Source organism: Eleutherodactylus coqui, chromosome 9 (genome assembly GCF_035609145.1).
Source record: "Eleutherodactylus coqui strain aEleCoq1 chromosome 9, aEleCoq1.hap1, whole genome shotgun sequence".
NCBI lineage: Eukaryota > Metazoa > Chordata > Amphibia > Anura > Eleutherodactylidae > Eleutherodactylus > Eleutherodactylus coqui.
In genome coordinates, this window is record NC_089845.1 from 13,303,268 (window position 1) to 13,445,469 (window position 142,202).

Consider the following 142,202-nt stretch of genomic DNA (forward strand, 5'->3'; position numbering starts at 1 on the left):
CGTCCTGACTGTACTGCGTCTTTGCTGGGGGTAGTTGTCCTAATACATACGCAGCCAGCTAAGTGTTACAGCAGGCTTGCGCAAAATTCTTTCCTGGCTCTGCGTTACCTCTTACATCACCGCTGTCATCCTGTCCAGAGTGAAACAGTCTGCAATATTTTTACATAGTCCAGGGCCAGTAGTGGTGGTGAGGCAGGAACAGTGAAAGACATATCCAGTCTATATAGGCAGTGGGCTTTTCCAAAAAAATTTGGGAAAAAAAATCTATTTGGGCTGCCTGTGACCGTCCTGACTGTACTGCGTCTCTGCTGGGGGTAGTTGTCCTAATTCATACGCAGCCAGCTAAGTGTTACAGCAGGCTTGCGCAAAATTTTTTCCTAGCTCTGCGTTGCCTCTTACATCACCGCTGTCATCCTGTCCAGAGTGAAACAGTCTGCAGTGATTTTACATAGTCCAGGGCCCGTAGTGGTGGTGAGGCAGGGACAGTGAAAGACATATCCAGTCTATATAGGCAGTGGGCTTTTCCAAAAAAAATTGGGAAAAAAAATCTATTTGGGCTGCCTGTGACCATCCTGACTGTACTGCATCTCTGCTGGGGGTAGTTGTCCTAATTCATACGCAGCCAGCTAAGTGTTACAGCAGGCTTGCGCAAAATTCTTTCCTGGCTCTATGTTGCCTCTTACATCAGCGCTGTCATCCTGTCCAGAGTGAAACAGTCTGCAATATTTTTACATAGTCCAGGGCCAGTAGTGGTGGTGAGGCAGGGACAGTGAAAGACATATCCAGTCTATATAGGCAGTGGGCTTTTCCAAAAAAATTTGGGAAAAAAAATCTATTTGGGCTGCCTGTGACCGTCCTGACTGTACTGCGTCTCTGCTGGGGGTAGTTGTCCTAATTCATACGCAGCCAGCTAAGTGTTACAGCAGGCTTGCGCAAAATTCTTTCCTGGCTCTGCGTTACCTCTTACATCACCGCTGTCATCCTGTCCAGAGTGAAACAGTCTGCTGTAACAGTCTGCAGTTAATTTACATAGTCCAGGGCCAGCAGTGGTGGTGAGGCAGGGACAGTGAAAGACATATCCAGTCTATATAGGAAGCGGGCTTTTCCAAAAAAATTTGGGAAAAAACACTATTTGGGCTGCCTGTGACCGTCCTGACTGTACTGCGTCTCTGCTGGGGGTAGTTGTCCTAATTCATACGCAGCCAGCTAAGTGTTACAGCAGGCTTGCGCAAAATTCTTTCCTGGCTCTGCGTTGCCTCTTACATCACCGCTGTCATCCTGTCCAGAGCGAAACAGTCTGCAGTAATTTTACATAGTCCAGGGCCAGTAGTGGTGGTGAGGCAGGGACAGTGAAAGACCTATCCAGTCTATATAGGAAGCGGGCTTTTCCAAAAAAATTTAGGAAAAAAAATCTATTTGGGCTGCCTGTGACCGTCCTGACTGTACTGCGTCTTTGCTGGGGCTAGTTGTCCTAATTCATACGCAGCCAGCTAAGTGTTACAGCAGGCTTGCGCAAAATTCTTTCCTGGCTCTGCGTTGCCTCTTACATCACCGCTGTCATCCTGTCCAGAGTGAAACAGTCTGCAGTAATTTTACATAGTCCAGGGCCAGTAGTGGTGGTGAGGCAGGAACAGTGAAAGACATATCCAGTCTATATAGGCAGTGGGCTTTTCCCCAAAAATTTGGGGAAAAAAATCTATTTGGGCTGCCTGTGACCATCCTGACTGTACTCCGTCTCTGCTGGGGGTAGTTGTCCTAATTCATACACAGCCAGCTAAGTGTTACAGCAGGCTTGCGCAAAATTCTTTCCTGGCTCTGCGTTGCCTCTTACATCACCGCTGTCATCCTGTCCAGAGTGAAACAGTCTGCAGTTAATTTACATAGTCCAGGGCCAGCAGTGGTGGTGAGGCAGGGACAGTGAAAGACATATCCAGTCTATATAGGCAGTGGGCTTTTCCCAAAAAATTTGGGGAAAAAAATCTATTTGGGCTGCCTGTGACCGTCCTGACTGTACTGCGTCTCTGCTGGGGGTAGTTGTCCTAATTCATACGCAGCCAGCTAAGTGTTACAGCAGGCTTGCGCAAAATTCTTTCCTGGCTCTATGTTGCCTCTTACTTCAGCGCTGTCATCCTGTCCAGAGTGAAACAGTCTGCAATATTTTTACATAGTCCAGGGCCAGTAGTGGTGGTGAGGCAGGGACAGTGAAAGACATATCCAGTCTATATAGGCAGTGGGCTTTTCCCAAAAAATTTGGGGGAAAAAATCTATTTGGGCTGCCTGTGACCGTCCTGACTGTACTGCGTCTCTGCTGGGGGTAGTTGTCCTAATTCATACACAGCCAGCTAAGTGTTACAGCAGGCTTGCGCAAAATTCTTTCCTGGCTCTGCGTTGCCTCTTACATCACCGCTGTCATCCTGTCCAGAGTGAAACAGTCTGCAATATTTTTACATAGTCCAGGGCCAGTAGTGTTGGTGAGGCAGGGACAGTGAAAGACATATCCAGTCTATATAGGCAGTGGGCTTTTCCCAAAAAATTTGAGAAAAAAATCTATTTGGGCTGCCTGTGACCGTCCTGACTGTACTGCGTCTCTGCTGGGGGTAGTTGTCCTAATTCATACGCAGCCAGCTAAGTGTTACAGCAGGCTTGCGCAGAATTCTTTCCTGGCTCTGCGTTGCCTCTTACATCACCGCTGTCATCCTGTCCAGAGTGAAACAGTCTGCAGTAATTTTACATAGTCCAGGGCCAGTAGTGGTGGTGAGGCAGGGACAGTGAAAGACCTATCCAGTCTATATAGGAAGCGGGCTTTTCCAAAAAAATTTAGGAAAAAAAATCTATTTGGGCTGCCTGTGACCGTCCTGACTGTACTGCGTCTTTGCTGGGGGTAGTTGTCCTAATTCATACGCAGCCAGCTAAGTGTTACAGCAGGCTTGCGCAAAATTCTTTCCTGGCTCTGCGTTGCCTCTTACATCACCGCTGTCATCCTGTCCAGAGTGAAACAGTCTGCAGTAATTTTACATAGTCCAGGGCCAGTAGTGGTGGTGAGGCAGGAACAGTGAAAGACATATCCAGTCTATATAGGCAGTGGGCTTTTCCCCAAAAATTTTGGGAAAAAAATCTATTTGGGCTGCCTGTGACCGTCCTGACTGTACTCCGTCTCTGCTGGGGGTAGTTGTCCTAATTCATACGCAGCCAGCTAAGTGTTACAGCAGGCTTGCGCAAAATTCTTTCCTGGCTCTGCGTTGCCTCTTACATCACCGCTGTCATCCTGTCCAGAGTGAAACAGTCTGCAGTAATTTTACATAGTCCAGGGCCAGTAGTGGTGGTGAGGCAGGGACAGTGAAAGACATATCCAGTCTATATAGGCAGTGGGCTTTTCCCCAAAAAATTTGGGAAAAAAAATCTATTTGGGCTGCCTGTGACCGTCCTGACTGTACTGCGTCTCTGCTGGGGGTAGTTGTCCTAATTCATACGCAGCCAGCTAAGTGTTACAGCAGGCTTGCGCAAAATTCTTTCCTGGCTCTGCGTTGCCTCTTACATCACCGCTGTCATCCTGTCCAGAGTGAAACAGTCTGCAGTTAATTTACATAGTCCAGGGCCAGCAGTGGTGGTGAGGCAGGGACAGTGAAAGACACATCCAGTCTATATAGGCAGTGGGCTTTTCCAAAAAAATTTGGGAAAAAAAATCTATTTGGGCTGCCTGTGAGCGTCCTGACTGTAATACGTCTCTGCTGGGGGTAGTTGTCCTAATTCATATGCAGCCAGCTAAGTGTTACAGCAGGCTTGCGCAAAATTCTTTCCTGGCTCTGCGTTGCCTCTTACATCAGCGCTGTCATCCTGTCCAGAGTGAAACAGTCTGCAGTAATTTTACATAGTCCAGGGCCAGTAGTGGTGGTGAGGCAGGGACAGTGAAAGACATATCCAGTCTATATAGGCAGTGGGCTTTTCCAAAAATATTTGGGAAAAAAATCTATTTGGGCTGCCTGTGACCGTCCTGACTGTACTGCGTCTCTGCTGGGGGTAGTTGTCCTAATTCATACGCAGCCAGCTAAGTGTTACAGCAGGCTTGCGCAAAATTCTTTCCTGGCTCTGCGTTGCCTCATACATCACCGCTGTCATCCCGTCCAGAGTGAAACAGTCTGCAATATTTTTACATAGTCCAGGGCCAGTAGTGGTGGTGAGGCAGGGACAGTGAAAGACATATCCAGTCTATATAGGCAGTGGGCTTTTCTCAAAAAATTTGGGGAAAAAAATCTATTTGGGCTGCCTGTGACCGTCCTGACTGTACTGCGTCTTTGCTGGGGGTAGTTGTCCTAATACATACGCAGCCAGCTAAGTGTTACAGCAGGCTTGCGCAAAATTCTTTCCTGGCTCTGCGTTACCTCTTACATCACCGCTGTCATCCTGTCCAGAGTGAAACAGTCTGCAATATTTTTACATAGTCCAGGGCCAGTAGTGGTGGTGAGGCAGGAACAGTGAAAGACATATCCAGTCTATATAGGCAGTGGGCTTTTCCAAAAAAATTTGGGAAAAAAAATCTATTTGGGCTGCCTGTGACTGTCCTGACTGTACTGCGTCTCTGCTGGGGGTAGTTGTCCTAATTCATACGCAGCCAGCTAAGTGTTACAGCAGGCTTGCGCAAAATTTTTTCCTAGCTCTGCGTTGCCTCTTACATCACCGCTGTCATCCTGTCCAGAGTGAAACAGTCTGCAGTGATTTTACATAGTCCAGGGCCCGTAGTGGTGGTGAGGCAGGGACAGTGAAAGACATATCCAGTCTATATAGGCAGTGGGCTTTTCCAAAAAAAATTGGGAAAAAAAATCTATTTGGGCTGCCTGTGACCATCCTGACTGTACTGCATCTCTGCTGGGGGTAGTTGTCCTAATTCATACGCAGCCAGCTAAGTGTTACAGCAGGCTTGCGCAAAATTCTTTCCTGGCTCTATGTTGCCTCTTACATCAGCGCTGTCATCCTGTCCAGAGTGAAACAGTCTGCAATATTTTTACATAGTCCAGGGCCAGTAGTGGTGGTGAGGCAGGGACAGTGAAAGACATATCCAGTCTATCTAGGCAGTGGGCTTTTCCAAAAAAATTTGGGAAAAAAAATCTATTTGGGCTGCCTGTGACCGTCCTGACTGTACTGCGTCTCTGCTGGGGGTAGTTGTCCTAATTCATACGCAGCCAGCTAAGTGTTACAGCAGGCTTGCGCAAAATTCTTTCCTGGCTCTGCGTTACCTCTTACATCACCGCTGTCATCCTGTCCAGAGTGAAACAGTCTGCTGTAACAGTCTGCAGTTAATTTACATAGTCCAGGGCCAGCAGTGGTGGTGAGGCAGGGACAGTGAAAGACATATCCAGTCTATATAGGAAGCGGGCTTTTCCAAAAAAATTTGGGAAAAAACACTATTTGGGCTGCCTGTGACCGTCCTGACTGTACTGCGTCTCTGCTGGGGGTAGTTGTCCTAATTCATACGCAGCCAGCTAAGTGTTACAGCAGGCTTGCGCAAAATTCTTTCCTGGCTCTGCGTTGCCTCTTACATCACCGCTGTCATCCTGTCCAGAGTGAAACAGTCTGCAGTAATTTTACATAGTCCAGGGCCAGTAGTGGTGGTGAGGCAGGGACAGTGAAAGACCTATCCAGTCTATATAGGAAGCGGGCTTTTCCAAAAAAATTTAGGAAAAAAAATCTATTTGGGCTGCCTGTGACCGTCCTGACTGTACTGCGTCTTTGCTGGGGCTAGTTGTCCTAATTCATACGCAGCCAGCTAAGTGTTACAGCAGGCTTGCGCAAAATTCTTTCCTGGCTCTGCGTTGCCTCTTACATCACCGCTGTCATCCTGTCCAGAGTGAAACAGTCTGCAGTAATTTTACATAGTCCAGGGCCAGTAGTAGTGGTGAGGCAGGAACAGTGAAAGACATATCCAGTCTATATAGGCAGTGGGCTTTTCCCCAAAAATTTGGGGAAAAAAATCTATTTGGGCTGCCTGTGACCGTCCTGACTGTACTCCGTCTCTGCTGGGGGTAGTTGTCCTAATTCATACACAGCCAGCTAAGTGTTACAGCAGGCTTGCGCAAAATTCTTTCCTGGCTCTGCGTTGCCTCTTACATCACCGCTGTCATCCTGTCCAGAGTGAAACAGTCTGCAGTTAATTTACATAGTCCAGGGCCAGCAGTGGTGGTGAGGCAGGGACAGTGAAAGACATATCCAGTCTATATAGGCAGTGGGCTTTTCCCAAAAAATTTGGGGAAAAAAATCTATTTGGGCTGCCTGTGACCGTCCTGACTGTACTGCGTCTCTGCTGGGGGTAGTTGTCCTAATTCATACGCAGCCAGCTAAGTGTTACAGCAGGCTTGCGCAAAATTCTTTCCTGGCTCTGCGTTGCCTCTTACATCACCGCTGTCATCCTGTCCAGAGTGAAACAGTCTGCAGTAATTTTACATAGTCCAGGGCCAGTAGTGGTGGTGAGGCAGGAACAGTGAAAGACATATCCAGTCTATATAGGCAGTGGGCTTTTCCCCAAAAATTTGGGGGAAAAAAAATCTATTTGGGCTGCCTGTGACCGTCCTGACTGTACTCCGTCTCTGCTGGGGGTAGTTGTCCTAATTCATACACAGACAGCTAAGTGTTACAGCAGGCTTGCGCAAAATTCTTTCCTGGCTCTGCGTTGCCTCTTACATCACCGCTGTCATCCTGTCCAGAGTGAAACAGTCTGCAGTTAATTTACATAGTCCAGGGCCAGCAGTGGTGGTGAGGCAGGGACAGTGAAAGACATATCCAGTCTATATAGGCAGTGGGCTTTTCCAAAAAAATTTGGGAAAGAAAATCTATTTGGGCTGCCTGTGACCGTCCTGACTGTACTGCGTCTCTGCTGGGGGTAGTTGTCCTAATTCATACGCAGCCAGCTAAGTGTTACAGCAGGCTTGCGCAAAATTCTTTCCTGGCTCTATGTTGCCTCTTACTTCAGCGCTGTCATCCTGTCCAGAGTGAAACAGTCTGCAATATTTTTACATAGTCCAGGGCCAGTAGTGGTGGTGAGGCAGGGACAGTGAAAGACATATCCAGTCTATATAGGCAGTGCGCTTTTCCAAAAAAATTTGGGAAAAAACTCTATTTGGGCTGCCTGTGACCGTCCTGACTGTACTGCGTCTCTGCTGGGGGTAGTTGTCCTAATTCATACGCAGCCAGCTAAGTGTTACAGCAGGGTTGCGCAAAATTCTTTCCTGGCTCTGCGTTGCCTCTTACATCACCGCTGTCATCCTGTCCAGAGTGAAACAGTCTGCAGTAATTTTACATAGTCCAGGGCCAGTAGTGGTGGTGAGGCAGGGACAGTGAAAGACATATCCAGTCTATATAGGCAGTGGGCTTTTCCAAAAAAATTTGGGAAAAAAAAATCTATTTGGACTGCCTGTGACCGTCCTGCTTGTACTGTGTCACTGCTGGGGGTAGTTGTCCTAATTCATATGCAGCCAGCTAAGTGTTACAGCAGGCTTGCGCAAAATTCTTTCCTGGCTCTGCGTTGCCTCTTACATCAGCGCTGTCATCCTGTCCAGAGTGAAACAGTCTGCAGTAATTTTACATAGTCCAGGGCCAGCAGTGGTGGTGAGGCAGGGACAGTGAAAGACATATCCAGTCTATATAGGCAGTGGGCTTTTCCAAAAATATTTGGGAAAAAAAATCTATTTGGGCTGCCTGTGACCGTCCTGACTGTACTGCGTCTCTGCTGGGGGTAGTTGTCCTAATTCATACGCAGCCAGCTAAGTGTTACAGCAGGCTTGCGCAAAATTCTTTCCTGGCTCTGCGTTGCATCTTACATCACCGCTGTCATCCTGTCCAGAGTGAAACAGTCTGCAGTTAATTTACATAGTCCAGGGCCAGCAGTGGTGGTGAGGCAGGGACAGTGAAAGACATATCCAGTCTATATAGGCAGTGGGCTTTTCCAAAAAAATTTGGGAAAAAACTCTATTTGGGCTGCCTGTGACCGTCCTGACTGTACTGCGTCTCTGCTGGGGGTAGTTGTCCTAATTCATACGCAGCCAGCTAAGTGTTACAGCAGGCTTGCGCAAAATTCTTTCCTGGCTCTGCGTTGCCTCTTACATCACCGCTGTCATCCTGTCCAGAGTGAAACAGTCTGCAGTAATTTTACATAGTCCAGGGCCAGTAGTGGTGGTGAGGCAGGGACAGTGAAAGACATATCCAGTCTATATAGGCAGTGGGCTTTTCCAAAAAAAATTTGGGAAAAAAAAATCTATTTGGGCTGCCTGTGACCGTCCTGACTGTAATACATCTCTGCTGGGGGTAGTTGTCCTAATTCATATGCAGCCAGCTAAGTGTTACAGCAGGCTTGCGCAAAATTCTTTCCTGGCTCTATGTTGCCTCTTACTTCAGCGCTGTCATCCTGTCCAGAGTGAAACAGTCTGCAATATTTTTACATAGTCCAGGGCCAGTAGTGGTAGTGAGGCAGGGACAGTGAAAGACATATCCAGTCTATATAGGCAGTGCGCTTTTCCAAAAAAATTTGGGAAAAAACTCTATTTGGGCTGCCTGTGACCGTCCTGACTGTACTGCGTCTCTGCTGGGGGTAGTTGTCCTAATTCATACGCAGCCAGCTAAGTGTTACAGCAGGCTTGCGCAAAATTCTTTCCTGGCTCTGCGTTGCATCTTACATCACCGCTGTCATCCTGTCCAGAGTGAAACAGTCTGCAGTTAATTTACATAGTCCAGGGCCAGCAGTGGTGGTGAGGCAGGGACAGTGAAAGACATATCCAGTCTATATAGGCAGTGGGCTTTTCCAAAAAAATTTGGGAAAAAACTCTATTTGGGCTGCCTGTGACCGTCCTGACTGTACTGCGTCTCTGCTGGGGGTAGTTGTCCTAATTCATACGCAGCCAGCTAAGTGTTACAGCAGGCTTGCGCAAAATTCTTTCCTGGCTCTGCGTTGCCTCTTACATCACCGCTGTCATCCTGTCCAGAGTGAAACAGTCTGCAGTAATTTTACATAGTCCAGGGCCAGTAGTGGTGGTGAGGCAGGGACAGTGAAAGACATATCCAGTCTATATAGGCAGTGGGCTTTTCCCAAAAAAATTTGGGAAAAAAAATCTATTTGGGCTGCCTGTGACCGTCCTGACTGTACTGCGTCTCTGCTGGGGGTAGTTGTCCTAATTCATACGCAGCCAGCTAAGTGTTACAGCAGGCTTGCGCAAAATTCTTTCCTGGCTCTGCGTTGCCTCTTACATCACCGCTGTCATCCTGTCCAGAGTGAAACAGTCTGCAGTTAATTTACATAGTCCAGGGCCAGCAGTGGTGGTGAGGCAGGGACAGTGAAAGACACATCCAGTCTATATAGGCAGTGGGCTTTTCCAAAAAAATTTGGGAAAAAAAATCTATTTGGGCTGCCTGTGAGCGTCCTGACTGTAATACGTCTCTGCTGGGGGTAGTTGTCCTAATTCATATGCAGCCAGCTAAGTGTTACAGCAGGCTTGCGCAAAATTCTTTCCTGGCTCTGCGTTGCCTCTTACATCAGCGCTGTCATCCTGTCCAGAGTGAAACAGTCTGCAGTAATTTTACATAGTCCAGGGCCAGTAGTGGTGGTGAGGCAGGGACAGTGAAAGACATATCCAGTCTATATAGGCAGTGGGCTTTTCCAAAAATATTTGGGAAAAAAAATCTATTTGGGCTGCCTGTGACCGTCCTGACTGTACTGCGTCTCTGCTGGGGGTAGTTGTCCTAATTCATACGCAGCCAGCTAAGTGTTACAGCAGGCTTGCGCAAAATTCTTTCCTGGCTCTGCGTTGCCTCATACATCACCGCTGTCATCCCGTCCAGAGTGAAACAGTCTGCAATATTTTTACATAGTCCAGGGCCAGTAGTGGTGGTGAGGCAGGGACAGTGAAAGACATATCCAGTCTATATAGGCAGTGGGCTTTTCTCAAAAAATTTGGGGAAAAAAATCTATTTGGGCTGCCTGTGACCGTCCTGACTGTACTGCGTCTTTGCTGGGGGTAGTTGTCCTAATACATACGCAGCCAGCTAAGTGTTACAGCAGGCTTGCGCAAAATTCTTTCCTGGCTCTATGTTGCCTCTTACATCAGCGCTGTCATCCTGTCCAGAGTGAAACAGTCTGCAATATTTTTACATAGTCCAGGGCCAGTAGTGGTGGTGAGGCAGGGACAGTGAAAGACATATCCAGTCTATATAGGCAGTGGGCTTTTCCAAAAAAATTTGGGAAAAAAAATCTATTTGGGCTGCCTGTGACCGTCCTGACTGTACTGCGTCTCTGCTGGGGGTAGTTGTCCTAATTCATACGCAGCCAGCTAAGTGTTACAGCAGGCTTGCGCAAAATTCTTTCCTGGCTCTGCGTTACCTCTTACATCACCGCTGTCATCCTGTCCAGAGTGAAACAGTCTGCTGTAACAGTCTGCAGTTAATTTACATAGTCCAGGGCCAGCAGTGGTGGTGAGGCAGGGACAGTGAAAGACATATCCAGTCTATATAGGAAGCGGGCTTTTCCAAAAAAATTTGGGAAAAAACTCTATTTGGGCTGCCTGTGACCGTCCTGACTGTACTGCGTCTCTGCTGGGGGTAGTTGTCCTAATTCATACGCAGCCAGCTAAGTGTTACAGCAGGCTTGCGCAAAATTCTTTCCTGGCTCTGCGTTGCCTCTTACATCACCGCTGTCATCCTGTCCAGAGTGAAACAGTCTGCAGTAATTTTACATAGTCCAGGGCCAGTAGTGGTGGTGAGGCAGGAACAGTGAAAGACATATCCAGTCTATATAGGCAGTGGGCTTTTCCCAAAAAATTTGGGGAAAAAAATCTATTTGGGCTGCCTGTGACCGTCCTGACTGTACTGCGTCTCTGCTGGGGGTAGTTGTCCTAATTCATACGCAGCCAGCTAAGTGTTACAGCAGGCTTGCGCAAAATTTTTTCCTAGCTCTGCGTTGCCTCTTACATCACCGCTGTCATCCTGTCCAGAGTGAAACAGTCTGCAGTGATTTTACATAGTCCAGGGCCCGTAGTGGTGGTGAGGCAGGGACAGTGAAAGACATATCCAGTCTATATAGGCAGTGGGCTTTTCCAAAAAAATTTGGGAAAAAAAATCTATTTGGGCTGCCTGTGACCGTCCTGACTGTATTGCGTCTCTGCTGGGGGTAGTTGTCCTAATTCATACGCAGCCAGCTAAGTGTTACAGCAGGCTTGCGCAAAATTCTTTCCTGGCTCTATGTTGCCTCTTACTTCAGCGCTGTCATCCTGTCCAGAGTGAAACAGTCTGCAATATTTTTACATAGTCCAGGGCCAGTAGTGGTGGTGAGGCAGGGACAGTGAAAGACATATCCAGTCTATATAGGCAGTGGGCTTTTCCCAAAAAATTTGGGGGAAAAAATCTATTTGGGCTGCCTGTGACCGTCCTGACTGTACTGCGTCTCTGCTGGGGGTAGTTGTCCTAATTCATACACAGCCAGCTAAGTGTTACAGCAGGCTTGCGCAAAATTCTTTCCTGGCTCTGCGTTGCCTCTTACATCACCGCTGTCATCCTGTCCAGAGTGAAACAGTCTGCAATATTTTTACATAGTCCAGGGCCAGTAGTGGTGGTGAGGCAGGGACAGTGAAAGACATATCCAGTCTATATAGGCAGTGGGCTTTTCCCAAAAAATTTGAGAAAAAAATCTATTTGGGCTGCCTGTGACCGTCCTGACTGTACTGCGTCTCTGCTGGGGGTAGTTGTCCTAATTCATACGCAGCCAGCTAAGTGTTACAGCAGGCTTGCGCAAAATTCTTTCCTGGCTCTGCGTTGCCTCTTACATCACCGCTGTCATCCTGTCCAGAGTGAAACAGTCTGCAGTAATTTTACATAGTCCAGGGCCAGTAGTGGTGGTGAGGCAGGGACAGTGAAAGACATATCCAGTCTATATAGGCAGTGGGCTTTTCCCAAAAAATTTGGGAAAAAAAAATCTATTTGGGCTGCCTGTGACCGTCCTGCTTGTACTGTGTCTCTGCTGGGGGTAGTTGTCCTAATTCATATGCAGCCAGCTAAGTGTTACAGCAGGCTTGCGCAAAATTCTTTCCTGGCTCTGCGTTGCCTCTTACATCAGCGCTGTCATCCTGTCCAGAGTGAAACAGTCTGCAGTAATTTTACATAGTCCAGGGCCAGTAGTGGTGGTGAGGCAGGGACAGTGAAAGACATATCCAGTCTATATAGGCAGTGGGCTTTTCCAAAAATATTTGGGAAAAAAAATCTATTTGGGCTGCCTGTGACCGTCCTGACTGTACTGCGTCTCTGCTGGGGGTAGTTGTCCTAATTCATACGCAGCCAGCTAAGTGTTACAGCAGGCTTGCGCAAAATTCTTTCCTGGCTCTGCGTTGCCTCTTACATCACCGCTGTCATCCCGTCCAGAGTGAAACAGTCTGCAATATTTTTACATAGTCCAGGGCCAGTAGTGGTGGTGAGGCAAGGACAGTGAAAGACATATCCAGTCTATATAGGCAGTGGGCTTTTCCCAAAAAATTTGGGGAAAAAAATCTATTTGGGCTGCCTGTGACCGTCCTGACTGTACTGCGTCTTTGCTGGGGGTAGTTGTCCTAATACATACGCAGCCAGCTAAGTGTTACAGCAGGCTTGCGCAAAATTCTTTCCTGGCTCTGCGTTACCTCTTACATCACCGCTGTCATCCTGTCCAGAGTGAAACAGTCTGCAATATTTTTACATAGTCCAGGGCCAGTAGTGGTGGTGAGGCAGGAACAGTGAAAGACATATCCAGTCTATATAGGCAGTGGGCTTTTCCAAAAAAATTTGGGAAAAAAAATCTATTTGGGCTGCCTGTGACCGTCCTGACTGTACTGCGTCTCTGCTGGGGGTAGTTGTCCTAATTCATACGCAGCCAGCTAAGTGTTACAGCAGGCTTGCGCAAAATTTTTTCCTAGCTCTGCGTTGCCTCTTACATCACCGCTGTCATCCTGTCCAGAGTGAAACAGTCTGCAGTGATTTTACATAGTCCAGGGCCCGTAGTGGTGGTGAGGCAGGGACAGTGAAAGACATATCCAGTCTATATAGGCAGTGGGCTTTTCCAAAAAAATTTGGGAAAAAAAATCTATTTGGGCTGCCTGTGACCATCCTGACTGTACTGCATCTCTGCTGGGGGTAGTTGTCCTAATTCATACGCAGCCAGCTAAGTGTTACAGCAGGCTTGCGCAAAATTCTTTCCTGGCTCTATGTTGCCTCTTACATCAGCGCTGTCATCCTGTCCAGAGTGAAACAGTCTGCAATATTTTTACATAGTCCAGGGCCAGTAGTGGTGGTGAGGCAGGGACAGTGAAAGACATATCCAGTCTATATAGGCAGTGGGCTTTTCCAAAAAAATTTGGGAAAAAAAATCTATTTCGGCTGCCTGTGACCGTCCTGACTGTACTGCGTCTCTGCTGGGGGTAGTTGTCCTAATTCATACGCAGCCAGCTAAGTGTTACAGCAGGCTTGCGCAAAATTCTTTCCTGGCTCTGCGTTGCCTCTTACATCACCGCTGTCATCCTGTCCAGAGTGAAACAGGCTGCAGTTAATTTACATAGTCCAGGGCCAGTAGTGGTGGTGAGGCAGGGACAGTGAAAGACATATCCAGTCTATATAGGCAGTGGGCTTTTCCCAAAAAAATTTGGGAAAAAAAAATCTATTTGGGCTGCCTGTGACTGTCCTGACTGTACTGCGTCTCTGCTGGGGGTAGTTGTCCTAATTCATACGCAGCCAGCTAAGTGTTACAGCAGGCTTGCGCAAAATTCTTTCCTGGCTCTGCGTTGCCTCTTACATCACCGCTGTCATCCTGTCCAGAGTGAAACAGTCTGCAGTTAATTTACATAGTCCAGGACCAGCAGTGGTGGTGAGGCAGGGACAGTGAAAGACACATCCAGTCTATAAAGGCAGTGGGCTTTTCCAAAAAAATTTGGGAAAAAAAATCTATTTGGGCTGCCTGTGACCGTCCTGACTGTAATACATCTCTGCTGGGGGTAGTTGTCCTAATTCATATGCAGCCAGCTAAGTGTTACAGCAGGCTTGCGCAAAATTCTTTCCTGGCTCTATGTTGCCTCTTACATCAGCGCTGTCATCCTGTCCAGAGTGAAACAGTCTGCAATATTTTTACATAGTCCAGGGCCAGTAGTGGTGGTGAGGCAGGGACAGTGAAAGACATATCCAGTCTATATAGGCAGTGGGCTTTTCCAAAAATATTTGGGAAAAATACACTATTTGGGCTGCCTGTGACCGTCCTGACTGTACTGCGTCTCTGCTTGGGGTAGTTGTCCTAATTCATATGCAGCCAGCTAACTGTTACAGCAGGCTTGCGCAAAATTCTTTCCTGGCTCTGCGATGCCTCTTACATCACCGCTGTCTTCCTGTCCAGAGTGAAACAGTCTGCAGTAATTTTACATAGTCCAGGGCCAGTAGTGGTGGTGAGGCAGGGACAGTGAAAGACATATCCAGTCTATATAGGCAGTGGGCTTTTCCAAAAAAATTTGGGAAAAAACTCTATTTGGGCTGCCTGTGACTGTCCTGACTGTACTGCGTCTCTGCTGGGGGTAGTTGTCCTAATTCATACGCAGCCAGCTAAGTGTTAAAGCAGGCTGGCGCAAAATTCTTTCCTGACTCTGCGTTGCCTCTTACATCACCGCCGGTATCCTGTCCAGAGTGAAACAGTCTGCAGTAATTTTACATAGTCCAGGGCCAGTAGTGGTGGTGAGGCAGGGACAGTGAAAGACATATCCAGTCTATATAGGCAGTGGGCTTTTCCAAAAAAATGTTGGGAAAAAAATCTATTTGGGCTGCCTGTGACCGTCCTAACTGTACTGCGTCTCTGCTGGGGGTAGTTGTCCTAATTCACACGCAGCCAGCTAAGTGTTACAGCAGGCTTGCACAAAATTTTTTCCTAGCTCTGCGTTGCCTCTTACATCACCGCTGTCATCCTGTCCAGAGTGAAACAGTCTGCAGTGATTTTACATAGTCCAGGGCCCGTAGTGGTGGTGAGGCAGGGACAGTGAAAGACATATCCAGTCTATATAGGCAGTGGGCTTTTCCAAAAAAATTTGGGAAAAAACTCTATTTGGGCTGCCTGTGACCGTCCTGACTGTACTGCGTCTCTGCTGGGGGTAGTTGTCCTAATTCATACGCAGCCAGCTAAGTGTTACAGCAGGCTTGCGCAAAATTCTTTCCTGGCTCTGCGTTGCCTCTTACATCACCGCTGTCATCCTGTCCAGAGTGAAACAGTCTGCAGTAATTTTACATAGTCCAGGGCCAGTAGTGGTGGTGAGGCAGGGACAGTGAAAGACATATCCAGTCTATATAGGCAGTGGGCTTTTCCAAAAAAATTTGGGAAAAAAAATCTATTTCGGCTGCCTGTGACCGTCCTGACTGTACTGCGTCTCTGCTTAGGGTAGTTGTCCTAATTCATACCCAGCCAGCTAAGTGTTACAGCAGGCTTGCGCAAAATTCTTTCCTGGCTCTGCGTTGCCTCTTACATCAGCGCTGTCATCCTGTCCAGAGTGAAACAGTCTGCAATATTTTAAATAGTCCAGGGCCAGTAGTGGTGGTGAGGCAGGGACAGTGAAAGACATCCAGTCTATATAGGCAGTGGGCTTTTCCAAAAAAATGTAGGAAAAAAAATCTATTTGCGCTGCCTGTGACCGTCCTGACTGTACTGCGTATCTGCTGGGGGTAGTTGTCCTAATTCATACACAGCCAGCTAAGTGTTACAGCAGGCTGGCGCAAAATTCTTTCCTGACTCTGCGTTGCCTCTTACATCACCGCTGGTATCCTGTCCAGAGTGAAACAGTCTGCAGTAATTTTATATAGTCCAGGGCCAGTAGTGGTGGTGAGGCAGGGACAGTGAAAGACATATCCAGTCTATATAGGCAGTGGGCTTTTCCAAAAAAATTTTGGGAAAAAAATCTATTTGGGCTGCCTGTGACCGTCCTGACTGTACTGCGTCTTTGCTGGGGGTAATTGTCATAATTCATACGCAGCCAGCTAAGTGTTACAGCCGGCTTGCGAAAATTCTTTCCTGGCTCTGCGCTGCCTCTTACTTCACCGCTGTCATCCTGTCCAGAGTGAAACAGTCTGCCGTAATTTTACATAGTCCAGGGCCAGTAGTGGTGGTGAGGCAGGGACAGTGAAAGACATATCCAGTCTATATAGGCAGTGGGCTTTTCCAAAAAAAAATTGGGAAAAACTTTATTTGGGCTGCCTGTGACCATCCTGACTGTACTGCGTCTCTTCTGGGGGTAGTTGTCCTAATTCATACGCAGCCAGCTAAGTGTTACAGCAGGCTTGCGCAAAATTCTTTCCTGGCTCTGCGTTGCCTCTTACATCACCGCTGTCATCCTGTCCAGAGTGAAACAGTCTGCAGTAATTTTACATAGTCCAGGGCCAGTAGTGGTGGTGAGGCAGGGACAGTGAAAGACATATCCAGTCTATATAGGCAGTGGGCTTTTCCAAAAAAATTTTGGGAAAAAAATCTATTTGGGCTGCCTGTGACCGTCCTAACTGTACTGCGTCTCTGCTGGGGGTAGTTGTCCTAATTCACACGCAGCCAGCTAAGTGTTACAGCAGGCTTGCGCAAATTTTTTTCCTAGCTCTGCGTTGCCTCTTACATCACCGCTGTCATCCTGTCCAGAGTGAAACAGTCTGCAGTGATTTTACATAGTCCAGGGCCAGTAGTGGTGGTGAGGCAGGGACAGTGAAAGACATATCCAGTCTATATAGGCAGTGGGCTTTTCCAAAAAAATTTGGGGAAAAAAATCTATTTGGGCTGCCTGTGACCGTCCTGCTTGTACTGTGTCTCTGCTGGGGGTAGTTGTCCTAATTCATATGCAGCCAGCTAAGTGTTACAGCAGGCTTGCGCAAAATTCTTTCCTGGCTCTGCGTTGCCTCTTACATCAGCGCTGTCATCCTGTCCAGAGTGAAACAGTCTGCAGTAATTTTACATAGTCCAGGGCCAGTAGTGGTGGTGAGGCAAGGACAGTGAAAGACATATCCAGTCTATATAGGCAGTGGGCTTTTCCCAAAAAATTTGGGAAAAAAAATCTATTTGGGCTGCCTGTGACCGTCCTGACTGTACTGCGTCTTTGCTGGGGGTAGTTGTCCTAATACATACGCAGCCAGCTAAGTGTTACAGCAGGCTTGCGCAAAATTCTTTCCTGGCTCTGCGTTACCTCTTACATCACCGCTGTCATCCTGTCCAGAGTGAAACAGTCTGCAATATTTTTACATAGTCCAGGGCCAGTAGTGGTGGTGAGGCAGGAACAGTGAAAGACATATCCAGTCTATATAGGCAGTTGGCTTTTCCAAAAAAATTTGGGAAAAAAAATCTATTTGGGCTGCCTGTGACCGTCCTGACTGTACTGCGTCTCTGCTGGGGGTAGTTGTCCTAATTCATACGCAGCCAGCTAAGTGTTACAGCAGGCTTGCGCAAAATTTTTTCCTAGCTCTGCGTTGCCTCTTACATCACCGCTGTCATCCTGTCCAGAGTGAAACAGTCTGCAGTGATTTTACATAGTCCAGGGCCCGTAGTGGTGGTGAGGCAGGGACAGTGAAAGACATATCCAGTCTATATAGGCAGTGGGCTTTTCCAAAAAAATTTGGGAAAGAAAATCTATTTGGGCTGCCTGTGACCGTCCTGACTGTATTGCGTCTCTGCTGGGGGTAGTTGTCCTAATTCATACGCAGCCAGCTAAGTGTTACAGCAGGCTTGCGCAAAATTCTTTCCTGGCTCTATGTTGCCTCTTACTTCAGCGCTGTCATCCTGTCCAGAGTGAAACAGTCTGCAATATTTTTACATAGTCCAGGGCCAGTAGTGGTGGTGAGGCAGGGACAGTGAAAGACATATCCAGTCTATATAGGCAGTGGGCTTTTCCCAAAAAATTTGGGGGAAAAAATCTATTTGGGCTGCCTGTGACCGTCCTGACTGTACTGCGTCTCTGCTGGGGGTAGTTGTCCTAATTCATACACAGCCAGCTAAGTGTTACAGCAGGCTTGCGCAAAATTCTTTCCTGGCTCTGCGTTGCCTCTTACATCACCGCTGTCATCCTGTCCAGAGTGAAACAGTCTGCAATATTTTTACATAGTCCAGGGCCAGTAGTGGTGGTGAGGCAGGGACAGTGAAAGACATATCCAGTCTATATAGGCAGTGGGCTTTTCCCAAAAAATTTGAGAAAAAAATCTATTTGGGCTGCCTGTGACCGTCCTGACTGTACTGCGTCTCTGCTGGGGGTAGTTGTCCTAATTCATACGCAGCCAGCTAAGTGTTACAGCAGGCTTGCGCAAAATTCTTTCCTGGCTCTGCGTTGCCTCTTACATCACCGCTGTCATCCTGTCCAGAGTGAAACAGTCTGCAGTAATTTTACATAGTCCAGGGCCAGTAGTGGTGGTGAGGCAGGGACAGTGAAAGACATATCCAGTCTATATAGGCAGTGGGCTTTTCCCAAAAAGTTTGGGAAAAAAAAATCTATTTGGGCTGCCTGTGACCGTCCTGCTTGTACTGTGTCTCTGCTGGGGGTAGTTGTCCTAATTCATATGCAGCCAGCTAAGTGTTACAGCAGGCTTGCGCAAAATTCTTTCCTGGCTCTGCGTTGCCTCTTACATCAGCGCTGTCATCCTGTCCAGAGTGAAACAGTCTGCAGTAATTTTACATAGTCCAGGGCCAGTAGTGGTGGTGAGGCAGGGACAGTGAAAGACATATCCAGTCTATATAGGCAGTGGGCTTTTCCAAAAATATTTGGGAAAAAAAATCTATTTGGGCTGCCTGTGACCGTCCTGACTGTACTGCGTCTCTGCTGGGGGTAGTTGTCCTAATTCATACGCAGCCAGCTAAGTGTTACAGCAGGCTTGCGCAAAATTCTTTCCTGGCTCTGCGTTGCCTCTTACATCACCGCTGTCATCCCGTCCAGAGTGAAACAGTCTGCAATATTTTTACATAGTCCAGGGCCAGTAGTGGTGGTGAGGCAAGGACAGTGAAAGACATATCCAGTCTATATAGGCAGTGGGCTTTTCCCAAAAAATTTGGGGAAAAAAATCTATTTGGGCTGCCTGTGACCGTCCTGACTGTACTGCGTCTTTGCTGGGGGTAGTTGTCCTAATACATACGCAGCCAGCTAAGTGTTACAGCAGGCTTGCGCAAAATTCTTTCCTGGCTCTGCGTTACCTCTTACATCACCGCTGTCATCCTGTCCAGAGTGAAACAGTCTGCAATATTTTTACATAGTCCAGGGCCAGTAGTGGTGGTGAGGCAGGAACAGTGAAAGACATATCCAGTCTATATAGGCAGTGGGCTTTTCCAAAAAAATTTGGGAAAAAAAATCTATTTGGGCTGCCTGTGACCGTCCTGACTGTACTGCGTCTCTGCTGGGGGTAGTTGTCCTAATTCATACGCAGCCAGCTAAGTGTTACAGCAGGCTTGCGCAAAATTTTTTCCTAGCTCTGCGTTGCCTCTTACATCACCGCTGTCATCCTGTCCAGAGTGAAACAGTCTGCAGTGATTTTACATAGTCCAGGGCCCGTAGTGGTGGTGAGGCAGGGACAGTGAAAGACATATCCAGTCTATATAGGCAGTGGGCTTTTCCAAAAAAATTTGGGAAAAAAAATCTATTTGGGCTGCCTGTGACCATCCTGACTGTACTACATCTCTGCTGGGGGTAGTTGTCCTAATTCATACGCAGCCAGCTAAGTGTTACAGCAGGCTTGCGCAAAATTCTTTCCTGGCTCTATGTTGCCTCTTACATCAGCGCTGTCATCCTGTCCAGAGTGAAACAGTCTGCAATATTTTTACATAGTCCAGGGCCAGTAGTGGTGGTGAGGCAGGGACAGTGAAAGACATATCCAGTCTATATAGGCAGTGGGCTTTTCCAAAAAAATTTGGGAAAAAAAATCTATTTCGGCTGCCTGTGACCGTCCTGACTGTACTGCGTCTCTGCTGGGGGTAGTTGTCCTAATTCATACGCAGCCAGCTAAGTGTTACAGCAGGCTTGCGCAAAATTCTTTCCTGGCTCTGCGTTGCCTCTTACATCACCGCTGTCATCCTGTCCAGAGTGAAACAGGCTGCAGTTAATTTACATAGTCCAGGGCCAGTAGTGGTGGTGAGGCAGGGACAGTGAAAGACATATCCAGTCTATATAGGCAGTGGGCTTTTCCCAAAAAAATTTGGGAAAAAAAAATCTATTTGGGCTGCCTGTGACTGTCCTGACTGTACTGCGTCTCTGCTGGGGGTAGTTGTCCTAATTCATACGCAGCCAGCTAAGTGTTACAGCAGGCTTGCGCAAAATTCTTTCCTGGCTCTGCGTTGCCTCTTACATCACCGCTGTCATCCTGTCCAGAGTGAAACAGTCTGCAGTTAATTTACATAGTCCAGGACCAGCAGTGGTGGTGAGGCAGGGACAGTGAAAGACACATCCAGTCTATAAAGGCAGTGGGCTTTTCCAAAAAAATTTGGGAAAAAAAATCTATTTGGGCTGCCTGTGACCGTCCTGACTGTAATACATCTCTGCTGGGGGTAGTTGTCCTAATTCATATGCAGCCAGCTAAGTGTTACAGCAGGCTTGCGCAAAATTCTTTCCTGGCTCTATGTTGCCTCTTACATCAGCGCTGTCATCGTGTCCAGAGTGAAACAGTCTGCAATATTTTTACATAGTCCAGGGCCAGTAGTGGTGGTGAGGCAGGGACAGTGAAAGACATATCCAGTCTATATAGGCAGTGGGCTTTTCCAAAAATATTTGGGAAAAATACACTATTTGGGCTGCCTGTGACCGTCCTGACTGTACTGCGTCTCTGCTTGGGGTAGTTGTCCTAATTCATATGCAGCCAGCTAACTGTTACAGCAGGCTTGCGCAAAATTCTTTCCTAGCTCTGCGATGCCTCTTACATCACCGCTGTCTTCCTGTCCAGAGTGAAACAGTCTGCAGTAATTTTACATAGTCCAGGGCCAGTAGTGGTGGTGAGGCAGGGACAGTGAAAGACATATCCAGTCTATATAGGCAGTGGGCTTTTCCAAAAAAAATTGGGAAAAAACTCTATTTGGGCTGCCTGTGACTGTCCTGACTGTACTGCGTCTCTGCTGGGGGTAGTTGTCCTAATTCATACGCAGCCAGCTAAGTGTTAAAGCAGGCTGGCGCAAAATTCTTTCCTGACTCTGCGTTGCCTCTTACATCACCGCCGGTATCCTGTCCAGAGTGAAACAGTCTGCAGTAATTTTACATAGTCCAGGGCCAGTAGTGGTGGTGAGGCAGGGACAGTGAAAGACATATCCAGTCTATATAGGCAGTGGGCTTTTCCAAAAAAATGTTGGGAAAAAAATCTATTTGGGCTGCCTGTGACCGTCCTAACTGTACTGCGTCTCTGCTGGGGGTAGTTGTCCTAATTCACACGCAGCCAGCTAAGTGTTACAGCAGGCTTGCACAAAAATTTTTCCTAGCTCTGCGTTGCCTCTTACATCACCGCTGTCATCCTGTCCAGAGTGAAACAGTCTGCAGTGATTTTACATAGTCCAGGGCCCGTAGTGGTGGTGAGGCAGGGACAGTGAAAGACATATCCAGTCTATATAGGCAGTGGGCTTTTCCAAAAAAATTTGGGAAAAAACTCTATTTGGGCTGCCTGTGACCGTCCTGACTGTACTGCGTCTCTGCTGGGGGTAGTTGTCCTAATTCATACGCAGCCAGCTAAGTGTTACAGCAGGCTTGCGCAAAATTCTTTCCTGGCTCTGCGTTGCCTCTTACATCACCGCTGTCATCCTGTCCAGAGTGAAACAGTCTGCAGTAATTTTACATAGTCCAGGGCCAGTAGTGGTGGTGAGGCAGGGACAGTGAAAGACATATCCAGTCTATATAGGCAGTGGGCTTTTCCAAAAAAATTTGGGAAAAAAAATCTATTTCGGCTGCCTGTGACCGTCCTGACTGTACTGCGTCTCTGCTTAGGGTAGTTGTCCTAATTCATACCCAGCCAGCTAAGTGTTACAGCAGGCTTGCGCAAAATTATTTCCTGGCTCTGCGTTGCCTCTTACATCAGCGCTGTCATCCTGTCCAGAGTGAAACAGTCTGCAATATTTTAAATAGTCCAGGGCCAGTAGTGGTGGTGAGGCAGGGACAGTGAAAGACATCCAGTCTATATAGGCAGTGGGCTTTTCCAAAAAAATGTAGGAAAAAAAATCTATTTGCGCTGCCTGTGACCGTCCTGACTGTACTGCGTATCTGCTGGGGGTAGTTGTCCTAATTCATACACAGCCAGCTAAGTGTTACAGCAGGCTTGCGCAAAATTCTTTCCTGACTCTGCGTTGCCTCTTACATCACCGCTGGTATCCTGTCCAGAGTGAAACAGTCTGCAGTAATTTTATATAGTCCAGGGCCAGTAGTGGTGGTGAGGCAGGGACAGTGAAAGACATATCCAGTCTATATAGGCAGTGGGCTTTTCCAAAAAAATTTTGGGAAAAAAATCTATTTGGGCTGCCTGTGACCGTCCTGACTGTACTGCGTCTTTGCTGGGGGTAATTGTCATAATTCATACGCAGCCAGCTAAGTGTTACAGCCGGCTTGCGAAAATTCTTTCCTGGCTCTGCGCTGCCTCTTACTTCACCGCTGTCATCCTGTCCAGAGTGAAACAGTCTGCCGTAATTTTACATAGTCCAGGGCCAGTAGTGGTGGTGAGGCAGGGACAGTGAAAGACATATCCAGTCTATATAGGCAGTGGGCTTTTCCAAAAAAATTTGGGGAAAAAAATCTATTTGGGCTGCCTGTGACCGTCCTAACTGTACTGCGTCTCTGCTGGGGGTAGTTGTCCTAATTCACACGCAGCCAGCTAAGTGTTACAGCAGGCTTGCGCAAAATTCTTTCCTGTCTCTGCGTTGCCTCTTACATCACCGCTGTCATCCTGTCCAGAGTGAAACAGTCTGCAATATTTTTACATAGTCCAGGGCCAGTAGTGGTGGTGAGGCAGGGACAGTGAAAGACATATCCAGTCTATATAGGCAGTGGGCTTTTCCAAAAATATTTGGGAAAAATACACTATTTGGGCTGCCTGTGACCGTCCTGACTGTACTGCGTCTCTGCTTGGGGTAGTTGTCCTAATTCATATGCAGCCAGCTAACTGTTACAGCAGGCTTGCGCAAAATTCTTTCCTAGCTCTGCGATGCCTCTTACATCACCGCTGTCTTCCTGTCCAGAGTGAAACAGTCTGCAGTAATTTTACATAGTCCAGGGCCAGTAGTGGTGGTGAGGCAGGGACAGTGAAAGACATATCCAGTCTATATAGGCAGTGGGCTTTTCCAAAAAAATTTGGGAAAAAACTCTATTTGGGCTGCCTGTGACTGTCCTGACTGTACTGCGTCTCTGCTGGGGGTAGTTGTCCTAATTCATACGCAGCCAGCTAAGTGTTAAAGCAGGCTGGCGCAAAATTCTTTCCTGACTCTGCGTTGCCTCTTACATCACCGCCGGTATCCTGTCCAGAGTGAAACAGTCTGCAGTAATTTTACATAGTCCAGGGCCAGTAGTGGTGGTGAGGCAGGGACAGTGAAAGACATATCCAGTCTATATAGGCAGTGGGCTTTTCCAAAAAAATGTTGGGAAAAAAATCTATTTGGGCTGCCTGTGACCGTCCTAACTGTACTGCGTCTCTGCTGGGGGTAGTTGTCCTAATTCACACGCAGCCAGCTAAGTGTTACAGCAGGCTTGCACAAAAATTTTTCCTAGCTCTGCGTTGCCTCTTACATCACCGCTGTCATCCTGTCCAGAGTGAAACAGTCTGCAGTGATTTTACATAGTCCAGGGCCCGTAGTGGTGGTGAGGCAGGGACAGTGAAAGACATATCCAGTCTATATAGGCAGTGGGCTTTTCCAAAAAAATTTGGGAAAAAACTCTATTTGGGCTGCCTGTGACCGTCCTGACTGTACTGCGTCTCTGCTGGGGGTAGTTGTCCTAATTCATACGCAGCCAGCTAAGTGTTACAGCAGGCTTACGCAAAATTCTTTCCTGGCTCTGCGTTGCCTCTTACATCACCGCTGTCATCCTGTCCAGAGTGAAACAGTCTGCAGTAATTTTACATAGTCCAGGGCCAGTAGTGGTGGTGAGGCAGGGACAGTGAAAGACATATCCAGTCTATATAGGCAGTGGGCTTTTCCAAAAAAATTTGGGAAAAAAAATCTATTTCGGCTGCCTGTGACCGTCCTGACTGTACTGCGTCTCTGCTTAGGGTAGTTGTCCTAATTCATACCCAGCCAGCTAAGTGTTACAGCAGGCTTGCGCAAAATTCTTTCCTGGCTCTGCGTTGCCTCTTACATCAGCGCTGTCATCCTGTCCAGAGTGAAACAGTCTGCAATATTTTAAATAGTCCAGGGCCAGTAGTGGTGGTGAGGCAGGGACAGTGAAAGACATCCAGTCTATATAGGCAGTGGGCTTTTCCAAAAAAATGTAGGAAAAAAAATCTATTTGCGCTGCCTGTGACCGTCCTGACTGTACTGCGTATCTGCTGGGGGTAGTTGTCCTAATTCATACGCAGCCAGCTAAGTGTTACAGCAGGCTGGCGCAAAATTCTTTCCTGACTCTGCGTTGCCTCTTACATCACCGCCGGTATCCTGTCCAGAGTGAAACAGTCTGCAGTAATTTTACATAGTCCAGGGCCAGTAGTGGTGGTGAGGCAGGGACAGTGAAAGATATATCCAGTCTATAGAGGCAGTGGGCTTTTCCAAAAAAAATTGGGAAAAAACTCTATTTGGGCTGCCTGTGACCATCCTGACTGTACTGCGTCTCTTCTGGGGGTAGTTGTCCTAATTCATACGCAGCCAGCTAAGTGTTAGAGCAGGCTGGCGCAAAATTCTTTCCTGGCTCTGCGTTGCCTCTTACATCACCGCTGTCATCCTGTCCAGAGTGAAACAGTCTGCAGTAATTTTACATAGTCCAGGGCCAGTAGTGGTGGTGAGGCAGGGACAGTGAAAGACATATCCAGTCTATATAGGCAGTGGGCTTTTCCAAAAAAATTTTGGGAAAAAAATCTATTTGGGCTGCCTGTGACCGTCCTAACTGTACTGCGTCTCTGCTGGGGGTAGTTGTCCTAATTCACACGCAGCCAGCTAAGTGTTACAGCAGGCTTGCGCAAATTTTTTTCCTAGCTCTGCGTTGCCTCTTACATCACCGCTGTCATCCTGTCCAGAGTGAAACAGTCTGCAGTGATTTTACATAGTCCAGGGCCCGTAGTGGTGGTGAGGCAGGGATAGTGAAAGACATATCCAGTCTATATAGGCAGTGGGCTTTTCCAAAAAAATTTGGGGAAAAAAATCTATTTGGCCTGCCTGTGACCGTCCTAACTGTACTGCGTCTCTGCTGGGGGTAGTTGTCCTAATTCACACGCAGCCAGCTAAGTGTTACAGCAGGCTGGCGCAAAATTCTTTCCTGGCTCTGCGTTGCCTCTTACATCATCGCTGTCATCCTGTCCAGAGTGAAACAGTCTGCAGTAATTTTACATAGTCCAGGGCCAGTAGTGGTAGTGAGGCAGGGACAGTGAAAGACATATCCAGTCTATATAGGCAGTGGGCTTTTCCAAAACCATTTGGGAAAAAATATCTATTTGGGCTGCCTGTGACCGTCCTGACTGTACTGCGTCTTTGCTGGGGGTAGTTGTCCTAATTCATACGCAGCCAGCTAAGTGTTACAGCAGGCTTGCGCAAAATTCTTTCCTGTCTCTGCGTTGCCTCTTACATCACCGCTGTCATCCTGTCCAGAGTGAAACAGTCTGCAGTAATTTTACATAGTCCAGGGCCAGAAGTGGTGGTGAGGCAGGGACAGTGAAAGACATATCCAGTCTATATAGGCAGTGGGCTTTTCCAAAAAAATTTGGGAAAAAAAATCTATTTGGGCTGCCTGTGACCGTCCTGACTGTACTGCGTCTCTGCTTAGGGTAGTTGTCCTAATTCATACCCAGCCAGCTAAGTGTTACAGCAGGCTTGCGCAAAATTCTTTCCTGGTTCTGCGTTGCCTCTTTCACTCTGGACAGGATGACAGCGCTGATGTAACAGTCTGCTATATTTTTACATAGTCCAGGGCCAGTAGTGGTGGTGAGGCAGGGACAGTGAAAGACATATCCAGTCTATATAGGAAGCGGGCTTTTCCAAAAAAATTTAGGAAAAAAAATCTATTTGGGCTGCCTGTGACCGTCCTGACTGTACTGCGTCTTTGCTGGGGGTAATTGTCATAATTCATACGCAGCCAGCTAAGTGTTACAGCCGGCTTGCGAAAATTCTTTCCTGGCTCTGCGCTGCCTCTTACTTCACCGCTGTCATCCTGTCCAGAGTGAAACAGTCTGCCGTAATTTTACATAGTCCAGGGCCAGTAGTGGTGGTGAGGCAGGGACAGTGAAAGACATATCCAGTCTATATAGGCAGTGGGCTTTTCCAAAAAAAAATTGGGAAAAACTTGATTTGGGCTGCCTGTGACCATCCTGACTGTACTGCGTCTCTTCTGGGGGTAGTTGTCCTAATTCATACGCAGCCAGCTAAGTGTTACAGCAGGCTTGCGCAAAATTCTTTCCTGGCTCTGCGTTGCCTCTTCCATCACCGCTGTCATCCTGTCCAGAGTGAAACAGTCTGCAGTAATTTTACATAGTCCAGGGCCAGTAGTGGTGGTGAGGCAGGGACAGTGAAAGACATATCCAGTCTATATAGGCAGTGGGCTTTTGCAAAAAAATTTGGGAAAAAAAATCTATTTGGGCTGCCTGTGACCGTCCTAACTGTACTGCGTCTCTGCTGGGGGTAGTTGTCCTAATTCACACGTAGCCAGCTAAGTGTTACAGCAGGCTTGCGCAAAATTCTTTCCTGGCTCTGCGTTGCCTCTTACATCATCGCTGTCATCCTGTCCAGAGTGAAACAGTCTGCAGTAATTTTACATAGTCCAGGGCCAGTAGTGGTGGTGAGGCAGGGACAGTGAAAGACATATCCAGTCTATATAGGCAGTGGGCTTTTCCAAAACCATGTGGGAAAAAATATCTATTTGGGCTGCCTGTGACCGTCCTGACTGTACTGCGTCTCTGCTGGGGGTAGTTGTCCTAATTCATACGCAGCCAGCTAAGTGTTACAGCAGGCTTGCGCAAAATTCTTTCCTGGCTCTGCGTTGCCTCTTACATCACCGCTGTCATCCTGTCCAGAGTGAAACAGTCTGCAGTTAATTTACATAGTCCAGGGCCAGCAGTGGTGGTGAGGCAGGGACAGTGAAAGACATATCCAGTCTATATAGGCAGTGGGCTTTTCCAAAAAAAATTGGGAAAGAAAATCTATTTGGGCTGCCTGTGACCATCCTGACTGTACTGCGTCTCTGCTTGGGGTAGTTGTCCTAATTCATACGCAGCCAGCTAAGTGTTACAGCAGGCTTGCGCAAAATTCTTTCCTGGCTCTGCGTTGCCTCTTACATCAGCGCTGTCATCCTGTCCAGAGTGAAACAGTCTGCAGTAATTTTACATAGTCCAGGGCCAGTAGTGGTGGTGAGGCAGGGACAGTGAAAGACATATCCAGTCTATATAGGCAGTGGGCTTTTCCAAAAATATTTGGGAAAAAAAATCTATTTGGGCTGCCTGTGACCGTCCTGACTGTACTACATCTCTGCTGGGGGTAGTTGTCCTAATTCATATGCAGCCAGCTAAGTGTTACAGCAGGCTTGTGCAAAATTCTTTCCTGGCTCTGCGATGCCTCTTACATCACTGCTGTCATCCTGTCCAGAGTGAAACAGTCTGCAGTAATTTTACATAGTCCAGGGCCAGTAGTGGTGGTGAGGCAGGGACAGTGAAAGACATATCCAGTCTATATAGGCAGTGGGCTTTTCCAAAAAAATTTGGGAAAAAACTCTATGTGGGCTGCCTGTGACCATCCTGACTGTACTGCGTCTCTGCTGGGGGTAGTTGTCCTAATTCATACGCAGCCAGCTAAGTGTTACAGCAGGCTGGCGCAAAATTTTTTTCTGACTCTGCGTTGCCTCTTACATCACCGCTGGTATCCTGTCCAGAGTGAAACAGTCTGCAGTAATTTTATATAGTCCAGGGCCAGTAGTGGTGGTGAGGCAGGGACAGTGAAAGACATATCCAGTCTATATAGGCAGTGAGCTTTTCCAAAAAAATTTGGGGGAAAAACTCTATTTGGGCTGCCTGTGACCATCCTGACTGTACTGCGTCTCTTCTGGGGGTAGTTGTCCTAATTCATACGCAGCCAGCTAAGTGTTAGAGCAGGCTGGCGCAAAATTCTTTCCTGGCTCTGCGTTGCCTCTTACATCACCGCTGTCATCCTGTCCAGAGTGTAACAGTCTGCAGTAATTTTACATAGTCCAGGGCCAGTAGTGGTGGTGAGGCAGGGACAGTGAAAGACATATCCAGTCTATGTAGGCAGTGGGCTTTTCCAAAAAAATTTGGGAAAAAAAATCTATTTCGGCTGCCTGTGACCGTCCTGACTGTACTGCGTCTCTGCTTAGGGTAGTTGTCCTAATTCATACCCAGCCAGCTAAGTGTTACAGCAGGCTTGCGCAAAATTCTTTCCTGGCTCTGCGTTGCCTCTTACATCAGCGCTGTCATCCTGTCCAGAGTGAAACAGTCTGCAATATTTTAAATAGTCCAGGGCCAGTAGTGGTGGTGAGGCAGGGACAGTGAAAGACATCCAGTCTATATAGGCAGTGGGCTTTTCCAAAAAAATGTAGGAAAAAAAATCTATTTGCGCTGCCTGTGACCGTCCTGACTGTACTGCGTATCTGCTGGGGGTAGTTGTCCTAATTCATACGCAGCCAGCTAAGTGTTAGAGCAGGCTGGCGCAAAATTCTTTCCTGGCTCTGCGTTGCCTCTTACATCACCGCTGTCATCCTGTCCAGAGTGAAACAGTCTGCAGTAATTTTACATAGTCCAGGGCCAGTAGTGGTGGTGAGGCAGGGACAGTGAAAGACATATCCAGTCTATATAGGCAGTGGGCTTTTCCAAAAAAATTTTGGGAAAAAAATCTATTTGGGCTGCCTGTGACCGTCCTAACTGTACTGCGTCTCTGCTGGGGGTAGTTGTCCTAATTCACACGCAGCCAGCTAAGTGTTACAGCAGGCTTGCGCAAATTTTTTTCCTAGCTCTGCGTTGCCTCTTACATCACCGCTGTCATCCTGTCCAGAGTGAAACAGTCTGCAGTGATTTTACATAGTCCAGGGCCCGTAGTGGTGGTGAGGCAGGGACAGTGAAAGACATATCCAGTCTATATAGGCAGTGGGCTTTTCCAAAAAAATTTGGGAAAAAACTCTATTTGGGCTGCCTGTGACCATCCTGACTGTACTGCGTCTCTGCTGGGGGTAGTTGTCCTAATTCATACGCAGCCAGCTAAGTGTTACAGCAGGCTGGCGCAAAATTCTTTCCTGACTCTGCGTTGCCTCTTACATCACCGCTGGTATCCTGTCCAGAGTGAAACAGTCTGCAGTAATTTTATATAGTCCAGGGCCAGTAGTGGTGGTGAGGCAGGGACAGTGAAAGACATATCCAGTCTATATAGGCAGTGAGCTTTTCCAAAAAAATTTGGGGGAAAAAATCTATTTGGGCTGCCTGTGACCATCCTGACTGTACTGCGTCTCTTCTGGGGGTAGTTGTCCTAATTCATACGCAGCCAGCTAAGTGTTAGAGCAGGCTGGCGCAAAATTCTTTCCTGGCTCTGCGTTGCCTCTTACATCACCGCTGTCATCCTGTCCAGAGTGAAACAGTCTGCAGTAATTTTACATAGTCCAGGGCCAGTAGTGGTGGTGAGGCAGGGACAGTGAAAGACATATCCAGTCTATATAGGCAGTGGGCTTTTCCAAAAAAATTTGGGAAAAAAAATCTATTTCGGCTGCCTGTGACCGTCCTGACTGTACTGCGTCTCTGCTTAGGGTAGTTGTCCTAATTCATACCCAGCCAGCTAAGTGTTACAGCAGGCTTGCGCAAAATTCTTTCCTGGCTCTGCGTTGCCTCTTACATCAGCGCTGTCATCCTGTCCAGAGTGAAACAGTCTGCAATATTTTAAATAGTCCAGGGCCAGTAGTGGTGGTGAGGCAGGGACAGTGAAAGACATCCAGTCTATATAGGCAGTGGGCTTTTCCAAAAAAATGTAGGAAAAAAAATCTATTTGCGCTGCCTGTGACCGTCCTGACTGTACTGCGTATCTGCTGGGGGTAGTTGTCCTAATTCATACGCAGCCAGCTAAGTGTTAAAGCAGGCTGGCGCAAAATTCTTTCCTGGCTCTATGTTGCCTCTTAGATCAGCGCTGTAATCCTGTCCAGAGTGAAACAGTCTGCAATATTTTTACATAGTCCAGGGCCAGTAGTGGAGGTGAGGCAGGGACAGTGAAAGACATATCCAGTCTATATAGGCAGTGGGCTTTTCCAAAAAAATTTGGGAAAAAACTCTATTTGGGCTGCCTGTGACCGTCCTGACTGTACTGCGTCTCTGCTGGGGGTAGTTGTCCTAATTCATACGCAGCCAGCTAAGTGTTACAGCAGGCTTGCGCAAAATTCTTTCCTGGCTCTGCGATGCCTCTTACATCACTGCTGTCATCCTGTCCAGAGTGAAACAGTCTGCAGTAATTTTACATAGTCCAGGGCCAGTAGTGGTGGTGAGGCAGGGACAGTGAAAGACATATCCAGTCTATATAGGCAGTGGGCTTTTCCAAAAAAAAATTGGGAAAAACTTTATTTGGGCTGCCTGTGACCATCCTGACTGTACTGCGTCTCTTCTGGGGGTAGTTGTCCTAATTCATACGCAGCCAGCTAAGTGTTACAGCAGGCTTGCGCAAAATTCTTTCCTGGCTCTGCGTTGCCTCTTACATCACCGCTGTCATCCTGTCCAGAGTGAAACAGTCTGCAGTAATTTTACATAGTCCAGGGCCAGTAGTGGTGGTGAGGCAGGGACAGTGAAAGACATATCCAGTCTATATAGGCAGTGGGCTTTTCCAAAAAAATTTTGGGAAAAAAATCTATTTGGGCTGCCTGTGACCGTCCTAACTGTACTGCGTCTCTGCTGGGGGTAGTTGTCCTAATTCACACGCAGCCAGCTAAGTGTTACAGCAGGCTTGCACAAAATTTTTTCCTAGCTCTGCGTTGCCTCTTACATCACCGCTGTCATCCTGTCCAGAGTGAAACAGTCTGCAGTGATTTTACATAGTCCAGGGCCCGTAGTGGTGGTGAGGCAGGGACAGTGAAAGACATATCCAGTCTATATAGGCAGTGGGCTTTTCCAAAAAAATTTGGGAAAAAACTCTATTTGGGCTGCCTGTGACCGTCCTGACTGTACTGCGTCTCTGCTGGGGGTAGTTGTCCTAATTCATACGCAGCCAGCTAAGTGTTACAGCAGGCTTGCGCAAAATTCTTTCCTGGCTCTGCGTTGCCTCTTACATCACCGCTGTCATCCTGTCCAGAGTGAAACAGTCTGCAGTAATTTTACATAGTCCAGGGCCAGTAGTGGTGGTGAGGCAGGGACAGTGAAAGACATATCCAGTCTATATAGGCAGTGGGCTTTTCCAAAAAAATTTGGGAAAAAAAATCTATTTCGGCTGCCTGTGACCGTCCTGACTGTACTGCGTCTCTGCTTAGGGTAGTTGTCCTAATTCATACCCAGCCAGCTAAGTGTTACAGCAGGCTTGCGCAAAATTCTTTCCTGGCTCTGCGTTGCCTCTTACATCAGCGCTGTCATCCTGTCCAGAGTGAAACAGTCTGCAATATTTTAAATAGTCCAGGGCCAGTAGTGGTGGTGAGGCAGGGACAGTGAAAGACATCCAGTCTATATAGGCAGTGGGCTTTTCCAAAAAAATGTAGGAAAAAAAATCTATTTGCGCTGCCTGTGACCGTCCTGACTGTACTGCGTATCTGCTGGGGGTAGTTGTCCTAATTCATACGCAGCCAGCTAAGTGTTAAAGCAGGCTGGCGCAAAATTCTTTCCTGACTCTGCGTTGCCTCTTACATCACCGCCGGTATCCTGTCCAGAGTGAAACAGTCTGCAGTAATTTTACATAGTCCAGGGCCAGTAGTGGTGGTGAGGCAGGGACAGTGAAAGATATATCCAGTCTATAGAGGCAGTGGGCTTTTCCAAAAAAAATTTGGAAAAAACTCTATTTGGGCTGCCTGTGACCATCCTGACTGTACTGCGCCTCTTCTGGGGGTAGTTGTCCTAATTCATACGCAGCCAGCTAAGTGTTAGAGCAGGCTGGCGCAAAATTCTTTCCTGGCTCTGCGTTGCCTCTTACATCACCGCTGTCATCCTGTCCAGAGTGAAACAGTCTGCAGTAATTTTACATAGTCCAGGGCCAGTAGTGGTGGTGAGGCAGGGACAGTGAAAGACATATCCAGTCTATATAGGCAGTGGGCTTTTGCAAAAAAATTTGGGAAAAAAAATCTATTTGGGCTGCCTGTGACCGTCCTAACTGTACTGCGTCTCTGCTGGGGGTAGTTGTCCTAATTCACACGTAGCCAGCTAAGTGTTACAGCAGGCTTGCGCAAAATTCTTTCCTGGCTCTGCGTTGCCTCTTACATCATCGCTGTCATCCTGTCCAGAGTGAAACAGTCTGCAGTAATTTTACATAGTCCAGGGCCAGTAGTGGTGGTGAGGCAGGGACAGTGAAAGACATATCCAGTCTATATAGGCAGTGGGCTTTTCCAAAACCATGTGGGAAAAAATATCTATTTGGGCTGCCTGTGACCGTCCTGACTGTACTGCGTCTCTGCTGGGGGTAGTTGTCCTAATTCATACGCAGCCAGCTAAGTGTTACAGCAGGCTTGCGCAAAATTCTTTCCTGGCTCTGCGTTGCCTCTTACATCACCGCTGTCATCCTGTCCAGAGTGAAACAGTCTGCAGTTAATTTACATAGTCCAGGGCCAGCAGTGGTGGTGAGGCAGGGACAGTGAAAGACATATCCAGTCTATATAGGCAGTGGGCTTTTCCAAAAAAAATTGGGAAAGAAAATCTATTTGGGCTGCCTGTGACCATCCTGACTGTACTGCGTCTCTGCTTGGGGTAGTTGTCCTAATTCATACGCAGCCAGCTAAGTGTTACAGCAGGCTTGCGCAAAATTCTTTCCTGGCTCTGCGTTGCCTCTTACATCAGCGCTGTCATCCTGTCCAGAGTGAAACAGTCTGCAGTAATTTTACATAGTCCAGGGCCAGTAGTGGTGGTGAGGCAGGGACAGTGAAAGACATATCCAGTCTATATAGGCAGTGGGCTTTTCCAAAAATATTTGGGAAAAAAAATCTATTTGGGCTGCCTGTGACCGTCCTGACTGTACTACATCTCTGCTGGGGGTAGTTGTCCTAATTCATATGCAGCCAGCTAAGTGTTACAGCAGGCTTGTGCAAAATTCTTTCCTGGCTCTGCGATGCCTCTTACATCACTGCTGTCATCCTGTCCAGAGTGAAACAGTCTGCAGTAATTTTACATAGTCCAGGGCCAGTAGTGGTGGTGAGGCAGGGACAGTGAAAGACATATCCAGTCTATATAGGCAGTGGGCTTTTCCAAAAAAATTTGGGAAAAAACTCTATGTGGGCTGCCTGTGACCATCCTGACTGTACTGCGTCTCTGCTGGGGGTAGTTGTCCTAATTCATACGCAGCCAGCTAAGTGTTACAGCAGGCTGGCGCAAAATTCTTTCCTGACTCTGCGTTGCCTCTTACATCACCGCTGGTATCCTGTCCAGAGTGAAACAGTCTGCAGTAATTTTATATAGTCCAGGGCCAGTAGTGGTGGTGAGGCAGGGACAGTGAAAGACATATCCAGTCTATATAGGCAGTGAGCTTTTCCAAAAAAATTTTGGGGAAAAACTCTATTTGGGCTGCCTGTGACCATCCTGACTGTACTGCGTCTCTTCTGGGGGTAGTTGTCCTAATTCATACGCAGCCAGCTAAGTGTTAGAGCAGGCTGGCGCAAAATTCTTTCCTGGCTCTGCGTTGCCTCTTACATCACCGCTGTCATCCTGTCCAGAGTGAAACAGTCTGCAGTAATTTTACATAGTCCAGGGCCAGTAGTGGTGGTGAGGCAGGGACAGTGAAAGACATATCCAGTCTATGTAGGCAGTGGGCTTTTCCAAAAAAATTTGGGAAAAAAAATCTATTTCGGCTGCCTGTGACCGTCCTGACTGTACTGCGTCTCTGCTTAGGGTAGTTGTCCTAATTCATACCCAGCCAGCTAAGTGTTACAGCAGGCTTGCGCAAAATTCTTTCCTGGCTCTGCGTTGCCTCTTACATCAGCGCTGTCATCCTGTCCAGAGTGAAACAGTCTGCAATATTTTAAATAGTCCAGGGCCAGTAGTGGTGGTGAGGCAGGGACAGTGAAAGACATCCAGTCTATATAGGCAGTGGGCTTTTCCAAAAAAATGTAGGAAAAAAAATCTATTTGCGCTGCCTGTGACTGTCCTGACTGTACTGCGTATCTGCTGGGGGTAGTTGTCCTAATTCATACGCAGCCAGCTAAGTGTTAGAGCAGGCTGGCGCAAAATTCTTTCCTGGCTCTGCGTTGCCTCTTACATCACCGCTGTCATCCTGTCCAGAGTGAAACAGTCTGCAGTAATTTTACATAGTCCAGGGCCAGTAGTGGTGGTGAGGCAGGGACAGTGAAAGACATATCCAGTCTATATAGGCAGTGGGCTTTTCCAAAAAAATTTTGGGAAAAAAATCTATTTGGGCTGCCTGTGACCGTCCTAACTGTACTGCGTCTCTGCTGGGGGTAGTTGTCCTAATTCACACGCAGCCAGCTAAGTGTTACAGCAGGCTTGCGCAAATTTTTTTCCTAGCTCTGCGTTGCCTCTTACATCACCGCTGTCATCCTGTCCAGAGTGAAACAGTCTGCAGTGATTTTACATAGTCCAGGGCCCGTAGTGGTGGTGAGGCAGGGACAGTGAAAGACATATCCAGTCTATATAGGCAGTGGGCTTTTCCAAAAAAATTTGGGAAAAAACTCTATTTGGGCTGCCTGTGACCATCCTGACTGTACTGCGTCTCTGCTGGGGGTAGTTGTCCTAATTCATACGCAGCCAGCTAAGTGTTACAGCAGGCTGGCGCAAAATTCTTTCCTGACTCTGCGTTGCCTCTTACATCACCGCTGGTATCCTGTCCAGAGTGAAACAGTCTGCAGTAATTTTATATAGTCCAGGGCCAGTAGTGGTGGTGAGGCAGGGACAGTGAAAGACATATCCAGTCTATATAGGCAGTGAGCTTTTCCAAAAAAATTTGGGGGAAAAAATCTATTTGGGCTGCCTGTGACCATCCTGACTGTACTGCGTCTCTTCTGGGGGTAGTTGTCCTAATTCATACGCAGCCAGCTAAGTGTTAGAGCAGGCTGGCGCAAAATTCTTTCCTGGCTCTGCGTTGCCTCTTACATCACCGCTGTCATCCTGTCCAGAGTGAAACAGTCTGCAGTAATTTTACATAGTCCAGGGCCAGTAGTGGTGGTGAGGCAGGGACAGTGAAAGACATATCCAGTCTATATAGGCAGTGGGCTTTTCCAAAAAAATTTGGGAAAAAAAATCTATTTCGGCTGCCTGTGACCGTCCTGACTGTACTGCGTCTCTGCTTAGGGTAGTTGTCCTAATTCATACCCAGCCAGCTAAGTGTTACAGCAGGCTTGCGCAAAATTCTTTCCTGGCTCTGCGTTGCCTCTTACATCAGCGCTGTCATCCTGTCCAGAGTGAAACAGTCTGCAATATTTTAAATAGTCCAGGGCCAGTAGTGGTGGTGAGGCAGGGACAGTGAAAGACATCCAGTCTATATAGGCAGTGGGCTTTTCCAAAAAAATGTAGGAAAAAAAATCTATTTGCGCTGCCTGTGACCGTCCTGACTGTACTGCGTATCTGCTGGGGGTAGTTGTCCTAATTCATACGCAGCCAGCTAAGTGTTAAAGCAGGCTGGCGCAAAATTCTTTCCTGGCTCTATGTTGCCTCTTAGATCAGCGCTGTAATCCTGTCCAGAGTGAAACAGTCTGCAATATTTTTACATAGTCCAGGGCCAGTAGTGGAGGTGAGGCAGGGACAGTGAAAGACATATCCAGTCTATATAGGCAGTGGGCTTTTCCAAAAAAATTTGGGAAAAAACTCTATTTGGGCTGCCTGTGACCGTCCTGACTGTACTGCGTCTCTGCTGGGGGTAGTTGTCCTAATTCATACGCAGCCAGCTAAGTGTTACAGCAGGCTTGCGCAAAATTCTTTCCTGGCTCTGCGATGCCTCTTACATCACTGCTGTCATCCTGTCCAGAGTGAAACAGTCTGCAGTAATTTTACATAGTCCAGGGCCAGTAGTGGTGGTGAGGCAGGGACAGTGAAAGACATATCCAGTCTATATAGGCAGTGGGCTTTTCCAAAAAAAAATTGGGAAAAACTTTATTTGGGCTGCCTGTGACCATCCTGACTGTACTGCGTCTCTTCTGGGGGTAGTTGTCCTAATTCATACGCAGCCAGCTAAGTGTTACAGCAGGCTTGCGCAAAATTCTTTCCTGGCTCTGCGTTGCCTCTTACATCACCGCTGTCATCCTGTCCAGAGTGAAACAGTCTGCAGTAATTTTACATAGTCCAGGGCCAGTAGTGGTGGTGAGGCAGGGACAGTGAAAGACATATCCAGTCTATATAGGCAGTGGGCTTTTCCAAAAAAATTTTGGGAAAAAAATCTATTTGGGCTGCCTGTGACCGTCCTAACTGTACTGCGTCTCTGCTGGGGGTAGTTGTCCTAATTCACACGCAGCCAGCTAAGTGTTACAGCAGGCTTGCACAAAATTTTTTCCTAGCTCTGCGTTGCCTCTTACATCACCGCTGTCATCCTGTCCAGAGTGAAACAGTCTGCAGTGATTTTACATAGTCCAGGGCCCGTAGTGGTGGTGAGGCAGGGACAGTGAAAGACATATCCAGTCTATATAGGCAGTGGGCTTTTCCAAAAAAATTTGGGAAAAAACTCTATTTGGGCTGCCTGTGACCGTCCTGACTGTACTGCGTCTCTGCTGGGGGTAGTTGTCCTAATTCATACGCAGCCAGCTAAGTGTTACAGCAGGCTTGCGCAAAATTCTTTCCTGGCTCTGCGTTGCCTCTTACATCACCGCTGTCATCCTGTCCAGAGTGAAACAGTCTGCAGTAATTTTACATAGTCCAGGGCCAGTAGTGGTGGTGAGGCAGGGACAGTGAAAGACATATCCAGTCTATATAGGCAGTGGGCTTTTCCAAAAAAATTTGGGAAAAAAAATCTATTTCGGCTGCCTGTGACCGTCCTGACTGTACTGCGTCTCTGCTTAGGGTAGTTGTCCTAATTCATACCCAGCCAGCTAAGTGTTACAGCAGGCTTGCGCAAAATTCTTTCCTGGCTCTGCGTTGCCTCTTACATCAGCGCTGTCATCCTGTCCAGAGTGAAACAGTCTGCAATATTTTAAATAGTCCAGGGCCAGTAGTGGTGGTGAGGCAGGGACAGTGAAAGACATCCAGTCTATATAGGCAGTGGGCTTTTCCAAAAAAATGTAGGAAAAAAAATCTATTTGCGCTGCCTGTGACCGTCCTGACTGTACTGCGTATCTGCTGGGGGTAGTTGTCCTAATTCATACGCAGCCAGCTAAGTGTTAAAGCAGGCTGGCGCAAAATTCTTTCCTGACTCTGCGTTGCCTCTTACATCACCGCCGGTATCCTGTCCAGAGTGAAACAGTCTGCAGTAATTTTACATAGTCCAGGGCCAGTAGTGGTGGTGAGGCAGGGACAGTGAAAGATATATCCAGTCTATAGAGGCAGTGGGCTTTTCCAAAAAAAATTTGGAAAAAACTCTATTTGGGCTGCCTGTGACCATCCTGACTGTACTGCGCCTCTTCTGGGGGTAGTTGTCCTAATTCATACGCAGCCAGCTAAGTGTTAGAGCAGGCTGGCGCAAAATTCTTTCCTGGCTCTGCGTTGCCTCTTACATCACCGCTGTCATCCTGTCCAGAGTGAAACAGTCTGCAGTAATTTTACATAGTCCAGGGCCAGTAGTGGTGGTGAGGCAGGGACAGTGAAAGTCATATCCAGTCTATATAGGCAGTGGGCTTTTCCAAAAAAATTTTGGGAAAAAAATCTATTTGGGCTGCCTGTGACCGTCCTAACTGTACTGCGTCTCTGCTGGGGGTAGTTGTCCTAATTCATACGCAGCCAGCTAAGTGTTACAGCAGGCTTGCGCAAAATTCTTTCCTGTCTCTGCGTTGCCTCTTACATCACCGCTGTCATCCTGTCCAGAGTGAAACAGTCTGCAGTGATTTTACATAGTCCAGGGCCCGTAGTGGTGGTGAGGCAGGGACAGTGAAAGACATATCCAGTCTATATAGGCAGTGGGCTTTTCCAAAAAAATTTGGGAAAAAACTCTATTTGGGCTGCCTGTGACCATCCTGACTGTACTGCGTCTCTGCTGGGGGTAGTTGTCCTAATTCATACGCAGCCAGCTAAGTGTTACAGCAGGCTGGCGCAAAATTCTTTCCTGACTCTGCGTTGCCTCTTACATCACCGCTGGTATCCTGTCCAGAGTGAAACAGTCTGCAGTAATTTTATATAGTCCAGGGCCAGTAGTGGTGGTGAGGCAGGGACAGTGAAAGACATATCCAGTCTATATAGGCAGTGAGCTTTTCCAAAAAAATTTGGGGGAAAAAATCTATTTGGGCTGCCTGTGACCATCCTGACTGTACTGCGTCTCTTCTGGGGGTAGTTGTCCTAATTCATACGCAGCCAGCTAAGTGTTAGAGCAGGCTGGCGCAAAATTCTTTCCTGGCTCTGCGTTGCCTCTTACATCACCGCTGTCATCCTGTCCAGAGTGAAACAGTCTGCAGTAATTTTACATAGTCCAGGGCCAGTAGTGGTGGTGAGGCAGGGACAGTGAAAGACATATCCAGTCTATATAGGCAGTGGGCTTTTCCAAAAAAATTTGGGAAAAAAAATCTATTTCGGCTGCCTGTGACCGTCCTGACTGTACTGCGTCTCTGCTTAGGGTAGTTGTCCTAATTCATACCCAGCCAGCTAAGTGTTACAGCAGGCTTGCGCAAAATTCTTTCCTGGCTCTGCGTTGCCTCTTACATCAGCGCTGTCATCCTGTCCAGAGTGAAACAGTCTGCAATATTTTAAATAGTCCAGGGCCAGTAGTGGTGGTGAGGCAGGGACAGTGAAAGACATCCAGTCTATATAGGCAGTGGGCTTTTCCAAAAAAATGTAGGAAAAAAAATCTATTTGCGCTGCCTGTGACCGTCCTGACTGTACTGCGTATCTGCTGGGGGTAGTTGTCCTAATTCATACGCAGCCAGCTAAGTGTTAAAGCAGGCTGGCGCAAAATTCTTTCCTGGCTCTATGTTGCCTCTTAGATCAGCGCTGTAATCCTGTCCAGAGTGAAACAGTCTGCAATATTTTTACATAGTCCAGGGCCAGTAGTGGAGGTGAGGCAGGGACAGTGAAAGACATATCCAGTCTATATAGGCAGTGGGCTTTTCCAAAAAAATTTGGGAAAAAACTCTATTTGGGCTGCCTGTGACCGTCCTGACTGTACTGCGTCTCTGCTGGGGGTAGTTGTCCTAATTCATACGCAGCCAGCTAAGTGTTACAGCAGGCTTGCGCAAAATTCTTTCCTGGCTCTGCGATGCCTCTTACATCACTGCTGTCATCCTGTCCAGAGTGAAACAGTCTGCAGTAATTTTACATAGTCCAGGGCCAGTAGTGGTGGTGAGGCAGGGACAGTGAAAGACATATCCAGTCTATATAGGCAGTGGGCTTTTCCAAAAAAAAATTGGGAAAAACTTTATTTGGGCTGCCTGTGACCATCCTGACTGTACTGCGTCTCTTCTGGGGGTAGTTGTCCTAATTCATACGCAGCCATCTAAGTGTTACAGCAGGCTTGCGCAAAATTCTTTCCTGGCTCTGCGTTGCCTCTTACATCACCGCTGTCATCCTGTCCAGAGTGAAACAGTCTGCAGTAATTTTACATAGTCCAGGGCCAGTAGTGGTGGTGAGGCAGGGACAGTGAAAGACATATCCAGTCTATATAGGCAGTGGGCTTTTCCAAAAAAATTTTGGGAAAAAAATCTATTTGGGCTGCCTGTGACCGTCCTAACTGTACTGCGTCTCTGCTGGGGGTAGTTGTCCTAATTCACACGCAGCCAGCTAAGTGTTACAGCAGGCTTGCACAAAATTTTTTCCTAGCTCTGCGTTGCCTCTTACATCACCGCTGTCATCCTGTCCAGAGTGAAACAGTCTGCAGTGATTTTACATAGTCCAGGGCCCGTAGTGGTGGTGAGGCAGGGACAGTGAAAGACATATCCAGTCTATATAGGCAGTGGGCTTTTCCAAAAAAATTTGGGAAAAAACTCTATTTGGGCTGCCTGTGACCGTCCTGACTGTACTGCGTCTCTGCTGGGGGTAGTTGTCCTAATTCATACGCAGCCAGCTAAGTGTTACAGCAGGCTTGCGCAAAATTCTTTCCTGGCTCTGCGTTGCCTCTTACATCACCGCTGTCATCCTGTCCAGAGTGAAACAGTCTGCAGTAATTTTACATAGTCCAGGGCCAGTAGTGGTGGTGAGGCAGGGACAGTGAAAGACATATCCAGTCTATATAGGCAGTGGGCTTTTCCAAAAAAATTTGGGAAAAAAAATCTATTTCGGCTGCCTGTGACCGTCCTGACTGTACTGCGTCTCTGCTTAGGGTAGTTGTCCTAATTCATACCCAGCCAGCTAAGTGTTACAGCAGGCTTGCGCAAAATTCTTTCCTGGCTCTGCGTTGCCTCTTACATCAGCGCTGTCATCCTGTCCAGAGTGAAACAGTCTGCAATATTTTAAATAGTCCAGGGCCAGTAGTGGTGGTGAGGCAGGGACAGTGAAAGACATCCAGTCTATATAGGCAGTGGGCTTTTCCAAAAAAATGTAGGAAAAAAAATCTATTTGCGCTGCCTGTGACCGTCCTGACTGTACTGCGTATCTGCTGGGGGTAGTTGTCCTAATTCATACGCAGCCAGCTAAGTGTTAAAGCAGGCTGGCGCAAAATTCTTTCCTGACTCTGCGTTGCCTCTTACATCACCGCCGGTATCCTGTCCAGAGTGAAACAGTCTGCAGTAATTTTACATAGTCCAGGGCCAGTAGTGGTGGTGAGGCAGGGACAGTGAAAGATATATCCAGTCTATAGAGGCAGTGGGCTTTTCCAAAAAAATTTGGGAAAAAACTCTATTTGGGCTGCCTGTGACCATCCTGACTGTACTGCGTCTCTTCTGGGGGTAGTTGTCCTAATTCATACGCAGCCAGCTAAGTGTTAGAGCAGGCTGGCTTGCGAAAATTCTTTCCTGGCTCTGCGTTGCCTCTTACATCACCGCTGTCATCCTGTCCAGAGTGAAACAGTCTGCAGTAATTTTACATAGTCCAGGGCCAGTAGTGGTGGTGAGGCAGGGACAGTGAAAGACATATCCAGTCTATATAGGCAGTGGGCTTTTCCAAAAAAATTTGGAAAAAAAAATCTATTTCGGCTGCCTGTGACCGTCCTGACTGTACTGCGTCTCTGCTTAGGGTAGTTGTCCTAATTCATACCCAGCCAGCTAAGTGTTACAGCAGGCTTGCGCAAAATTCTTTCCTGGCTCTGCGTTGCCTCTTACATCAGCGCTGTCATCCTGTCCAGAGTGAAACAGTCTGTAATATTTTAAATAGTCCAGGGCCAGTAGTGGTGGTGAGGCAGGGACAGTGAAAGACATCCAGTCTATATAGGCAGTGGGCTTTTCCAAAAAAATGTAGGAAAAAAAATCTATTTGCGCTGCCTGTGACCGTCCTGACTGTACTGCGTATCTGCTGGGGGTAGTTGTCCTAATTCATACGCAGCCAGCTAAGTGTTAAAGCAGGCTGGCGCAAAATTCTTTCCTGGCTCTATGTTGCCTCTTAGATCAGCGCTGTAATCCTGTCCAGAGTGAAACAGTCTGCAATATTTTTACATAGTCCAGGGCCAGTAGTGGAGGTGAGGCAGGGACAGTGAAAGACATATCCAGTCTATATAGGCAGTGGGCTTTTCCAAAAAAATTTGGGAAAAAACTCTATTTGGGCTGCCTGTGACCGTCCTGACTGTACTGCGTCTCTGCTGGGGGTAGTTGTCCTAATTCATACGCAGCCAGCTAAGTGTTACAGCAGGCTTGCGCAAAATTCTTTCCTGGCTCTGCGATGCCTCTTACATCACTGCTGTCATCCTGTCCAGAGTGAAACAGTCTGCAGTAATTTTACATAGTCCAGGGCCAGTAGTGGTGGTGAGGCAGGGACAGTGAAAGACATATCCAGTCTATATAGGCAGTGGGCTTTTCCAAAAAAAAATTGGGAAAAACTTTATTTGGGCTGCCTGTGACCATCCTGACTGTACTGCGTCTCTTCTGGGGGTAGTTGTCCTAATTCATACGCAGCCATCTAAGTGTTACAGCAGGCTTGCGCAAAATTCTTTCCTGGCTCTGCGTTGCCTCTTACATCACCGCTGTCATCCTGTCCAGAGTGAAACAGTCTGCAGTAATTTTACATAGTCCAGGGCCAGTAGTGGTGGTGAGGCAGGGACAGTGAAAGACATATCCAGTCTATATAGGCAGTGGGCTTTTCCAAAAAAATTTTGGGAAAAAAATCTATTTGGGCTGCCTGTGACCGTCCTAACTGTACTGCGTCTCTGCTGGGGGTAGTTGTCCTAATTCACACGCAGCCAGCTAAGTGTTACAGCAGGCTTGCACAAAATTTTTTCCTAGCTCTGCGTTGCCTCTTACATCCCCGCTGTCATCCTGTCCAGAGTGAAACAGTCTGCAGTGATTTTACATAGTCCAGGGCCCGTAGTGGTGGTGAGGCAGGGACAGTGAAAGACATATCCAGTCTATATAGGCAGTGGGCTTTTCCAAAAAAATTTGGGAAAAAACTCTATTTGGGCTGCCTGTGACCGTCCTGACTGTACTGCGTCTCTGCTGGGGGTAGTTGTCCTAATTCATACGCAGCCAGCTAAGTGTTACAGCAGGCTTGCGCAAAATTCTTTCCTGGCTCTGCGTTGCCTCTTACATCACCGCTGTCATCCTGTCCAGAGTGAAACAGTCTGCAGTAATTTTACATAGTCCAGGGCCAGTAGTGGTGGTGAGGCAGGGACAGTGAAAGACATATCCAGTCTATATAGGCAGTGGGCTTTTCCAAAAAAATTTGGGAAAAAAAATCTATTTCGGCTGCCTGTGACCGTCCTGACTGTACTGCGTCTCTTCTGGGGGTAGTTGTCCTAATTCATACGCAGCCAGCTAAGTGTTAGAGCAGGCTGGCTTGCGAAAATTCTTTCCTGGCTCTGCGTTGCCTCTTACATCACCGCCGGTATCCTGTCCAGAGTGAAACAGTCTGCAGTAATTTTACATAGTCCAGGGCCAGTAGTGGTGGTGAGGCAGGGACAGTGAAAGATATATCCAGTCTATAGAGGCAGTGGGCTTTTCCAAAAAAAATTGGGAAAAAACTCTATTTGGGCTGCCTGTGACCATCCTGACTGTACTGCGTCTCTTCTGGGGGTACTTGTCCTAATTCATACGCAGCCAGCTAAGTGTTAGAGCAGGCTGGCTTGCGAAAATTCTTTCCTGGCTCTGCGTTGCCTCTTACATCACCGCTGTCATCCTGTCCAGAGTGAAACAGTCTGCAGTAATTTTACATAGTCCAGGGCCAGTAGTGGTGGTGAGGCAGGGACAGTGAAAGACATATCCAGTCTATATAGGCAGTGGGCTTTTCCAAAAAAATTTTGGGAAAAAAATCTATTTGGGCTGCCTGTGACCGTCCTAACTGTACTGCGTCTCTGCTGGGGGTAGTTGTCCTAATTCACACGCAGCCAGCTAAGTGTTACAGCAGGCTTGCGCAAATTTTTTTCCTAGCTCTGCGTTGCCTCTTACATCACCGCTGTCATCCTGTCCAGAGTGAAACAGTCTGCAGTGATTTTACATAGTCCAGGGCCCGTAGTGGTGGTGAGGCAGGGACAGTGAAAGACATATCCAGTCTATATAGGCAGTGGGCTTTTCCAAAAAAATTTGGGGAAAAAAATCTATTTGGCCTGCCTGTGACCGTCCTAACTGTACTGCGTCTCTGCTGGGGGTAGTTGTCCTAATTCACACGCAGCCAGCTAAGTGTTACAGCAGGCTGGCGCAAAATTCTTTCCTGGCTCTGCGTTGCCTCTTACATCATCGCTGTCATCCTGTCCAGAGTGAAACAGTCTGCAGTAATTTTACATAGTCCAGGGCCAGTAGTGGTAGTGAGGCAGGGACAGTGAAAGACATATCCAGTCTATATAGGCAGTGGGCTTTTCCAAAACCATTTGGGAAAAAATATCTATTTGGGCTGCCTGTGACCGTCCTGACTGTACTGCGTCTCTGCTGGGGGTAGTTGTCCTAATTCATACGCAGCCAGCTAAGTGTTACAGCAGGCTTGCGCAAAATTCTTTCCTGTCTCTGCGTTGCCTCTTACATCACCGCTGTCATCCTGTCCAGAGTGAAACAGTCTGCAGTAATTTTACATAGTCCAGGGCCAGAAGTGGTGGTGAGGCAGGGACAGTGAAAGACATATCCAGTCTATATAGGCAGTGGGCTTTTCCAAAAAAATTTGGGAAAAAAAATCTATTTGGGCTGCCTGTGACCGTCCTGACTGTACTGCGTCTCTGCTTAGGGTAGTTGTCCTAATTCATACCCAGCCAGCTAAGTGTTACAGCAGGCTTGCGCAAAATTCTTTCCTGGTTCTGCGTTGCCTCTTACATCAGCGCTGTCATCCTGTCCAGAGTGAAACAGTCTGCTATATTTTTACATAGTCCAGGGCCAGTAGTGGTGGTGAGGCAGGGACAGTGAAAGACATATCCAGTCTATATAGGCAGTGGGCTTTTCCAAACAAAAATTGGGAAAAACTTTATTTGGGCTGCCTGTGACCATCCTGACTGTACTGCGTCTCTTCTGGGGGTAGTTGTCCTAATTCATACGCAGCCAGCTAAGTGTTACAGCAGGCTTGCGCAAAATTCTTTCCTGGCTCTGCGTTGCCTCTTACATCACCGCTGTCATCCTGTCCAGAGTGAAACAGTCTGCAGTAATTTTACATAGTCCAGGGCCAGTAGTGGTGGTGAGGCAGGGACAGTGAAAGACATATCCAGTCTATATAGGCAGTGGGCTTTTGCAAAAAAATTTGGGAAAAAAAATCTATTTGGGCTGCCTGTGACCGTCCTAACTGTACTGCGTCTCTGCTGGGGGTAGTTGTCCTAATTCACACGTAGCCAGCTAAGTGTTACAGCAGGCTTGCGCAAAATTCTTTCCTGGCTCTGCGTTGCCTCTTACATCATCGCTGTCATCCTGTCCAGAGTGAAACAGTCTGCAGTAATTTTACATAGTCGAGGGCCAGTAGTGGTGGTGAGGCAGGGACAGTGAAAGACATATCCAGTCTATATAGGCAGTGGGCTTTTCCAAAACCATGTGGGAAAAAATATCTATTTGGGCTGCCTGTGACCGTCCTGACTGTACTGCGTCTCTGCTGGGGGTAGTTGTCCTAATTCATACGCAGCCAGCTAAGTGTTACAGCAGGCTTGCGCAAAATTCTTTCCTGGCTCTGCGTTGCCTCTTACATCACCGCTGTCATCCTGTCCAGAGTGAAACAGTCTGCAGTTAATTTACATAGTCCAGGGCCAGCAGTGGTGGTGAGGCAGGGACAGTGAAAGACATATCCAGTCTATATAGGCAGTGGGCTTTTCCAAAAAAAATTGGGAAAGAAAATCTATTTGGGCTGCCTGTGACCATCCTGACTGTACTGCGTCTCTGCTTGGGGTAGTTGTCCTAATTCATACGCAGCCAGCTAAGTGTTACAGCAGGCTTGCGCAAAATTCTTTCCTGGCTCTGCGTTGCCTCTTACATCAGCGCTGTCATCCTGTCCAGAGTGAAACAGTCTGCAGTAATTTTACATAGTCCAGGGCCAGTAGTGGTGGTGAGGCAGGGACAGTGAAAGACATATCCAGTCTATATAGGCAGTGGGCTTTTCCAAAAATATTTGGGAAAAAAAATCTATTTGGGCTGCCTGTGACCGTCCTGACTGTACTACATCTCTGCTGGGGGTAGTTGTCCTAATTCATATGCAGCCAGCTAAGTGTTACAGCAGGCTTGTGCAAAATTCTTTCCTGGCTCTGCGATGCCTCTTACATCACTGCTGTCATCCTGTCCAGAGTGAAACAGTCTGCAGTAATTTTACATAGTCCAGGGCCAGTAGTGGTGGTGAGGCAGGGACAGTGAAAGATATATCCAGTCTATAGAGGCAGTGGGCTTTTCCAAAAAAATTTGGGAAAAAACTCTATTTGGGCTGCCTGTGACCATCCTGACTGTACTGCGTCTCTTCTGGGGTAGTTGTCCTAATTCATACGCAGCCAGCTAAGTGTTAGAGCAGGCTGGCGCAAAATTCTTTCCTGGCTCTGCGTTGCCTCTTACATCACCGCTGTCATCCTGTCCAGAGTGAAACAGTCTGCAGTAATTTTACATAGTCCAGGGCCAGTAGTGGTGGTGAGGCAGGGACAGTGAAAGACATATCCAGTCTATATAGGCAGTGGGCTTTTCCAAAAAAATTTTGGGAAAAAAATCTATTTGGGCTGCCTGTGACCGTCCTAACTGTACTGCGTCTCTGCTGGGGGTAGTTGTCCTAATTCACACGCAGCCAGCTAAGTGTTACAGCAGGCTTGCGCAAATTTTTTTCCTAGCTCTGCGTTGCCTCTTACATCACCGCTGTCATCCTGTCCAGAGTGAAACAGTCTGCAGTGATTTTACATAGTCCAGGGCCCGTAGTGGTGGTGAGGCAGGGACAGTGAAAGACATATCCAGTCTATATAGGCAGTGGGCTTTTCCAAAAAAATTTGGGAAAAAACTCTATTTGGGCTGCCTGTGACCATCCTGACTGTACTGCGTCTCTGCTGGGGGTAGTTGTCCTAATTCATACGCAGCCAGCTAAGTGTTACAGCAGGCTGGCGCAAAATTCTTTCCTGACTCTGCGTTGCCTCTTACATCACCGCTGGTATCCTGTCCAGAGTGAAACAGTCTGCAGTAATTTTATATAGTCCAGGGCCAGTAGTGGTGGTGAGGCAGGGACAGTGAAAGACATATCCAGTCTATATAGGCAGTGAGCTTTTCCAAAAAAATTTGGGGGAAAAAATCTATTTGGGCTGCCTGTGACCATCCTGACTGTACTGCGTCTCTTCTGGGGGTAGTTGTCCTAATTCATACGCAGCCAGCTAAGTGTTAGAGCAGGCTGGCGCAAAATTCTTTCCTGGCTCTGCGTTGCCTCTTACATCACCGCTGTCATCCTGTCCAGAGTGAAACAGTCTGCAGTAATTTTACATAGTCCAGGGCCAGTAGTGGTGGTGAGGCAGGGACAGTGAAAGACATATCCAGTCTATATAGGCAGTGGGCTTTTCCAAAAAAATTTGGGAAAAAAAATCTATTTCGGCTGCCTGTGACCGTCCTGACTGTACTGCGTCTCTGCTTAGGGTAGTTGTCCTAATTCATACCCAGCCAGCTAAGTGTTACAGCAGGCTTGCGCAAAATTCTTTCCTGGCTCTGCGTTGCCTCTTACATCAGCGCTGTCATCCTGTCCAGAGTGAAACAGTCTGCAATATTTTAAATAGTCCAGGGCCAGTAGTGGTGGTGAGGCAGGGACAGTGAAAGACATCCAGTCTATATAGGCAGTGGGCTTTTCCAAAAAAATGTAGGAAAAAAAATCTATTTGCGCTGCCTGTGACCGTCCTGACTGTACTGCGTATCTGCTGGGGGTAGTTGTCCTAATTCATACGCAGCCAGCTAAGTGTTAAAGCAGGCTGGCGCAAAATTCTTTCCTGGCTCTATGTTGCCTCTTAGATCAGCGCTGTAATCCTGTCCAGAGTGAAACAGTCTGCAATATTTTTACATAGTCCAGGGCCAGTAGTGGAGGTGAGGCAGGGACAGTGAAAGACATATCCAGTCTATATAGGCAGTGGGCTTTTCCAAAAAAATTTGGGAAAAAACTCTATTTGGGCTGCCTGTGACCGTCCTGACTGTACTGCGTCTCTGCTTGGGGTAGTTGTCCTAATTCATACGCAGCCAGCTAAGTGTTACAGCAGGCTGGCGCAAAATTCTTTCCTGGCTCTGCGATGCCTCTTACATCACTGCTGTCATCCTGTCCAGAGTGAAACAGTCTGCAGTAATTTTACATAGTCCAGGGCCAGTAGTGGTGGTGAGGCAGGGACAGTGAAAGACATATCCAGTCTATATAGGCAGTGGGCTTTTCCAAAAAAATTTGGGAAAAAACTCTATTTGGGCTGCCTGTGACCGTCCTGACTGTACTGCGTCTCTGCTGGGGGTAGTTGTCCTAATTCATACGCAGCCAGCTAAGTGTTACAGCAGGCTGGCGCAAAATTCTTTCCTGACTCTGCGTTGCCTCTTACATCACCGCTGGTATCCTGTCCAGAGTGAAACAGTCTGCAGTAATTTTATATAGTCCAGGGCCAGTAGTGGTGGTGAGGCAGGGACAGTGAAAGACATATCCAGTCTATATAGGCAGTGGGCTTTTCCAAAAAAATTTTGGGGAAAAAATCTATTTGGGCTGCCTGTGACCGTCCTAACTGTACTGCGTCTCTGCTGGGGGTAGTTGTCCTAATTCACACGCAGCCAGCTAAGTGTTACAGCAGGCTGGCGCAAAATTCTTTCCTGGCTCTGCGTTGCCTCTTACATCACCGCTGTCATCCTGTCCAGAGTGAAACAGTCTGCAGTAATTTTATATAGTCCAGGGCCAGTAGTGGTGGTGAGGCAGGGACAGTGAAAGACATATCCAGTCTATATAGGCAGTGGGCTTTTCCAAAAATATTTGGGAAAAATACTCTATTTAGGTTGCCTGTGACCTTCCTGACTGTACTACATCTGTGATGGGGGTAGTTGTCCTAATTCATATGCAGCCAGCTAACTGTTACAGCAGGCTTGCGCAAAATTCTTTCCTGGCTCTGCGATGCCTCTTACATCACCGCTGTCTTCCTGTCCAGAGTGAAACAGTCTGCAGTAATTTTACATAGTCCAGGGCCAGTAGTGGTGGTGAGGCAGGGACAGTGAAAGACATATCCAGTCTATATAGGCAGTGGGCTTTTCCCAAAAAATTTGGGAAAAAACTCTATTTGGGCTGCCTGTGACTGTCCTGACTGTACTGCGTCTCTGCTGGGGGTAGTTGTCCTAATTCATACGCAGCCAGCTAAGTGTTAAAGCAGGCTGGCGCAAAATTCTTTCCTGACTCTGCGTTGCCTCTTACATCACCGCCGGTATCCTGTCCAGAGTGAAACAGTCTGCAGTAATTTTACATAGTCCAGGGCCAGTAGTGGTGGTGAGGCAGGGACAGTGAAAGACATATCCAGTCTATATAGGCAGTGGGCTTTTCCAAAAAAATTTGGGGAAAAAAATCTATTTGGGCTGCCTGTGACCGTCCTAACTTTACTGCGTCTCTGCTGGGGGTAGTTGTCCTAATTCACACGCAGCCAGCTAAGTGTTACAGCAGGCTTGCGCAAATTTTTTTCCTAGCTCTGCGTTGCCTCTTACATCACCGCTGTCATCCTGTCCAGAGTGAAACAGTCTGCAGTGATTTTACATAGTCCAGGGCCCGTAGTGGTGGTGAGGCAGGGACAGTGAAAGACATATCCAGTCTATATAGGCAGTGGGCTTTTCCAAAAAAATTTGGGGAAAAAAATCTATTTGGGCTGCCTGTGACCGTCCTAACTGTACTGCGTCTCTGCTGGGGGTAGTTGTCCTAATTCATACGCAGCCAGCTAAGTGTTACAGCAGGCTGGCGCAAAATTCTTTCCTGGCTCTGCGTTGCCTCTTACATCATCGCTGTCATCCTGTCCAGAGTGAAACAGTCTGCAGTAATTTTACATAGTCCAGAGCCAGTAGTGGTAGTGAGGCAGGGACAGTGAAAGACATATCCAGTCTATATAGGCAGTGGGCTTTTCCAAAACCATTTGGGAAAAAATATCTTTTTGGGCTGCCTGTGACCGTCCTGACTGTACTGCGTCTCTGCTGGGGGTAGTTGTCCTAATTCATACGCAGCCAGCTAAGTGTTACAGCAGGCTTGCGCAAAATTCTTTCCTGTCTCTGCGTTGCCTCTTACATCACCGCTGTCATCCTGTCCAGAGTGAAACAGTCTGCAGTAATTTTACATAGTCAAGGGCCAGAAGTGGTGGTGAGGCAGGGACAGTGAAAGACATATCCAGTCTATATAGGAAGCGGGCTTTTTCAAAAAAATTTAGGAAAAAAAATCTGTTTGGGCTGCCTGTGACCGTCCTGACTGTACTGCGTCTTTGCTGGGGGTAATTGTGCTAATTCATACGCAGCCAGCTAAGTGTTACAGCAGGCTTGAGCAAAATTCTTTCCTGGCTCTGCGCTGCCTCTTACTTCACCGCTGTCATCCTGTCCAGAGTGAAACAGTCTGCCGTAATTTTACATAGTCCAGGGCCAGTAGTGGTGGTGAGGCAGGGACAGTGAAAGACATATCCAGTCTATATAGGCAGTGGGCTTTTCCAAAAAAAAATTGGGAAAAAACTCTATTTGGGCTGCCTGTGACTGTCCTGACTGTACTGCGTCTCTGCTGGGGGTAGTTGTCCTAATTCATACGCAGTCAGCCAAGTGTTACAGCAGGCTTGCGCAAAATTCTTTCCTGGCTCTGCGTACCCTCTTACATCACCGCTGTCATCCTGTCCAGAGTGAAACAGTCTGCAGTAATTTTACATAGTCCAGGGCCAGTAGTGGTGGTGAGGCAGGGACAGTGAAAGATATATCCAGTCTATAGAGGCAGTGGGCTTTTCCAAAAAAATTTGGGAAAAAACTCTATTTGGGCTGCCTGTGACCATCCTGACTGTACTGCGTCTCTTCTGGGGGTAGTTGTCCTAATTCATACGCAGCCAGCTAAGTGTTACAGCAGGCTTGCGCAAAATTCTTTCCTGGCTCTGCGTTGCCTCTTACATCACCGCTGTCATCCTGTCCAGAGTGAAACAGTCTGCAGTAATTTTACATAGTCCAGGGCCAGTAGTGGTGGTGAGGCAGGGACAGTGAAAGACATATCCAGTCTATATAGGCAGTGGGCTTTTCCAAAAAAATTTTGGGAAAAAAATCTATTTGGGCTGCCTGTGACCGTCCTAACTGTACTGCGTCTCTGCTGGGGGTAGTTGTCCTAATTCACACGCAGCCAGCTAAGTGTTACAGCAGGCTTGCGCAAATTTTTTTCCTAGCTCTGCGTTGCCTCTTACATCACCGCTGTCATCCTGTCCAGAGTGAAACAGTCTGCAGTGATTTTACATAGTCCAGGGCCCGTAGTGGTGGTGAGGCAGGGACAGTGAAAGACATATCCAGTCTATATAGGCAGTGGGCTTTTCCAAAAAAATTTGGGAAAAAAAATCTATTTGGGCTGCCTGTGACCGTCCTGACTGTACTGCGTCTCTGCTGGGGGTAGTTGTCCTAATTCATACGCAGCCAGCTAAGTGTTACAGCAGGCTTGCGCAAAATTCTTTCCTGGCTCTGCGTTGCCTCTTACATCACCGCTGTCATCCTGTCCAGAGTGAAACAGTCTGCAGTAATTTTACATAGTCCAGGGCCAGTAGTGGTGGTGAGGCAGGGACAGTGAAAGACATATCCAGTCTATATAGGCAGTGGGCTTTTCCAAAAAAATTTGGGAAAAAAAATCTATTTCGGCTGCCTGTGACCGTCCTGACTGTACTGCGTCTCTGCTTAGGGTAGTTGTCCTAATTCATACCCAGCCAGCTAAGTGTTACAGCAGGCTTGCGCAAAATTCTTTCCTGGCTCTGCGTTGCCTCTTACATCAGTGCTGTCATCCTGTCCAGAGTGAAACAGTCTGCAATATTTTAAATAGTCCAGGGCCAGTAGTGGTGGTGAGGTAGGGACAGTGAAAGACATCCAGTCTATATAGGCAGTGGGCTTTTCCAAAAAAATTTAGGAAAAAAAATCTATTTGGGCTGCCTGTGACCGTCCTGACTGTACTGCGTATCTGCTGGGGGTGGTTGTCCTAATTCATACGCAGCCAGCTAAGTGTTAAAGCAGGCTGGCGCAAAATTCTTTCCTGACTCTGCGTTGCCTCTTACATCACTGCCGGTATCCTGTCCAGAGTGAAACAGTCTGCAGTAATTTTACATAGTCCAGGGCCAGTAGTGGTGGTGAGGCAGGGACAGTGAAAGACATATCCAGTCTATATAGGCAGTGGGCTTTTCCAAAAAAATTTGGGGAAAAAAATCTATTTGGGCTGCCTGTGACCGTCCTGACTGTACTGCGTCTCTGCTGGGGGTAGTTGTCCTAATTCACACGCAGCCAGCTAAGTGTTACAGCAGGCTTGCGCAAATTTTGTTCCTAGCTCTGCGTTGCCTCTTACATCACCGCTGTCATCCTGTCCAGAGTGAAACAGTCTGCAGTGATTTTACATAGTCCAGGGCCCGTAGTGGTGGTGAGGCAGGGACAGTGAAAGACATATCCAGTCTATATAGGCAGTGGGCTTTTCCAAAACCATTTGGGAAAAAATATCTATTTGGGCTGCCTGTGACCGTCCTGACTGTACTGCGTCTCTGCTGGGGGTAGTTGTCCTAATTCATACGCAGCCAGCTAAGTGTTACAGCAGGCTTGCGCAAAATTCTTTCCATTCTCTGCGTTGCCTCTTACATCACCGCTGTCATGCTGTCCAGAGTGAAACAGTCTGCAGTAATTTTACATAGTCCAGGGCCAGAAGTGGTGGTGAGGCAGGGACAGTGAAAGACATATCCAGTCTATATAGGCAGTGGGCTTTTCCAAAAAAATTTGGGAAAAAAAATCTATTTGGGCTGCCTGTGACCGTCCTGACTGTACTGCGTCTCTGCTTAGGGTAGTTGTCCTAATTCATACCCAGCCAGCTAAGTGTTACAGCAGGCTTGCGCAAAATTCTTTCCTGGCTCTGCGTTGCCTCTTACATCAGCGCTGTCATCCTGTCCAGAGTGAAACAGTCTGCTATATTTTTACATAGTCCAGGGCCAGTAGTGGTGGTGAGGCAGGGACAGTGAAAGACATATCCAGTCTATATAGGAAGCGGGCTTTTCCAAAAAAATTTAGGAAAAAAAATCTATTTGGGCTGCCTGTGACCGTCCTGACTGTACTGCGTCTTTGCTGGGGGTAATTGTCCTAATTTATACGCAGCCAGCTAAGTGTTACAGCCGGCTTGCGCAAAATTCTTTCCTGGCTCTGCGCTGCCTCTTACTTCACCGCTGTCATCCTGTCCAGAGTGAAACAGTCTGCCGTAATTTTACATAGTCCAGGGCCAGTAGTGGTGGTGAGGCAGGGACAGTGAAAGACATATCCAGTCTATATAGGCAGTGGGCTTTTCCAAAAAAAAATTGGGAAAAACTTTATTTGGGCTGCCTGTGACTGTCCTGACTGTACTGCGTCTCTGCTGGGGGTAGTTGTCCTAATTCATACGCAGTCAGCCAAGTGTTACAGCAGGCTTGCGCAAAATTCTTTCCTGGCTCTGCGTACCCTCTTACATCACCGCTGTCATCCTGTCCAGAGTGAAACAGTCTGCAGTAATTTTACATAGTCCAGGGCCAGTAGTGGTGGTGAGGCAGGGACAGTGAAAGATATATCCAGTCTATAGAGGCAGTGGGCTTTTCCAAAAAAATTTGGGAAAAAACTCTATTTGGGCTGCCTGTGACCATCCTGACTGTACTGCGTCTCTTCTGGGGGTAGTTGTCCTAATTCATACGCAGCCAGCTAAGTGTTACAGCAGGCTTGCGCAAAATTCTTTCCTGGCTCTGCGTTGCCTCTTACATCATCGCTGTCATCCTGTCCAGAGTGAAACAGTCTGCAGTAATTTTACATAGTCCAGAGCCAATAGTGGTAGTGAGGCAGGGACAGTGAAAGACATATCCAGTCTATATAGGCAGTGGGCTTTTCCAAAACCATTTGGGAAAAAATATCTATTTGGGCTGCCTGTGACCGTCCTGACTGTACTGCGTCTCTGCTGGGGGTAGTTGTCCTAATTCATACGCAGCCAGCTAAGTGTTACAGCAGGCTTGCGCAAAATTCTTTCCTGGCTCTGCGTTGCCTCTTACATCACCGCTGTCATCCTGTCCAGAGTGAAACAGTCTGCAGTAATTTTACATAGTCCAGGGCCAGTAGTGGTGGTGAGGCAGGGACAGTGAAAGACATATCCAGTCTATATAGGCAGTGGGCTTTTCCAAAAAAATTTGGGAAAAAAAATCTATTTGGGCTGCCTGTGACCGTCCTGACTGTACTGCGTCTTTGCTGGGGGTAATTGTCCTAATTTATACGCAGCCAGCTAAGTGTTACAGCCGGCTTGCGCAAAATTTTTTCCTGGCTCTGCGCTGCCTCTTACTTCACCGCTGTCATCCTGTCCAGAGTGAAACAGTCTGCCGTAATTTTACATAGTCCAGGGCCAGTAGTGGTGGTGAGGCAGGGACAGTGAAAGACATATCCAGTCTATATAGGCAGTGGGCTTTTCCAAAAAAAAATTGGGAAAAACTTTATTTGGGCTGCCTGTGACTGTCCTGACTGTACTGCGTCTCTGCTGGGGGTAGTTGTCCTAATTCATACGCAGTCAGCCAAGTGTTACAGCAGGCTTGCGCAAAATTCTTTCCTGGCTCTGCGTACCCTCTTACATCACCGCTGTCATCCTGTCCAGAGTGAAACAGTCTGCAGTAATTTTACATAGTCCAGGGCCAGTAGTGGTGGTGAGGCAGGGACAGTGAAAGATATATCCAGTCTATAGAGGCAGTGGGCTTTTCCAAAAAAATTTGGGAAAAAACTCTATTTGGGCTGCCTGTGACCATCCTGACTGTACTGCGTCTCTTCTGGGGGTAGTTGTCCTAATTCATACGCAGCCAGCTAAGTGTTACAGCAGGCTTGCGCAAAATTCTTTCCTGGCTCTGCGTTGCCTCTTACATCATCGCTGTCATCCTGTCCAGAGTGAAACAGTCTGCAGTAATTTTACATAGTCCAGAGCCAATAGTGGTAGTGAGGCAGGGACAGTGAAAGACATATCCAGTCTATATAGGCAGTGGGCTTTTCCAAAACCATTTGGGAAAAAATATCTATTTGGGCTGCCTGTGACCGTCCTGACTGTACTGCGTCTCTGCTGGGGGTAGTTGTCCTAATTCATACGCAGCCAGCTAAGTGTTACAGCAGGCTTGCGCAAAATTCTTTCCTGGCTCTGCGTTGCCTCTTACATCACCGCTGTCATCCTGTCCAGAGTGAAACAGTCTGCAGTAATTTTACATAGTCCAGGGCCAGTAGTGGTGGTGAGGCAGGGACAGTGAAAGACATATCCAGTCTATATAGGCAGTGGGCTTTTCCAAAAAAATTTTGGGAAAAAAATCTATTTGGGCTGCCTGTGACCGTCCTAACTGTACTGCGTCTCTGCTGGGGGTAGTTGTCCTAATTCACACGCAGCCAGCTAAGTGTTACAGCAGGCTTGCGCAAATTTTTTTCCTAGCTCTGCGTTGCCTCTTACATCACCGCTGTCATCCTGTCCAGAGTGAAACAGTCTGCAGTGATTTTACATAGTCCAGGGCCCGTAGTGGTGGTGAGGCAGGGACAGTGAAAGACATATCCAGTCTATATAGGCAGTGGGCTTTTCCAAAAAAATTTGGGGAAAAAAATCTATTTGGCCTGCCTGTGACCGTCCTAACTGTACTGCGTCTCTGCTGGGGGTAGTTGTCCTAATTCACACGCAGCCAGCTAAGTGTTACAGCAGGCTGGCGCAAAATTCTTTCCTGGCTCTGCGTTGCCTCTTACATCATCGCTGTCATCCTGTCCAGAGTGAAACAGTCTGCAGTAATTTTACATAGTCCAGGGCCAGTAGTGGTAGTGAGGCAGGGACAGTGAAAGACATATCCAGTCTATATAGGCAGTGGGCTTTTCCAAAACCATTTGGGAAAAAATATCTATTTGGGCTGCCTGTGACCGTCCTGACTGTACTGCGTCTCTGCTGGGGGTAGTTGTCCTAATTCATACGCAGCCAGCTAAGTGTTACAGCAGGCTTGCGCAAAATTCTTTCCTGTCTCTGCGTTGCCTCTTACATCACCGCTGTCATCCTGTCCAGAGTGAAACAGTCTGCAGTAATTTTACATAGTCCAGGGCCAGAAGTGGTGGTGAGGCAGGGACAGTGAAAGACATATCCAGTCTATATAGGCAGTGGGCTTTTCCAAAAAAATTTGGGAAAAAAAATCTATTTGGGCTGCCTGTGACCGTCCTGACTGTACTGCGTCTCTGCTTAGGGTAGTTGTCCTAATTCATACCCAGCCAGCTAAGTGTTACAGCAGGCTTGCGCAAAATTCTTTCCTGGTTCTGCGTTGCCTCTTACATCAGCGCTGTCATCCTGTCCAGAGTGAAACAGTCTGCTATATTTTTACATAGTCCAGGGCCAGTAGTGGTGGTGAGGCAGGGACAGTGAAAGACATATCCAGTCTATATAGGCAGTGGGCTTTTCCAAAAAAAAATTGGGAAAAACTTTATTTGGGCTGCCTGTGACCATCCTGACTGTACTGCGTCTCTTCTGGGGGTAGTTGTCCTAATTCATACGCAGCCAGCTAAGTGTTAACGCAGGCTTGCGCAAAATTCTTTCCTGGCTCTGCGTTGCCTCTTACATCACCGCTGTCATCCTGTCCAGAGTGAAACAGTCTGCAGTAATTTTACATAGTCCAGGGCCAGTAGTGGTGGTGAGGCAGGGACAGTGAAAGACATATCCAGTCTATATAGGCAGTGGGCTTTTGCAAAAAAATTTGGGAAAAAAAATCTATTTGGGCTGCCTGTGACCGTCCTAACTGTACTGCGTCTCTGCTGGGGGTAGTTGTCCTAATTCACACGTAGCCAGCTAAGTGTTACAGCAGGCTTGCGCAAAATTCTTTCCTGGCTCTGCGTTGCCTCTTACATCATCGCTGTCATCCTGTCCAGAGTGAAACAGTCTGCAGTAATTTTACATAGTCCAGGGCCAGTAGTGGTGGTGAGGCAGGGACAGTGAAAGACATATCCAGTCTATATAGGCAGTGGGCTTTTCCAAAACCATGTGGGAAAAAATATCTATTTGGGCTGCCTGTGACCGTCCTGACTGTACTGCGTCTCTGCTGGGGGTAGTTGTCCTAATTCATACGCAGCCAGCTAAGTGTTACAGCAGGCTTGCGCAAAATTCTTTCCTGGCTCTGCGTTGCCTCTTACATCACCGCTGTCATCCTGTCCAGAGTGAAACAGTCTGCAGTTAATTTACATAGTCCAGGGCCAGCAGTGGTGGTGAGGCAGGGACAGTGAAAGACATATCCAGTCTATATAGGCAGTGGGCTTTTCCAAAAAAAATTGGGAAAGAAAATCTATTTGGGCTGCCTGTGACCATCCTGACTGTACTGCGTCTCTGCTTGGGGTAGTTGTCCTAATTCATACGCAGCCAGCTAAGTGTTACAGCAGGCTTGCGCAAAATTCTTTCCTGGCTCTGCGTTGCCTCTTACATCAGCGCTGTCATCCTGTCCAGAGTGAAACAGTCTGCAGTAATTTTACATAGTCCAGGGCCAGTAGTGGTGGTGAGGCAGGGACAGTGAAAGACATATCCAGTCTATATAGGCAGTGGGCTTTTCCAAAAATATTTGGGAAAAAAAATCTATTTGGGCTGCCTGTGACCGTCCTGACTGTACTACATCTCTGCTGGGAGTAGTTGTCCTAATTCATATGCAGCCAGCTAAGTGTTACAGCAGGCTTGTGCAAAATTCTTTCCTGGCTCTGCGATGCCTCTTACATCACTGCTGTCATCCTGTCCAGAGTGAAACAGTCTGCAGTAATTTTACATAGTCCAGGGCCAGTAGTGGTGGTGAGGCAGGGACAGTGAAAGATATATCCAGTCTATAGAGGCAGTGGGCTTTTCCAAAAAAATTTGGGAAAAAACTCTATTTGGGCTGCCTGTGACCATCCTGACTGTACTGCGTCTCTTCTGGGGTAGTTGTCCTAATTCATACGCAGCCAGCTAAGTGTTAGAGCAGGCTGGCGCAAAATTCTTTCCTGGCTCTGCGTTGCCTCTTACATCACCGCTGTCATCCTGTCCAGAGTGAAACAGTCTGCAGTAATTTTACATAGTCCAGGGCCAGTAGTGGTGGTGAGGCAGGGACAGTGAAAGACATATCCAGTCTATATAGGCAGTGGGCTTTTCCAAAAAAATTTTGGGAAAAAAATCTATTTGGGCTGCCTGTGACCGTCCTAACTGTACTGCGTCTCTGCTGGGGGTAGTTGTCCTAATTCACACGCAGCCAGCTAAGTGTTACAGCAGGCTTGCGCAAATTTTTTTCCTAGCTCTGCGTTGCCTCTTACATCACCGCTGTCATCCTGTCCAGAGTGAAACAGTCTGCAGTGATTTTACATAGTCCAGGGCCCGTAGTGGTGGTGAGGCAGGGACAGTGAAAGACATATCCAGTCTATATAGGCAGTGGGCTTTTCCAAAAAAATTTGGGAAAAAACTCTATTTGGGCTGCCTGTGACCATCCTGACTGTACTGCGTCTCTGCTGGGGGTAGTTGTCCTAATTCATACGCAGCCAGCTAAGTGTTACAGCAGGCTGGCGCAAAATTCTTTCCTGACTCTGCGTTGCCTCTTACATCACCGCTGGTATCCTGTCCAGAGTGAAACAGTCTGCAGTAATTTTATATAGTCCAGGGCCAGTAGTGGTGGTGAGGCAGGGACAGTGAAAGACATATCCAGTCTATATAGGCAGTGAGCTTTTCCAAAAAAATTTGGGGGAAAAAATCTATTTGGGCTGCCTGTGACCATCCTGACTGTACTGCGTCTCTTCTGGGGGTAGTTGTCCTAATTCATACGCAGCCAGCTAAGTGTTAGAGCAGGCTGGCGCAAAATTCTTTCCTGGCTCTGCGTTGCCTCTTACATCACCGCTGTCATCCTGTCCAGAGTGAAACAGTCTGCAGTAATTTTACATAGTCCAGGGCCAGTAGTGGTGGTGAGGCAGGGACAGTGAAAGACATATCCAGTCTATATAGGCAGTGGGCTTTTCCAAAAAAATTTGGGAAAAAAAATCTATTTCGGCTGCCTGTGACCGTCCTGACTGTACTGCGTCTCTGCTTAGGGTAGTTGTCCTAATTCATACCCAGCCAGCTAAGTGTTACAGCAGGCTTGCGCAAAATTCTTTCCTGGCTCTGCGTTGCCTCTTACATCAGCGCTGTCATCCTGTCCAGAGTGAAACAGTCTGCAATATTTTAAATAGTCCAGGGCCAGTAGTGGTGGTGAGGCAGGGACAGTGAAAGACATCCAGTCTATATAGGCAGTGGGCTTTTCCAAAAAAATGTAGGAAAAAAAATCTATTTGCGCTGCCTGTGACCGTCCTGACTGTACTGCGTATCTGCTGGGGGTAGTTGTCCTAATTCATACGCAGCCAGCTAAGTGTTAAAGCAGGCTGGCGCAAAATTCTTTCCTGGCTCTATGTTGCCTCTTAGATCAGCGCTGTAATCCTGTCCAGAGTGAAACAGTCTGCAATATTTTTACATAGTCCAGGGCCAGTAGTGGAGGTGAGGCAGGGACAGTGAAAGACATATCCAGTCTATATAGGCAGTGGGCTTTTCCAAAAAAATTTGGGAAAAAACTCTATTTGGGCTGCCTGTGACCGTCCTGACTGTACTGCGTCTCTGCTTGGGGTAGTTGTCCTAATTCATACGCAGCCAGCTAAGTGTTACAGCAGGCTGGCGCAAAATTCTTTCCTGGCTCTGCGATGCCTCTTACATCACTGCTGTCATCCTGTCCAGAGTGAAACAGTCTGCAGTAATTTTACATAGTCCAGGGCCAGTAGTGGTGGTGAGGCAGGGACAGTGAAAGACATATCCAGTCTATATAGGCAGTGGGCTTTTCCAAAAAAATTTGGGAAAAAACTCTATTTGGGCTGCCTGTGACCGTCCTGACTGTACTGTGTCTCTGCTGGGGGTAGTTGTCCTAATTCATACGCAGCCAGCTAAGTGTTACAGCAGGCTGGCGCAAAATTCTTTCCTGACTCTGCGTTGCCTCTTACATCACCGCTGGTATCCTGTCCAGAGTGAAACAGTCTGCAGTAATTTTATATAGTCCAGGGCCAGTAGTGGTGGTGAGGCAGGGACAGTGAAAGACATATCCAGTCTATATAGGAAGCGGGCTTTTTCAAAAAAATTTAGGAAAAAAAATCTATTTGGGCTGCCTGTGACCGTCCTGACTGTACTGCGTCTTTGCTGGGGGTAATTGTGCTAATTCATACGCAGCCAGCTAAGTGTTACAGCAGGCTTGAGCAAAATTCTTTCCTGGCTCTGCGCTGCCTCTTACTTCACCGCTGTCATCCTGTCCAGAGTGAAACAGTCTGCCGTAATTTTACATAGTCCAGGGCCAGTAGTGGTGGTGAGGCAGGGACAGTGAAAGACATATCCAGTCTATATAGGCAGTGGGCTTTTCCAAAAAAAAATTGGGAAAAAACTCTATTTGGGCTGCCTGTGACTGTCCTGACTGTACTGCGTCTCTGCTGGGGGTAGTTGTCCTAATTCATACGCAGTCAGCCAAGTGTTACAGCAGGCTTGCGCAAAATTCTTTCCTGGCTCTGCGTACCCTCTTACATCACCGCTGTCATCCTGTCCAGAGTGAAACAGTCTGCAGTAATTTTACATAGTCCAGGGCCAGTAGTGGTGGTGAGGCAGGGACAGTGAAAGATATATCCAGTCTATAGAGGCAGTGGGCTTTTCCAAAAAAATTTGGGAAAAAACTCTATTTGGGCTGCCTGTGACCATCCTGACTGTACTGCGTCTCTTCTGGGGGTAGTTGTCCTAATTCATACGCAGCCAGCTAAGTGTTACAGCAGGCTTGCGCAAAATTCTTTCCTGGCTCTGCGTTGCCTCTTACATCACCGCTGTCATCCTGTCCAGAGTGAAACAGTCTGCAGTAATTTTACATAGTCCAGGGCCAGTAGTGGTGGTGAGGCAGGGACAGTGAAAGACATATCCAGTCTATATAGGCAGTGGGCTTTTCCAAAAAAATTTGGGAAAAAAAATCTATTTGGGCTGCCTGTGACCGTCTTAACTGTACTGCGTCTCTGCTGGGGGTAGTTGTCCTAATTCACACGCAGCCAGCTAAGTGTTACAGCAGGCTTGTGCAAAATTCTTTCCTGGCTCTGCGTTGCCTCTTACATCATCGCTGTCATCCTGTCCAGAGTGAAACAGTCTGCAGTGGTTTTACATAGTCCAGGGCCAGTAGTGGTGGTGAGGCAGGGACAGTGAAAGACATATCCAGTCTATATAGGCAGTGGGCTTTTCCAAAACCATTTGGGAAAAAATATCTATTTGGGCTGCCTGTGACCGTCCTGACTGTACTGCGTCTCTGCTGGGGGTAGTTGTCCTAATTCATACGCAGCCAGCTAAGTGTTACAGCAGGCTTGCGCAAAATTCTTTCCTGGCTCTGCGTTGCCTCTTACATCACCGCTGTCATCCTGTCCAGAGTGAAACAGTCTGCAGTAATTTTACATAGTCCAGGGCCAGTAGTGGTGGTGAGGCAGGGACAGTGAAAGACATATCCAGTCTATATAGGCAGTGGGCTTTTCCAAAAAAATTTGGGAAAAAAAATCTATTTCGGCTGCCTGTGACCGTCCTGACTGTACTGCGTCTCTGCTTAGGGTAGTTGTCCTAATTCATACCCAGCCAGCTAAGTGTTACAGCAGGCTTGCGCAAAATTCTTTCCTGGCTCTGCGTTGCCTCTTACATCAGTGCTGTCATCCTGTCCAGAGTGAAACAGTCTGCAATATTTTAAATAGTCCAGGGCCAGTAGTGGTGGTGAGGCAGGGACAGTGAAAGACATCCAGTCTATATAGGCAGTGGGCTTTTCCAAAAAAATTTAGGAAAAAAAATCTATTTGGGCTGCCTGTGACCGTCCTGACTGTACTGCGTATCTGCTGGGGGTGGTTGTCCTAATTCATACGCAGCCAGCTAAGTGTTAAAGCAGGCTGGCGCAAAATTCTTTCCTGACTCTGCGTTGCCTCTTACATCACTGCCGGTATCCTGTCCAGAGTGAAACAGTCTGCAGTAATTTTACATAGTCCAGGGCCAGTAGTGGTGGTGAGGCAGGGACAGTGAAAGACATATCCAGTCTATATAGGCAGTGGGCTTTTCCAAAAAAATTTGGGGAAAAAAATCTATTTGGGCTGCCTGTGACCGTCCTGACTGTACTGCGTCTCTGCTGGGGGTAGTTGTCCTAATTCACACGCAGCCAGCTAAGTGTTACAGCAGGCTTGCGCAAATTTTGTTCCTAGCTCTGCGTTGCCTCTTACATCACCGCTGTCATCCTGTCCAGAGTGAAACAGTCTGCAGTGATTTTACATAGTCCAGGGCCCGTAGTGGTGGTGAGGCAGGGACAGTGAAAGACATATCCAGTCTATATAGGCAGTGGGCTTTTCCAAAACCATTTGGGAAAAAAATATCTATTTGGGCTGCCTGTGACCGTCCTGACTGTACTGCGTCTCTGCTGGGGGTAGTTGTCCTAATTCATACGCAGCCAGCTAAGTGTTACAGCAGGCTTGCGCAAAATTCTTTCCATTCTCTGCGTTGCCTCTTACATCACCGCTGTCATCCTGTCCAGAGTGAAACAGTCTGCAGTAATTTTACATAGTCCAGGGCCAGAAGTGGTGGTGAGGCAGGGACAGTGAAAGACATATCCAGTCTATATAGGCAGTGGGCTTTTCCAAAAAAATTTGGGAAAAAAAATCTATTTGGGCTGCCTGTGACCGTCCTGACTGTACTGCGTCTCTGCTTAGGGTAGTTGTCCTAATTCATACCCAGCCAGCTAAGTGTTACAGCAGGCTTGCGCAAAATTCTTTCCTGGCTCTGCGTTGCCTCTTACATCAGCGCTGTCATCCTGTCCAGAGTGAAACAGTCTGCTATATTTTTACATAGTCCAGGGCCAGTAGTGGTGGTGAGGCAGGGACAGTGAAAGACATATCCAGTCTATATAGGAAGCGGGCTTTTCCAAAAAAATTTAGGAAAAAAAATCTATTTGGGCTGCCTGTGACCGTCCTGACTGTACTGCGTCTTTGCTGGGGGTAATTGTCCTAATTTATACGCAGCCAGCTAAGTGTTACAGCCGGCTTGCGCAAAATTCTTTCCTGGCTCTGCGCTGCCTCTTACTTCACCGCTGTCATCCTGTCCAGAGTGAAACAGTCTGCCGTAATTTTACATAGTCCAGGGCCAGTAGTGGTGGTGAGGCAGGGACAGTGAAAGACATATCCAGTCTATATAGGCAGTGGGCTTTTCCAAAACCATTTGGGAAAAAATATCTATTTGGGCTGCCTGTGACCGTCCTGACTGTACTGCGTCTCTGCTGGGGGTAGTTGTCCTAATTCATACGCAGTCAGCCAAGTGTTACAGCAGGCTTGCGCAAAATTCTTTCCTGGCTCTGCGTACCCTCTTACATCACCGCTGTCATCCTGTCCAGAGTGAAACAGTCTGCAGTAATTTTACATAGTCCAGGGCCAGTAGTGGTGGTGAGGCAGGGACAGTGAAAGATATATCCAGTCTATAGAGGCAGTGGGCTTTTCCAAAAAAATTTGGGAAAAAACTCTATTTGGGCTGCCTGTGACCATCCTGACTGTACTGCGTCTCTTCTGGGGGTAGTTGTCCTAATTCATACGCAGCCAGCTAAGTGTTACAGCAGGCTTGCGCAAAATTCTTTCCTGGCTCTGCGTTGCCTCTTACATCACCGTTGTCATCCTGTCCAGAGTGAAACAGTCTGCAGTAATTTTACATAGTCCAGGGCCAGTAGTGGTGGTGAGGCAGGGACAGTGAAAGACATATCCAGTCTATATAGGCAGTGGGCTTTTCCAAAAAAAATTGGGAAAGAAAATCTATTTGGGCTGCCTGTGACCATCCTGACTGTACTGCGTCTCTGCTGGGGGTAGTTGTCCTAATTCATACGCAGCCAGCTAAGTGTTACAGCAGGCTTGCGCAAAATTCTTTCCTGGCTCTATGTTGCCTCTTACATCAGCGCTGTCATCCTGTCCAGAGTGAAACAGTCTGCAATATTTTTCATAGTCCAGGGCCAGTAGTGGTGGTGAGGCAGGGACAGTGAAAGACATATCCAGTCTATATAGGCAGTGGGCTTTTCCAAAAAAATTTGGGAAAAAACTCTATTTGGGCTGCCTGTGACCGTCCTGACTGTACTGCGTCTCTGCTGGGGGTAGTTGTCCTAATTCATACGCAGCCAGCTAAGTGTTACAGCAGGCTGGCGCAAAATTCTTTCCTGACTCTGCGTTGCCTCTTACATCACCGCTGGTATCCTGTCCAGAGTGAAACAGTCTGCAGTAATTTTACATAGTCCAGGGCCAGTAGTGGTGGTGAGGCAGGGACAGTGAAAGACATATCCAGTCTATATATGAGCCTCGTGTGGCGCAGAGTGTAAGCTCTCGCCTACGACCTGAAGGTTGCAAGTTCAATCGCCACATGCGTCAGGTAGCCGGCTCAAGGTTGACTCAGCCTTCCATCCTTCCGAGGTCGGTAAAATGAGAACCCAGCTTGGTGGGGGGTAATTAAGTAATAATTACCTGAAAGCGCTGCGTAATAAGTTGGCGCTATACAAATACCAAGATTTATTTATTTATTTATATATAGGCAGTGGGCTTTTCCAAAAAAATTTGGGGAAAAAAATCTATTTGGGCTGCCTGTGACCGTCCTAACTGTACTGCGTCTCTGCTGGGGGTAGTTGTCCTAATTCACACGCAGCCAGCTAAGTGTTACAGCAGGCTTGCGCAAATTTTTTTCCTAGCTCTGCGTTGCCTCTTACATCACCGCTGTCATCCTGTCCAGAGTGAAACAGTCTGCAGTGATTTTACATAGTCCAGGGCCCGTAGTGGTGGTGAGGCAGGGACAGTGAAAGACATATCCAGTCTATATAGGCAGTGGGCTTTTCCAAAAAAATTTGGGGAAAAAAATCTATTTGGGCTGCCTGTGACCGTCCTAACTGTACTGCGTCTCTGCTGGGGGTAGTTGTCCTAATTCACACGCAGCCAGCTAAGTGTTACAGCAGGCTGGCGCAAAATTCTTTCCTGGCTCTGCGCTGCCTCTTACTTCACCGCTGTCATCCTGTCCAGAGTGAAACAGTCTGCCGTAATTTTACATAGTCCAGGGCCAGTAGTGGTGGTGAGGCAGGGACAGTGAAAGACATATCCAGTCTATATAGGCAGTGGGCTTTTCCAAAAAAAAATTGGGAAAAACTTTATTTGGGCTGCCTGTGACTGTCCTGACTGTACTGCGTCTCTGCTGGGGGTAGTTGTCCTAATTCATACGCAGTCAGCCAAGTGTTACAGCAGGCTTGCGCAAAATTCTTTCCTGGCTCTGCGTACCCTCTTACATCACCGCTGTCATCCTGTCCAGAGTGAAACAGTCTGCAGTAATTTTACATAGTCCAGGGCCAGTAGTGGTGGTGAGGCAGGGACAGTGAAAGATATATCCAGTCTATAGAGGCAGTGGGCTTTTCCAAAAAAATTTGGGAAAAAACTCTATTTGGGCTGCCTGTGACCATCCTGACTGTACTGCGTCTCTTCTGGGGGTAGTTGTCCTAATTCATACGCAGCCAGCTAAGTGTTACAGCAGGCTTGCGCAAAATTCTTTCCTGGCTCTGCGTTGCCTCTTACATCATCGCTGTCATCCTGTCCAGAGTGAAACAGTCTGCAGTAATTTTACATAGTCCAGAGCCAATAGTGGTAGTGAGGCAGGGACAGTGAAAGACATATCCAGTCTATATAGGCAGTGGGCTTTTCCAAAACCATTTGGGAAAAAATATCTATTTGGGCTGCCTGTGACCGTCCTGACTGTACTGCGTCTCTGCTGGGGGTAGTTGTCCTAATTCATACGCAGCCAGCTAAGTGTTACAGCAGGCTTGCGCAAAATTCTTTCCTGTCTCTGCGTTGCCTCTTACATCACCGCTGTCATCCTGTCCAGAGTGAAACAGTCTGCAGTAATTTTACATAGTCCAGGGCCAGAAGTGGAGGTGAGGCAGGGACAGTGAAAGACATATCCAGTCTATATAGGCAGTGGGCTTTTCCAAAAAAATTTGGGAAAAAAAATCTATTTGGGCTGCCTGTGACCGTCCTGACTGTGCTGCGTCTCTGCTTAGGGTAGTTGTCCTAATTCATACCCAGCCAGCTAAGTGTTACAGCAGGCTTGCGCAAAATTCTTTCCTGGCTCTGCGTTGCCTCTTACATCAGCGCTGTCATCCTGTCCAGAGTGAAACAGTCTGCTATATTTTTACATAGTCCAGGGCCAGTAGTGGTGGTGAGGCAGGGACAGTGAAAGACATATCCAGTCTATATAGGAAGCGGGCTTTTCCAAAAAAATTTAGGAAAAAAAATCTATTTGGGCTGCCTGTGACCGTCCTGACTGTACTGCGTCTTTGCTGGGGGTAATTGTCCTAATTCATACGCAGCCAGCTAAGTGTTACAGCCGGCTTGCGCAAAATTCTTTCCTGGCTCTGCGCTGCCTCTTACTTCACCGCTGTCATCCTGTCCAGAGTGAAACAGTCTGCCGTAATTTTACATAGTCCAGGGCCAGTAGTGGTGGTGAGGCAGGGACAGTGAAAGACATATCCAGTCTATATAGGCAGTGGGCTTTTCCAAAAAAAAATTGGGAAAAACTTTATTTGGGCTGCCTGTGACTGTCCTGACTGTACTGCGTCTCTGCTGGGGGTAGTTGTCCTAATTCATACGCAGTCAGCCAAGTGTTACAGCAGGCTTGCGCAAAATTCTTTCCTGGCTCTGCGTACCCTCTTACATCACCGCTGTCATCCTGTCCAGAGTGAAACAGTCTGCAGTGATTTTACATAGTCCAGGGCCCGTAGTGGTGGTGAGGCAGGGACAGTGAAAGACATATCCAGTCTATATAGGCAGTGGGCTTTTGCAAAAAAATATTGGAAAAAAAATCTATTTGGGCTGCCTGTGACCGTCCTAACTGTACTGCGTCTCTGCTGGGGGTAGTTGTCCTAATTCACACGCAGCCAGCTAAGTGTTACAGCAGGCTTGCGCAAAATTCTTTCCTGGCTCTGCGTTGCCTCTTACATCATCGCTGTCATCCTGTCCAGAGTGAAACAGTCTGCAGTAATTTTACATAGTCCAGGGCCAGTAGTGGTGGTGAGGCAGGGACAGTGAAAGACATATCCAGTCTATATAGGCAGTGGGCTTTTCCAAAACCATGTGGGAAAAAATATCTATTTGGGCTGCCTGTGACCGTCCTGACTGTACTGCGTCTCTGCTGGGGGTAGTTGTCCTAATTCATACGCAGCCAGCTAAGTGTTACAGCAGGCTTGCGCAAAATTCTTTCCTGGCTCTGCGTTGCCTCTTACATCACCGCTGTCATCCTGTCCAGAGAGAAACAGTCTGCAGTTAATTTACATAGTCCAGGGCCAGCAGTGGTGGTGAGGCAGGGACAGTGAAAGACATATCCAGTCTATATAGGCAGTGGGCTTTTCCAAAAAAAATTGGGAAAGAAAATCTATTTGGGCTGCCTGTGACCATCCTGACTGTACTGCGTCTCTGCTGGGGGTAGTTGTCCTAATTCATACGCAGCCAGCTAAGTGTTACAGCAGGCTTGCGCAAAATTCTTTCCTGGCTCTATGTTGCCTCTTACATCAGCGCTGTCATCCTGTCCAGAGTGAAACAGTCTGCAATATTTTTCATAGTCCAGGGCCAGTAGTGGTGGTGAGGCAGGGACAGTGAAAGACATATCCAGTCTATATAGGCAGTGGGCTTTTCCAAAAAAATTTGGGAAAAAACTCTATTTGGGCTGCCTGTGACCGTCCTGACTGTACTGCGTCTCTGCTGGGGGTAGTTGTCCTAATTCATACGCAGCCAGCTAAGTGTTACAGCAGGCTGGCGCAAAATTCTTTCCTGACTCTGCGTTGCCTCTTACATCACCGCTGGTATCCTGTCCAGAGTGAAACAGTCTGCAGTAATTTTACATAGTCCAGGGCCAGTAGTGGTGGTGAGGCAGGGACAGTGAAAGACATATCCAGTCTATATAGGCAGTGGGCTTTTCCAAAAAAATTTGGGGAAAAAAATCTATTTGGGCTGCCTGTGACCGTCCTAACTGTACTGCGTCTCTGCTGGGGGTAGTTGTCCTAATTCACACGCAGCCAGCTAAGTGTTACAGCAGGCTTGCGCAAATTTTTTTCCTAGCTCTGCGTTGCCTCTTACATCACCGCTGTCATCCTGTCCAGAGTGAAACAGTCTGCAGTGATTTTACATAGTCCAGGGCCCGTAGTGGTGGTGAGGCAGGGACAGTGAAAGACATATCCAGTCTATATAGGCAGTGGGCTTTTCCAAAAAAATTTGGGGAAAAAAATCTATTTGGGCTGCCTGTGACCGTCCTAACTGTACTGCGTCTCTGCTGGGGGTAGTTGTCCTAATTCACACGCAGCCAGCTAAGTGTTACAGCAGGCTGGCGCAAAATTCTTTCCTGGCTCTGCGTTGCCTCTTACATCATCGCTGTCATCCTGTCCAGAGTGAAACAGTCTGCAGTAATTTTACATAGTCCAGAGCCAGTAGTGGTAGTGAGGCAGGGACAGTGAAAGACATATCCAGTCTATATAGGCAGTGGGCTTTTCCAAAACCATTTGGGAAAAAATATCTATTTGGGCTGCCTGTGACCGTCCTGACTGTACTGCGTCTCTGCTGGGGGTAGTTGTCCTAATTCATACGCAGCCAGCTAAGTGTTACAGCAGGCTTGCGCAAAATTCTTTCCTGTCTCTGCGTTGCCTCTTACATCACCGCTGTCATCCTGTCCAGAGTGAAACAGTCTGCAGTAATTTTACATAGTCCAGGGCCAGAAGTGGTGGTGAGGCAGGGACAGTGAAAGACATATCCAGTCTATATAGGCAGTGGGCTTTTCCAAAAAAATTTGGGAAAAAAAATCTATTTGGGCTGCCTGTGACCGTCCTGACTGTACTGCGTCTCTGCTTAGGGTAGTTGTCCTAATTCATACCCAGCCAGCTAAGTGTTACAGCAGGCTTGCACAAAATTCTTTCCTGGCTCTGCGTTGCCTCTTACATCAGCGCTGTCATCCTGTCCAGAGTGAAACAGTCTGCTATATTTTTACATAGTCCAGGGCCAGTAGTGGTGGTGAGGCAGGGACAGTGAAAGACATATCCAGTCTATATAGGCAGTGGGCTTTTCCAAAAAAAAATTGGGAAAAACTTTATTTGGGCTGCCTGTGACTGTCCTGACTGTACTGCGTCTCTGCTGGGGGTAGTTGTCCTAATTCATACGCAGTCAGCCAAGTGTTACAGCAGGCTTGCGCAAAATTCTTTCCTGGCTCTGCGTACCCTCTTACATCACCGCTGTCATCCTGTCCAGAGTGAAACAGTCTGCAGTAATTTTACATAGTCCAGGGCCAGTAGTGGTGGTGAGGCAGGGACAGTGAAAGATATATCCAGTCTATAGAGGCAGTGGGCTTTTCCAAAAAAATTTGGGAAAAAACTCTATTTGGGCTGCCTGTGACCATCCTGACTGTACTGCGTCTCCTCTGGGGGTAGTTGTCCTAATTCATACGCAGCCAGCTAAGTGTTACAGCAGGCTTGCGCAAAATTCTTTCCTGGCTCTGCGTTGCCTCTCACATCACCGCTGTCATCCTGTCCAGAGTGAAACAGTCTGCAGTAATTTTACATAGTCCAGGGCCAGTAGTGGTGGTGAGGCAGGGACAGTGAAAGACATATCCAGTCTATATAGGCAGTGGGCTTTTCCAAAAAAATTTGGGGAAAAAAATCTATTTGGGCTGCCTGTGACCGTCCTAACTGTACTGCGTCTCTGCTGGGGGTAGTTGTCCTAATTCACACGCAGCCAGCTAAGTGTTACAGCAGGCTTGCGCAAATTTTTTTCCTAGCTCTGCGTTGCCTCTTACATCACCGCTGTCATCCTGTCCAGAGTGAAACAGTCTGCAGTGATTTTACATAGTCCAGGGCCCGTAGTGGTGGTGAGGCAGGGACAGTGAAAGACATATCCAGTCTATATAGGCAGTGGGCTTTTCCAAAAAAATTTGGGGAAAAAAATCTATTTGGGCTGCCTGTGACCGTCCTAACTGTACTGCGTCTCTGCTGGGGGTAGTTGTCCTAATTCACACGCAGCCAGCTAAGTGTTACAGCAGGCTGGCGCAAAATTCTTTCCTGGCTCTGCGCTGCCTCTTACTTCACCGCTGTCATCCTGTCCAGAGTGAAACAGTCTGCCGTAATTTTACATAGTCCAGGGCCAGTAGTGGTGGTGAGGCAGGGACAGTGAAAGACATATCCAGTCTATATAGGCAGTGGGCTTTTCCAAAAAAAAATTGGGAAAAACTTTATTTGGGCTGCCTGTGACTGTCCTGACTGTACTGCGTCTCTGCTGGGGGTAGTTGTCCTAATTCATACGCAGTCAGCCAAGTGTTACAGCAGGCTTGCGCAAAATTCTTTCCTGGCTCTGCGTACCCTCTTACATCATCGCTGTCATCCTGTCCAGAGTGAAACAGTCTGCAGTGATTTTACATAGTCCAGGGCCCGTAGTGGTGGTGAGGCAGGGACAGTGAAAGACATATCCAGTCTATATAGGCAGTGGGCTTTTGCAAAAAAATATTGGAAAAAAAATCTATTTGGGCTGCCTGTGACCGTCCTAACTGTACTGCGTCTCTGCTGGGGGTAGTTGTCCTAATTCACACGCAGCCAGCTAAGTGTTACAGCAGGCTTGCGCAAAATTCTTTCCTGGCTCTGCGTTGCCTCTTACATCATCGCTGTCATCCTGTCCAGAGTGAAACAGTCTGCAGTAATTTTACATAGTCCAGGGCCAGTAGTGGTGGTGAGGCAGGGACAGTGAAAGACATATCCAGTCTATATAGGCAGTGGGCTTTTCCAAAACCATGTGGGAAAAAATATCTATTTGGGCTGCCTGTGACCGTCCTGACTGTACTGCGTCTCTGCTGGGGGTAGTTGTCCTAATTCATACGCAGCCAGCTAAGTGTTACAGCAGGCTTGCGCAAAATTCTTTCCTGGCTCTGCGTTGCCTCTTACATCACCGCTGTCATCCTGTCCAGAGAGAAACAGTCTGCAGTTAATTTACATAGTCCAGGGCCAGCAGTGGTGGTGAGGCAGGGACAGTGAAAGACATATCCAGTCTATATAGGCAGTGGGCTTTTCCAAAAAAAATTGGGAAAGAAAATCTATTTGGGCTGCCTGTGACCATCCTGACTGTACTGCGTCTCTGCTGGGGGTAGTTGTCCTAATTCATACGCAGCCAGCTAAGTGTTACAGCAGGCTTGCGCAAAATTCTTTCCTGGCTCTATGTTGCCTCTTACATCAGCGCTGTCATCCTGTCCAGAGTGAAACAGTCTGCAATATTTTTCATAGTCCAGGGCCAGTAGTGGTGGTGAGGCAGGGACAGTGAAAGACATATCCAGTCTATATAGGCAGTGGGCTTTTCCAAAAAAATTTGGGAAAAAACTCTATTTGGGCTGCCTGTGACCGTCCTGACTGTACTGCGTCTCTGCTGGGGGTAGTTGTCCTAATTCATACGCAGCCAGCTAAGTGTTACAGCAGGCTGGCGCAAAATTCTTTCCTGACTCTGCGTTGCCTCTTACATCACCGCTGGTATCCTGTCCAGAGTGAAACAGTCTGCAGTAATTTTACATAGTCCAGGGCCAGTAGTGGTGGTGAGGCAGGGACAGTGAAAGACATATCCAGTCTATATAGGCAGTGGGCTTTTCCAAAAAAATTTGGGGAAAAAAATCTATTTGGGCTGCCTGTGACCGTCCTAACTGTACTGCGTCTCTGCTGGGGGTAGTTGTCCTAATTCACACGCAGCCAGCTAAGTGTTACAGCAGGCTGGCGCAAAATTCTTTCCTGGCTCTGCGTTGCCTCTTACATCATCGCTGTCATCCTGTCCAGAGTGAAACAGTCTGCAGTAATTTTACATAGTCCAGAGCCAGTAGTGGTAGTGAGGCAGGGACAGTGAAAGACATATCCAGTCTATATAGGCAGTGGGCTTTTCCAAAACCATTTGGGAAAAAATATCTATTTGGGCTGCCTGTGACCGTCCTGACTGTACTGCGTCTCTGCTGGGGGTAGTTGTCCTAATTCATACGCAGCCAGCTAAGTGTTACAGCAGGCTTGCGCAAAATTCTTTCCTGTCTCTGCGTTGCCTCTTACATCACCGCTGTCATCCTGTCCAGAGTGAAACAGTCTGCAGTAATTTTACATAGTCCAGGGCCAGAAGTGGTGGTGAGGCAGGGACAGTGAAAGACATATCCAGTCTATATAGGCAGTGGGCTTTTCCAAAAAAATTTGGGAAAAAAAATCTATTTGGGCTGCCTGTGACCGTCCTGACTGTACTGCGTCTCTGCTTAGGGTAGTTGTCCTAATTCATACCCAGCCAGCTAAGTGTTACAGCAGGCTTGCGCAAAATTCTTTCCTGGCTCTGCGTTGCCTCTTACATCAGCGCTGTCATCCTGTCCAGAGTGAAACAGTCTGCTATATTTTTACATAGTCCAGGGCCAGTAGTGGTGGTGAGGCAGGGACAGTGAAAGACATATCCAGTCTATATAGGCAGTGGGCTTTTCCAAAAAAAAATTGGGAAAAACTTTATTTGGGCTGCCTGTGACTGTCCTGACTGTACTGCGTCTCTGCTGGGGGTAGTTGTCCTAATTCATACGCAGTCAGCCAAGTGTTACAGCAGGCTTGCGCAAAATTCTTTCCTGGCTCTGCGTACCCTCTTACATCACCGCTGTCATCCTGTCCAGAGTGAAACAGTCTGCAGTAATTTTACATAGTCCAGGGCCAGTAGTGGTGGTGAGGCAGGGACAGTGAAAGATATATCCAGTCTATAGAGGCAGTGGGCTTTTCCAAAAAAATTTGGGAAAAAACTCTATTTGGGCTGCCTGTGACCATCCTGACTGTACTGCGTCTCCTCTGGGGGTAGTTGTCCTAATTCATACGCAGCCAGCTAAGTGTTACAGCAGGCTTGCGCAAAATTCTTTCCTGGCTCTGCGTTGCCTCTCACATCACCGCTGTCATCCTGTCCAGAGTGAAACAGTCTGCAGTAATTTTACATAGTCCAGGGCCAGTAGTGGTGGTGAGGCAGGGACAGTGAAAGACATATCCAGTCTATATAGGCAGTGGGCTTTTCCAAAAAAATTTGGGGAAAAAAATCTATTTGGGCTGCCTGTGACCGTCCTAACTGTACTGCGTCTCTGCTGGGGGTAGTTGTCCTAATTCACACGCAGCCAGCTAAGTATTACAGCAGGCTTGCGCAAATTTTTTTCCTAGCTCTGCGTTGCCTCTTACATCACCGCTGTCATCCTGTCCAGAGTGAAACAGTCTGCAGTGATTTTACATAGTCCAGGGCCCGTAGTGGTGGTGAGGCAGGGACAGTGAAAGACATATCCAGTCTATATAGGCAGTGGGCTTTTCCAAAAAAATTTGGGGAAAAAAATCTATTTGGGCTGCCTGTGACCGTCCTAACTGTACTGCGTCTCTGCTGGGGGTAGTTGTCCTAATTCACACGCAGCCAGCTAAGTGTTACAGCAGGCTGGCGCAAAATTCTTTCCTGGCTCTGCGCTGCCTCTTACTTCACCGCTGTCATCCTGTCCAGAGTGAAACAGTCTGCCGTAATTTTACATAGTCCAGGGCCAGTAGTGGTGGTGAGGCAGGGACAGTGAAAGACATATCCAGTCTATATAGGCAGTGGGCTTTTCCAAAAAAAAATTGGGAAAAACTTTATTTGGGCTGCCTGTGACTGTCCTGACTGTACTGCGTCTCTGCTGGGGGTAGTTGTCCTAATTCATACGCAGTCAGCCAAGTGTTACAGCAGGCTTGCGCAAAATTCTTTCCTGGCTCTGCGTACCCTCTTACATCACCGCTGTCATCCTGTCCAGAGTGAAACAGTCTGCAGTAATTTTACATAGTCCAGGGCCAGTAGTGGTGGTGAGGCAGGGACAGTGAAAGATATATCCAGTCTATAGAGGCAGTGGGCTTTTCCAAAAAAATTTGGGAAAAAACTCTATTTGGGCTGCCTGTGACCATCCTGACTGTACTGCGTCTCTTCTGGGGGTAGTTGTCCTAATTCATACGCAGCCAGCTAAGTGTTACAGCAGGCTTGCGCAAAATTCTTTCCTGGCTCTGCGTTGCCTCTTACATCATCGCTGTCATCCTGTCCAGAGTGAAACAGTCTGCAGTAATTTTACATAGTCCAGAGCCAATAGTGGTGGTGAGGCAGGGACAGTGAAAGACATATCCAGTCTATATAGGCAGTGGGCTTTTCCAAAACCATTTGGGAAAAAATATCTATTTGGGCTGCCTGTGACCGTCCTGACTGTACTGCGTCTTTGCTGGGGGTAGTTGTCCTAATTCATACGCAGCCAGCTATGTGTTACAGCAGGCTTGCGCAAAATTCTTTCCTGTCTCTGCGTTGCCTCTTACATCACCGCTGTCATCCTGTCCAGAGTGAAACAGTCTGCAGTAATTTTACATAGTCCAGGGCCAGAAGTGGTGGTGAGGCAGGGACAGTGAAAGACATATCCAGTCTATATAGGCAGTGGGCTTTTCCAAAAAAATTTGGGAAAAAAAATCTATTTGGGCTGCCTGTGACCGTCCTGACTGTGCTGCGTCTCTGCTTAGGGTAGTTGTCCTAATTCATACCCAGCCAGCTAAGTGTTACAGCAGGCTTGCGCAAAATTCTTTCCTGGCTCTGCGTTGCCTCTTACATCAGCGCTGTCATCCTGTCCAGAGTGAAACAGTCTGCTATATTTTTACATAGTCCAGGGCCAGTAGTGGTGGTGAGGCAGGGACAGTGAAAGACATATCCAGTCTATATAGGAAGCGGGCTTTTCCAAAAAAATTTGGGAAAAAAAAATCTATTTGGGCTGCCTGTGACCGTCCTGACTGTACTGCGTCTTTGCTGGGGGTAATTGTCCTAATTCATACGCAGCCAGCAAAGTGTTACAGCCGGCTTGCGCAAAATTCTTTCCTGGCTCTGCGCTGCCTCTTACTTCACCGCTGTCATCCTGTCCAGAGTGAAACAGTCTGCCGTAATTTTACATAGTCCAGGGCCAGTAGTGGTGGTGAGGCAGGGACAGTGAAAGACATATCCAGTCTATATAGGCAGTGGGCTTTTCCAAAAAAAAATTGGGAAAAACTTTATTTGGGCTGCCTGTGACTGTCCTGACTGTACTGCGTCTCTGCTGGGGGTAGTTGTCCTAATTCATACGCAGTCAGCCAAGTGTTACAGCAGGCTTGCGCAAAATTCTTTCCTGGCTCTGCGTACCCTCTTACATCACCGCTGTCATCCTGTCCAGAGTGAAACAGTCTGCAGTAATTTTACATAGTCCAGGGCCAGTAGTGGTGGTGAGGCAGGGACAGTGAAAGATATATCCAGTCTATAGAGGCAGTGGGCTTTTCCAAAAAAATTTGGGAAAAAACTCTATTTGGGCTGCCTGTGACCATCCTGACTGTACTGCGTCTCTTCTGGGGGTAGTTGTCCTAATTCATACGCAGCCAGCTAAGTGTTACAGCAGGCTTGCGCAAAATTCTTTCCTGGCTCTGCGTTGCCTCTTACATCACCGCTGTCATCCTGTCCAGAGTGAAACAGTCTGCAGTAATTTTACATAGTCCAGGGCCAGTAGTGGTGGTGAGGCAGGGACAGTGAAAGACATATCCAGTCTATATAGGCAGTGGGCTTTTGCAAAAAAATATTGGAAAAAAAATCTATTTGGGCTGCCTGTGACCGTCCTAACTGTACTGCGTCTCTGCTGGGGGTAGTTGTCCTAATTCACACGCAGCCAGCTAAGTGTTACAGCAGGCTTGCGCAAAATTCTTTCCTGGCTCTGCGTTGCCTCTTACATCATCGCTGTCATCCTGTCCAGAGTGAAACAGTCTGCAGTAATTTTACATAGTCCAGGGCCAGTAGTGGTGGTGAGGCAGGGACAGTGAAAGACATATCCAGTCTATATAGGCAGTGGGCTTTTCCAAAACCATGTGGGAAAAAATATCTATTTGGGCTGCCTGTGACCGTCCTGACTGTACTGCGTCTCTGCTGGGGGTAGTTGTCCTAATTCATACGCAGCCAGCTAAGTGTTACAGCAGGCTTGCGCAAAATTCTTTCCTGGCTCTGCGTTGCCTCTTACATCACCGCTGTCATCCTGTCCAGAGAGAAACAGTCTGCAGTTAATTTACATAGTCCAGGGCCAGCAGTGGTGGTGAGGCAGGGACAGTGAAAGACATATCCAGTCTATATAGGCAGTGGGCTTTTCCAAAAAAAATTGGGAAAGAAAATCTATTTGGGCTGCCTGTGACCATCCTGACTGTACTGCGTCTCTGCTGGGGGTAGTTGTCCTAATTCATACGCAGCCAGCTAAGTGTTACAGCAGGCTTGCGCAAAATTCTTTCCTGGCTCTATGTTGCCTCTTACATCAGCGCTGTCATCCTGTCCAGAGTGAAACAGTCTGCAATATTTTTCATAGTCCAGGGCCAGTAGTGGTGGTGAGGCAGGGACAGTGAAAGACATATCCAGTCTATATAGGCAGTGGGCTTTTCCAAAAAAATTTGGGAAAAAACTCTATTTGGGCTGCCTGTGACCGTCCTGACTGTACTGCGTCTCTGCTGGGGGTAGTTGTCCTAATTCATACGCAGCCAGCTAAGTGTTACAGCAGGCTGGCGCAAAATTCTTTCCTGACTCTGCGTTGCCTCTTACATCACCGCTGGTATCCTGTCCAGAGTGAAACAGTCTGCAGTAATTTTACATAGTCAAGGGCCAGTAGTGGTGGTGAGGCAGGGACAGTGAAAGACATATCCAGTCTATATAGGCAGTGGGCTTTTCCAAAAAAATTTGGGGAAAAAAATCTATTTGGGCTGCCTGTGACCGTCCTAACTGTACTGCGTCTCTGCTGGGGGTAGTTCTCCTAATTCACACGCAGCCAGCTAAGTGTTACAGCAGGCTTGCGCAAATTTTTTTCCTAGCTCTGCGTTGCCTCTTACATCACCGCTGTCATCCTGTCCAGAGTGAAACAGTCTGCAGTGATTTTACATAGTCCAGGGCCCGTAGTGGTGGTGAGGCAGGGACAGTGAAAGACATATCCAGTCTATATAGGCAGTGGGCTTTTCCAAAAAAATTTGGGGAAAAAAATCTATTTGGGCTGCCTGTGACCGTCCTAACTGTACTGCGTCTCTGCTGGGGGTAGTTGTCCTAATTCACACGCAGCCAGCTAAGTGTTACAGCAGGCTGGCGCAAAATTCTTTCCTGGCTCTGCGTTGCCTCTTACATCATCGCTGTCATCCTGTCCAGAGTGAAACAGTCTGCAGTAATTTTACATAGTCCAGAGCCAGTAGTGGTAGTGAGGCAGGGACAGTGAAAGACATATCCAGTCTATATAGGCAGTGGGCTTTTCCAAAACCATTTGGGAAAAAATATCTATTTGGGCTGCCTGTGACCGTCCTGACTGTACTGCGTCTCTGCTGGGGGTAGTTGTCCTAATTCATACGCAGCCAGCTAAGTGTTACAGCAGGCTTGCGCAAAATTCTTTCCTGTCTCTGCGTTGCCTCTTACATCACCGCTGTCATCCTGTCCAGAGTGAAACAGTCTGCAGTAATTTTACATAGTCCAGGGCCAGAAGTGGTGGTGAGGCAGGGACAGTGAAAGACATATCCAGTCTATATAGGCAGTGGGCTTTTCCAAAAAAATTTGGGAAAAAAAATCTATTTGGGCTGCCTGTGACCGTCCTGACTGTACTGCGTCTCTGCTTAGGGTAGTTGTCCTAATTCATACGCAGCCAGCTAAGTGTTACAGCAGGCTTGCGCAAAATTCTTTCCTGGCTCTGCGTTGCCTCTTACATCAGCGCTGTCATCCTGTCCAGAGTGAAACAGTCTGCTATATTTTTACATAGTCCAGGGCCAGTAGTGGTGGTGAGGCAGGGACAGTGAAAGACATATCCAGTCTATATAGGCAGTGGGCTTTTCCAAAAAAAAATTGGGAAAAACTTTATTTGGGCTGCCTGTGACTGTCCTGACTGTACTGCGTCTCTGCTGGGGGTAGTTGTCCTAATTCATACGCAGTCAGCCAAGTGTTACAGCAGGCTTGCGCAAAATTCTTTCCTGGCTCTGCGTACCCTCTTACATCACCGCTGTCATCCTGTCCAGAGTGAAACAGTCTGCAGTAATTTTACATAGTCCAGGGCCAGTAGTGGTGGTGAGGCAGGGACAGTGAAAGATATATCCAGTCTATAGAGGCAGTGGGCTTTTCCAAAAAAATTTGGGAAAAAACTCTATTTGGGCTGCCTGTGACCATCCTGACTGTACTGCGTCTCCTCTGGGGGTAGTTGTCCTAATTCATACGCAGCCAGCTAAGTGTTACAGCAGGCTTGCGCAAAATTCTTTCCTGGCTCTGCGTTGCCTCTCACATCACCGCTGTCATCCTGTCCAGAGTGAAACAGTCTGCAGTAATTTTACATAGTCCAGGGCCAGTAGTGGTGGTGAGGCAGGGACAGTGAAAGACATATCCAGTCTATATAGGCAGTGGGCTTTTGCAAAAAAATTTGGGAAAAAAAATCTATTTGGGCTGCCTGTGACCGTCCTAACTGTACTGCGTCTCTGCTGGGGGTAGTTGTCCTAATTCACACGCAGCCAGCTAAGTGTTACAGCAGGCTTGCGCAAAATTCTTTCCTGGCTCTGCGTTGCCTCTTACATCATCGCTGTCATCCTGTCCAGAGTGAAACAGTCTGCAGTAATTTTACATAGTCCAGGGCCAGTAGTGGTGGTGAGGCAGGGACAGTGAAAGACATATCCAGTCTATATAGGCAGTGGGCTTTTCCAAAACCATGTGGGAAAAAATATCTATTTGGGCTGCCTGTGACCGTCCTGACTGTACTGCGTCTCTGCTGGGGGTAGTTGTCCTAATTCATACGCAGCCAGCTAAGTGTTACAGCAGGCTTGCGCAAAATTCTTTCCTGGCTCTGCGTTGCCTCTTACATCACCGCTGTCATCCTGTCCAGAGTGAAACAGTCTGCAGTTAATTTACATAGTCCAGGGCCAGCAGTGGTGGTGAGGCACGGACAGTGAAAGACATATCCAGTCTATATAGGCAGTGGGCTTTTCCAAAAAAAATTGGGAAAGAAAATCTATTTGGGCTGCCTGTGACCATCCTGACTGTACTGCGTCTCTGCTGGGGGTAGTTGTCCTAATTCATACGCAGCCAGCTAAGTGTTACAGCAGGCTTGCGCAAAATTCTTTCCTGGCTCTATGTTGCCTCTTACATCAGCGCTGTCATCCTGTCCAGAGTGAAACAGTCTGCAATATTTTTCATAGTCCAGGGCCAGTAGTGGTGGTGAGGCAGGGACAGTGAAAGACATATCCAGTCTATATAGGCAGTGGGCTTTTCCAAAAAAATTTGGGAAAAAACTCTATTTGGGCTGCCTGTGACCGTCCTGACTGTACTGCGTCTCTGCTTGGGGTAGTTGTCCTAATTCATACGCAGCCAGCTAAGTGTTACAGCAGGCTTGCGCAAAATTCTTTCCTGGCTCTGCGTTGCCTCTTACATCAGCGCTGTCATCCTGTCCAGAGTGAAACAGTCTGCAGTAATTTTACATAGTCCAGGGCCAGTAGTGGTGGTGAGGCAGGGACAGTGAAAGACATATCCAGTCTATATAGGCAGTGGGCTTTTCCAAAAATATTTGGGAAAAAAAATCTATATGGGCTGCCTGTGACCGTCCTGACTGTACTGCGTCTCTGCTGGGGGTAGTTGTCCTAATTCATACGCAGCCAGCTAAGTGTTACAGCAGGCTGGCGCAAAATTCTTTCCTGACTCTGCGTTGCTTCTTACATCACCGCTGGTATCCTGTCCAGAGTGAAACAGTCTGCAGTAATTTTATATAGTCCAGGGCCAGTAGTGGTGGTGAGGCAGGGACAGTGAAAGACATATCCAGTCTATATAGGCAGTGGGCTTTTCCAAAAAAATTTGGGGGAAAAAATCTATTTGGGCTGCCTGTGACCGTCCTAACTGTACTGCGTCTCTGCTGGGGGTAGTTGTCCTAATTCACACGCAGCCAGCTAAGTGTTACAGCAGGCTGGCGCAAAATTCTTTCCTGGCTCTGCGTTGCCTCTTACATCACCGCTGTCATCCTGTCCAGAGTGAAACAGTCTGCAGTAATTTTATATAGTCCAGGGCCAGTAGTGGTGGTGAGGCAGGGACAGTGAAAGACATATCCAGTCTATATAGGCAGTGGGCTTTTCCAAAAAAATTTGGGAAAAAAAATCTATTTCGGCTGCCTGTGACCTTCCTGACTGTACTGCGTCTCTGCTTAGGGTAGTTGTCCTAATTCATACCCAGCCAGCTAAGTGTTACAGCAGGCTTGCGCAAAATTCTTTCCTGGCTCTGCGTTGCCTCTTACATCAGCGCTGTCATCCTGTCCAGAGTGAAACAGTCTGCAATATTTTAAATAGTCCAGGGCCAGTAGTGGTGGTGAGGCAGGGACAGTGAAAGACATCCTGTCTATATAGGCAGTGGGCTTTTCCAAAAAAATTTAGGAAAAAAAATCTATTTGGGCTGCCTGTGACCGTCCTGACTGTACTGCGTATCTGCTGGGGGTAGTTGTCCTAATTCATACGCAGCCAGCTAAGTGTTAAAGCAGGCTGGCGCAAAATTCTTTCCTGACTCTGCGTTGCCTCTTACATCACCGCCGGTATCCTGTCCAGAGTGAAACAGTCTGCAGTAATTTTACATAGTCCAGGGCCAGTAGTGGTGGTGAGGCAGGGACAGTGAAAGACATATCCAGTCTATATAGGCAGTGGGCTTTTCCAAAAAAATTTGGGGAAAAAAATCTATTTGGGCTGCCTGTGACCGTCCTAACTATACTGCGTCTCTGCTGGGGGTAGTTGTCCTAATTCACACGCAGCCAGCTAAGTGTTACAGCAGGCTTGCGCAAATTTTTTTCCTAGCTCTGCGTTGCCTCTTACATCACCGCTGTCATCCTGTCCAGAGTGAAACAGTCTGCAGTGATTTTACATAGTCCAGGGCCCGTAGTGGTGGTGAGGCAGGGACAGTGAAAGACATATCCAGTCTATATAGGCAGTGGGCTTTTCCAAAAAAATTTGGGGAAAAAAATCTATTTGGGCTGCCTGTGACCGTCCTAACTGTACTGCGTCTCTGCTGGGGGTAGTTGTCCTAATTCATACGCAGCCAGCTAAGTGTTACAGCAGGCTGGCGCAAAATTCTTTCCTGGCTCTGCGTTGCCTCTTACATCATCGCTGTCATCCTGTCCAGAGTGAAACAGTCTGCAGTAATTTTACATAGTCCAGAGCCAGTAGTGGTAGTGAAGCAGGGACAGTGAAAGACATATCCAGTCTATATAGGCAGTGGGCTTTTCCAAAACCATTTGGGAAAAAATATCTTTTTGGGCTGCCTGTGACCGTCCTGACTGTACTGCGTCTCTGCTGGGGGTAGTTGTCCTAATTCATACGCAGCCAGCTAAGTGTTACAGCAGGCTTGCGCAAAATTCTTTCCTGTCTCTGCGTTGCCTCTTACATCACCGCTGTCATCCTGTCCAGAGTGAAACAGTCTGCAGTAATTTTACATAGTCCAGGGCCAGAAGTGGTGGTGAGGCAGGGACAGTGAAAGACATATCCAGTCTATATAGGCAGTGGGCTTTTCCAAAAAAATTTGGGAAAAAAAATCTATTTGGGCTGCCTGTGACCGTCCTGACTGTACTGCGTCTCTGCTTAGGGTAGTTGTCCTAATTCATGCCCAGCCAGCTAAGTGTTACAGCAGGCTTGCGCAAAATTCTTTCCTGGCTCTGCGTTGCCTCTTACATCAGCGCTGTCATCCTGTCCAGAGTGAAACAGTCTGCTATATTTTTACATAGTCCAGGGCCAGTAGTGGTGGTGAGGCAGGGACAGTGAAAGACATATCCAGTCTATATAGGAAGCGGGCTTTTCCAAAAAAATTTAGGAAAAAAAATCTATTTGGGCTGCCTGTGACCGTCCTGACTGTACTGCGTCTTTGCTGGGGGTAATTGTGCTAATTCATACGCAGCCAGCTAAGTGTTACAGCAGGCTTGAGCAAAATTCTTTCCTGGCTCTGCGCTGCCTCTTACTTCGCCGCTGTCATCCTGTCCAGAGTGAAACAGTCTGCCGTAATTTTACATAGTCCAGGGCCAGTAGTGGTGGTGAGGCAGGGACAGTGAAAGACATATCCAGTCTATATAGGCAGTGGGCTTTTCCAAAACCATTTGCGAAAAAATATCTTTTTGGGCTGCCTGTGACCGTCCTGACTGTACTGCGTCTCTGCTGGGGGTAGTTGTCCTAATTCATACGCAGCCAGCTAAGTGTTACAGCAGGCTTGCGCAAAATTCTTTCCTGTCTCTGCGTTGCCTCTTACATCACCGCTGTCATCCTGTCCAGAGTGAAACAGTCTGCAGTAATTTTACATAGTCCAGGGCCAGAAGTGGTGGTGAGGCAGGGACAGTGAAAGACATATCCAGTCTATATAGGCAGTGGGCTTTTCCAAAAAAAAATTGGGAAAAACTTTATTTGGGCTGCCTGTGACTGTCCTGACTGTACTGCGTCTCTGCTGGGGGTAGTTGTCCTAATTCATACGCAGTCAGCCAAGTGTTACAGCAGGCTTGCGCAAAATTCTTTCCTGGCTCTGCGTACCCTCTTACATCACCGCTGTCATCCTGTCCAGAGTGAAACAGTCTGCAGTAATTTTACATAGTCCAGGGCCAGTAGTGGTGGTGAGGCAGGGACAGTGAAAGATATATCCAGTCTATAGAGGCAGTGGGCTTTTCCAAAAAAATTTGGGAAAAAACTCTATTTGGGCTGCCTGTGACCATCCTGACTGTACTGCATCTCTTCTGGGGGTAGTTGTCCTAATTCATACGCAGCCAGCTAAGTGTTACAGCAGGCTTGCGCAAAATTCTTTCCTGGCTCTGCGTTGCCTCTTACATCACCGCTGTCATCCTGTCCAGAGTGAAACAGTCTGCAGTAATTTTACATAGTCCAGGGCCAGTAGTGGTGGTGAGGCAGGGACAGTGAAAGACATATCCAGTCTATATAGGCAGTGGGCTTTTGCAAAAAAATATTGGAAAAAAAATCTATTTGGGCTGCCTGTGACCGTCCTAACTGTACTGCGTCTCTGCTGGGGGTAGTTGTCCTAATTCACACGCAGCCAGCTAAGTGTTACAGCAGGCTTGCGCAAAATTCTTTCCTGGCTCTGCGTTGCCTCTTACATCATCGCTGTCATCCTGTCCAGAGTGAAACAGTCTGCAGTAATTTTACATAGTCCAGGGCCAGTAGTGGTGGTGAGGCAGGGACAGTGAAAGACATATCCAGTCTATATAGGCAGTGGGCTTTTCCAAAACCATGTGGGAAAAAATATCTATTTGGGCTGCCTGTGACCGTCCTGACTGTACTGCGTCTCTGCTGGGGGTAGTTGTCCTAATTCATACGCAGCCAGCTAAGTGTTACAGCAGGCTTGCGCAAAATTCTTTCCTGGCTCTGCGTTGCCTCTTACATCACCGCTGTCATCCTGTCCAGAGAGAAACAGTCTGCAGTTAATTTACATAGTCCAGGGCCAGCAGTGGTGGTGAGGCAGGGACAGTGAAAGACATATCCAGTCTATATAGGCAGTGGGCTTTTCCAAAAAAAATTGGGAAAGAAAATCTATTTGGGCTGCCTGTGACCATCCTGACTGTACTGCGTCTCTGCTGGGGGTAGTTGTCCTAATTCATACGCAGCCAGCTAAGTGTTACAGCAGGCTTGCGCAAAATTCTTTCCTGGCTCTATGTTGCCTCTTACATCAGCGCTGTCATCCTGTCCAGAGTGAAACAGTCTGCAATATTTTTCATAGTCCAGGGCCAGTAGTGGTGGTGAGGCAGGGACAGTGAAAGACATATCCAGTCTATATAGGCAGTGGGCTTTTCCAAAAAAATTTGGGAAAAAACTCTATTTGGGCTGCCTGTGACCGTCCTGACTGTACTGCGTCTCTGCTGGGGGTAGTTGTCCTAATTCATACGCAGCCAGCTAAGTGTTACAGCAGGCTGGCGCAAAATTCTTTCCTGACTCTGCGTTGCCTCTTACATCACCGCTGGTATCCTGTCCAGAGTGAAACAGTCTGCAGTAATTTTACATAGTCAAGGGCCAGTAGTGGTGGTGAGGCAGGGACAGTGAAAGACATATCCAGTCTATATAGGCAGTGGGCTTTTCCAAAAAAATTTGGGGAAAAAAATCTATTTGGGCTGCCTGTGACCGTCCTAACTGTACTGCGTCTCTGCTGGGGGTAGTTCTCCTAATTCACACGCAGCCAGCTAAGTGTTACAGCAGGCTTGCGCAAATTTTTTTCCTAGCTCTGCGTTGCCTCTTACATCACCGCTGTCATCCTGTCCAGAGTGAAACAGTCTGCAGTGATTTTACATAGTCCAGGGCCCGTAGTGGTGGTGAGGCAGGGACAGTGAAAGACATATCCAGTCTATATAGGCAGTGGGCTTTTCCAAAAAAATTTGGGGAAAAAAATCTATTTGGGCTGCCTGTGACCGTCCTAACTGTACTGCGTCTCTGCTGGGGGTAGTTGTCCTAATTCACACGCAGCCAGCTAAGTGTTACAGCAGGCTGGCGCAAAATTCTTTCCTGGCTCTGCGTTGCCTCTTACATCATCGCTGTCATCCTGTCCAGAGTGAAACAGTCTGCAGTAATTTTACATAGTCCAGAGCCAGTAGTGGTAGTGAGGCAGGGACAGTGAAAGACATATCCAGTCTATATAGGCAGTGGGCTTTTCCAAAACCATTTGGGAAAAAATATCTATTTGGGCTGCCTGTGACCGTCCTGACTGTACTGCGTCTCTGCTGGGGGTAGTTGTCCTAATTCATACGCAGCCAGCTAAGTGTTACAGCAGGCTTGCGCAAAATTCTTTCCTGTCTCTGCGTTGCCTCTTACATCACCGCTGTCATCCTGTCCAGAGTGAAACAGTCTGCAGTAATTTTACATAGTCCAGGGCCAGAAGTGGTGGTGAGGCAGGGACAGTGAAAGACATATCCAGTCTATATAGGCAGTGGGCTTTTCCAAAAAAATTTGGGAAAAAAAATCTATTTGGGCTGCCTGTGACCGTCCTGACTGTACTGCGTCTCTGCTTAGGGTAGTTGTCCTAATTCATACCCAGCCAGCTAAGTGTTACAGCAGGCTTGCGCAAAATTCTTTCCTGGCTCTGCGTTGCCTCTTACATCAGCGCTGTCATCCTGTCCAGAGTGAAACAGTCTGCTATATTTTTACATAGTCCAGGGCCAGTAGTGGTGGTGAGGCAGGGACAGTGAAAGACATATCCAGTCTATATAGGCAGTGGGCTTTTCCAAAAAAAAATTGGGAAAAACTTTATTTGGGCTGCCTGTGACTGTCCTGACTGTACTGCGTCTCTGCTGGGGGTAGTTGTCCTAATTCATACGCAGTCAGCCAAGTGTTACAGCAGGCTTGCGCAAAATTCTTTCCTGGCTCTGCGTACCCTCTTACATCACCGCTGTCATCCTGTCCAGAGTGAAACAGTCTGCAGTAATTTTACATAGTCCAGGGCCAGTAGTGGTGGTGAGGCAGGGACAGTGAAAGATATATCCAGTCTATAGAGGCAGTGGGCTTTTCCAAAAAAATTTGGGAAAAAACTCTATTTGGGCTGCCTGTGACCATCCTGACTGTACTGCGTCTCCTCTGGGGGTAGTTGTCCTAATTCATACGCAGCCAGCTAAGTGTTACAGCAGGCTTGCGCAAAATTCTTTCCTGGCTCTGCGTTGCCTCTCACATCACCGCTGTCATCCTGTCCAGAGTGAAACAGTCTGCAGTAATTTTACATAGTCCAGGGCCAGTAGTGGTGGTGAGGCAGGGACAGTGAAAGACATATCCAGTCTATATAGGCAGTGGGCTTTTGCAAAAAAATTTGGGAAAAAAAATCTATTTGGGCTGCCTGTGACCGTCCTAACTGTACTGCGTCTCTGCTGGGGGTAGTTGTCCTAATTCACACGCAGCCAGCTAAGTGTTACAGCAGGCTTGCGCAAAATTCTTTCCTGGCTCTGCGTTGCCTCTTACATCATCGCTGTCATCCTGTCCAGAGTGAAACAGTCTGCAGTAATTTTACATAGTCCAGGGCCAGTAGTGGTGGTGAGGCAGGGACAGTGAAAGACATATCCAGTCTATATAGGCAGTGGGCTTTTCCAAAACCATGTGGGAAAAAATATCTATTTGGGCTGCCTGTGACCGTCCTGACTGTACTGCGTCTCTGCTGGGGGTAGTTGTCCTAATTCATACGCAGCCAGCTAAGTGTTACAGCAGGCTTGCGCAAAATTCTTTCCTGGCTCTGCGTTGCCTCTTACATCACCGCTGTCATCCTGTCCAGAGTGAAACAGTCTGCAGTTAATTTACATAGTCCAGGGCCAGCAGTGGTGGTGAGGCAGGGACAGTGAAAGACATATCCAGTCTATATAGGCAGTGGGCTTTTCCAAAAAAAATTGGGAAAGAAAATCTATTTGGGCTGCCTGTGACCATCCTGACTGTACTGCGTCTCTGCTGGGGGTAGTTGTCCTAATTCATACGCAGCCAGCTAAGTGTTACAGCAGGCTTGCGCAAAATTCTTTCCTGGCTCTATGTTGCCTCTTACATCAGCGCTGTCATCCTGTCCAGAGTGAAACAGTCTGCAATATTTTTCATAGTCCAGGGCCAGTAGTGGTGGTGAGGCAGGGACAGTGAAAGACATATCCAGTCTATATAGGCAGTGGGCTTTTCCAAAAAAATTTGGGAAAAAACTCTATTTGGGCTGCCTGTGACCGTCCTGACTGTACTGCGTCTCTGCTTGGGGTAGTTGTCCTAATTCATACGCAGCCAGCTAAGTGTTACAGCAGGCTTGCGCAAAATTCTTTCCTGGCTCTGCGTTGCCTCTTACATCAGCGCTGTCATCCTGTCCAGAGTGAAACAGTCTGCAGTAATTTTACATAGTCCAGGGCCAGTAGTGGTGGTGAGGCAGGGACAGTGAAAGACATATCCAGTCTATATAGGCAGTGGGCTTTTCCAAAAATATTTGGGAAAAAAAATCTATATGGGCTGCCTGTGACCGTCCTGACTGTACTGCGTCTCTGCTGGGGGTAGTTGTCCTAATTCATACGCAGCCAGCTAAGTGTTACAGCAGGCTGGCGCAAAATTCTTTCCTGACTCTGCGTTGCTTCTTACATCACCGCTGGTATCCTGTCCAGAGTGAAACAGTCTGCAGTAATTTTATATAGTCCAGGGCCAGTAGTGGTGGTGAGGCAGGGACAGTGAAAGACATATCCAGTCTATATAGGCAGTGGGCTTTTCCAAAAAAATTTGGGGGAAAAAATCTATTTGGGCTGCCTGTGACCGTCCTAACTGTACTGCGTCTCTGCTGGGGGTAGTTGTCCTAATTCACACGCAGCCAGCTAAGTGTTACAGCAGGCTGGCGCAAAATTCTTTCCTGGCTCTGCGTTGCCTCTTACATCACCGCTGTCATCCTGTCCAGAGTGAAACAGTCTGCAGTAATTTTATATAGTCCAGGGCCAGTAGTGGTGGTGAGGCAGGGACAGTGAAAGACATATCCAGTCTATATAGGCAGTGGGCTTTTCCAAAAAAATTTGGGAAAAAAAATCTATTTCGGCTGCCTGTGACCTTCCTGACTGTACTGCGTCTCTGCTTAGGGTAGTTGTCCTAATTCATACCCAGCCAGCTAAGTGTTACAGCAGGCTTGCGCAAAATTCTTTCCTGGCTCTGCGTTGCCTCTTACATCAGCGCTGTCATCCTGTCCAGAGTGAAACAGTCTGCAATATTTTAAATAGTCCAGGGCCAGTAGTGGTGGTGAGGCAGGGACAGTGAAAGACATCCTGTCTATATAGGCAGTGGGCTTTTCCAAAAAAATTTAGGAAAAAAAATCTATTTGGGCTGCCTGTGACCGTCCTGACTGTACTGCGTATCTGCTGGGGGTAGTTGTCCTAATTCATACGCAGCCAGCTAAGTGTTAAAGCAGGCTGGCGCAAAATTCTTTCCTGACTCTGCGTTGCCTCTTACATCACCGCCGGTATCCTGTCCAGAGTGAAACAGTCTGCAGTAATTTTACATAGTCCAGGGCCAGTAGTGGTGGTGAGGCAGGGACAGTGAAAGACATATCCAGTCTATATAGGCAGTGGGCTTTTCCAAAAAAATTTGGGGAAAAAAATCTATTTGGGCTGCCTGTGACCGTCCTAACTATACTGCGTCTCTGCTGGGGGTAGTTGTCCTAATTCACACGCAGCCAGCTAAGTGTTACAGCAGGCTTGCGCAAATTTTTTTCCTAGCTCTGCGTTGCCTCTTACATCACCGCTGTCATCCTGTCCAGAGTGAAACAGTCTGCAGTGATTTTACATAGTCCAGGGCCCGTAGTGGTGGTGAGGCAGGGACAGTGAAAGACATATCCAGTCTATATAGGCAGTGGGCTTTTCCAAAAAAATTTGGGGAAAAAAATCTATTTGGGCTGCCTGTGACCGTCCTAACTGTACTGCGTCTCTGCTGGGGGTAGTTGTCCTAATTCATACGCAGCCAGCTAAGTGTTACAGCAGGCTGGCGCAAAATTCTTTCCTGGCTCTGCGTTGCCTCTTACATCATCGCTGTCATCCTGTCCAGAGTGAAACAGTCTGCAGTAATTTTACATAGTCCAGAGCCAGTAGTGGTAGTGAAGCAGGGACAGTGAAAGACATATCCAGTCTATATAGGCAGTGGGCTTTTCCAAAACCATTTGGGAAAAAATATCTTTTTGGGCTGCCTGTGACCGTCCTGACTGTACTGCGTCTCTGCTGGGGGTAGTTGTCCTAATTCATACGCAGCCAGCTAAGTGTTACAGCAGGCTTGCACAAAATTCTTTCCTGTCTCTGCGTTGCCTCTTACATCACCGCTGTCATCCTGTCCAGAGTGAAACAGTCTGCAGTAATTTTACATAGTCCAGGGCCAGAAGTGGTGGTGAGGCAGGGACAGTGAAAGACATATCCAGTCTATATAGGCAGTGGGCTTTTCCAAAAAAATTTGGGAAAAAAAATCTATTTGGGCTGCCTGTGACCGTCCTGACTGTACTGCGTCTCTGCTTAGGGTAGTTGTCCTAATTCATGCCCAGCCAGCTAAGTGTTACAGCAGGCTTGCGCAAAATTCTTTCCTGGCTCTGCGTTGCCTCTTACATCAGCGCTGTCATCCTGTCCAGAGTGAAACAGTCTGCTATATTTTTACATAGTCCAGGGCCAGTAGTGGTGGTGAGGCAGGGACAGTGAAAGACATATCCAGTCTATATAGGAAGCGGGCTTTTCCAAAAAAATTTAGGAAAAAAAATCTATTTGGGCTGCCTGTGACCGTCCTGACTGTACTGCGTCTTTGCTGGGGGTAATTGTGCTAATTCATACGCAGCCAGCTAAGTGTTACAGCAGGCTTGAGCAAAATTCTTTCCTGGCTCTGCGCTGCCTCTTACTTCGCCGCTGTCATCCTGTCCAGAGTGAAACAGTCTGCCGTAATTTTACATAGTCCAGGGCCAGTAGTGGTGGTGAGGCAGGGACAGTGAAAGACATATCCAGTCTATATAGGCAGTGGGCTTTTCCAAAACCATTTGGGAAAAAATATCTTTTTGGGCTGCCTGTGACCGTCCTGACTGTACTGCGTCTCTGCTGGGGGTAGTTGTCCTAATTCATACGCAGCCAGCTAAGTGTTACAGCAGGCTTGCGCAAAATTCTTTCCTGTCTCTGCGTTGCCTCTTACATCACCGCTGTCATCCTGTCCAGAGTGAAACAGTCTGCAGTAATTTTACATAGTCCAGGGCCAGAAGTGGTGGTGAGGCAGGGACAGTGAAAGACATATCCAGTCTATATAGGCAGTGGGCTTTTCCAAAAAAATTTGGGAAAAAAAATCTATTTGGGCTGCCTGTGACCGTCCTGACTGTACTGCGTCTCTGCTTAGGGTAGTTGTCCTAATTCATGCCCAGCCAGCTAAGTGTTACAGCAGGCTTGCGCAAAATTCTTTCCTGGCTCTGCGTTGCCTCTTACATCAGCGCTGTCATCCTGTCCAGAGTGAAACAGTCTGCTATATTTTTACATAGTCCAGGGCCAGTAGTGGTGGTGAGGCAGGGACAGTGAAAGACATATCCAGTCTATATAGGAAGCGGGCTTTTCCAAAAAAATTTAGGAAAAAAAATCTATTTGGGCTGCCTGTGACCGTCCTGACTGTACTGCGTCTTTGCTGGGGGTAATTGTGCTAATTCATACGCAGCCAGCTAAGTGTTACAGCAGGCTTGCGCAAAATTCTTTCCTGGCTCTGCGTTGCCTCTTACATCACCTCTTACATCACCGCTGTCATCCTGTCCAGAGTGAAACAGTCTGCAGTAATTTTACATAGTCCAGGGCCAGTAGTGGTGGTGAGGCAGGGACAGTGAAAGACATATCCAGTCTATATAGGCAGTGGGCTTTTCCAAAAAAATTTGGGGAAAAAAATCTATTTGGGCTGCCTGTGACCGTCCTAACTGTACTGCGTCTCTGCTGGGGGTAGTTGTCCTAATTCACACGCAGCCAGCTAAGTGTTACAGCAGGCTTGCGCAAAATTCTTTCCTGGCTCTGCGTTGCCTCTTACATCATCGCTGTCATCCTGTCCAGAGTGAAACAGTCTGCAGTAATTTTACATAGTCCAGGGCCAGTAGTGGTGGTGAGGCAGTGAGGCAGAGACAGTGAAAGACATATCCAGTCTATATAGGCAGTGGGCTTTTCCAAAACCATTTGGGAAAAAATATCTATTTGGGCTGCCTGTGACCGTCCTGACTGTACTGCGTCTCTGCTGGGGGTAGTTGTCCTAATTCATACCCAGCCAGCTAAGTGTTACAGCAGGCTTGCGCAAAATTCTTTCCTGGCTCTGCGTTGCCTCTTACATCAGCGCTGTCATCCTGTCCAGAGTGAAACAGTCTGCCGTAATTTTACATAGTCCAGGGCCAGTAGTGGTGGTGAGGCAGGGACAGTGAAAGACATATGCAGTCTATAGAGGCAGTGGGCTTTTCCATAAAAATTTGGGAAAAACTCTATTTGGGCTGCCTGTGACCATCCTGACTGTACTGCGTCTCTGCTGGGGGTAGTTGTCCTAATTCATACGCAGCCAGCTAAGTGTTACAGCAGGCTTGCGCAAAATTCTTTCCTGGCTCTGCGTTGCCTCTTACATCACCGCTGTCATCCTGTCCAGAGTGAAACAGTCTGCAGTAATTTTACATAGTCCAGGGCCAGTAGTGGTGGTGAGGCAGGGACAGTGAAAGACATATCCAGTCTATATAGGCAGTGGGCTTTTCCAAAACCATTTAGGAAAAAAAATCTATTTGGGCTGCCTGTGACCGTCCTGACTGTACTGCGTCTCTGCTGGGGGTAGTTGTCCTAATTCATACGCAGCCAGCTAAGTGTTACAGCAGGCTTGCGCAAAATTCTTTCCTGGCTCTGCGCTGCCTCTTACTTCACCGCTGTCATCCTGTCCAGAGTGAAACAGTCTGCAGTAATTTTACATAGTCCAGGGCCAGTAGTGGTGGTGAGGCAGGGACAGTGAAAGACATATCCAGTCTATATAGGCAGTGGGCTTTTCCAAAAAAATTTGGGAAAAAACTCTATTTGGGCTGCCTGTGACCGTCCTGACTGTACTGCGTCTCTGCTGGGGGTAGTTGTCCTAATTCATACGCAGTCAGCTAAGTGTTACAGCAGGCTTGCGCAAAATTCTTTCCTGGCACTGCGTTGCCTCTTACGTCACCGCTGTCATCCTGTCCAGAGTGAAACAGTCTGCAGTGATTTTACATAGTCCAGGGCCCGTAGTGGTGGTGAGGCAGGGACAGTGAAAGACATATCCAGTCTATATAGGCAGTGGGCTTTTCCAAAAAAATTTGGGGAAAAAAATCTATTTGGGCTGCCTGTGACCGTCCTAACTGTACTGCGTCTCTGCTGGGGGTAGTTGTCCTAATTCACACGCAGCCAGCTAAGTGTTACAGCAGGCTGGCGCAAAATTCTTTCCTGGCTCTGCGTTGCCTCTTACATCATCGCTGTCATCCTGTCCAGAGTGAAACAGTCTGCTATATTTTTACATAGTCCAGGGCCAGTAGTGGTGGTGAGGCAGGGACAGTGAAAGACGTATCCAGTCTATACAGGAAGCGGGCTTTTCCAAAAAAATTTAGGAAAAAAAATCTATTTGGGCTGCCTGTGACCGTCCTGACTGTACTGCGTCTTTGCTGGGGGTAATTGTCCTAATTCATACGCAGCCAGCTAAGTGTTACAGCAGGCTTGCGCAAAATTCTTTCCTGGCTCTGCGCTGCCTCTTAGTTCACCGCTGTCATCCTGTCCAGAGTGAAACAGTCTGCCGTAATTTTACATAGTCCAGGGCCAGTAGTGGTGGTGAGGCAGGGACAGTGAAAGACATATCCAGTCTATATAGGCAGTGGGCTTTTCCAAAAAAAAATTGGGAAAAAACTCTATTTGGGCTGCCTGTGACTGTCCTGACTGTACTGCGTCTCTGCTGGGGGTAGTTGTCCTAATTCATACGCAGTCAGCCAAGTGTTACAGCAGGCTTGCGCAAAATTCTTTCCTGGCTCTGCGTACCCTCTTACATCACCGCTGTCATCCTGTCCAGAGTGAAACAGTCTGCAGTAATTTTACATAGTCCAGAGCCAGTAGTGGTGGTGAGGCAGGGACAGTGAAAGATATATCCAGTCTATAGAGGCAGTGGGCTTTTCCAAAAAAATTTGGGAAAAAACTCTATTTGGGCTGCCTGTGACCATCCTGACTGTACTGCGTCTCTGCTGGGGGTAGTTGTCCTAATTCATACGCAGCCAGCTAAGTGTTACAGCAGGCTTGCGCAAAATTCTTTCCTGGCTCTGCGTTGCCTCTTACATCACCGCTGTCATCCTGTCCAGAGTGAAACAGTCTGCAGTAATTTTACATAGTCCAGGGCCAGTAGTGGTGGTGAGGCAGGGACAGTGAAAGACATATCCAGTCTATATAGGCAGTGGGCTTTTCCAAAACCATTTGGGAAAAAAAATCAATTTGGGCTGCCTGTGACCGTCCTGACTGTACTGCGTCTCTGCTGGGGGTAGTTGTCCTAATTCATACGCAGCCAGCTAAGTGTTACAGCAGGCTTGCGCAAAATTCTTTCCTGGCTCTGCGCTGCCTCTTACTTCACCGATGTCATCCTGTCCAGAGTGAAACAGTCTGCAGTAATTTTACATAGTCCAGGGCCAGTAGTGGTGGTGAGGCAGGGACAGTGAAAGACATATCCAGTCTATATAGGCAGTGGGCTTTTCCAAAAAAATTTGGGAAAAAACTCTATTTGGGCTGCCTGTGACCGTCCTGACTGTACTGTGTCTCTGCTGGGGGTAGTTGTCCTAATTCATACGCAGCCAGCTAAGTGTTACAGCAGGCTTGCGCAAAATTCTTTCCTGGCTCTGCGTTGCCTCTTACATCATCGCTGTCATCCTGTCCAGAGTGAAACAGTCTGCAGTAATTTTACATAGTCCAGGGCCAGTAGTGGTGGTGAGGCAGGGACAGTGAAAGACATATCCAGTCTATATAGGCAGTGTGCTTTTCCAAAAAAATTTGGGGAAAAAAATCTAATTGGGCTGCCTGTGACCGTCCTAACTGTACTGCGTCTCTGCTGGGGGTAGTTGTCCTAATTCACACGCAGCCAGCTGTTACAGCAGGCTGGCGCAAAATTCTTTCCTGGCTCTGCGTTGCCTCTTACATCATCGCTGTCATCCTGTCCAGAGTGAAACAGTCTGCAGTAATTTTACATAGTCCAGGTCCAGTAGTGGTGGTGAGGCAGGGACAGTGAAAGACATATCCAGTCTATATAGGCAGTGGGCTTTTCCAAAAAAATTTGGGAAAGAAAATCTATTTGGGCTGCCTGTGACCGTCCTGACTGTACTGCGTCTCTGCTGGGGGTAGTTGTCCTAATTCATACGCAGCCAGCTAAGTGTTACAGCAGGCTTGCGCAAAATTCTTTCCTGGCTCTGCGTTGCCTCTTACATCACCGCTGTCATCCTGTCCAGAGTGAAACAGTCTGCAGTAATTTTACATAGTCCAGGGCCAGTAGTGGTGGTGAGGCAGGGACAGTGAAAGACATATCCAGTCTATATAGGCAGTGGGCTTTTCCAAAACCATTTGGGAAAAAAAATCTATTTGGGCTGCCTGTGACCGTCCTGACTGTACTGCGTCTCTGCTGGGGGTAGTTGTCCTAATTCATACGCAGCCAGCTAAGTGTTACAGCAGGCTTGCGCAAAATTCTTTCCTGGCTCTGCGTTGCCTCTTACATCACCGCTGTCATCCTGTCCAGAGTGAAACAGTCTGCAGTAATTTTACATAGTCCAGGGCCAGTAGTGGTGGTGAGGCAGGGACAGTGAAAGACATATCCAGTCTATATAGGCAGTGGGCTTTTCCAAAAAATTTTGGGAAAAAAACTATTTGGGCTGCCTGTGACCGTCCTGACTGTACTGCGTCTCTGCTGGGGGTAGTTGTCCTAATTCATACGCAGCCAGCTAAGTGTTACAGCAGGCTTGCGCAAAATTCTTTCCTGGCTCTACGTTGCCTCTTACATCAGCGCTGCCATCCTGTCCAGAGTGAAACAGTCTGCAATATTTTTACATAGTCCAGGGCCAGTAGTGGTGGTGAGGCAGGGACAGTGAAAGACATATCCAGTCTATATAGGTAGTGGGCTTTTCCAAAAAAATTTGGGAAAAAAAATCTATGTGGGCTGCCTGTGACCGTCCTGACTGTACTGCGTCTCTGCTGGGGGTAGTTGTCCTAATTCATACGCAGCCAGCTAAGTGTTACAGCAGGCTTGCGCAAAATTCTTTCCTGGCTCTGCGCTGCCTCTTACTTCACCGCTGTCATCCTGTCCAGAGTGAAACAGTCTGCAGTAATTTTACATAGTCCAGGGCCAGTAGTGGTGGTGAGGCAGGGACAGTGAAAGACATATCCAGTCTATATAGGCAGTGGGCTTTTCCAAAAAAATTTGGGAAAAAACTCTATTTGGACTGCCTGTGATCGTCCTGACTGTACTGCGTCTCTGCTGGGGGTAGTTGTCCTAATTCATACGCAGTCAGCTAAGTGTTACAGCAGGCTTGCGCAAAATTCTTTCCTGGCTCTGCGTTGCCTCTTACGTCACCGCTGTCATCCTGTCCAGAGTGAAACAGTCTGCAGTAATTTTACATAGTCCAGGGCCAGTAGTGGTGGTGAGGCAGGAACAGTGAAAGACATATCCAGTCTATATAGGCAGTGGGCTTTTCCCAAAAAATTTGGGGAAAAAAATCTATTTGGGCTGGCTGTGACCGTCCTGACTGTACTGCTTCTCTGCTGGGGGTAGTTGTCCTAATTCATACGCAGCCAGCTAAGTGTTACAGCAGGCTTGCGCAAAATTCTTTCCTGGCTCTGCGTTGCCTCTTACATCACCGCTGTCATCCTGTCCAGAGTGAAACAGTCTGCAGTTAATTTACATAGTCCAGGGCCAGCAGTGGTGGTGAGGCAGGGACAGTGAAAGACATATCCAGTCTATATAGGCAGTGAGCTTTTCCAAAAAAATTTGGGAAAAAAACTCTGTTTGTCTATTTGGGCTGCCTGTGACTGTCCTGACTGTACTGTGTCTCTGCTGGGGGTAGTTGTCCTAATTCATACGCAGCCAGCTAAGTGTTACAGCAGGCTTGCGCAAAATTCTTTCCTGGCTCTGCGTTGCCTCTTACATCACCGCTGTCATCCTGTCCAGAGTGAAACAGTCTGCAGTAATTTTACATAGTCCAGGGCCAGTAGTGGTGGTGAGGCAGGGACAGTGAAAGACATATCCAGTCTATATAGGCAGTGGGCTTTTCCAAAAAAATTTGGGGAAAAAAATCTATTTGGGCTGCCTGTGACCGTCCTAACTGTACTGCGTCTCTGCTGGGGGTAGTTGTCCTAATTCACACGCAGCCAGCTAAGTGTTACAGCAGGCTGGCGCAAAATTCTTTCCTGGCTCTGCGTTGCCTCTTACATCATCGCTGTCATCCTGTCCAGAGTGAAACAGTCTGCAGTAATTTTACATAGTCCAGGGCCAGTAGTGGTGGTGAGGCAGGGACAGTGAAAGACATATCCAGTCTATATAGGCAGTGGGCTTTTCCAAAAAAATTTGGGAAAGAAAATCTATTTGGGCTGCCTGTGACCGTCCTGACTGTACTGCGTCTCTGCTAGTGGTAGTTGTCCTAATTCATACGCAGCCAGCTAAGTGTTACAGCAGGCTTGCGCAAAATTCTTTCCTGGCTCTGCGTTGCCTCTTACATCACCGCTGTCATCCTGTCCAGAGTGAAACAGTCTGCAGTTAATTTACATAGTCCAGGGCCAGCAGTGGTGGTGAGGCAGGGACAGTGAAAGACATATCCAGTCTATATAGGCAGTGGGCTTTTCCAAAAAAATTTGGGAAAAAACTCTATTTGGGCTGCCTGTGACCGTCCTGACTGTACTGCGTCTCTGCTGGGGGTAGTTGTCCTAATTCATACACAGCCAGCTAAGTGTTACAGCAGGCTTGCGCAAAATTCTTTCCTGGCTCTGCGTTGCCTCTTACATCACCGCTGTCATCCTGTCCAGAGTGAAACAGTCTGCAATATTTTTACATAGTCCAGGGCCAGTAGTAGTGGTGAGGCAGGGACAGTGAAAGACATATCCAGTCTATATAGGCAGCGGGCTTTTCCAAATAAATTTGGGAAAAAAAATCTATTTGGGCTGCCTGTGACCGTCCTGACTGTACTGCGTCTCTGCTGGGGGTAGTTGTCCTAATTCATACGCAGCCAGCTAAGTGTTACAGCAGGCTTGCGCAAAATTCTTTCCTGGCTCTGCGTTGCCTCTTACATCACCGCTGTCATCCTGTCCAGAGTGAAACAGTCTGCAGTAATTTTACATAGTCCAGGGCCAGTAGTGGTGGTGAGGCAGGGACAGTGAAAGACATATCCAGTCTATATAGGCAGTGGGCTTTTCCAAAACCATTTGGGAAAAAAAATCTATTTGGGCTGCCTGTGACCGTCCTGACTGTACTGCGTCTCTGCTGGGGGTAGTTGTCCTAATTCATACGCAGCCAGCTAAGTGTTACAGCAGGCTTGCGCAAAATTCTTTCCTGGCTCTGCGTTGCCTCTTACATCACCGCTGTCATCCTGTCCAGAGTGAAACAGTCTGCAGTAATTTTACATAGTCCAGAGCCAGTAGTGGTGGTGAGGCAGGGACAGTGAAAGACATATCCAGTCTATTTAGGCAGTGGGCTTTTCCAAAAAATTTTGGGAAAAAAACTATTTGGGCTGCCTGTGACCGTCCTGACTGTACTGCGTCTCTGCTGGGGGTAGTTGTCCTAATTCATACGCAGCCAGCTAAGTGTTACAGCAGGCTTGCGCAAAATTCTTTCCTGGCTCTACGTTGCCTCTTACATCAGCGCTGTCATCCTGTCCAGAGTGAAACAGTCTGCAATATTTTTACATAGTCCAGGGCCAGTAGTGGTGGTGAGGCAGGGACAGTGAAAGACATATCCAGTCTATATAGGTAGTGGGCTTTTCCAAAAAAATTTGGGAAAAAAAATCTATGTGGGCTGCCTGTGACCGTCCTGACTGTACTGCGTCTCTGCTGGGGGTAGTTGTCCTAATTCATACGCAGCCAGCTAAGTGTTACAGCAGGCTTGCGCAAAATTCTTTCCTGGCTCTGCGCTGCCTCTTACTTCACCGCTGTCATCCTGTCCAGAGTGAAACAGTCTGCAGTAATTTTACATAGTCCAGGGCCAGTAGTGGTGGTGAGGCAGGGACAGTGAAAGACATATCCAGATTATATAGGCAGTGGGCTTTTCCAAAAAAATTTGGGAAAAAACTCTATTTGGACTGCCTGTGACCGTCCTGACTGTACTGCGTCTCTGCTGGGGGTAGTTGTCCTAATTCATACGCAGTCAGCTAAGTGTTACAGCAGGCTTGCGCAAAATTCTTTCCTGGCTCTGCGTTGCCTCTTACGTCACCGCTGTCATCCTGTCCAGAGTGAAACAGTCTGCAGTAATTTTACATAGTCCAGGGCCAGTAGTGGTGGTGAGGCAGGAACAGTGAAAGACATATCCAGTCTATATAGGCAGTGGGCTTTTCCCAAAAAATTTGGGGAAAAAAATCTATTTGGGCTGGCTGTGACCGTCCTGACTGTACTGCTTCTCTGCTGGGGGTAGTTGTCCTAATTCATACGCAGCCAGCTAAGTGTTACAGCAGGCTTGCGCAAAATTCTTTCCTGGCTCTGCGTTGCCTCTTACATCACCGCTGTCATCCTGTCCAGAGTGAAACAGTCTGCAGTTAATTTACATAGTCCAGGACCAGCAGTGGTGGTGAGGCAGGGACAGTGAAAGACATATCCAGTCTATATAGGCAGTGAGCTTTTCCAAAAAAATTTGGGAAAAAAACTCTATTTGTCTATTTGGGCTACCTGTGACTGTCCTGACTGTACTGTGTCTCTGCTGGGGGTAGTTGTCCTAATTCATACGCAGCCAGCTAAGTGTTACAGCAGGCTTGCGCAAAATTCTTTCCTGGCTCTGCGTTGCCTCTTACATCACCGCTGTCATCCTGTCCAGAGTGAAACAGTCTGCAGTAATTTTACATAGTCCAGGGCCAGTAGTGGTGGTGAGGCAGGGACAGTGAAAGACATATCCAGTCTATATAGGCAGTGGGCTTTTCCAAAAAAATTTGGGGAAAAAAATCTATTTGGGCTGCCTGTGACCGTCCTAACTGTACTGCGTCTCTGCTGGGGGTAGTTGTCCTAATTCACACGCAGCCAGCTAAGTGTTACAGCAGGCTGCCGCAAAATTCTTTCCTGGCTCTGCGTTGCCTCTTACATCATCGCTGTCATCCTGTCCAGAGTGAAACAGTCTGCAGTAATTTTACATAGTCCAGGGCCAGTAGTGGTGGTGAGGCAGGGACAGTGAAAGACATATCCAGTCTATATAGGCAGTGGGCTTTTCCAAAAAAATTTGGGAAAGAAAATCTATTTGGGCTACCTGTGACCGTCCTGACTGTACTGCGTCTCTGCTAGGGGTAGTTGTCCTAATTCATACGCAGCCAGCTAAGTGTTACAGCAGGCTTGCGCAAAATTCTTTCCTGGCTCTGCGTTGCCTCTTACATCACCGCTGTCATCCTGTCCAGAGTGAAACAGTCTGCAGTTAATTTACATAGTCCAGGGCCAGCAGTGGTGGTGAGGCAGGGACAGTGAAAGACATATCCAGTCTATATAGGCAGTGGGCTTTTCCAAAAAAATTTGGGAAAAAACTCTATTTGGGCTGCCTGTGACCGTCCTGACTGTACTGCGTCTCTGCTGGGGGTAGTTGTCCTAATTCATACACAGCCAGCTAAGTGTTACAGCAGGCTTGCGCAAAATTCTTTCCTGGCTCTGCGTTGCCTCTTACATCACCGCTGTCATCCTGTCCAGAGTGAAACAGTCTGCAATATTTTTACATAGTCCAGGGCCAGTAGTAGTGGTGAGGCAGGGACAGTGAAAGACATATCCAGTCTATATAGGCAGTGGGCTTTTCCAAAAAAATTTGGGAAAAAAAATCTATTTGGGCTGCCTGTGACCGTCCTGACTGTACTGCGTCTCTGCTGGGGGTAGTTGTCCTAATTCATACGCAGCCAGCTAAGTGTTACAGCAGGCTTGCGCAAAATTCTTTCCTGTCTCTGCGTTGCCTCTTACATCACCGCTGTCATCCTGTCCAGAGTGAAACAGTCTGCAGTAATTTTACATAGTCCAGGGCCAGTAGTGGTGGTGAGGCAGGGACAGTGAAAGACATATCCAGTCTATATAGGCAGCGGGCTTTTCCAAATAAATTTGGGAAAAAAAATCTATTTGGGCTGCCTGTGACCGTCCTGACTGTACTGCGTCTCTGCTGGGGGTAGTTGTCCTAATTCATACGCAGCCAGCTAAGTGTTACAGCAGGCTTGCGCAAAATTCTTTCCTGGCTCTGCGTTGCCTCTTACATCACCGCTGTCATCCTGTCCAGAGTGAAACAGTCTGCAGTAATTTTACATAGTCCAGGGCCAGTAGTGGTGGTGAGGCAGGGACAGTGAAAGACATATCCAGTCTATATAGGCAGTGGGCTTTTCCAAAAAAATTTGGGAAAAAACTCTTTTTGGGCTGCCTGTGACCGTCCTGACTGTACTGCGTCTCTGCTAGGGGTAGTTGTCCTAATTCATACACAGCCAGCTAAGTGTTACAGCAGGCTTGCGCAAAATTCTTTCCTGGCTCTGCGTTGCCTCTTACATCACCGCTGTCATCCTGTCCAGAGTGAAACAGTCTGCAATATTTTTACATAGTCCAGGGCCAGTAGTGGTGGTGAGGCAGGGACAGTGAAAGACATATCCAGTCTATATAGGCAGTGGGCTTTTCCAAAAAAATTTGGGAAAAAAAATCTATTTGGGCTGCCTGTGACCGTCCTGACTGTACTGCGTCTCTGCTGGGGGTAGTTGTCCTAATTCATACGCAGCCAGCTAAGTGTTACAGCAGGCTTGCGCAAAATTCTTTCCTGTCTCTGCGTTGCCTCTTACATCACCGCTGTCATCCTGTCCAGAGTGAAACAGTCTGCAGTAATTTTACATAGTCCAGGGCCAGTAGTGGTGGTGAGGCAGGGACAGTGAAAGACATATCCAGTCTATATAGGCAGTGGGCTTTTCCAAAAAAATTTGGGAAAAAACTCTATTTGGGCTGCCTGTGACCGTCCTGACTGTACTGCGTCTCTGCTGGGGGTAGTTGTCCTAATTCATACACAGCCAGCTAAGTGTTACAGCAGGCTTGCGCAAAATTCTTTCCTGGCTCTGCGTTGCCTCTTACATCACCGCTGTCATCCTGTCCAGAGTGAAACAGTCTGCAATATTTTTACATAGTCCAGGGCCAGTAGTAGTGGTGAGGCAGGGACAGTGAAAGACATATCCAGTCTATATAGGCAGTGGGCTTTTCCAAAAAAATTTGGGAAAAAAAATCTATTTGGGCTGCCTGTGACCGTCCTGACTGTACTGCGTCTCTGCTGGGGGTAGTTGTCCTAATTCATACGCAGCCAGCTAAGTGTTACAGCAGGCTTGCGCAAAATTCTTTCCTGGCTCTGCGTTGCCTCTTACATCACCGCTGTCATCCTGTCCAGAGTGAAACAGTCTGCAGTAATTTTACATAGTCCAGGGCCAGTAGTGGTGGTGAGGCAGGGACAGTGAAAGACATATCCAGTCTATATAGGCAGTGGGCTTTTCCAAAACCATTTGGGAAAAAAAATCTATTTGGGCTGCCTGTGACCGTCCTGACTGTACTGCGTCTCTGCTGGGGGTAGTTTTCCTAATTCATACGCAGCCAGCTAAGTGTTACAGCAGGCTTGCGCAAAATTCTTTCCTGGCTCTGCGTTGCCTCTTACATCACCGCTGTCATCCTGTCCAGAGTGAAACAGTCTGCAGTTAATTTACATAGTCCAGGGCCAGCAGTGGTGGTGAGGCAGGGACAGTGAAAGACATATCCAGTCTATATAGGCAGTGGGCTTTTCCAAAAAAATTTGAGAAAAAAACTCTATTTGTCTATTTGGGCTGCCTGTGACCTTCCTGACTGTACTGTGTCTCTGCTGGGGGTAGTTGTCCTAATTCATACGCAGCCAGCTAAGTGTTACAGCAGGCTTGCGCAAAATTCTTTCCTGGCTCTGCGTTGCCTCTTACATCACCGCTGTCATCCTGTCCAGAGTGAAACAGTCTGCAGTAATTTTACATAGCCCAGGGCCAGTAGTGGTGGTGAGGCAGGGACAGTGAAAGACATATCCAGTCTATATAGGCAGTGGGCTTTTCCAAAAAAATTTGGGGAAAAAAATCTATTTGGGCTGCCTGTGACCGTCCTAACTGTACTGCGTCTCTGCTGGGGGTAGTTGTCCTAATTCACACGCAGCCAGCTAAGTGTTACAGCAGGCTGCCGCAAAATTCTTTCCTGGCTCTGCGTTGCCTCTTACATCATCGCTGTCATCCTGTCCAGAGTGAAACAGTCTGCAGTAATTTTACATAGTCCAGGGCCAGTAGTGGTGGTGAGGCAGGGACAGTGAAAGACATATCCAGTCTATATAGGCAGTGGGCTTTTCCAAAAAAATTTGGGAAAGAAAATCTATTTGGGCTGCCTGTGACCGTCCTGACTGTACTGCGTCTCTGCTGGGGGTAGTTGTCCTAATTCATACGCAGCCAGCTAAGTGTTACAGCAGGCTTGCGCAAAATTCTTTCCTGGCTCTGCGTTGCCTCTTACATCACCGCTGTCATCCTGTCCAGAGTGAAACAGTCTGCAGTTAATTTACATAGTCCAGGGCCAGCAGTGGTGGTGAGGCAGGGACAGTGAAAGACATATCCAGTCTATATAGGCAGTGGGCTTTTCCAAAAAAATTTGGGAAAAAACTCTATTTGGGCTGCCTGTGACCGTCCTGACTGTACTGCGTCTCTGCTGGGGGTAGTTGTCCTAATTCATACACAGCCAGCTAAGTGTTACAGCAGGCTTGCGCAAAATGCTTTCCTGGCTCTGCGTTGCCTCTTACATCACCGCTGTCATCCTGTCCAGAGTGAAACAGTCTGCAGTAATTTTACATAGTCCAGGGCCAGTAGTGGTGGTGAGGCAGGGACAGTGAAAGACATATCCAGTCTATATAGGCAGTGGGCTTTTCCAAAAAAATTTGGGAAAAAACTCTATTTGGGCTGCCTGTGACCGTCCTGACTGTACTGCGTCTCTGCTAGGGGTAGTTGTCCTAATTCATACACAGCCAGCTAAGTGTTACAGCAGGCTTGCGCAAAATTCTTTCCTGGCTCTGCGTTGCCTCTTACATCACCGCTGTCATCCTGTCCAGAGTGAAACAGTCTGCAATATTTTTACATAGTCCAGGGCCAGTAGTGGTGGTGAGGCAGGGACAGTGAAAGACATATCCAGTCTATATAGGCAGTGGGCTTTTCCAAAAAAATTTGGGAAAAAAAATCTATTTGGGCTGCCTGTGACCGTCCTGACTGTACTGCGTCTCTGCTGGGGGTAGTTGTCCTAATTCATACGCAGCCAGCTAAGTGTTACAGCAGGCTTGCGCAAAATTCTTTCCTGTCTCTGCGTTGCCTCTTACATCACCGCTGTCATCCTGTCCAGAGTGAAACAGTCTGCAGTAATTTTACATAGTCCAGGGCCAGTAGTGGTGGTGAGGCAGGGACAGTGAAAGACATATCCAGTCTATATAGGCAGCGGGCTTTTCCAAATAAATTTGGGAAAAAAAATCTATTTGGGCTGCCTGTGACCGTCCTGACTGTACTGCGTCTCTGCTGGGGGTAGTTGTCCTAATTCATACGCAGCCAGCTAAGTGTTACAGCAGGCTTGCGCAAAATTCTTTCCTGGCTCTGCGTTGCCTCTTACATCACCGCTGTCATCCTGTCCAGAGTGAAACAGTCTGCAGTAATTTTACATAGTCCAGGGCCAGTAGTGGTGGTGAGGCAGGGACAGTGAAAGACATATCCAGTCTATATAGGCAGTGGGCTTTTCCAAAACCATTTGGGAAAAAAAATCTATTTGGGCTGCCTGTGACCGTCCTGACTGTACTGCGTCTCTGCTGGGGGTAGTTTTCCTAATTCATACGCAGCCAGCTAAGTGTTACAGCAGGCTTGCGCAAAATTCTTTCCTGGCTCTGCGTTGCCTCTTACATCACCGCTGTCATCCTGTCCAGAGTGAAACAGTCTGCAGTTAATTTACATAGTCCAGGGCCAGCAGTGGTGGTGAGGCAGGGACAGTGAAAGACATATCCAGTCTATATAGGCAGTGGGCTTTTCCAAAAAAATTTGGGAAAAAAACTCTATTTGTCTATTTGGGCTGCCTGTGACCTTCCTGACTGTACTGTGTCTCTGCTGGGGGTAGTTGTCCTAATTCATACGCAGCCAGCTAAGTGTTACAGCAGGCTTGCGCAAAATTCTTTCCTGGCTCTGCGTTGCCTCTTACATCACCGCTGTCATCCTGTCCAGAGTGAAACAGTCTGCAGTAATTTTACATAGTCCAGGGCCAGTAGTGGTGGTGAGGCAGGGACAGTGAAAGACATATCCAGTCTATATAGGCAGTGGGCTTTTCCAAAAATATTTGGGCAAAAAAATCTATTTGGGCTGCCTGTGACTGTCCTGACTGTACTACATCTCTGCTGGGGGTAGTTGTCCTAATTCATATGCAGCCAGCTAAGTGTTACAGCAGGCTTGCGCAAAATTCTTTCCTGGCTCTGCGATGCCTCTTACATCACCGCTGTCATCCTGTCCAGAGTGAAACAGTCTGCAGTAATTTTACATAGTCCAGGGCCAGTAGTGGTGGTGAGGCAGGGACAGTGAAAGACATATCCAGTCTATATAGGCAGTGGGCTTTTCCAAAACCATTTGGGAAAAAAAATCTATTTGGGCTGCCTGTGACCGTCCTGACTGTACTGCGTCTCTGCTGGGGGTAGTTTTCCTAATTCATACGCAGCCAGCTAAGTGTTACAGCAGGCTTGCGCAAAATTCTTTCCTGGCTCTGCGTTGCCTCTTACATCACCGCTGTCATCCTGTCCAGAGTGAAACAGTCTGCAGTTAATTTACATAGTCCAGGGCCAGCAGTGGTGGTGAGGCAGGGACAGTGAAAGACATATCCAGTCTATATAGGCAGTGGGCTTTTCCAAAAAAATTTGGGAAAAAAACTCTATTTGTCTATTTGGGCTGCCTGTGACCTTCCTGACTGTACTGTGTCTCTGCTGGGGGTAGTTGTCCTAATTCATACGCAGCCAGCTAAGTGTTACAGCAGGCTTGCGCAAAATTCTTTCCTGGCTCTGCGTTGCCTCTTACATCACCGCTGTCATCCTGTCCAGAGTGAAACAGTCTGCAGTTAATTTACATAGTCCAGGGCCAGCAGTGGTGGTGAGGCAGGGACAGTGAAAGACATATCCAGTCTATATAGGCAGTGGGCTTTTCCAAAAAAATTTGGGAAAAAACTCTATTTGGGCTGCCTGTGACCGTCCTGACTGTACTGCGTCTCTGCTGGGGGTAGTTGTCCTAATTCATACGCAGCCAGCTAAGTGTTACAGCAGGCTTGCGCAAAATGCTTTCCTGGCTCTGCGTTGCCTCTTACATCACCGCTGTCATCCTGTCCAGAGTGAAACAGTCTGCAATATTTTTACATAGTCCAGGGCCAGTAGTGGTGGTGAGGCAGGGACAGTGAAAGACATATCCAGTCTATATAGGCAGTGGGCTTTTCCAAAAAAATTTGGGAAAAAAAATCTATTTGGGCTGCCTGTGACCGTCCTGACTGTACTGCGTCTCTGCTGGGGGTAGTTGTCCTAATTCATACGCAGCCAGCTAAGTGTTACAGTAGGCTTGCGCAAAATTCTTTCCTGGCTCTGCGTTGCCTCTTACATCACCGCTGTCATCCTGTCCAGAGTGAAACAGTCTGCAGTTATTTTACATAGTCCAGGGCCAGTAGTGGTGGTGAGGCAGGGACAGTGAAAGACATATCCAGTCTATATAGGCAGTGGGCTTTTCCAAAAAAATTTGGGGAAAAAAATCTATTTGGGCTGCCTGTGACCGTCCTAACTGTACTGCGTCTCTGCTGGGGGTAGTTGTCCTAATTCACACGCAGCCAGCTAAGTGTTACAGCAGGCTGGCGCAAAATTCTTTCCTGGCTCTGCGTTGCCTCTTACATCATCGCTGTCATCCTGTCCAGAGTGAAACAGTCTGCAGTAATTTTACATAGTCCAGGGCCAGTAGTGGTGGTGAGGCAGGGACAGTGAAAGACATATCCAGTCTATATAGGCAGTGGGCTTTTCCAAAAAAATTTGGGAAAAAACTCTATTTGGGCTGCCTGTGACCGTCCTGACTGTACTGCGTCTCTGCTAGGGGTAGTTGTCCTAATTCATACACAGCCAGCTAAGTGTTACAGCAGGCTTGCGCAAAATTCTTTCCTGGCTCTGCCTTGCCTCTTACATCACCGCTGTCATCCTGTCCAGAGTGAAACAGTCTGCAATATTTTTACATAGTCCAGGGCCAGTAGTGGTGGTGAGGCAGGGACAGTGAAAGACATATCCAGTCTATATAGGCAGTGGGCTTTTCCAAAAAAATTTGGGAAAAAAAATCTATTTGGGCTGCCTGTGACCGTCCTGACTGTACTGCGTCTCTGCTGGGGGTAGTTGTCCTAATTCATACGCAGCCAGCTAAGTGTTACAGCAGGCTTGCGCAAAATTCTTTCCTGTCTCTGCGTTGCCTCTTACATCACCGCTGTCATCCTGTCCAGAGTGAAACAGTCTGCAGTAATTTTACATAGTCCAGGGCCAGTAGTGGTGGTGAGGCAGGGACAGTGAAAGACATATCCAGTCTATATAAGCAGCGGGCTTTTCCAAATAAATTTGGGAAAAAAAACTCTATTTGTCTATTTGGGCTGCCTGTGACCTTCCTGACTGTACTGTGTCTCTGCTGGGGGTAGTTGTCCTAATTCATACGCAGCCAGCTAAGTGTTACAGCAGGCTTGCGCAAAATTCTTTCCTGGCTCTGCGTTGCCTCTTACATCACCGCTGTCATCCTGTCCAGAGTGAAACAGTCTGCAGTAATTTTACATAGTCCAGGGCCAGTAGTGGTGGTGAGGCAGGGACAGTGAAAGACATATCCAGTCTATATAGGCAGTGGGCTTTTCCAAAAATATTTGGGCAAAAAAATCTATTTGGGCTGCCTGTGACTGTCCTGACTGTACTACATCTCTGCTGGGGGTAGTTGTCCTAATTCATATGCAGCCAGCTAAGTGTTACAGCAGGCTTGCGCAAAATTCTTTCCTGGCTCTGCGATGCCTCTTACATCACCGCTGTCATCCTGTCCAGAGTGAAACAGTCTGCAGTAATTTTACATAGTCCAGGGCCAGTAGTGGTGGTGAGGCAGGGACAGTGAAAGACATATCCAGTCTATATAGGCAGTGGGCTTTTCCAAAAAAATTTGGGGAAAAAAATCTATTTGGGCTGCCTGTGACCGTCCTAACTGTACTGCGTCTCTGCTGGGGGTAGTTGTCCTAATTCACACGCAGCCAGCTAAGTGTTACAGCAGGCTGCCGCAAAATTCTTTCCTGGCTCTGCGTTGCCTCTTACATCATCGCTGTCATCCTGTCCAGAGTGAAATAGTCTGCAGTAATTTTACATAGTCCAGGGCCAGTAGTGGTGGTGAGGCAGGGACAGTGAAAGACATATCCAGTCTATATAGGCAGTGGGCTTTTCCAAAAAAATTTGGGAAAGAAAATCTATTTGGGCTGCCTGTGACCGTCCTGACTGTACTGCGTCTCTGCTAGGGGTAGTTGTCCTAATTCATACGCAGCCAGCTAAGTGTTACAGCAGGCTTGCGCAAAATTCTTTCCTGTCTCTGCGTTGCCTCTTACATCACCGCTGTCATCCTGTCCAGAGTGAAACAGTCTGCAGTTAATTTACATAGTCCAGGGCCAGCAGTGGTGGTGAGGCAGGGACAGTGAAAGACATATCCAGTCTATATAGGCAGTGGGCTTTTCCAAAAAAATTTGGGAAAAAACTCTATTTGGGCTGCCTGTGACCGTCCTGACTGTACTGCGTCTCTGCTGGGGGTAGTTGTCCTAATTCATACACAGCCAGCTAAGTGTTACAGCAGGCTTGCGCAAAATGCTTTCCTGGCTCTGCGTTGCCTCTTACATCACCGCTGTCATCCTGTCCAGAGTGAAACAGTCTGCAATATTTTTACATAGTCCAGGGCCAGTAGTGGTGGTGAGGCAGGGACAGTGAAAGACATATCCAGTCTATATAGGCAGTGGGCTTTTCCAAAAAAATTTGGGAAACAAAATCTATTTGGGCTGCCTGTGACCGTCCTGACTGTACTGCGTCTCTGCTGGGGGTAGTTGTCCTAATTCATACGCAGCCAGCTAAGTGTTACAGCAGGCTTGCGCAAAATTCTTTCCTGTCTCTGCGTTGCCTCTTACATCACCGCTGTCATCCTGTCCAGAGTGAAACAGTCTGCAGTAATTTTACATAGTCCAGGGCCAGTAGTGGTGGTGAGGCAGGGACAGTGAAAGACATATCCAGTCTATATAGGCAGTGGGCTTTTCCAAATAAATTTGGGAAAAAAAATCTATTTGGGCTGCCTGTGACTATCCTGACTGTACTGCGTCTCTGCTGGGGGTAGTTGTCCTAATTCATACGCAGCCAGCTAAGTGTTACAGCTGGCTTGCGCAAAATTCTTTCCTGGCTCTGCGTTGCCTCTTACATCACCGCTGTCATCCTGTCCAGAGTGAAACAGTCTGCAGTAATTTTACATAGTCCAGGGCCAGTAGTGGTGGTGAGGCAGGGACAGTGAAAGACATATCCAGTCTATATAGGCAGTGGGCTTTTCCAAAACCATTTGGGAAAAAAAATCTATTTGGGCTGCCTGTGACCGTCCTGACTGTACTGCGTCTCTGCTGGGGGTAGTTTTCCTAATTCATACGCAGCCAGCTAAGTGTTACAGCAGGCTTGCGCAAAATTCTTTCCTGGCTCTGCGTTGCCTCTTACATCACCGCTGTCATCCTGTCCAGAGTGAAACAGTCTGCAGTAATTTTACATAGTCCAGGGCCAGTAGTGGTGGTGAGGCAGGGACAGTGAAAGACATATCCAGTCTATATAGGCAGTGGGCTTTTCCAAAAAAATTTGGGAAAAAAAAATCTATTTGGGCTGCCTGTGACCGTCCTGACTGTACTGCGTCTCTGCTGGGGGTAGTTGTCCTAATTCATACGCAGCCAGCTAAGTGTTACAGCAGGCTTGCACAAAATTCTTTCCTGGCTCTGCGTTGCCTCTTACATCAGCGCTGTCATCCTGTCCAGAGTGAAACAGTCTGCAATATTTTTACATAGTCCAGGGCCAGTAGTGGTGGTGAGGCAGGGACAGTGAAAGACATATCCAGTCTATATAGGCAGTGGGCTTTTCCAAAAAAATTTGGGAAAAAAACTATTTGGGCTGCCTGTGACCGTCCTGACTGTACTGCGTCTCTGCTGGGGGTAGTTGTCCTAATTCATACGCAGCCAGCTAAGTGTTGCAGCAGGCTTGCGCAAAATTCTTTCCTGGCTCTGCGTTGCCTCTTACATCACCGCTGTCATCCTGTCCAGAGTGAAACAGTCTGCATTAATTTTACATAGTCCAGGGCCAGTAGTGGTGGTGAGGCAGGGACAGTGAAAGACATATCCAGTCTATATAGGCAGTGGGCTTTTCCAAATAAATTTGGGAAAAATTTTTTATTTCGGCTGCCTGTGACCGTCCTGACTGTACTGCGTCTCTACTGGGGGTAGTTGTCCTAATTCATAAGCAGCCAGCTAAGTGTTACAGCAGGCTTGCGCAAAATTCTTTCCTGGCTCTGCGTTGCCTCTTACATCACCGCTGTCATCCTGTCCAGAGTGAAAGTCTGCAGTAATTTTACATAGTTCAGGGCCAGTAGTGGTGGTGAGGCAGGGACAGTGAAAGACATATCCAGTCTATATAGGCAGTGGGCTTTTCCAAAAAAATTTGGGGAAAAAAATCTATTTGGGCTGCCTGTGACCGTCCTGACTGTACTACATCTCTGCTGGGGGTAGTTGTCCTAATTCATATGCAGCCAGCTAAGTGTTACAGCAGGCTTGCGTAAAATTCTTTCCTGGCTCTGCGTTGCCTCTTACATCACCGCTGTCATCCTGTCCAGAGTGAAACAGTCTGCAGTAATTTTACATAGTCCAGGGCCAGTAGTGGTGGTGAGGCAGGGACAGTGAAAGACATATCCAGTCTATATAGGCAGTGGGCTTTTCCAAAACCATTTGGGAAAAAAAATCTATTTGGGCTGCCTGTGACCGTCCTGACTGTACTGCGTCTCTGCTGGGGGTAGTTTTCCTAATTCATACGCAGCCAGCTAAGTGTTACAGCAGGCTTGCGCAAAATTCTTTCCTGGCTCTGCGTTGCCTCTTACATCACCGCTGTCATCCTGTCCAGAGTGAAACAGTCTGCAGTAATTTTACATAGTCCAGGGCCAGTAGTGGTGGTGAGGCAGGGACAGTGAAAGACATATCCAGTCTACATAGGCAGTGGGCTTTTCCAAAAAAATTTGGGAAAAAAAATCTATTTGGGCTGCCTGTGACCGTCCTGACTGTACTGCGTCTCTGCTGGGGGTAGTTGTCCTAATTCATACGCAGCCAGCTAAGTGTTACAGCAGGCTTGCACAAAATTCCTTCCTGGCTCTGCGTTGCCTCTTACATCACCGCTGTCATCCTGTCCAGAGTGAAACAGTCTGCAGTAATTTTACATAGTCAAGGGCCAGTAGTGGTGGTGAGGCAGGGACAGTGAAAGACATATCCAGTCTATATAGGCAGTGAGCTTTTCCCAAAAAATTTGGGGAAAAAAATCTATTTGGGCTGCCTGTGACCGTCCTGACTGTACTCCGTCACTGCTGGGGGTAGTTGTCCTAATTCATACGCAGCCAGCTAAGTGTTACAGCAGGCTTGCGCAAAATTCTTTCCTGGCTCTGCGTTGCCTCTTACATCAGCGCTGTCATCCTGTCCAGAGTGAAACAGTCTGCAATATTTTTACATAGTCCAGGGCCAGTAGTGGTGGTGAGGCAGGGACAGTGAAAGACATATCCAGTCTATATAGGCAGTGGGCTTTTCCAAAAAAATTTGGGAAAAAAAATCTATTTGGGCTGCCTGTGACCGTCCTGACTGTACTGCGTCTCTGCTGGGGGTAGTTGTCCTAATTCATACGCAGCCAGCTAAGTGTTACAGCAGGCTTGCGCAAAATTCTTTCCTGGCTCTGCGTTGCCTCTTACATCACCGCTGTCATCCTGTCCAGAGTGAAACAGTCTGCATTAATTTTACATAGTCCAGGGCCAGTAGTGGTGGTGAGGCAGGGACAGTGAAAGACATATCCAGTCTATATAGGCAGTGGGCTTTTCCAAATAAATTTGGGAAAAAAAATTAATTTCGGCTGCCTGTGACCGTCCTGACTGTACTGCGTCTCTGCTGGGGGTAGTTGTCCTAATTCATAAGCAGCCAGCTAAGTGTTACAGCAGGATTGCGCAAAATTCTTTCCTGGCTCTGCGTTGCCTCTAACATCACTGCTGTCATCCAGTCCAGAGTGAAACAGTCTGCATTAATTTTACATAGTCCAGGGCCAGTAGTGGTGGTGAGGCAGGGACAGTGAAAGACATATCCAGTCTATATAGGCAGTGGGCTTTTCCAAAAAAATTTGGGAAAAAAAATCTATTTGGGCTGCCTGTGACCGTCCTGACTGTACTGCGTCTCTGCTGGGGGTGGTTGTCCTAATTCATACGCAGCCAGCTAAGTGTTGCAGCAGGCTTGCGCAAAATTCTTTCCTGGCTCTGCGTTGCCTCTTACATCACCGCTGTCATCCTGTCCAGAGTGAAACAGTCTGCATTAATTTTACATAGTCCAGGGCCAGTAGTGGTGGTGAGGCAGGGACAGTGAAAGACATATCCAGTCTATATAGGCAGTGGGCTTTTCCAAATAAATTTGGGAAAAATTTTTTATTTCGGCTGCCTGTGACCGTCCTGACTGTACTGCGTCTCTGCTGGGGGTAGTTGTCCTAATTCATAAGCAGCCAGCTAAGTGTTACAGCAGGCTTGCGCAAAATTCTTTCCTGGCTCTGCGTTGCCTCTTACATCACCGCTGTCATCCTGTCCAGAGTGAAAGTCTGCAGTAATTTTACATAGTTCAGGGCCAGTAGTGGTGGTGAGGCAGGGACAGTGAAAGACATATCCAGTCTATATAGGCAGTGGGCTTTTCCAAAAAAATTTGGGGAAAAAAATCTATTTGGGCTGCCTGTGACCGTCCTGACTGTACTACATCTCTGCTGGGGGTAGTTGTCCTAATTCATATGCAGCCAGCTAAGTGTTACAGCAGGCTTGCGTAAAATTCTTTCCTGGCTCTGCGTTGCCTCTTACATCACCGCTGTCATCCTGTCCAGAGTGAAACAGTCTGCAGTAATTTTACATAGTCCAGGGCCAGTAGTGGTGGTGAGGCAGGGACAGTGAAAGACATATCCAGTCTATATAGGCAGTGGGCTTTTCCAAAACCATTTGGGAAAAAAAATCTATTTGGGCTGCCTGTGACCGTCCTGACTGTACTGCGTCTCTGCTGGGGGTAGTTTTCCTAATTCATACGCAGCCAGCTAAGTGTTACAGCAGGCTTGCGCAAAATTCTTTCCTGGCTCTGCGTTGCCTCTTACATCACCGCTGTCATCCTGTCCAGAGTGAAACAGTCTGCAGTAATTTTACATAGTCCAGGGCCAGTAGTGGTGGTGAGGCAGGGACAGTGAAAGACATATCCAGTCTACATAGGCAGTGGGCTTTTCCAAAAAAATTTGGGAAAAAAAATCTATTTGGGCTGCCTGTGACCGTCCTGACTGTACTGCGTCTCTGCTGGGGGTAGTTGTCCTAATTCATACGCAGCCAGCTAAGTGTTACAGCAGGCTTGCACAAAATTCCTTCCTGGCTCTGCGTTGCCTCTTACATCACCGCTGTCATCCTGTCCAGAGTGAAACAGTCTGCAGTAATTTTACATAGTCAAGGGCCAGTAGTGGTGGTGAGGCAGGGACAGTGAAAGACATATCCAGTCTATATAGGCAGTGAGCTTTTCCCAAAAAATTTGGGGAAAAAAATCTTTTTGGGCTGCCTGTGACCGTCCTGACTGTACTCCGTCTCTGCTGGGGGTAGTTGTCCTAATTCATACGCAGCCAGCTAAGTGTTACAGCAGGCTTGCGCAAAATTCTTTCCTGGCTCTGCGTTGCCTCTTACATCAGCGCTGTCATCCTGTCCAGAGTGAAACAGTCTGCAATATTTTTACATAGTCCAGGGCCAGTAGTGGTGGTGAGGCAGGGACAGTGAAAGACATATCCAGTCTATATAGGCAGTGGGCTTTTCCAAAAAAATTTGGGAAAAAAAATCTATTTGGGCTGCCTGTGACCGTCCTGACTGTACTGCGTCTCTGCTGGGGGTAGTTGTCCTAATTCATACGCAGCCAGCTAAGTGTTACAGCAGGCTTGCGCAAAATTCTTTCCTGGCTCTGCGTTGCCTCTTACATCACCGCTGTCATCCTGTCCAGAGTGAAACAGTCTGCATTAATTTTACATAGTCCAGGGCCAGTAGTGGTGGTGAGGCAGGGACAGTGAAAGACATATCCAGTCTATATAGGCAGTGGGCTTTTCCAAATAAATTTGGGGAAAAAAATTAATTTCGGCTGCCTGTGACCGTCCTGACTGTACTGCGTCTCTGCTGGGGGTAGTTGTCCTAATTCATAAGCAGCCAGCTAAGTGTTACAGCAGGCTTGCGCAAAATTCTTTCCTGGCTCTGCGTTGCCTCTAACATCACTGCTGTCATCCAGTCCAGAGTGAAACAGTCTGCATTAATTTTACATAGTCCAGGGCCAGTAGTGGTGGTGAGGCAGGGACAGTGAAAGACATATCCAGTCTATATAGGCAGTGGGCTTTTCCCAAAAAAAATTTGGGAAAAAAAATCTATTTCGGCTGCCTGTGACCGTCCTGACTGTACTGCGTCTCTGCTGGGGGTAGTTGTCCTAATTCATACGCAGCCAGCTAAGTGTTACAGCAGGCTTGCGCAAAATTCTTTCCTGGCTCTGCGTTGCCTCTTACATCAGCGCTGTCATTCTGTCCAGAGTAAAACAGTCTGCAATATTTTTACATAGTCCAGGGCCAGTAGTGGTGGTGAGGCAGGGACAGTGAAAGACATATCCAGTCTATATAGGCAGTGGGCTTTTCCAAAACCATTTGGGAAAAAAAATCTATTTGGGCTGCCGGTTACCGTCCTGACTGTACTGCGTCTCTGCTGGGGGTAGTTTTCCTAATTCATACGCAGCCAGCTAAGTGTTACAGCAGGCTTGCGCAAAATTCTTTCCTGGCTCTGCGTTGCCTCTTACATCACCGCTGTCATCCTGTCCAGAGTGAAACAGTCTGCAGTAATTTTACATAGTCCAGGGCCAGTAGTGGTGGTGAGGCAGGGACAGTGAAAGACATATCCAGTCTATATAGGCAGTGGGCTTTTCCAAAAAAATTTGGGGAAAAAAAAATCTATTTGTGCTGCCTGTGACCGTCCTGACTGTACTGCGTCTCTGCTGGGGGTAGTTGTCCTAATTCATACGCAGCCAGCTAAGTGTTACAGCAGGCTTGCGCAAAATTCTTTCCTGGCTCTGCGTTGCCTCTTACATCACCGCTGTCATCCTGTCCAGAGTGAAACAGTCTGCAGTAATTTTACATAGTCAAGGGCCAGTAGTGGTGGTGAGGCAGGGACAGTGAAAGACATATCCAGTCTATATAGGCAGTGGGCTTTTCCAAAAATATTTGGGCAAAAAAATCTATTTGGGCTGCCTGTGACTGTCCTGACTGTACTACATCTCTGCTGGGGGTAGTTGTCCTAATTCATATGCAGCCAGCTAAGTGTTACAGCAGGCTTGCGCAAAATTCTTTCCTGGCTCTGCGATGCCTCTTACATCACCGCTGTCATCCTGTCCAGAGTGAAACAGTCTGCAGTAATTTTACATAGTCCAGGGCCAGTAGTGGTGGTGAGGCAGGGACAGTGAAAGACATATCCAGTCTATATAGGCAGTGGGCTTTTCCAAAAAAATTTGGGGAAAAAAATCTATTTGGGCTGCCTGTGACCGTCCTAACTGTACTGCGTCTCTGCTGGGGGTAGTTGTCCTAATTCACACGCAGCCAGCTAAGTGTTACAGCAGGCTGCCGCAAAATTCTTTCCTGGCTCTGCGTTGCCTCTTACATCATCGCTGTCATCCTGTCCAGAGTGAAATAGTCTGCAGTAATTTTACATAGTCCAGGGCCAGTAGTGGTGGTGAGGCAGGGACAGTGAAAGACATATCCAGTCTATATAGGCAGTGGGCTTTTCCAAAAAAATTTGGGAAAGAAAATCTATTTGGGCTGCCTGTGACCGTCCTGACTGTACTGCGTCTCTGCTAGGGGTAGTTGTCCTAATTCATACGCAGCCAGCTAAGTGTTACAGCAGGCTTGCGCAAAATGCTTTCCTGGCTCTGCGTTGCCTCTTACATCACCGCTGTCATCCTGTCCAGAGTGAAACAGTCTGCAATATTTTTACATAGTCCAGGGCCAGTAGTGGTGGTGAGGCAGGGACAGTGAAAGACATATCCAGTCTATATAGGCAGTGGGCTTTTCCAAAAAAATTTGGGAAACAAAATCTATTTGGGCTGCCTGTGACCGTCCTGACTGTACTGCGTCTCTGCTGGGGGTAGTTGTCCTAATTCATACGCAGCCAGCTAAGTGTTACAGCAGGCTTGCGCAAAATTCTTTCCTGTCTCTGCGTTGCCTCTTACATCACCGCTGTCATCCTGTCCAGAGTGAAACAGTCTGCAGTAATTTTACATAGTCCAGGGCCAGTAGTGGTGGTGAGGCAGGGACAGTGAAAGACATATCCAGTCTATATAGGCAGTGGGCTTTTCCAAATAAATTTGGGAAAAAAAATCTATTTGGGCTGCCTGTGACCGTCCTGACTGTACTGCGTCTCTGCTGGGGGTAGTTGTCCTAATTCATACGCAGCCAGCTAAGTGTTACAGCTGGCTTGCGCAAAATTCTTTCCTGGCTCTGCGTTGCCTCTTACATCACCGCTGTCATCCTGTCCAGAGTGAAACAGTCTGCAGTAATTTTACATAGTCCAGGGCCAGTAGTGGTGGTGAGGCAGGGACAGTGAAAGACATATCCAGTCTATATAGGCAGTGGGCTTTTCCAAAACCATTTGGGAAAAAAAATCTATTTGGGCTGCCTGTGACCGTCCTGACTGTACTGCGTCTCTGCTGGGGGTAGTTTTCCTAATTCATACGCAGCCAGCTAAGTGTTACAGCAGGCTTGCGCAAAATTCTTTCCTGTCTCTGCGTTGCCTCTTACATCACCGCTGTCATCCTGTCCAGAGTGAAACAGTCTGCAGTAATTTTACATAGTCCAGGGCCAGTAGTGGTGGTGAGGCAGGGACAGTGAAAGACATATCCAGTCTATATAGGCAGTGGGCTTTTCCAAAAAAATTTGGGAAAAAAAAATCTATTTGGGCTGCCTGTGACCGTCCTGACTGTACTACATCTCTGCTGGGGGTAGTTGTCCTAATTCATATGCAGCCAGCTAAGTGTTACAGCAGGCTTGCGTAAAATTCTTTCCTGGCTCTGCGTTGCCTCTTACATCACCGCTGTCATCCTGTCCAGAGTGAAACAGTCTGCAGTAATTTTACATAGTCCAGGGCCAGTAGTGGTGGTGAGGCAGGGACAGTGAAAGACATATCCAGTCTATATAGGCAGTGGGCTTTTCCAAAACCATTTGGGAAAAAAAATCTATTTGGGCTGCCTGTGACCGTCCTGACTGTACTGCGTCTCTGCTGGGGGTAGTTTTCCTAATTCATACGCAGCCAGCTAAGTGTTACAGCAGGCTTGCGCAAAATTCTTTCCTGGCTCTGCGTTGCCTCTTACATCACCGCTGTCATCCTGTCCAGAGTGAAACAGTCTGCAGTAATTTTACATAGTCCAGGGCCAGTAGTGGTGGTGAGGCAGGGACAGTGAAAGACATATCCAGTCTACATAGGCAGTGGGCTTTTCCAAAAAAATTTGGGAAAAAAAATCTATTTGGGCTGCCTGTGACCGTCCTGACTGTACTGCGTCTCTGCTGGGGGTAGTTGTCCTAATTCATACGCAGCCAGCTAAGTGTTACAGCAGGCTTGCACAAAATTCCTTCCTGGCTCTGCGTTGCCTCTTACATCACCGCTGTCATCCTGTCCAGAGTGAAACAGTCTGCAGTAATTTTACATAGTCAAGGGCCAGTAGTGGTGGTGAGGCAGGGACAGTGAAAGACATATCCAGTCTATATAGGCAGTGAGCTTTTCCCAAAAAATTTGGGGAAAAAAATCTTTTTGGGCTGCCTGTGACCGTCCTGACTGTACTCCGTCTCTGCTGGGGGTAGTTGTCCTAATTCATACGCAGCCAGCTAAGTGTTACAGCAGGCTTGCGCAAAATTCTTTCCTGGCTCTGCGTTGCCTCTTACATCAGCGCTGTCATCCTGTCCAGAGTGAAACAGTCTGCAATATTTTTACATAGTCCAGGGCCAGTAGTGGTGGTGAGGCAGGGACAGTGAAAGACATATCCAGTCTATATAGGCAGTGGGCTTTTCCAAAAAAATTTGGGAAAAAAAATCTATTTGGGCTGCCTGTGACCGTCCTGACTGTACTGCGTCTCTGCTGGGGGTAGTTGTCCTAATTCATACGCAGCCAGCTAAGTGTTACAGCAGGCTTGCGCAAAATTCTTTCCTGGCTCTGCGTTGCCTCTTACATCACCGCTGTCATCCTGTCCAGAGTGAAACAGTCTGCATTAATTTTACATAGTCCAGGGCCAGTAGTGGTGGTGAGGCAGGGACAGTGAAAGACATATCCAGTCTATATAGGCAGTGGGCTTTTCCAAATAAATTTGGGGAAAAAAATTAATTTCGGCTGCCTGTGACCGTCCTGACTGTACTGCGTCTCTGCTGGGGGTAGTTGTCCTAATTCATAAGCAGCCAGCTAAGTGTTACAGCAGGCTTGCGCAAAATTCTTTCCTGGCTCTGCGTTGCCTCTAACATCACTGCTGTCATCCAGTCCAGAGTGAAACAGTCTGCATTAATTTTACATAGTCCAGGGCCAGTAGTGGTGGTGAGGCAGGGACAGTGAAAGACATATCCAGTCTATATAGGCAGTGGGCTTTTCCCAAAAAAAATTTGGGAAAAAAAATCTATTTCGGCTGCCTGTGACCGTCCTGACTGTACTGCGTCTCTGCTGGGGGTAGTTGTCCTAATTCATACGCAGCCAGCTAAGTGTTACAGCAGGCTTGCGCAAAATTCTTTCCTGGCTCTGCGTTGCCTCTTACATCAGCGCTGTCATTCTGTCCAGAGTAAAACAGTCTGCAATATTTTTACATAGTCCAGGGCCAGTAGTGGTGGTGAGGCAGGGACAGTGAAAGACATATCCAGTCTATATAGGCAGTGGGCTTTTCCAAAACCATTTGGGAAAAAAAATCTATTTGGGCTGCCGGTTACCGTCCTGACTGTACTGCGTCTCTGCTGGGGGTAGTTTTCCTAATTCATACGCAGCCAGCTAAGTGTTACAGCAGGCTTGCGCAAAATTCTTTCCTGGCTCTGCGTTGCCTCTTACATCACCGCTGTCATCCTGTCCAGAGTGAAACAGTCTGCAGTAATTTTACATAGTCCAGGGCCAGTAGTGGTGGTGAGGCAGGGACAGTGAAAGACATATCCAGTCTATATAGGCAGTGGGCTTTTCCAAAAAAATTTGGGGAAAAAAAAATCTATTTGTGCTGCCTGTGACCGTCCTGACTGTACTGCGTCTCTGCTGGGGGTAGTTGTCCTAATTCATACGCAGCCAGCTAAGTGTTACAGCAGGCTTGCGCAAAATTCTTTCCTGGCTCTGCGTTGCCTCTTACATCACCGCTGTCATCCTGTCCAGAGTGAAACAGTCTGCAGTAATTTTACATAGTCAAGGGCCAGTAGTGGTGGTGAGGCAGGGACAGTGAAAGACATATCCAGTCTATATAGGCAGTGGGCTTTTCCAAAAATATTTGGGCAAAAAAATCTATTTGGGCTGCCTGTGACTGTCCTGACTGTACTACATCTCTGCTGGGGGTAGTTGTCCTAATTCATATGCAGCCAGCTAAGTGTTACAGCAGGCTTGCGCAAAATTCTTTCCTGGCTCTGCGATGCCTCTTACATCACCGCTGTCATCCTGTCCAGAGTGAAACAGTCTGCAGTAATTTTACATAGTCCAGGGCCAGTAGTGGTGGTGAGGCAGGGACAGTGAAAGACATATCCAGTCTATATAGGCAGTGGGCTTTTCCAAAAAAATTTGGGGAAAAAAATCTATTTGGGCTGCCTGTGACCGTCCTAACTGTACTGCGTCTCTGCTGGGGGTAGTTGTCCTAATTCACACGCAGCCAGCTAAGTGTTACAGCAGGCTGCCGCAAAATTCTTTCCTGGCTCTGCGTTGCCTCTTACATCATCGCTGTCATCCTGTCCAGAGTGAAATAGTCTGCAGTAATTTTACATAGTCCAGGGCCAGTAGTGGTGGTGAGGCAGGGACAGTGAAAGACATATCCAGTCTATATAGGCAGTGGGCTTTTCCAAAAAAATTTGGGAAAGAAAATCTATTTGGGCTGCCTGTGACCGTCCTGACTGTACTGCGTCTCTGCTAGGGGTAGTTGTCCTAATTCATACGCAGCCAGCTAAGTGTTACAGCAGGCTTGCGCAAAATTCTTTCCTGTCTCTGCGTTGCCTCTTACATCACCGCTGTCATCCTGTCCAGAGTGAAACAGTCTGCAGTTAATTTACATAGTCCAGGGCCAGCAGTGGTGGTGAGGCAGGGACAGTGAAAGACATATCCAGTCTATATAGGCAGTGGGCTTTTCCAAACAAATTTGGGAAAAAACTCTATTTGGGCTGCCTGTGACCGTCCTGACTGTACTGCGTCTCTGCTGGGGGTAGTTGTCCTAATTCATACGCAGCCAGCTAAGTGTTACAGCAGGCTTGCGCAAAATGCTTTCCTGGCTCTGCGTTGCCTCTTACATCACCGCTGTCATCCTGTCCAGAGTGAAACAGTCTGCAATATTTTTACATAGTCCAGGGCCAGTAGTGGTGGTGAGGCAGGGACAGTGAATGACATATCCAGTCTATATAGGCAGTGGGCTTTTCCAAAAAAATTTGGGAAACAAAATCTATTTGGGCTGCCTGTGACCGTCCTGACTGTACTGCGTCTCTGCTGGGGGTAGTTGTCCTAATTCATACGCAGCCAGCTAAGTGTTACAGCAGGCTTACGCAAAATTCTTTCCTGTCTCTGCGTTGCCTCTTACATCACCGCTGTCATCCTGTCCAGAGTGAAACAGTCTGCAGTAATTTTACATAGTCCAGGGCCAGTAGTGGTGGTGAGGCAGGGACAGTGAAAGACATATCCAGTCTATATAGGCAGTGGGCTTTTCCAAATAAATTTGGGAAAAAAAATCTATTTGGGCTGCCTGTGACTATCCTGACTGTACTGCGTCTCTGCTGGGGGTAGTTGTCCTAATTCATACGCAGCCAGCTAAGTGTTACAGCTGGCTTGCGCAAAATTCTTTCCTGGCTCTGCGTTGCCTCTTACATCACCGCTGTCATCCTGTCCAGAGTGAAACAGTCTGCAGTAATTTTACATAGTCCAGGGCCAGTAGTGGTGGTGAGGCAGGGACAGTGAAAGACATATCCAGTCTATATAGGCAGTGGGCTTTTCCAAAACCATTTGGGAAAAAAAATCTATTTGGGCTGCCTGTGACCGTCCTGACTGTACTGCGTCTCTGCTGGGGGTAGTTTTCCTAATTCATACGCAGCCAGCTAAGTGTTACAGCAGGCTTGCGCAAAATTCTTTCCTGGCTCTGCGTTGCCTCTTACATCACCGCTGTCATCCTGTCCAGAGTGAAACAGTCTGCAGTAATTTTACATAGTCCAGGGCCAGTAGTGGTGGTGAGGCAGGGACAGTGAAAGACATATCCAGTCTATATAGGCAGTGGGCTTTTCCAAAAAAATTTGGGAAAAAAAAATCTATTTGGGCTGCCTGTGACCGTCCTGACTGTACTGCGTCTCTGCTGGGGGTAGTTGTCCTAATTCATACGCAGCCAGCTAAGTGTTACAGCAGGCTTGCACAAAATTCTTTCCTGGCTCTGCGTTGCCTCTTACATCAGCGCTGTCATCCTGTCCAGAGTGAAACAGTCTGCAATATTTTTACATAGTCCAGGGCCAGTAGTGGTGGTGAGGCAGGGACAGTGAAAGACATATCCAGTCTATATAGGCAGTGGGCTTTTCCAAAAAAATTTGGGAAAAAAACTATTTGGGCTGCCTGTGACCGTCCTGACTGTACTGCGTCTCTGCTGGGGGTAGTTGTCCTAATTCATACGCAGCCAGCTAAGTGTTGCAGCAGGCTTGCGCAAAATTCTTTCCTGGCTCTGCGTTGCCTCTTACATCACCGCTGTCATCCTGTCCAGAGTGAAACAGTCTGCATTAATTTTACATAGTCCAGGGCCAGTAGTGGTGGTGAGGCAGGGACAGTGAAAGACATATCCAGTCTATATAGGCAGTGGGCTTTTCCAAATAAATTTGGGAAAAAATTTTTATTTCGGCTGCCTGTGACCGTCCTGACTGTACTGCGTCTCTACTGGGGGTAGTTGTCCTAATTCATAAGCAGCCAGCTAAGTGTTACAGCAGGCTTGCGCAAAATTCTTTCCTGGCTCTGCGTTGCCTCTTACATCACCGCTGTCATCCTGTCCAGAGTGAAAGTCTGCAGTAATTTTACATAGTTCAGGGCCAGTAGTGGTGGTGAGGCAGGGACAGTGAAAGACATATCCAGTCTATATAGGCAGTGGGCTTTTCCAAAAAAATTTGGGGAAAAAAATCTATTTGGGCTGCCTGTGACCGTCCTGACTGTACTACATCTCTGCTGGGGGTAGTTGTCCTAATTCATATGCAGCCAGCTAAGTGTTACAGCAGGCTTGCGTAAAATTCTTTCCTGGCTCTGCGTTGCCTCTTACATCACCGCTGTCATCCTGTCCAGAGTGAAACAGTCTGCAGTAATTTTACATAGTCCAGGGCCAGTAGTGGTGGTGAGGCAGGGACAGTGAAAGACATATCCAGTCTATATAGGCAGTGGGCTTTTCCAAAACCATTTGGGAAAAAAAATCTATTTGGGCTGCCTGTGACCGTCCTGACTGTACTGCGTCTCTGCTGGGGGTAGTTTTCCTAATTCATACGCAGCCAGCTAAGTGTTACAGCAGGCTTGCGCAAAATTCTTTCCTGGCTCTGCGTTGCCTCTTACATCACCGCTGTCATCCTGTCCAGAGTGAAACAGTCTGCAGTAATTTTACATAGTCCAGGGCCAGTAGTGGTGGTGAGGCAGGGACAGTGAAAGACATATCCAGTCTACATAGGCAGTGGGCTTTTCCAAAAAAATTTGGGAAAAAAAATCTATTTGGGCTGCCTGTGACCGTCCTGACTGTACTGCGTCTCTGCTGGGGGTAGTTGTCCTAATTCATACGCAGCCAGCTAAGTGTTACAGCAGGCTTGCACAAAATTCCTTCCTGGCTCTGCGTTGCCTCTTACATCACCGCTGTCATCCTGTCCAGAGTGAAACAGTCTGCAGTAATTTTACATAGTCAAGGGCCAGTAGTGGTGGTGAGGCAGGGACAGTGAAAGACATATCCAGTCTATATAGGCAGTGAGCTTTTCCCAAAAAATTTGGGGAAAAAAATCTATTTGGGCTGCCTGTGACCGTCCTGACTGTACTCCGTCACTGCTGGGGGTAGTTGTCCTAATTCATACGCAGCCAGCTAAGTGTTACAGCAGGCTTGCGCAAAATTCTTTCCTGGCTCTGCGTTGCCTCTTACATCAGCGCTGTCATCCTGTCCAGAGTGAAACAGTCTGCAATATTTTTACATAGTCCAGGGCCAGTAGTGGTGGTGAGGCAGGGACAGTGAAAGACATATCCAGTCTATATAGGCAGTGGGCTTTTCCAAAAAAATTTGGGAAAAAAAATCTATTTGGGCTGCCTGTGACCGTCCTGACTGTACTGCGTCTCTGCTGGGGGTAGTTGTCCTAATTCATACGCAGCCAGCTAAGTGTTACAGCAGGCTTGCGCAAAATTCTTTCCTGGCTCTGCGTTGCCTCTTACATCACCGCTGTCATCCTGTCCAGAGTGAAACAGTCTGCATTAATTTTACATAGTCCAGGGCCAGTAGTGGTGGTGAGGCAGGGACAGTGAAAGACATATCCAGTCTATATAGGCAGTGGGCTTTTCCAAATAAATTTGGGAAAAAAAATTAATTTCGGCTGCCTGTGACCGTCCTGACTGTACTGCGTCTCTGCTGGGGGTAGTTGTCCTAATTCATAAGCAGCCAGCTAAGTGTTACAGCAGGATTGCGCAAAATTCTTTCCTGGCTCTGCGTTGCCTCTAACATCACTGCTGTCATCCAGTCCAGAGTGAAACAGTCTGCATTAATTTTACATAGTCCAGGGCCAGTAGTGGTGGTGAGGCAGGGACAGTGAAAGACATATCCAGTCTATATAGGCAGTGGGCTTTTCCAAAAAAATTTGGGAAAAAAAATCTATTTGGGCTGCCTGTGACCGTCCTGACTGTACTGCGTCTCTGCTGGGGGTGGTTGTCCTAATTCATACGCAGCCAGCTAAGTGTTGCAGCAGGCTTGCGCAAAATTCTTTCCTGGCTCTGCGTTGCCTCTTACATCACCGCTGTCATCCTGTCCAGAGTGAAACAGTCTGCATTAATTTTACATAGTCCAGGGCCAGTAGTGGTGGTGAGGCAGGGACAGTGAAAGACATATCCAGTCTATATAGGCAGTGGGCTTTTCCAAATAAATTTGGGAAAAATTTTTTATTTCGGCTGCCTGTGACCGTCCTGACTGTACTGCGTCTCTGCTGGGGGTAGTTGTCCTAATTCATAAGCAGCCAGCTAAGTGTTACAGCAGGCTTGCGCAAAATTCTTTCCTGGCTCTGCGTTGCCTCTTACATCACCGCTGTCATCCTGTCCAGAGTGAAAGTCTGCAGTAATTTTACATAGTTCAGGGCCAGTAGTGGTGGTGAGGCAGGGACAGTGAAAGACATATCCAGTCTATATAGGCAGTGGGCTTTTCCAAAAAAATTTGGGGAAAAAAATCTATTTGGGCTGCCTGTGACCGTCCTGACTGTACTACATCTCTGCTGGGGGTAGTTGTCCTAATTCATATGCAGCCAGCTAAGTGTTACAGCAGGCTTGCGTAAAATTCTTTCCTGGCTCTGCGTTGCCTCTTACATCACCGCTGTCATCCTGTCCAGAGTGAAACAGTCTGCAGTAATTTTACATAGTCCAGGGCCAGTAGTGGTGGTGAGGCAGGGACAGTGAAAGACATATCCAGTCTATATAGGCAGTGGGCTTTTCCAAAACCATTTGGGAAAAAAAATCTATTTGGGCTGCCTGTGACCGTCCTGACTGTACTGCGTCTCTGCTGGGGGTAGTTTTCCTAATTCATACGCAGCCAGCTAAGTGTTACAGCAGGCTTGCGCAAAATTCTTTCCTGGCTCTGCGTTGCCTCTTACATCACCGCTGTCATCCTGTCCAGAGTGAAACAGTCTGCAGTAATTTTACATAGTCCAGGGCCAGTAGTGGTGGTGAGGCAGGGACAGTGAAAGACATATCCAGTCTACATAGGCAGTGGGCTTTTCCAAAAAAATTTGGGAAAAAAAATCTATTTGGGCTGCCTGTGACCGTCCTGACTGTACTGCGTCTCTGCTGGGGGTAGTTGTCCTAATTCATACGCAGCCAGCTAAGTGTTACAGCAGGCTTGCACAAAATTCCTTCCTGGCTCTGCGTTGCCTCTTACATCACCGCTGTCATCCTGTCCAGAGTGAAACAGTCTGCAGTAATTTTACATAGTCAAGGGCCAGTAGTGGTGGTGAGGCAGGGACAGTGAAAGACATATCCAGTCTATATAGGCAGTGAGCTTTTCCCAAAAAATTTGGGGAAAAAAATCTTTTTGGGCTGCCTGTGACCGTCCTGACTGTACTCCGTCTCTGCTGGGGGTAGTTGTCCTAATTCATACGCAGCCAGCTAAGTGTTACAGCAGGCTTGCGCAAAATTCTTTCCTGGCTCTGCGTTGCCTCTTACATCAGCGCTGTCATCCTGTCCAGAGTGAAACAGTCTGCAATATTTTTACATAGTCCAGGGCCAGTAGTGGTGGTGAGGCAGGGACAGTGAAAGACATATCCAGTCTATATAGGCAGTGGGCTTTTCCAAATAAATTTGGGGAAAAAAATTAATTTTGGCTGCCTGTGACCGTCCTGACTGTACTGCGTCTCTGCTGGGGGTAGTTGTCCTAATTCATAAGCAGCCAGCTAAGTGTTACAGCAGGCTTGCGCAAAATTCTTTCCTGGCTCTGCGTTGCCTCTAACATCACTGCTGTCATCCAGTCCAGAGTGAAACAGTCTGCATTAATTTTACATAGTCCAGGGCCAGTAGTGGTGGTGAGGCAGGGACATTGAAAGACATATCCAGTCTATATAGGCAGTGGGCTTTTCCCAAAAAAAATTTGGGAAAAAAAATCTATTTCGGCTGCCTGTGACCGTCCTGACTGTACTGCGTCTCTGCTGGGGGTAGTTGTCCTAATTCATACGCAGCCAGCTAAGTGTTACAGCAGGCTTGCGCAAAATTCTTTCCTGGCTCTGCGTTGCCTCTTACATCAGCGCTGTCATTCTGTCCAGAGTAAAACAGTCTGCAATATTTTTACATAGTCCAGGGCCAGTAGTGGTGGTGAGGCAGGGACAGTGAAAGACATATCCAGTCTATATAGGCAGTGGGCTTTTCCAAAACCATTTGGGAAAAAAAATCTATTTGGGCTGCCTGTGACCGTCCTGACTGTACTGCGTCTCTGCTGGGGGTAGTTTTCCTAATTCATACGCAGCCAGCTAAGTGTTACAGCAGGCTTGCGCAAAATTCTTTCCTGGCTCTGCGTTGCCTCTTACATCACCGCTGTCATCCTGTCCAGAGTGAAACAGTCTGCAGTAATTTTACATAGTCCAGGGCCAGTAGTGGTGGTGAGGCAGGGACAGTGAAAGACATATCCAGTCTATATAGGCAGTGGGCTTTTCCAAAAAAATTTGGGGAAAAAAAAATCTATTTGTGCTGCCTGTGACCGTCCTGACTGTACTGCGTCTCTGCTGGGGGTAGTTGTCCTAATTCATACGCAGCCAGCTAAGTGTTACAGCAGGCTTGCGCAAAATTCTTTCCTGGCTCTGCGTTGCCTCTTACATCACCGCTGTCATCCTGTCCAGAGTGAAACAGTCTGCAGTAATTTTACATAGTCAAGGGCCAGTAGTGGTGGTGAGGCAGGGACAGTGAAAGACATATCCAGTCTATATAGGCAGTGAGCTTTTCCCAAAAAATTTGGGGAAAAAAATCTATTTGGGCTGCCTGTGACCGTCTTGACTGTACTCCGTCTCTGCTGGGGGTAGTTGTCCTAATTCATACGCAGCCAGCTAAGTGTTACAGCAGGCTTGCGCAAAATTCTTTCCTGGCTCTGCGTTGCCTCTTACATCACCGCTGTCATCCTGTCCAGAGTGAAAGTCTGCAGTAATTTTACATAGTTCAGAGCCAGTAGTGGTGGTGAGGCAGGGACAGTGAAAGACATATCCAGTCTATATAGGCAGTGGGCTTTTCCAAAAAAATTTGGGGAAAAAAATCTATTTGGGCTGCCTGTGACCGTCCTGACTGTACTACATATCTGCTGGGGGTAGTTGTCCTAATTCATATGCAGCCAGCTAAGTGTTACAGCAGGCTTGCGTAAAATTCTTTCCTGGCTCTGCGTTGCCTCTTACATCACCGCTGTCATCCTGTCCAGAGTGAAACAGTCTGCAGTAATTTTACATAGTCCAGGGCCAGTAGTGGTGGTGAGGCAGGGACAGTGAAAGACATATCCAGTCTATATAGGCAGTGGGCTTTTCCAAAAAAATTTTGGAAAAAAACTCTATTTGTCTATTTGGGCTGCCTGTGACCGTCCTGACTGTACTGTGTCTCTGCTGGGGGTAGTTGTCCTAATTCATACGCAGCCAGCTAAGTGTTACAGCAGGCTTGCGCAAAATTCTTTCCTGGCTCTGCGTTGCCTCTTACATCACCGCCGTCATCCTGTCCAGAGTGAAACAGTCTGCAGTAATTTTACATAGTCCAGGGCCAGTAGTGGTGGTGAGGCAGGGACAGTGAAAGACATATCCAGTCTATATAGGCAGTGGGCTTTTCCAAATATATTTGGGCAAAAAAATCTATTTGGGCTGCCTGTGACTGTCCTGACTGTACTACATCTCTGCTGGGGGTAGTTGTCCTAATTCATATGCAGCCAGCTAAGTGTTACAGCAGGCTTGCGCAAAATTCTTTCCTGGCTCTGCAATGCCTCTTACATCACCGCTGTCATCCTGTCCAGAGTGAAACAGTCTGCAGTAATTTTACATAGTACAGGGCCAGTAGTGGTGGTGAGGCAGGGACAGTGAAAGACATATCCAGTCTATATAGGCAGTGGGCTTTTCCAAAAAAATTTGGGAAAGAAAATCTAGTTGGGCTGCCTGTGACCGTCCTGACTGTACTGCGTCTCTGCTAGGGGTAGTTGTCCTAATTCATACGCAGCCAGCTAAGTGTTACAGCAGGCTTGCGCAAAATTCTTTCCTGGCTCTGCGTTGCCTCTTACATCACCGCTGTCATCCTGTCCTGAGTGAAACAGTCTGCAGTTAATTTACATAGTCCAGGGCCAGCAGTGGTGGTGAGGCAGGGACAGTGAAAGACATATCCAGTCTATATAGGCAGTGGGCTTTTCCAAAAAAATTTGGGAAAAAAAATCTATTTGGGCTGCCTGTGACCGTCCTGACTGTACTGCGTCTCTGCTGGGGGTAGTTGTCCTAATTCATACGCAGCCAGCTAAGTGTTACAGCAGGCTTGCGCAAAATTCTTTCCTGGCTCTGCGTTGCCTCTAACATCACTGCTGTCATCCAGTCCAGAGTGAAACAGTCTGCATTAATTTTACATAGTCCAGGGCCAGTAGTGGTGGTGAGGCAGGGACAGTGAAAGACATATCCAGTCTATATAGGCAGTGGGCTTTTCCAAAAAAAATTTGGGAAAAAAAATCTATTTCGGCTGCCTGTGACCGTCCTGACTGTACTGCGTCTCTGCTGGGGGTAGTTGTCCTAATTCATACGCAGCCAGCTAAGTGTTACAGCAGGCTTGCGCAAAATTCTTTCCTGGCTCTGCGTTGCCTCTTACATCAGCGCTGTCATTCTGTCCAGAGTAAAACAGTCTGCAATATTTTTACATAGTCCAGGGCCAGTAGTGGTGGTGAGGCAGGGACAGTGAAAGACATATCCAGTCTATATAGGCAGTGGGCTTTTCCAAAACCATTTGGGAAAAAAAATCTATTTGGGCTGCCTGTGACCGTCCTGACTGTACTGCGTCTCTGCTGGGGGTAGTTTTCCTAATTCATACGCAGCCAGCTAAGTGTTACAGCAGGCTTGCGCAAAATTCTTTCCTGGCTCTGCGTTGCCTCTTACATCACCGCTGTCATCCTGTCCAGAGTGAAACAGTCTGCAGTAATTTTACATAGTCCAGGGCCAGTAGTGGTGGTGAGGCAGGGACAGTGAAAGACATATCCAGTCTATATAGGCAGTGGGCTTTTCCAAAAAAAATTGGGAAAAAAAAATCTATTTGTGCTGCCTGTGACCGTCCTGACTGTACTGCGTCTCTGCTGGGGGTAGTTGTCCTAATTCATACGCAGCCAGCTAAGTGTTACAGCAGGCTTGCGCAAAATTCTTTCCTGGCTCTGCGTTGCCTCTTACATCACCGCTGTCATCCTGTTCAGAGTGAAACAGTCTGCAGTAATTTTACATAGTCAAGGGCCAGTAGTGGTGGTGAGGCAGGGACAGTGAAAGACATATCCAGTCTATATAGGCAGTGAGCTTTTCCCAAAAAATTTGGGGAAAAAAATCTATTTGGGCTGCCTGTGACCGTCTTGCCTGTACTCCGTCTCTGCTGGGGGTAGTTGTCCTAATTCATACGCAGCCAGCTAAGTGTTACAGCAGGCTTGCGCAAAATTCTTTCCTGGCTCTGCGTTGCCTCTTACATCACCGCTGTCATCCTGTCCAGAGTGAAAGTCTGCAGTAATTTTACATAGTTCAGAGCCAGTAGTGGTGGTGAGGCAGGGACAGTGAAAGACATATCCAGTCTATATAGGCAGTGGGCTTTTCCAAAAAAATTTGGGGAAAAAAATCTATTTGTGCTGCCTGTGACCGTCCTGACTGTACTACATATCTGCTGGGGGTAGTTGTCCTAATTCATATGCAGCCAGCTAAGTGTTACAGCAGGCTTGCGTAAAATTCTTTCCTGGCTCTGCGTTGCCTCTTACATCACCGCTGTCATCCTGTCCAGAGTGAAACAGTCTGCAGTAATTTTACATAGTCCAGGGCCAGTAGTGGTGGTGAGGCAGGGACAGTGAAAGACATATCCAGTCTATATAGGCAGTGGGCTTTTCCAAATATATTTGGGCAAAAAAATCTATTTGGGCTGCCTGTGACTGTCCTGACTGTACTACATCTCTGCTGGGGGTAGTTGTCCTAATTCATATGCAGCCAGCTAAGTGTTACAGCAGGCTTGCGCAAAATTCTTTCCTGGCTCTGCAATGCCTCTTACATCACCGCTGTCATCCTGTCCAGAGTGAAACAGTCTGCAGTAATTTTACATAGTACAGGGCCAGTAGTGGTGGTGAGGCAGGGACAGTGAAAGACATATCCAGTCTATATAGGCAGTGGGCTTTTCCAAAAAAATTTGGGAAAGAAAATCTAGTTGGGCTGCCTGTGACCGTCCTGACTGTACTGCGTCTCTGCTAGGGGTAGTTGTCCTAATTCATACGCAGCCAGCTAAGTGTTACAGCAGGCTTGCGCAAAATTCTTTCCTGGCTCTGCGTTGCCTCTTACATCACCGCTGTCATCCTGTCCTGAGTGAAACAGTCTGCAGTTAATTTACATAGTCCAGGGCCAGCAGTGGTGGTGAGGCAGGGACAGTGAAAGACATATCCAGTCTATATAGGCAGTGGGCTTTTCCAAAAAAATTTGGGAAAAAAAATCTATTTGGGCTGCCTGTGACCGTCCTGACTGTACTGCGTCTCTGCTGGGGGTAGTTGTCCTAATTCATACGCAGCCAGCTAAGTGTTACAGCAGGCTTGCGCAAAATTCTTTCCTGGCTCTGCGTTGCCTCTAACATCACTGCTGTCATCCAGTCCAGAGTGAAACAGTCTGCATTAATTTTACATAGTCCAGGGCCAGTAGTGGTGGTGAGGCAGGGACAGTGAAAGACATATCCAGTCTATATAGGCAGTGGGCTTTTCCAAAAAAATTTGGGAAAGAAAATCTAGTTGGGCTGCCTGTGACCGTCCTGACTGTACTGCGTCTCTGCTAGGGGTAGTTGTCCTAATTCATACGCAGCCAGCTAAGTGTTACAGCAGGCTTGCGCAAAATTCTTTCCTGGCTCTGCGTTGCCTCTTACATCACCGCTGTCATCCTGTCCTGAGTGAAACAGTCTGCAGTTAATTTACATAGTCCAGGGCCAGCAGTGGTGGTGAGGCAGGGACAGTGAAAGACATATCCAGTCTATATAGGCAGTGGGCTTTTCCAAAAAAATTTGGGAAAAAAAATCTATTTGGGCTGCCTGTGACCGTCCTGACTGTACTGCGTCTCTGCTGGGGGTAGTTGTCCTAATTCATACGCAGCCAGCTAAGTGTTACAGCAGGCTTGCGCAAAATTCTTTCCTGGCTCTGCGTTGCCTCTAACATCACTGCTGTCATCCAGTCCAGAGTGAAACAGTCTGCATTAATTTTACATAGTCCAGGGCCAGTAGTGGTGGTGAGGCAGGGACAGTGAAAGACATATCCAGTCTATATAGGCAGTGGGCTTTTCCAAAAAAATTTGGGAAAAAAAATCTATTTCGGCTGCCTGTGACCGTCCTGACTGTACTGCGTCTCTGCTGGGGGTAGTTGTCCTAATTCATACGCAGCCAGCTAAGTGTTACAGCAGGCTTGCGCAAAATTCTTTCCTGGCTCTGCGTTGCCTCTTACATCAGCGCTGTCATTCTGTCCAGAGTAAAACAGTCTGCAATATTTTTACATAGTCCAGGGCCAGTAGTGGTGGTGAGGCAGGGACAGTGAAAGACATATCCAGTCTATATAGGCAGTGGGCTTTTCCAAAACCATTTGGGAAAAAAAATCTATTTGGGCTGCCTGTGACCGTCCTGACTGTACTGCGTCTCTGCTGGGGGTAGTTTTCCTAATTCATACGCAGCCAGCTAAGTGTTACAGCAGGCTTGCGCAAAACTCTTTCCTGGCTCTGCGTTGCCTCTTACATCACCGCTGTCATCCTGTCCAGAGTGAAACAGTCTGCAGTAATTTTACATAGTCCAGGGCCAGTAGTGGTGGTGAGGCAGGGACAGTGAAAGACATTTCCAGTCTATATAGGCAGTGGGCTTTTCCAAAAAAATTTGGGAAAAAAAAATCTATTTGTGCTGCCTGTGACCGTCCTGACTGTACTGCGTCTCTGCTGGGGGTAGTTGTCCTAATTCATACGCAGCCAGCTAAGTGTTACAGCAGGCTTGCGCAAAATTCTTTCCTGGCTCTGCTTTGCCTCTTACATCACCGCTGTCATCCTGTCCAGAGTGAAACAGTCTGCAGTAATTTTACATAGTCAAGGGCCAGTAGTGGTGGTGAGGCAGGGACAGTGAAAGACATATCCAGTCTATATAGGCAGTGAGCTTTTCCCAAAAAATTGGGGGAAAAAAATCTATTTGGGCTGCCTGTGACCGTCTTGACTGTACTCCGTCTCTGCTGGGGGTAGTTGTCCTAATTCATACGCAGCCAGCTAAGTGTTACAGCAGGCTTGCGCAAAATTCTTTCCTGGCTCTGCGTTGCCTCTTACATCACCGCTGTCATCCTGTCCAGAGTGAAAGTCTGCAGTAATTTTACATAGTTCAGGGCCAGTAGTGGTGGTGAGGCAGGGACAGTGAAAGACATATCCAGTCTATATAGGCAGTGGGCTTTTCCAAAAAAATTTGGGGAAAAAAATCTATTTGGGCTGCCTGTGACCGTCCTGACTGTACTACATCTCTGCTGGGGGTAGTTGTCCTAATTCATATGCAGCCAGCTAAGTGTTACAGCAGGCTTGCGTAAAATTCTTTCCTGGCTCTGCGTTGCCTCTTACATCACCGCTGTCATCCTGTCCAGAGTGAAACAGTCTGCAGTAATTTTACATAGTCCAGGGCCAGTAGTGGTGGTGAGGCAGGGACAGTGAAAGACATATCCAGTCTATATAGGCAGTGGGCTTTTCCAAAAAAATTTGGGAAAAAAACTCTATTTGTCTATTTGGGCTGCCTGTGACCGTCCTGACTGTACTGTGTCTCTGCTGGGGGTAGTTGTCCTAATTCATACGCAGCCAGCTAAGTGTTACAGCAGGCTTGCGCAAAATTCTTTCCTGGCTCTGCGTTGCCTCTTACATCACCGCCGTCATCCTGTCCAGAGTGAAACAGTCTGCAGTAATTTTACATAGTCCAGGGCCAGTAGTGGTGGTGAGGCAGGGACAGTGAAAGACATATCCAGTCTATATAGGCAGTGGGCTTTTCCAAATATATTTGGGCAAAAAAATCTATTTGGGCTGCCTGTGACTGTCCTGACTGTACTACATCTCTGCTGGGGGTAGTAGTCCTAATTCATATGCAGCCAGCTAAGTGTTACAGCAGGCTTGCGCAAAATTCTTTCCTGGCTCTGCAATGCCTCTTACATCACCGCTGTCATCCTGTCCAGAGTGAAACAGTCTGCAGTAATTTTACATAGTCCAGGGCCAGTAGTGGTGGTGAGGCAGGGACAGTGAAAGACATATCCAGTCTATATAGGCAGTGGGCTTTTCCAAAAAAATTTGGGGAAAAAAATCTATTTGGGCTGCCTGTGACCGTCCTAACTGTACTGCGTCTCTGCTGGGGGTAGTTGTCCTAATTCACACGCAGCCAGCTAAGTGTTACAGCAGGCTTGCGTAAAATTCTTTCCTGGCTCTGCGTTGCCTCTTACATCACCGCTGTCATCCTGTCCAGAGTGAAACAGTCTGCAGTAATTTTAAATAGTCCAGGGCCAGTAGTGGTGGTGAGGCAGGGACAGTGAAAGACATATCCAGTCTATATAGGCAGTGGGCTTTTCCAAAAAAATTTGGGAAAAAAACTCTATTTGTCTATTTGGGCTGCCTGTGACCGTCCTGACTGTACTGTGTCTCTGCTGGGGGTAGTTGTCCTAATTCATACGCAGCCAGCTAAGTGTTACAGCAGGCTTGCGCAAAATTCTTTCCTGGCTCTGCGTTGCCTCTTACATCACCGCCGTCATCCTGTCCAGAGTGAAACAGTCTGCAGTAATTTTACATAGTCCAGGGCCAGTAGTGGTGGTGAGGCAGGGACAGTGAAAGACATATCCAGTCTATATAGGCAGTGGGCTTTTCCAAAAAAATTTGGGAAAGAAAATCTAGTTGGGCTGCCTGTGACCGTCCTGACTGTACTGCGTCTCTGCTAGGGGTAGTTGTCCTAATTCATACGCAGCCAGCTAAGTGTTACAGCAGGCTTGCGCAAAATTCTTTCCTGGCTCTGCGTTGCCTCTTACATCACCGCTGTCATCCTGTCCTGAGTGAAACAGTCTGCAGTTAATTTACATAGTCCAGGGCCAGCAGTGGTGGTGAGGCAGGGACAGTGAAAGACATATCCAGTCTATATAGGCAGTGGGCTTTTCCAAAAAAATTTGGGAAAAAACTCTATTTGGGCTGCCTGTGACCGTCCTGACTGTACTGCGTCTCTGCTGGGGGTAGTTGTCCTAATTCATACACAGCCAGCTAAGTGTTACAGCAGGCTTGCGCAAAATTCTTTCCTGGCTCTGCGTTGCCTCTTACATCACCGCTGTCATCCTGTCCAGAGTGAAACAGTCTGCAATATTTTTACATAGTCCAGGGCCAGTAGTGGTGGTGAGGCAGGGACAGTGAAAGACATATCCAGTCTATATAGGCAGTGGGCTTTTCCAAAAAAATTTGGGAAAAAAAATCTATTTGGGCTGCCTGTGACCGTCCTGACTGTACTGCGTCTCTGCTGGGGGTAGTTGTCCTAATTCATACGCAGCCAGCTAAGTGTTACAGCAGGCTTGCGCAAAATTCTTTCCTGGCTCTGCGTTGCCTCTAACATCACTGCTGTCATCCAGTCCAGAGTGAAACAGTCTGCATTAATTTTACATAGTCCAGGGCCAGTAGTGGTGGTGAGGCAGGGACAGTGAAAGACATATCCAGTCTATATAGGCAGTGGGCTTTTCCAAAAAAATTTGGGAAAAAAAATCTATTTCGGCTGCCTGTGACCGTCCTGACTGTACTGCGTCTCTGCTGGGGGTAGTTGTCCTAATTCATACGCAGCCAGCTAAGTGTTACAGCAGGCTTGCGCAAAATTCTTTCCTGGCTCTGCGTTGCCTCTTACATCAGCGCTGTCATTCTGTCCAGAGTAAAACAGTCTGCAATATTTTTACATAGTCCAGGGCCAGTAGTGGTGGTGAGGCAGGGACAGTGAAAGACATATCCAGTCTATATAGGCAGTGGGCTTTTCCAAAACCATTTGGGAAAAAAAATCTATTTGGGCTGCCTGTGACCGTCCTGACTGTACTGCGTCTCTGCTGGGGGTAGTTTTCCTAATTCATACGCAGCCAGCTAAGTGTTACAGCAGGCTTGCGCAAAATTCTTTCCTGGCTCTGCGTTGCCTCTTACATCACCGCTGTCATCCTGTCCAGAGTGAAACAGTCTGCAGTAATTTTACATAGTCCAGGGCCAGTAGTGGTGGTGAGGCAGGGACAGTGAAAGACATATCCAGTCTATATAGGCAGTGCGCTTTTCCAAAAAAATTTGGGAAAAAAAAAATCTATTTGTGCTGCCTGTGACCGTCCTGACTGTACTGCGTCTCTGCTGGGGGTAGTTGTCCTAATTCATACGCAGCCAGCTAAGTGTTACAGCAGGCTTGCGCAAAATTCTTTCCTGGCTCTGCTTTGCCTCTTACATCACCGCTGTCATCCTGTCCAGAGTGAAACAGTCTGCAGTAATTTTACATAGTCAAGGGCCAGTAGTGGTGGTGAGGCAGGGACAGTGAAAGACATATCCAGTCTATATAGGCAGTGAGCTTTTCCCAAAAAATTTGGGGAAAAAAATCTATTTGGGCTGCCTGTGACCGTCTTGACTGTACTCCGTCTCTGCTGGGGGTAGTTGTCCTAATTCATACGCAGCCAGCTAAGTGTTACAGCAGGCTTGCGCAAAATTCTTTCCTGGCTCTGCGTTGCCTCTTACATCACCGCTGTCATCCTGTCCAGAGTGAAAGTCTGCAGTAATTTTACATAGTTCAGGGCCAGTAGTGGTGGTGAGGCAGGGACAGTGAAAGACATATCCAGTCTATATAGGCAGTGGGCTTTTCCAAAAAAATTTGGGGAAAAAAATCTATTTGGGCTGCCTGTGACCGTCCTGACTGTACTACATCTCTGCTGGGGGTAGTTGTCCTAATTCATATGCAGCCAGCTAAGTGTTACAGCAGGCTTGCGTAAAATTCTTTCCTGGCTCTGCGTTGCCTCTTACATCACCGCTGTCATCCTGTCCAGAGTGAAACAGTCTGCAGTAATTTTACATAGTCCAGGGCCAGTAGTGGTGGTGAGGCAGGGACAGTGAAAGACATATCCTGTCTATATAGGCAGTGGGCTTTTCCAAAAAAATTTGGGAAAAAAACTCTATTTGTCTATTTGGGCTGCCTGTGACCGTCCTGACTGTACTGTGTCTCTGCTGGGGGTAGTTGTCCTAATTCATACGCAGCCAGCTAAGTGTTACAGCAGGCTTGCGAAAAATTCTTTCCTGGCTCTGCGTTGCCTCTTACATCACCGCTGTCATCCTGTCCAGAGTGAAACAGTCTGCAGTAATTTTACATAGTCCAGGGCCAGTAGTGGTGGTGAGGCAGGGACAGTGAAAGACATATCCAGTCTATATAGGCAGTGGGCTTTTCCAAAAAAATTTGGGGAAAAAAATCTATTTGGGCTGCCTGTGACCGTCCTAACTGTACTGCGTCTCTGCTGGGGGTAGTTGTCCTAATTCACACGCAGCCAGCTAAGTGTTACAGCAGGCTTGCGCAAAATTCTTTCCTGGCTCTGCGTTGCCTCTTACATCACCGCTGTCATCCTGTCCAGAGTGAAACAGTCTGCAATATTTTTACATAGTCCAGGGCCAGTAGTGGTGGTGAGGCAGGGACAGTGAAAGACATATCCAGTCTATATAGGCAGTGGGCTTTTCCAAAAAAATTTGGGAAAAAAAATCTATTTGGGCTGCCTGTGACCGTCCTGACTGTACTGCGTCTCTGCTGGGGGTAGTTGTCCTAATTCATACGCAGCCAGCTAAGTGTTACAGCAGGCTTGCGCAAAATTCTTTCCTGTCTCTGCGTTGCCTCTTACATCACCGCTGTCATCCTGTCCAGAGTGAAACAGTCTGCAGTAATTTTACATAGTCCAGGGCCAGTAGTGGTGGTGAGGCAGGGACAGTGAAAGACATATCCAGTCTATATAGGCAGTGGGCTTTTCCAAATAAATTTGGGAAAAAAAATCTATTTCGGCTGCCTGTGACCGTCCTGACTGTACTGCGTCTCTGCTGGGGGTAGTTGTCCTAATTCATACGCAGCCAGCTAAGTGTTACAGCAGGCTTGCGCAAAATTCTTTCCTGGCTCTGCGTTGCCTCTTACATCACCGCTGTCATCCTGTCCAGAGTGAAACAGTCTGCAGTAATTTTACATAGTCCAGGGCCAGTAGTGGTGGTGAGGCAGGGACAGTGAAAGACATATCCAGTCTATATAGGCAGTGGGCTTTTCCAAAACCATTTGGGAAAAAAAATCTATTTGGGCTGCCTGTGACCGTCCTGACTGTACTGCGTCTCTGCTGGGGGTAGTTTTCCTAATTCATACGCAGCCAGCTAAGTGTTACAGCAGGCTTGCGCAAAATTCTTTCCTGGCTCTGCGTTGCCTCTTACATCACCGCTGTCATCCTGTCCAGAGTGAAACAGTCTGCAGTAATTTTACATAGTCCAGGGCCAGAAGTGGTGGTGAGGCAGGGACAGTGAAAGACATATCCAGTCTATATAGGCAGTGGGCTTTTCCAAAAAAAATTTTGGAAAAAAAAATCTATTTGGGCTGCCTGTGACCGTCCTGACTGTACTGCGTCTCTGCTGGGGGTAGTTGTCCTAATTCATACGCAGCCAGCTAAGTGTTACAGCAGGCTTGCACAAAATTCTTTCCTGGCTCTGCGTTGCCTCTTACATCACCGCTGTCATCCTGTCCAGAGTGAAACAGTCTGCAGTAATTTTACATAGTCAAGGGCCAGTAGTGGTGGTGAGGCAGGGACAGTGAAAGACATATCCAGTCTATATAGGCAGTGAGCTTTTCCCAAAAAATTTGGGGAAAAAAATCTATTTGGGCTGCCTGTGACCGTCCTGACTGTACTCCGTCTCTGCTGGGGGTAGTTGTCCTAATTCATACGCAGCCAGCTAAGTGTTACAGCAGGCTTGCGCAAAATTCTTTCCTGGCTCTGCGTTGCCTCTTACATCAGCGCTGTCATCCTGTCCAGAGTGAAACAGTCTGCAATATTTTTACATAGTCCAGGGCCAGTAGTGGTGGTGAGGCAGGGACAGTGAAAGACATATCCAGTCTATATAGGCAGTGGGCTTTTCCAAAAAAATTTGGGAAAAAAAATCTATTTGGGCTGCCTGTGACCGTCCTGACTGTACTGCGTCTCTGCTGGGGGTAGTTGTCCTAATTCATACGCAGCCAGCTAAGTGTTACAGCAGGCTTGCGCAAAATTTTTTCCTAGCTCTGCGTTGCCTCTTAGATCACCGCTGTCATCCTGTCCAGAGTGAAACAGTCTGCAGTGATTTTACATAGTCCAGGGCCCGTAGTGGTGGTGAGGCAGGGACAGTGAAAGACATATCCAGTCTATATAGGCAGTGGGCTTTTCCAAAAAAATTTGGGGAAAAAAATCTATTTGGGCTGCCTGTGACCGTCCTAACTGTACTGCGTCTCTGCTGGGGGTAGTTGTCCTAATTCACACGCAGCCAGCTAAGTGTTACAGTAGGCTGGCGCAAAATTCTTTCCTGGCTCTGCGTTGCCTCTTACATCATCGCTGTCATCCTGTCCAGAGTGAAACAGTCTGCTATATTTTTACATAGTCCAGGGCCAGTAGTGGTGGTGAGGCAGGGACAGTGAAAGACGTATCCAGTCTATATAGGAAGCGGGCTTTTCCAAAAAAATTTAGGAAAAAAAATCTATTTGGGCTGCCTGTGACCGTCCTGACTGTACTGCGTCTTTGCTGGGGATAATTGTCCAAATTCATACGCAGCCAGCTAAGTGTTACAGCAGGCTTGCGCACAATTCTTTCCTGGCTCTGCGCTGCCTCTTACTTCACCGCTGTCATCCTGTCCAGAGTGAAACAGTCTGCCGTAATTTTACATAGTCCAGGGCCAGTAGTGGTGGTGAGGCAGGGACAGTGAAAGACATATCCAGTCTATATAGGCAGTGGGCTTTTCCAAAAAAAAATTGGGAAAAAACTCTATTTGGGCTGCCTGTGACTGTCCTGACTGTACTGCGTCTCTGCTGGGGGTAGTTGTCCTAATTCATACGCAGTCAGCCAAGTGTTACAGCAGGCTTGCGCAAAATTCTTTCCTGGCTCTGCGTTGCCTCTTACATCACCGCTGTCATCCTGTCCAGAGTGAAACAGTCTGCAGTAATTTTACATAGTCCAGGGCCAGTAGTGGTGGTGAGGCAGGGACAGTGAAAGACATATCCAGTCTATATAGGCAGTGGGCTTTTCCAAAACCATTTGGGAAAAAAAATCTATTTGGGCTGCCTGTGACCATCCTGACTGTACTGCGTCTCTGCTGGGGGTAGTTTTCCTAATTCATACGCAGCCAGCTAAGTGTTACAGCAGGCTTGCGCAAAATTCTTTCCTGGCTCTGCGTTGCCTCTTACATCACCGCTGTCATCCTGTCCAGAGTGAAACAGTCTGCAGTAATTTTACATAGTCCAGGGCCAGTAGTGGTGGTGAGGCAGGGACAGTGAAAGACATATCCAGTCTATATAGGCAGTGGGCTTTTCCAAAAAAATTTGGGAAAAAAAAATCTATTTGTGCTGCCTGTGACCGTCCTGACTGTACTGCGTCTCTGCTGGGGGTAGTTGTCCTAATTCATACGCAGCCAGCTAAGTGTTACAGCAGGCTTGCGCAAAATTCTTTCCTGGCTCTGCGTTGCCTCTTACATCACCGCTGTCATCCTGTCCAGAGTGAAAGTCTGCAGTAATTTTACATAGTTCAGGACCAGTAGTGGTGGTGAGGCAGGGACAGTGAAAGACATATCCAGTCTATATAGGCAGTGGGCTTTTCCAAAAAAATTTGGGGAAAAAAATCTATTTGGGCTGCCTGTGACCGTCCTGACTGTACTACATCTCTGCTGGGGGTAGTTGTCCTAATTCATTTGCAGCCAGCTAAGTGTTACAGCAGGCTTGCGTAAAATTCTTTCCTGGCTCTGCGTTGCCTCTTTCACTCTGGACAGGATGACAGCGGTGATGTAAGAGGCAACGCAGAGCCAGGAAAGAATTTTGCGCAAGCCTGCTGTAACACTTAGCTGGCTGCGTATGAATTAGGACAACTACCCCCAGCAGAGAAGCAGTACAGTCAGGACGGTCACAGGCAGCCGAAATAAATTTTTTTTCCCAAATTTATTTGGAAAAGCCCACTGCCTATATAGACTGGATATGTCTTTCACTGTCCCTGCCTCACCACCACTACTGGCCCTGGACTATGTAAAATTAATGCAGACTGTTTCACTCTGGACAGGATGACAGCGGTGATGTAAGAGGCAACGCAGAGCCAGGAAAGAATTTTGCGCAAGCCTGCTGTAACACTTAGCTGGCTGCGTATGAATTAGGACAACTACCCCCAGCAGAGACGCAGTACAGTCAGGACGGTCACAGGCAGCCCAAATAGATTTTTTTCCCCAAATTTTTTGGGAAAAGCTCACTGCCTATATAGACTGGATATGTCTTTCACTGTCCCTGCCTCACCACCACTACTGGCCCTTGACTATGTAAAATTACTGCAGACTGTTTCACTCTGGACAGGATGACAGCGGTGATGTAAGAGGCAACGCAGAGCCAGGAAGGAATTTTGTGCAAGCCTGCTGTAACACTTAGCTGGCTGCGTATGAATTAGGACAACTACCCCCAGCAGAGACGCAGTACAGTCAGGACGGTCACAGGCAGCCCAAATAGATTTTTTTTTTCCAAATTTTTTTGGAAAAGCCCACTGCCTATATAGACTGGATATGTCTTTCACTGTCCCTGCCTCACCACCACTACTGGCCCTGGACTATGCAAAATTACTGCAGACTGTTTCACTCTGGACAGGATGACAGCGGTGATGTAAGAGGCAACGCAGAGCCAGGAAAGAATTTTGCGCAAGCCTGCTGTAACACTTAGCTGGCTGCGTATGAATTAGGAAAACTACCCCCAGCAGAGACGCAGTACAGTCAGGACGGTCACAGGCAGCCCAAATAGATTTTTTTTCCCAAATGGTTTTGGAAAAGCCCACTGCCTATATAGACTGGATATGTCTTTCACTGTCCCTGCCTCACCACCACTACTGGCCCTGGACTATGTAAAATTACTGCAGACTGTTTCACTCTGGACAGGATGACAGCGGTGATGTAACAGTCTGCAGTAATTTTACATAGTCAAGGGCCAGTAGTGGTGGTGAGGCAGGGACAGTGAAAGACATATCCAGTCTATATAGGCAGTGGGCTTTTCCAAAACCATTTGGGAAAAAAAATCTATTTGGGCTGCCTGTGACCGTCCTGACTGTACTGCGTCTCTGCTGGGGGTAGTTTTCCTAATTCATACGCAGCCAGCTAAGTGTTACAGCAGGCTTGCGCAAAATTCTTTCCTGGCTCTGCGTTGCCTCTTACATCACCGCTGTCATCCTGTCCAGAGTGAAACAGTCTGCAGTAATTTTACATAGTCCAGGGCCAGTAGTGGTGGTGAGGCAGGGACAGTGAAAGACATATCCAGTCTATATAGGCAGTGGGCTTTTCCAAAAAAATTTGGAAAAAAAAAATCTATTTGGGCTGCCTGTGACCGTCCTGACTGTACTGCGTCTCTGCTGGGGGTAGTTGTCCTAATTCATACGCAGCCAGCTAAGTGTTACAGCAGGCTTGCACAAAATTCCTTCCTGGCTCTGCGTTGCCTCTTACATCACCGCTGTCATCCTGTCCAGAGTGAAACAGTCTGCAGTAATTTTACATAGTCAAGGGCCAGTAGTGGTGGTGAGGCAGGGACAGTGAAAGACATATCCAGTCTATATAGGCAGTGAGCTTTTCCCAAAAAATTTGGGGAAAAAAATCTATTTGGGCTGCCTGTGACCGTCCTGACTGTACTGCGTCTCTGCTGGGGGTAGTTGTCCTAATTCATACGCAGCCAGCTAAGTGTTACAGCAGGCTTGCGCAAAATTCTTTCCTGGCTCTGCGTTGCCTCTTACATCACCGCTGTCATCCTGTCCAGAGTGAAACAGTCTGCATTAATTTTACATAGTCCAGGGCCAGTAGTGGTGGTGAGGCAGGGACAGTGAAAGACATATCCAGTCTATATAGGCAGTGGGCTTTTCCAAATAAATTTGGGAAAAATTTTTTATTTCGGCTGCCTGTGACCGTCCTGACTGTACTGCTTCTCTGCTGGGGGTAGTTGTCCTAATTCATACGCAGCCAGCTAAGTGTTACAGCAGGCTTGCGCAAAATTCTTTCCTGGCTCTGCGTTGCCTCTTACATCAGCGCTGTCATTCTGTCCAGAGTAAAACAGTCTGCAATATTTTTACATAGTCCAGGGCCAGTAGTGGTGGTGAGGCAGGGACAGTGAAAGACATATCCAGTCTATATAGGCAGTGGGCTTTTCCAAAACCATTTGGGAAAAAAAATCTATTTGGGCTGCCTGTGACCGTCCTGACTGTACTGCGTCTCTGCTGGGGGTAGTTTTCCTAATTCATTTGCAGCCAGCTAAGTGTTACAGCAGGCTTGCGCAAAATTCTTTCCTGGCTCTGCGTTGCCTCTAACATCACTGCTGTCATCCTGTCCAGAGTGAAACAGTCTGCAGTAATTTTACATAGTCCAGGGCCAGTAGTGGTGGTGAGGCAGGGACAGTGAAAGACATATCCAGTCTATATAGGCAGTGGGCTTTTCAAAATAAATTTGGGGAAAAAAATCTATTTCGGCTGCCTGTGACCGTCCTGACTATACTGCGTCTCTGCCAGGGGTAGTTGTCCTAATTCATACGCAGCCAGCTAAGTGTTACAGCAGGCTTGCGCAAAATTCTTTCCTGGCTCTACGTTGCCTCTTACATCAGCGCTGTCATTCTGTCCAGAGTGAAACAGTCTGCAATATTTTTACATAGTCCAGGGCCAGTAGTGGTGGTGAGGCAGGGACAGTGAAAGACATATCCAGTCTATATAGGCAGTGGGCTTTTCCAAAAAAATTTTGGAAAAAA